The sequence below is a fragment of the Alexandromys fortis genome, unplaced genomic scaffold, assembly GCF_014885135.2.
Source record: "Alexandromys fortis isolate MF-2015 unplaced genomic scaffold, M_Fortis_MF-2015_v1.1 scaffold_62, whole genome shotgun sequence".
Taxonomy (NCBI): Eukaryota; Metazoa; Chordata; class Mammalia; order Rodentia; family Cricetidae; genus Alexandromys; species Alexandromys fortis.
Window position 1 is genome coordinate 345,379 of NW_026067942.1, and position 144,179 is coordinate 489,557.

General features: G+C 43.9%; 2 protein-coding genes across 3 annotated transcripts in view; both read right to left on the minus strand.

The window, feature by feature from the left end:
- The window catches only part of CUNH1orf115 (chromosome unknown C1orf115 homolog), a 10,163-nt gene extending 5,893 nt beyond the window's left edge, over window positions 1-4,270 (minus strand). The window contains exon 1 of the mRNA XM_050148209.1: window positions 3,883-4,270. Within this exon, the coding sequence (XP_050004166.1) occupies window positions 3,883-4,188 (306 nt within the window). The 5' untranslated portion in view covers window positions 4,189-4,270. The remainder of the gene's footprint in view (window positions 1-3,882) is intronic.
- Window positions 4,271-15,407: 11,137 nt separating this feature from the next.
- On the minus strand, window positions 15,408-119,162 carry Mark1 (microtubule affinity regulating kinase 1). Of its 2 annotated transcripts, none has more exons than XM_050148204.1 (18): window positions 118,627-119,162; window positions 70,565-70,768; window positions 69,958-70,011; window positions 54,301-54,349; window positions 52,722-52,787; window positions 48,626-48,696; window positions 43,480-43,536; window positions 40,897-41,133; window positions 40,691-40,810; window positions 35,927-36,026; window positions 34,784-34,896; window positions 32,391-32,544; window positions 31,908-32,101; window positions 27,252-27,352; window positions 23,047-23,211; window positions 21,169-21,420; window positions 17,975-18,019; window positions 15,408-16,023 (listed from the first exon to the last, which is right to left on the minus strand). In XM_050148204.1, exons 1-18 carry the CDS (start codon window positions 118,675-118,677, stop codon window positions 15,669-15,671), a joined length of 2,388 nt encoding a protein of 795 aa, XP_050004161.1. In that variant the 5' UTR covers window positions 118,678-119,162; the 3' UTR covers window positions 15,408-15,668. The 2 variants fall into 2 exon arrangements, with proteins under 2 accessions (XP_050004161.1, XP_050004160.1); XM_050148203.1 differs by having other exon boundaries at window positions 21,169-21,423.
- Window positions 119,163-144,179: the final 25,017 nt, after the last annotated feature.

Consider the following 144,179-nt stretch of genomic DNA (forward strand, 5'->3'; position numbering starts at 1 on the left):
GTGGGGCTGGGGCTTCATGACCCTGTGATTTAGAAGAGGAAATCACCTCTCCACAGACGTCACTGTCTGATCTCAAAGGTCAAGACCTCTGTTGAGCTGCCCTCAGGCCTGACGCCAACCTGAAGTGGGTGATCGGCTCCAGAGTCTGAACAAAGAGAACCCACCCCTCAAAGGGTAGCGGCATACAGCTCTAGAACCTCATCCAGGTGCCCTGGCATCTAGAACCTTCCACGTGGACTAATGTATTGACTTTCGATATGACCAGGTATGTGTGTTGGTCGGGTGGGGTGTGTGTGTGAGAGATCGATACTCAGCGTCTTCCTGAATTGCTCTCCACCTTAGTTATTTGTGTAGAGACAAACTCTTCCACCCAACCCGAGTTCACAGATTCGTCTGTACTGGTCTTCACCTCCCCAGAACTAGGTTTTTAAGTATGGGCCAACCTTTTTACTGAGCTCTCATGCTTACCTGGTGTGCACGTTCCCCCCAGCCCAGCCCTCATTGTTATCAGATGGTATAGAGGAAGAGACAAGGCAGTGAGAGAAAGCCAGACGGCCACTGGATGGCCGTGCGGTTCTCACATCTGGCAGACTGGCTCTTGACCCCTAGTTTAAACATGAGAACATTTCTTCTACTTTTCCCTTCTTTTTGTGGTATAGTCAACCCTAGGTCTTGACATGTGAGGCAGGGTTCCACTCTCTATGTAGACCAGGTTGGCCCTGATCTGTGATCCTCCAACTAAGTTTCCAGAGTGCTGGGATTACAGGCCTGCAACACCACACCTGCCTTACCCCATACTTTCTGTTTTACCCTCCAACCCTCTCCTAGCTTCATTCTTTTTCCTTACCACACTTCTCTCCGTGCCTCTCAGGGGTGCCTGCAAGGGCGGCCTATTATTTTCAGCTAAGTGAGAGGCACGTTCCATCCATCTCGCCCACAGATCTGCAGAGGAAGGGGCAAGGCTCCCTCCCAGCTCTTAGGGCTCTCCAACCCCAGCTTCCCAGGGTTGCTGAGGGGCCTCAGGCATGGAACATAAAGAAGGTAGCAGCCAGCCAGCCTTCTGACGGAACACCGGAACACCGCCGCCTCAGGTTCCTTCCCCAGTGCCCAGCGGATAGCATTTTAACAGTAATACGTCCACCACAGGAATGCAATTATTTCTTTCAAATCAGCTAGGAACACTGATCTATATAAGAGTCCCAGGCACAAAGGCTTCCAGAAGGCTGGGCCAGCACAGTGTTCGGGTTGGCTCCTGGGCAGGACCACGCTGGTGGGGGTGGGTGGAGCAGCAGGGGGAGTGAGCCTGCTCTTTTATGTTGCACAAAGGCCAACAACTTTCCTTAAATAGAAGCAGGAAGGGGCTTGGGTGAAGTTAACAGCGATGGGGACAAAAAGAAAACACATTCCGTAATAACCAATAATCAGAGCTATTCGTTTCTAAAAGAAAGCCTCGCCTGGCAACCGAGGTGAGCACGGATCCCACCCCCATCTTCTGCAGGAGCCTGGACTGTTCTATGGCTTTGCAGAAAAGGGGCCTCCTTGGTCCTCTTCCTTCTTGTTGGAGCCTGGTACCTTCTCAGCTGGCCTGAGAAGACAGAGCCAGGATGGCTCTTGTGACCCCTCACTTGGGCTGTGATCTCATCTGGACTTCTTGGGACTACTGAGTTAGTGGGTGACATTCCAGAGCTTTCCCCACATCTCTCGCTCTCTGTTTTGGTCAAGAAAAAAATCTAACAAACAACAACACCAACACAAAACCCTTTTCATGTCAAAATCTCTCTTACACCCCCACCCCCCATTTCGTGTAACATGAAACCAACCAGTCTAAAGTGAGAGGGTTGGCTCAACAGTTAAGAGCACCAACTGCTCTTCCAGAGGACCTGGGTTCAGTTCCCAGCACCCACATGGTGGCCAACAACCATCTGTAACTCCAGCTCCAGGGGAATCAATGCCCTCTTCTGGCCTCCGTGGGCACGAGGCAAGTGGTACAAACATGCATGAAGGCAAAAAATAACAAACAAAAAACCCCAAACACATACATGTTTTTGTTATTTTCTACATCTGTTATTTTGTAAAATAAAAAAGTGAGAGGCATCAAATGCCTTTATGATGTGTAACCACCAGTCCTGTCTGCTTCCAAAACATTCTCTTCCTAGAAGGAAACTATACACGCAGTCGGCAACCTTCTGCCTGTCGGCCCCTGAAGCCACCATCATACTGTCTGGACTCATCTCTCTGGACATTTCATAGAAAGGGAGCCATGGCTTTCCCCACTTACCATCTTGGTGAGCCACAGGATGGCAAATATTAGTCCTTATGGCTATTAATAATAATACTACATAATGCGTCTAGCCCACATTTTGTTCATCTACTCATATATATTTGGATTTTTTTTCACTTTTTGTCCATTGGTAAATGAGACTTCCGTGAACATGTCTGTAAAATTATTTGCTTCACAAACATTTATGAAGGCAAAACACCCATACACAAGAAAAACTGAAGTAAAAAATATTTGCTTGAGTGCTGTTTAACCCTATATTTTTTTTAAAGCTAGAATGTCATGTAGCCCAGAAACTCTCTAGGGTAACCAAATATTACTTTGAATTATTTTCTAAAAATTATTAATTACATTTATCTAGTGTGTTTGGTGTGCATGCACACGTGTGCATGTGTGCTACAGTGTGTTCGTGGTCAATGAGAACTTGTGGGCGTCAGTTTTCCAAGGTTCTGGGGATTGAACTCAGATCGTCAGGTCATAAATGTTTGTGAAGCAAAATTCAGTGCTGGGATTAAAGGTGTGTGCCACCACTGCCTGGCTGCGTCCCTGATTTTATTAGCCCCACCAGGATGAGTAATCACTAAGTTCTCTGCTATGTAGTAAGGGGCTGGTGCCCGACCTCTGCCACATCTCCCTAGTGAGCCTTGGACTCTCTCCAGCCACTGTTAAGATTCATTTTTGCACCTCTAGGGTATGCACAATGCCCGGCACAGAATGGTCACCCCAAAACCTCTCCAAATGCCAGCCTCCAAGGAGGACCCCGTGTCATCAATTCACTTTCAAATGGTTTCTGTACCCTCAAAGTCCCACTTTACTTCAAGTATTTTATCATTGCCTGCTTGTGAGGGGGCAACGCCATATCATCCAGGAGAATGATAAACTAAAATTCCCAGCAAGAAACTGAATGCCTCAGCTATGGTAAAGGTCACCCACTGACCACTGATGACTGGACCATAAAATCAGAAGGTCAGTCAGAGGACTTTGACTGGAACACAATGAGTTTTGTGGTTCCTCCACGTACGCACCCCAACAAACACCCTCCCGTAGCCTCCTCCAGGCCAGGAGAGTAATTCTACTTCAAAGCCGGGGCAACTGGGAGCCAGAACCATTTACCCAGGAAATGAAACTCATTCCTTTGCCTATCCATCCCCATTCTTCCTCTCGCTCACCCACCTCCTCCCACCACTAAAGCAAAAGGCAGGCAGAGCATCTGAAGTTCAAAGTGCAGAGGTCAGCTTTAGAGGCAGGGAGATTCCACAGGCACTAGGTGTGTACTGGCTGAGTTAGCAGGCCCCGCGGACAACCTGGGAGTCTACGACAGAATCACCTAACATTCTCATGTGGCCGGGTGGCCTCGGGGAGATGATGGGAAATCCATGCACCTGGGTTGCAACGTCCCACCAGCTACACGGTTTCCAAGTCACTTAACGGCTTCAACATTCCGTTTCCACCAGCGACAACCGAGCGCAGGGTCCTGCCCGCCTAAGCCTGCGCGCTCAGCGCCACCCTCCAAGTGACTGTCCTGGCAGCGACATGGGCACAACTCCACCCAGGGCAACTCCCGGTTCAGTCTGGATCAGGGCGGCCGGACGCTGGGGACTTACCTTGCCGTACTTCTTCAGTTTTCGCCGAAACCTCTTCTTGGGCTTGTCGTCTGGCGAGGTCTCCTCGAGGGGCTCGTAGCGCTCGGGCAGCGCAGCCAGGTGTACTCTGCGCGCGCTTGGAGTCCCCGCGCGTCGCCCGCCCTCCTCGCGTGTATCGTCCTGGCTTGCTGGGTCATCGTCTTCGCCCTCTAGGTGCTCCACGATGACATCCGTCTCCTCGTCCCCGGCGCCTCGAGATCGCCCCAGGGGCCCCCGGCGCGCGAAGCTGCTTGCCGCCTTGCTCCGGAGCCGGGCGCCCACCGTCATGATGCCGCGGAGCTGTCGAGAAGATCCTGGGCTTTGAGGACAACCTTTGCTCGGTGCCCCGCCCCGCTCCTGCCCCCGCGGACCGCCCCGGCTTGGTGCGCGAAGGGGACCCGAGGTCGTAGCGCAGCCTGGCGGTGGGGCCGGGGATTGCGGCCGCTGAGACCAGAGAATGCTTAGCCAGACCGGGTCTGGAGCTTGCCCGAAAACCATGTTGCAAACACCGGAGCTCAGGGTCAGGCAAGTTCGACGGTATGGGAAACAGACTCCAAACTGCAGGCCTCCAGTTTCCCGCATTTAAAACTGGCCGGGGTGGTAGGGCACGCCTTTAATTCCAGATCTACACAGTGAGTTCCAGGATAGCCAGGGATATAAAACAAACAAAATATTGGCAGAGATGGTATTGATCATGAAAATTATTGAGTACTGCTGGGCGGTGGTGGCGCACGCCTTTAATCCCAGCACTCGGGAGGCAGAGGCAGGTGGATCTCTGTGAGTTCGAGGCCAGCCTGGTCTACAAGAGCTAGTTCCAGGACAGGAACCAAAAGCTACAGAGAAACCCTGTCTCGAAAATCAAAAAAAAAAAAAAAAGAAAAAAAGAAAATTATTGAGTACTGTTGAGAATGTGCTGAAATGGTCATGAAAATATGATATTTAAAGCTGGGGGTGTAGTTCAGTTGGGATAATGCTTGCTTAGCAGGCACGAAGTCCTGGGTCCCATCCCCAGCGCCTCATGAACCCCAGCACGGTAGCACACGCTGTAATCACAGAATTCCGAAGTGAGGCAGGAGGATCAGGGATTCAAATTTATCCTTGGCTACATGGTAAGTTTAGGGTCAGCGAGGGCTTCATGATGCCGTGTTTTGAACACATATAAGAAATGCAGTGTTTTTTTTTTTTAAATCCTGAGTTCATTTCACACGTGTATTTTTGTCTCCCCACCGTTTTCACGTCTGACCACCAGTATTACTAGGTCCTATTGAAGCATTCCACACATACTTATGGCGAAATAAAGGGTGGAGTTCCACCGCTGAAAACTGAACAGGTGTTTAGACACCACATTCTTGACGATGGAATGTGGACAACATCTAACAAACATAGCAAGTGAGCTCCCATTTCGCACTATAGGAAGGAGAGCTAGCTATAAATGGTTACAGGAATCAAGTAAGACTCTTGTTGTTTTCAACTCAAACCTTCTCACATTAAATTGCCTCCTTAACATTTTAGGGATGTGATAATGTTTTGTTTTGTTTTTGAGACCGTTTTCTCTGTGTAGTAGAGCCCTGGCTGCCCTGGAACTTGCTTGTAGATCAAGCTGGCTGGAGATGTGGCTCAGTGCTTAAGAACACTTGGGGTTCTCGCAGAGGACTCAGGCTGTGTAACCAGCACTCACCTTGCTCACAGCTGTATAGCCCCATGGTCTGTATTCTTTTCTCTGACTTGAAGACCAGCCTCTGCCTCCCACAGTCACAGTGTTCTGCTCACGTGTACACAGGCCAGATCCTCGGACACCATAAACAAAACCGATTCCTCCTCTAAGTTGTCTCCATCAGATGATTCATCTCAACAACCAGAAAGGTGACTGAAGTAGCAAAACAAACTCCATTTTTGAGTTAGAACTCCATTTCAGACAGGACCTAACTAAGGAGGTCCATGCAGCCCAACAGTCATAAACATTCATTCCCAAGACACTGTGCCAGTCCTGGTCAAAGTGACCCCACCAGGGTGTCCAAACATCTGTTTACATCTGCTTGCTTCAGTTGTCTTTGTAGGTACCTGATTAATGCTGTTTTGAAATTCCCAGTACCCCAACAACAAATTCAAAAGTTGTATACTTCTACCCAATCCCGAAACACCAAGTCATGTGCCACCCTGCTTGCAGTTTTCCCCTTTAAAAACCCATTACCCCGAGAGCTCTGGGCCGTGTCCCCCCCCCATCTGCTGTGTTGGAGTGTTGGATTGTGCAATGCAAGTTAGCTAAATTGTAATCAATAAACCCCAGTGTGTTTTGCATCAGATACTGGCTCTGTGGCGGTCACAGAGGCTTTACAGTGGAGGCTTCTGGGGAAGAGAATCCATTATCTGATTAAGGGATAATTATTCCACCCAGTTCTTTAGTAAGGTGGTCATCAGGAGGGTTTATCCCTGGCCAAATGATGGACAAGTGCAGGATTAGCTCCTATGCTTTAGGTAGCTTGGAATGTGAGATCTCCTCCTAAGGCCAGAGTTAAGTTCCATTCTTCTGATCAGGAGGAAACAGCTTTCTCTTCACGTGGCTCAGAGAGCCTCAGTCAAGGATACCGCAGCATTCCCCACTCAAGAGTTGGCACTAGCATCATGTAGGAGATGGGCTGAAATTGAGAGACAGGTCTCAACTCATGCTCACCACGAAAACCCATTTCTGGGCTAGAGAGATGGCTCAGAGGTTAAGAGCACTGACTGCTCTTCCAGAGGTCCTGAGTTCAATTCCCAGCAACCACATGGTGGCTCACAGCCATCTGTAATGAGATCTGGTGCCCTCTTCTGGCCAGCAAGCACACAGACAGACAGGACACTGTATACATAATAAATAAATAAATCTAAAAAAAGAAAGAAAGAAAAAGAAAACCCATTTCCAAAGCTATTTACCAGAAGGACTGGAGCTCCATCCTGCCCTCCCTCCAGCTTTCAGGCAGGGCTTATGTTTAGGAGATGAAAAGCCAGAGCTCCCTTCTGCCTTTCCTGGCCAGAAAACCACAGACATTCCTGGAACCGCTGCATTCAGAGTTCTCAACAGTCTCTATCAGAGTCAGCAGATTCGGGCTCTCCTCAAGCCTGTTGCCCTTGACTTGTAGATGCCTGATTGCTTTCTATGTTAAGACTCATATGGCAGCTTCCATCTGTCTGCAACTCCACTTCCAGGGGATCCAGCTCCCTCTTCTGGCTTCTGAGGGACCAGATATGAATGCAGTGTGCATACATACGCAGGCCAAACACTCATACACATAGAAGCAAAGGAGATAGGTTTTACTTTGGCAGTCCATAGGCAGACAGACACACATCATGGCAAGCAAGGCAAGGAGGCAGGTGTGTGAGGCAGCTGGTCACCTTGCATCTGCTGTCAGGAAACAGGGAGAGATGAATGCTGGTGGCAGCTCACTTTCTCCTTCTGGTTCAGTCCGGCTCCCAGACCATGGAATGATGCTGCCCATGTTTTTGGTGGGTGGGTCTTCCTGTCTTAACTAACCAAATCTAGAAACTCCCTCCAAGATGTTCCCTGAGGCTTGTCTCTTAGGTAAATAAAAAATAACTTCCTTACTTTTTAATCTGATAATAATAATAAATAGGCATATGTTTGATGCATGCCACAGTATATGTTTGGAGGCCAGAAGACAAAAGAATAATATAGAAGATTGTGGAGGAATGACACTCACGGTTGACCTCTGACCTCCATATGCATATGTTTACACACACCTGCACACATGTGCACCCACCTGCATGTGATCACACACACAATAAAAGGAGACTATATGCATAAAAGACACATTTTTTGGATGTCTTTTAAAAATACCCGAAGTTTTTCTGTCCTCCTGATACAGTACAAAAAAAAAAGTAGAATTCCAAGATTGAAAGAATTTATGAAGACACTACATTTAAATTTAAGAGATCCATGGAATGATTTAAAGTGCCGTGGTACCCAATGGAAAGACACTTATATCACAAAAGTGAATTTAGAAAGCAAAGAATCCACACAAAGACAGGATAGACTTCAGCCACTTTTAAGACAACAAGGAGAAATACACTATTTGGGGGAAGTGTGAGCTCCAAGACCAACTGGTTTTGTGAGGACTTGCAGTGTTTGTCAAGAAGACCAAGCCACAGGGTTCCAGTTGCTGTGGCAGGACTCAGGCTGCAAACAGGGCCTTCTTGGACCTCCCAATAATAGCAGGAAGTGATGATGTCAGCTGTGTTCCCAGACTGTCAGAAGTGAGGGCTGGAGAGATGGCTCCACCAGCAATGGTGATGAGAAAGCCCCATGACCCGAGTCCAACCCTCAGAACGTACGGAACGGTGGTGGAGACTCGGCTCTGACCTTCACGTACCTGCCGTGGCATCCGTGCACACATCACACACACCAATGAGAATAACTATTACAAGAAGGGGTGTGCCCTTCTGTGCTGTGAGCTTGCCAGCCCTGTGGGGTAGAGCCACGGCCCCACCCTGTCACCCTCAGTAGCCTGAGGAGTTCTCTTAACATTTTAAGGTCCTTCACTCAAGCCAAACTGGGATTCATGGCTTGGATGCAGACTCGGATTTCAGGAGCGGTCTGAAGCAGAGTTGGGAACTAGTTAAAGGCATTTTAATCTAGACTTTAAGCTCGAGGGCTAAGAGAAAGAGAGCGCTCGGGAGGAAGACATACCAAGGTGTGTGAGTACCTGCTTCTCCGTGGAGAGCTGAGCTTGTCCTGGCTCTAGTCATATGTGCCATTTTGTGGGCTCTCAAATTGCAATTTAAAAGATTGCTAAGGACGTCTCTCTCCTTTTGTGTCCTCTGATAAATGAGATTACAAGGTGGCTTCAGTGAAGCCATGGGTGAAAACGAAAGATAATGTGAATGCAGGGATAGCTGAGTTGCTCAGGAGGATGAGGGCATGTCTTCCTGGCAAGTGGGATTTCTGGTAAGGTTCCTAGAGAAATAGGTTGACGGCTGGGAAGGAGAAGGGGCCTGAAACAGTTGTTAATTGTACTTCTCTGTGGTGACTGACTCCTTTCCCGTCTCCTGATTCTACAATAGTCCTTGTCTTCCCCCCCCCCCAGTCTAGGACTGTCCCCACTCACTGGCCCAGCAGGCTCTTCACACAGACCAGACTCTGACTGACACATGAGTTATTGCTTGCACGTGGTTTGATGAAGCAAATCTTTCTGAAACAGGGATCCCACGGAGTCTGTTGGGTGGTGGTCGAAGACACCAGAAAAAAGCAGCAGCAGAGGAATTGAGGTTCCAGAAGCAGGGTTAAGAGCGTGTTGACCAAGACTTTGGCCAGATCTGATCACATCATCTTTGAATCCTCTCTCTCTGAAGCAGAGAGGTTTGGAATGAAACAGTGTCTTAGGCCTCTGTCCAAACACCCTGAGAACAGAAAATCTATCCTCGCTCTAAATGCGTTTATTCCCCACAGTGTAATCCTTTGACAAACAGAATTACTCTCTTAAAACAAGCGACTAAAGAGACACCACAGCTCAAGTTTTAGATCCGCTTTGTACTTAACCGCTGAAGCAAAAGTACACAGATTAGCCCTAAACTCCTCAAACAGATGAGCAGAGAAAAATGGGGCCAGAGAGGGCTCAGCAGCTAAGGGCACTGGCTGCTCTTGCAGGGGACCCAGATTCAGTGCCTAATACCTGCATGGTAGCTCACAACCACATGCAGCTCCAGTTCTAGGGGATCTGACGCCCTCTTCGCCCTCTTCTGGCACCAGGCACACACATGATACACAGACACTCGCATACATAAAGCCAAAGCACAGTCTTTAAAGAAATGTCTGTTCTGTTCTTGTCTTGAGGCCATTCAATTTTCAAATAGCAACATTGACAGGGTCAAGAGCCGAGGACAGTCCCTGTCCCCAGTGACGGTCTTTGCTTTGACACTGGGGAAACACCTGCTATCTCACACGCCACCACTGGACTGCTCGCCCACCTCCACTTCCCTCCTCCTCCTCTTCTTGAGACAGCGACTTACGGTGTAGCCCATACTGGTCTTGAACTTCATAATCCTCCTGCCTCAGTCTCCAGAACAGCTGGTTTTACAGGTCTTTACCACCACACACAGTGTTTTCTAGCAATCCTTGATGTCCTGTTTATTCTGTCTGGTCTGGAGTGAAAGAATGGTTGGTCTTCCCTGAGGAAGGATAGATCCGTGGTTCACCCCGCTAAAGTGCTCTGGGTGCTCCTGGTGTATCCCCAGAGGGCCTGAGAGGACAGTGCTTCTCAGCAGTGCACCACAGAGTTAGAGGAAGGGGGGCCCTGCTTCTGACGTTCTGATCTACTGACTCTGGATCCCACTTCTGGAAGGGCTGGGAGGACTATGTGTTCTGCGCAATGTGCACTGTGACCTGGGGGTACCGGGTGAGTCCCACAAAATGGCACAGCTAGCAGGTGGGCAGGAATGGCTGCACCAGAGAGAGATGTGCCAAGCTGCCAGTTATCAACAAATCTGTGCACATTCTCTGAGTTTCGTGCAAAGAGCAGCAATCCATTGATCTCTGTAAGCAGCACAGCTCAGATAAAGCACACACGTCTGAAAAACTGATTGAGTGGGAGAACACGGGAGAGGCTAGGACAGAAGGGGTCCAGGTCTGGGCTGTGTTTGTGGCCACCTGGGCCAGTTCAGTTTCCCACCCATGGTCTTGCTCTTACCCCACCCCAGGAAGTGGACAGCCGAGGACCACTCTCGCACTGAACTTTGGCTGGGATAGTTATTTTTGAGGCCCTGCTTGCCGTTGGCCTGTGCCACTCCTGGAAAGCAGCGCTGTCTTCCTGTTTTCACATAGTATGGTGGCCACAATGACAGTGGGAAAGAGCTGAGGTGGGTGAGGGAAAAAAGTGCATTTTATGATTAAAAACGTCAAGTTAAATTTTTAGGACTTATGTGTATGATCGTTTGGTCTGTCTGTCTGTTTGTCTGTCTGTATGTATGTACATGTACTGCATATGTACCTGGTGCTCTTGGAAGGGAGAGGAGGCTATCAGACACCCTAGAACTGGAATTGCAGGTAGTTGTGAGTTGCCACATGGGTGCTGGGAAGGGAACCTGGGTCCCCTACAAGAGCAGCCAGTGCTGTTAACCACTGAGCCAGAGTCTCTCTCTCTCTCTCTCTCTCTCTCTCTCTCTCTCTCTCTCTCTCTCTCTCTCTCTCTCTCTCTCTCTCTCTGTTGGTGGCAGGGTCTCATTATGCTGCCCTAGCTGGCCTCAAACTCACAGCGATCCCCCTGTCTCTGCCTCCCTAGCGCTCCGGTTAAGGCTATGTATCATAACATCCTGCAGGGATTTTCATTTAGTGAAAGACGATCATTTAAGAGAGAGAAGGACTGCAAGTTTGTGCAGAAAAAGTGGGGAAAGGTAGTGGCCTCTTTAGGTAGAACAGACACTAGATCGACACAGGCCACACCAAGTGCCACCCAAGAGTCTCCGGCGGTGTCTTTCTGAGTGTGTTGGCACTTCTCCCCAAACAGCAGAATCGAAAGGCAGGACAGGAAACCGTAAGGTTAATTACACAGAAGCGCAGGTGCGGGTCACAGGACAACTTGTGGGGGTTGCTTCTCCTACCACGTCATTGAACTCAAACCACCAGGCTTTTCTCCACTGAGCCCGGTTTCGTGTTATAAAGGACTGTTTCTGGGTTAAAGGTTGCCCTAGGTTGTTTACTGCAGTGGCACAGCCTGGGGCTTAGTTTAGGGTTGCTGCAGGCAGACTCAGCATCCTCCTGCCCCCGACTGCTTTCAGTATCGTCCAGACAAACACATCTCTAGGTACATATTTCATATTTTAGAGTCTGTTTGCTTTGTATAATTTGTAAAACTACGCAACTTCTTCTAACCATAGGTAAGACAAAGCCTGGGGGCTCTGAAGAGACCCCACAGGGATGCTGCCCTTTGGAGCTCTGATCCAGTCTCTCCACAGAAGCCTCTTCTCCCATTCTCTTCTGGCTGGAGGTCCTGGCACTTTCTGGAAGGCCTTCCTCTGGGAGGCTTCTCTATGGCAGCCAGCCAAACTGCATCTGAATCCCTTCTGCATGCTGATCTACCGCCACCTCACGGCCATGCTCTTTCTCTGAGCAGTCCCCAGCCTTCAGACTCAATAGGAACACACACAGCCTTTCACAGAAAATGTCAAAGCAGTGGTTTCTGGGCAGTGAGACCCCCCGCCTTTGATATTTATAGCACAGTTTATTTACATATCTGTTTGTCTGTGTGGGTCTGTATGAGCCACACCATGCATGTGACCGCCAGAGGAGGGGTCAGTACTTTCCTACCACGTAGGGTCTGGAGGGGGACTCAAGCCATCGGGTTTGGCAGCAAGTGGCCTTACTCACTGAGCCCTCTCACCAGCCCTGAGGTGCCTCGGTTTTATTTTCTCATTTGGCACACCTCATTTGACAGGGACAGGCCTTCCTTCATTCTGCAGGGTAGAACTGTACTCCATTCTGTATGCACGCTGCCTTTTCTGCATCTCCTTACATTTTGGCTATCCTGAATAATACTAACATGGATGCAGAATGCAGGTATCATTTCAACATACTCATTTCCTGTCACTTGGACACACACCGAGTAGCGGCATCATTGGATCATGGCAGTTCTTTTAATGTCTAAAGACCAGTCACAGTTTCCCGAAATACTTCCCTACTTTACAGACCACACTAACAGTGAGCAAGAGCCCTTTCTCTACTGCCTTGCCCACGCAATAAGGGGACAAACTTTTCTATGGCTGGGCCATACCAATGTCTGCAAAGCCAGTTTGTATTTATGTCAACACTGTCACACCCCTCTATCTTGCTACATTTGTTGCAATGTCCGTGGCCTATGCCCTCCTTATCCTCCAGAAAAGACTTCCCGGCTCCATCCTGTAAGCCTTTATGTGTTCTATCTGTATATTTCTATTGTAAGTTTTTTTTATTGCTGTTTCCCTAAGAACCCAGAACCTGATGTATATTCGCACTCAATAAATTTGCTGAGTTAATGTTTAAGTGTGAGTTGAGGTTCCCAGTACATTGTGTTTAGTTTTGTTTGTTTGCTGGGACAGACTACTCCATGCGACCCTGCCTGGCCTGGGACTTGCAGCAATCTTCCCGCCTGTTTCTATACAGCTGCGCCTAACTTCACCTCTCGACTCCTTCCCATTCTGACTTTCCTTGCTATTGTTACCCAGAACACAAGCATCCCTGCATTTCCAAATCAGATCATTTATTGTCTTTTGGGGGCAGAGGGACACTTTCAATGATACCCATTCATGTTCTTTTGACCGTGTGTGTGTTTCTGTCAACTCCCCAGTGGACCACAGTGATGGAGTGGTGGGAACATCTATACAGTCTCTTTACATGGCTTCAGAGGCATCCTTCTCTCCACAGGTATCTTAAAAACAAGGCAGAGAAAATCTTGTTCATTTCAACAGGTCAAGCGTAATCTTGTGCTCGCAGGAAGCTGGGTATGGAATGGCACTTTCAGTGACAATCACCCATCCTAACATCTTTGTGTTTAAAATCAAATTTTATCCCACAGAATATTATTGATGGGGTCACGGTTCTAAAGTAGATTTCATTTTTATCCTATTTTTTTTTTTTACCTTTTGCTGTTAAACAAAATAACATATCCTATTTTCTAAAAAAACAATACAAGGCATATCATATCAAATAGTACTTCGACAGAGACAAGGAAATCCTGCTATCATATAGCAAGGTGTTCATTTATGCAAACATATTAAAATTCCCCAGTCTTCAAAATGATGTTATCATGAACACATGAAACAATACTATAAAGTGAGTGTCAAAATTTCATTTTTAGTTCATGAAAAATATGGAATATGGAAATAAACTTCCCTTCCATAAAGCACAGGGGTTGGCTGGAATGAGAAACCACAAGCACCCTGGCCTGTGTCTTGGAAGAGGCCTGGAGCCTCTGTTCTGGAATGTATGTCAGTGACCAGAACTCCTGGAGATCTATGACGCTTCCTTGCCAGAATGAGCTCTTGAGAGCCTACAGTTGCCCCCTTTGCTAGCCGAGTGAACCGGCACGGGAAAGAATACGCTCAGAGGGCGCTCCAAGCAGAACACAGGTGATCCCGACAAAGAGCAAAAGACAAACGCTTTATTATGAGATCTTTTCAAGTAAGGTTTCCGTGTGCACCAGTGAGTGAATGCGGATCTGCATCAAAGGTTTCAAATGAACACCAGATTAAAAAGGGGCTACACAGTTTCTCTTTTGTTGCTTTTTCCCTCCCAAACATCATCCTTCCCTAAGGCAAGAAAACACACCATTTAGAACAGTCAAGAAGAAAGCTACATCACAGGATGGTACAGAAGATAAGAACACCTTCTTCGGGAAGCCAGGAGGTACAGCCCATTGCCTACACCGGCAGCTCCCACTCACTTTCTGACCACAGCACTGATCACAGCACTGGCTTGCTTTCCATTGGTGAGCTTTGAGAACATCCTCTGTTTCTCAGGAGTGTGCGGATGGGGCCCATATGCTGATATTACAGTAAATCACAACATTAAATAACATTGCACAGTCAACCTCCAAGGCTTTTCAGTACAAAAGTGAGCGTTAAAAAGGTACCGTTACTAGTGGCTTTACGCCACGCACAGCACTAATGAAAGAAGAGAAGGTAAACGGCCAGTTACAGAGCTGCACATTACGGGTAGATGTGGAAGAAACTTGGTAACCTGGGCAAAATACTGAAAACAAATGGGTTCTGAGGGAGCAAAGTGAACCCCGGGCAAGCATAAATTCATAAATGAATGCGGAGAGCACACCTAGCTCTCGGGTCTGAGCACTTGCAGACACTACAGTGGCACGGGAGGATGGAGGCTGGGAAGACACTGGGACAAATGCTCCCAACGCCAGTCAGTTCCTGAGGCAGCATCATATCTTAGCCAACGCCTTCATCAACACTGTCCGGAGGAGCTTGTGCTATGAGACGCCCCAGCACTCTGGTGGCCCAGTTACCCTGCACGTACCGAAGGCAGCAAACCCAAGTGCTGGTTTACTTCACAGCAGCCCAGCAAACCACCATGTATGTATTCTTTCACTCTCTGCTGCTGATTAGCAGGTCAGAAAACAAAGGGAAAGCAAACTTGATAAAGATTTGATTCCGGCACTTCTGAGTTAGCTTGAGGCAGAGCTGTGGCTTTCTTTTCACTGTGTTTAGAAGTCTAGGTGCGGACACTGTAAACCTGTTGTGTCCCCTGGCCACATCTTGTCTGACACAGGCTGAGAGCAAGAAACGCAGGAGAAACAGGATGACACCGACCACTGTCAACTTCTGGTTTAAAGATGATTTAAAATAATTTTATAAAGTCCATGCTACAATTTTAAAGACTATTTCTGTGCACTTTTAATTCTGGACACAATTTTTAAAATAGCATGATGGAGGTATGAATTTAAAAACCCACCAGAACGTAAATAACAGGGAAACCACTTTCAACTCAAAGCATTAAACATACATTTCTGGAGACCCAGACAAGTATACAGGTTTTAAAGCAATCATATTTTATTATACAACTCTATGAACAGAGGATGAACAGAAATACACAATATACTTACCTGTACATGTGAACCTACTTTTTAAGCTACAGAGTCTTATTATAGCTCATACTGACTTTAATTTTACAGTTCATGACTATGTATAACCCTATTGCGTTAAGGACAGATTCTACACAGGAATCTGTGCACTCACAACCTGCACCTCAGCTGTGGGGCATCTTCCCTGATCCTGAAGCTCACACAGCTTCACAGCTTAAGCTCGTTTGCTATTTTGGATGCAATGTTCTTAAAGGCAATGGAGGTCCCAGAGATTCGCTTGAAGCGGACCCCATTCAGCGAGAGCCGAGGTAACTTGCAGACTTCCATCTCCCACTGCACAAGGCTGTCCTGCCTCGCGTCGCCATGGACACAGAAGAGCAAGAACCGTTCTTTCTGTTCGTAGTCACAGTTGTTGGCATCCAACACTTTCCGGATCTCTCTCATCATGTCATTGGGGTCCATTGAGCTTGTGGTCTTCATGCTCCATGTGAACCGCAAAGAACGCGGCTTGGAGTCTTTGCCCTCTTCCTTGTCTCTTTCTTTCGGCTCCCCAGATGTACTTCTAGAAGAAGAGGGCAAAGGGGAAAAGTTAAAACAAAAGTTCTGCTTGGCAAAGAAATTGTAAGCATAAAATGTTGAACTTTCCAGTCTGCAGTCTGCCCTCATAGGGACCAGAGTTGCACACTACCACGCTGCTTGCAAACAGGCCCAGGGCACCATGCACTTTGGCATTTAGCATCTTCAGTCTAAAGCAGCAAACTTTCTCAGGTGCATTTGTTCCTGGGAAGGAATTTGCAGTTGAAAGTGAAAACTTAATAGTTTTTTCTATATTCTTCATTTTCTGTACATACACATACCACAAACACACAGACATGTCCTCCCCATATGCACACACCTATACACATGCATATACATGTACAAAGATACACACAGCAGCCACCACTAGGATTCTCCTGATAAAACACAGTATTAGAATATAAACATTTCCCCCTTTTCTGCCCTTCTTGTGTAGGAGCTATGCAATGACTCCAGAAGAAAAGCGGTTTCCAACAGACAGTTGGGAGGGTGACCGCTACTGTCAGGACCTCTCACAGCATGCAGGCTCTGCTCTGTCCCTTTTCTCTAAAGGCATGTGCAAACTGGCGGAGAAGGCAGCCTGTGGCCTCCACCCCTTTTATATCACTTCCCTCTCTGCTCTCTCCCATGGGGACATGCTGGCTTGCATGCTGTCCCTGACCACAGGCCTGTGCGCTCCTCTCCAAGCTCCTGCACAGGCAAGGCTGCCTTCTTTCTACATGGACAACTTCCTTTCTCTCCCCCAATCTTTGCTTGTTTTCTCCAGAGTCCCTGATCACCCAGACTCCTGTCCTTGCATGGCCACCCCTTCTAATTCTACTTTCTTTCTCATTCAAGCCATTTGAATACACTATCTCTTGACCTCGCCTGTATCATAAGATCCAGGCCATCTGCCTGCTTCATTTCTGACACCCAGGCACCCAGAACTATGCTGAGCACAAGAGATGACCAACATTGAGTTTTGGTGTGTAGGTATTGCACAAATAGAACCACAAAACCATCTCAAGTAACCATACGAGGGTAGACTTAATGGACTTCCATGACTCAAAGTACCTTGTATTAAATATATTAAACCGTCATCCAAATACAGATACATTGCAGTTTTGCCTATAAACATCCCTCCCTCATTTGTGAAATCTATCTTTGAAAGACATTTATGCCTTTCCTATAAATACATACATATACATTTATATATTTAAGATATAAAATATTATAAAATATAAAAAGGAATATAATAAGGCAGTTCCTTTCCTCCCAGATACCTGAACCTCCAAAGTGCTAAAAACTGTAATCTTGAGAAAACAGAGAGTAAGTTACAGAGATACATGCCAATGACCACGAAACAGACACGGAAATAAAAGCCAAAGACTACTGAACAGACACGGAAATAAATACCAAAGACTACTGAACAGACACGGAAATAAATACCAAAGACTACTGAACAGACATGGAAATTCACACCAAAGACTACTGAACAGACATGGAAATGCATGCCAAAGACTACCAATGGACAAGGAAAGTATTTACTTCATTGTCTTCTCTACTTTTCTCTGGGAAAAATCCAGAAAGCATGTCAGTGTATAGTTTTACGATGTGGTCCAAGATCGAATATTTAGCTAAATATATCACTATGATGAAATCCTCTGCACACTTAGTTACCTCAGTGTTCACCTAAGTGACCCCACATTACAGAAGGAGAACAGTGCATATTCTCTAGGAAGCTCTCTGCTTCACAGGTGAAGCAGACACTCATCTCACAGACAGGAAGCCCAATTCTTTACCAACTATGCCATTCAAAGTTAGTTGATAAGTTGACGAGCTAGATGACATTAGGAAAGCCTACTATTCTTTGAATATGGATTCAAAGTGCAGACGCAATCAAATTACCACCCTGCCCTGGTCACCAGGTGTGGGAGCACCCAGCACCTGTAGCTCACCTGGCTGTGTCGGTTCTGCCGCTGGCTTCGCCTTCACTTGGATCCCTCAAAAATAAAGAGAAGGTGGAGATTTAACAATTTTAAAAGCAATAGGAGATCAAGAAAACCCATAAATAAAAGACACTGAAGTCAGCGTCCTCATTAGTCCCAGGTGTGAATCCTTCTTCACACTTTTACCCCAGCATGTGCTGCTGCCACTTCCCGAGTGCCCACTAGATACTGTCGATGGCGTATTAGACGAAAACTTAGCTGTTCTTTAGATACAATCTTCCAACCCAGAGTCAGGACTATAACTTAATAATTTATCTTTTGGCTTAGTTTAGCATAATGTAAGGTTAAGTAAGTTTTAATAACTCTCAATAGCAATACTAGACTTCACTTGTAGAGGTTGTTGCTCAGTTGAACAAATGTGCTAACCTTGCAGTTAAACATAGTTTGGAGGCTGAGCACCTAAGGCGGTGGTTAGAAGACTGACCAGTGGGTTAAATCTTTTCTGTGCAAGCGTGAGAACCTGAGTTGGGGCACGTCTTCTGGGGGTGTCCTGAGGGCCTGGTGGCCAGCTATGCTAGCCCAAACAGCAAGCCCCAGGTTTAGAAAGAGAACTTCGTCTCAAGAAATGAGGTAGAGAGTGACAAGATGACAAGAGACACAACACCATCTTCTGGGACACACACACACACACACACACACACACATACACAACATAGGGGTGGGGAAACAGATTGATTGAATTGATTAAGAAAATGAGCCTGGGGCTGCAGAGAAGGCTCAGCAGTTAAGAGTACTGCCTGTTCTTCCAGAGGACATGGGTTCAATTCTCAGCACTCATATGGTGGCTCACAACCATCTATAACTGCGGTCCTATGGAATCTGATGCCCTCTTCTGGTATGCATGCATGCAGACAAAACACGCATACACATAAACAAGCCTTTTTAAAAAAAAATGAAAGAAGGTGATCCCAATATGGTTTTCTAACAATAAATACTAATTCTGAAGTAGACCATGAATTTATTTCAGAAGTTATGCCAAGAACCCACGCACAGTCTTCAGCAGCCTATCCACAAAGGTAAGTCTAAAACAGACTGAACAATGAACAGAACAATAATCTCACTTAGATCTAAATCTGTGAAATAAAACCAGAAAAACTGCTAACTGTCTTTATATTGAAGGTGACTAATATTTTAAGGTCTTCCAAAATTATAACTCTACTGATATTTCAAAGGTGATTGAAACCGAGTCAAGTTATAATCTAATCTAAGAGGTAGCTTGTGATAGAACAAAACCTTTGAGAAGCTAGGAAAATTACCATCTGGAACACTTAGGTTTTTTTTTTTTAATGTTTTAGCCTTTCCACATTTATATTTTTATATAAAGTGTGCACAGCAGGGTTGAAGTCAGCACTGCCCTCCTCTCTCCACCCCCTCAGTACGGAGCTGCTGCACTGCACGGCAAACTCAATCCAGGCACTAAACGTTACAGCCTCCCAAGTCTGCAGGGCTCTAACTACAGGCCTCTTTCCATAGACATACTGTGCAAAGGACATTGTTTTTTTCAGAACTGAAAAGAATAATAAATTTATTTGCATTCTCAAATGGGGTGTCTTAAATTTCTGTTTTTTTATAATAATTGCTATTTTCACTAGTCAGGATATTAAACACTCGGTGCCATCTGTAAAAGTCATTTCACTCTCACGTGTCTGAGCCAGTTCATTTGCTCTGATCCACTGCACAGATGGGCAGTGCTCTCTACCGTAGCAACAGAATTACACTGTTGACCCCACTGGAAGATGAAACACCCGTACCCAAAAGGTGTCTGACTTTTCTGTCCTGTTCACAGGGTGCACTGCTGGTAAGCTCTAAGCATCCAGAATGGGATCTTCCTTACTCAATCCAGTCACATGTTGGTCTAGCCTTCCTGGGATGGGGCAGCCCAAGGAATTGGTTCTAAGTGACCTGATGGGAGGTGGATAGGACACAACAGCACAGCTGGCTGCAACAGTTCATGCAGCTTAGCATGGCTCTGCAATACAAAAGCAAATACTGTATATACAGCAATTTACACTTAACTGAGCACAAAGGCCATTCCCTTCTACTTGGGAAGCCCTCAAGCTTGCAGCAGCAAGCAAGGCAGGATTGCAAGGATAATGAATGTAAGGACAAACTCCTAGCAGTGTGTAGAGATACCTCTGGGTGGGAAGAACGGAAGCAGGAGGTCAGACAGGAGGAGCAGGCATAGGCTTATATGTGCCTATACCTATAGTCTCAGCAAGACAAAAGCTAATTAACCCCCTCCTTTCCTATTTATTTTCTTTTTCTTTGTTTGCAGTCTGTGGGTCAAATGGAAGGTTTTGTGCATGCTAGGTAAGCTATGCCCTTAGTCCTAATGGGTGTTTTAAATCAGGAAGTAACTTAATCAGAATTATATATAAATAATATATATAAACAGAGTATATATGGATGAAGGAGACCAGGTAGGAGTGAAGATTGACAGTGGTTTTGACTTTGAGGCAGTGGCAGGAAAGACTGTACTGAGAAGAGCCATTTGCAAATGTGGAAAGGAATCAAAGGCAACTTTGAGGCAACTGGAGGATGGAGCTACCACTTCTAAAATGGAAAGAACAGGGGAGAGTGGGGCTTGGAGGCTGAAACACAATGCGGAGATGTGGAGCTTCGGGCAACTTGATCTATGGGGATGAGGCTCTGGGAGAGCTCGGGTCAAGACCGAGGCTGTCAAAATGAGAGGCCATCTATGGCCACATCATGAGGAGATAACCAAGGGAAGTCAGAAAACTGGCAGAAAGCAGTCCCAAGTCTGTCCCGTGCATGCTGATGTTTAGAGGTGATGGAAAAGGCAAGGAGACCTTGGAAGGAGAAGCTGGTTTGTGAGGCAGGAAAAACCAGTCTAGAGAGGAAAGAGGCCCAACCTTGAAAGACACTGTAAGAACCAGGGGCTCACAGCCATCTCACTGCTCAGTCCAGTGCCCTGGTGACTGACGATCCCCCCAGCACCCTGAGAACAGTTGCCCACACATCCTCTGACTCCTGGCACAGACTGTGGGTGGACTGTAGGTCTTTCTCTCACAAGGTGCCACTCCGTATCCCTGCCCAAACTGCATAAGATCACTGATGGTCTCTCTGCTAAGATACTTGGATTTGAGGATTTAAGGTTTGAAACCCAACTGTGTGGTACTGACCTGCGGACGAACTTGGAAGTGATTTTGCTTATTATCCCGGTGGACGTTCCCCTTCTGGCGTGTGCAAGGGCACCAGCTTCATGGGACGGGGAGGCAGGCGGCCCATTGTAAGCAGCACTGCGCCGCTCTCGGAGCTGCTCCCCATGGAAGGTGCTTCGGCTGGAGCTCCCTCGGGGGAAGCGGGTCCTGTCTGGGGTGGCGGCACTAATACTGTGAGCAGATGGGGAAGCAGCAGGCGCTCTCTGGGTTGCACTGCTGGGAGAAATAAAGATACATTATTCAGAATAATGACGGGCGCTTTCACTCGGGCTAAACACTGGGGAGGGGAAAAGTGCGAGTCCTTCCGTTGGTCCAGTGATTTGTTTGCATTAGAAGTGAGGAGCATGGGACAATTAATTTTCCATCTCATTATACAAGGAGGGGAGGGAAGTTTAAAAATAATATACTTCTTGTAAAATTTGGTAATTAAAGATTAAGAAACTACTGACATGAAGACAAATACTGCCAGAATCTGGAATGCCCAATCTGGGTGCTGCATATGTGTTTTTTACATGTAATCTGCATGGTCTGAAATTTCAAATGCTTCAAAATTCAAAAATTTTTTGAGCACTTCTATGACTCTACACATAAAAATTCCATGTGTGATCTCATGTGAAGTCCACTGAAAACACTATGAAATATCTTTAGGCTATACATGTAAGATATGCCAGGAATCTAAGTGAACTCCATATCTAAATTCATGTTCTATTCCAACCATCTCATTATGAACATGTGAATATTGCAGAACTGGAAAATGTCCCAAACCCAATGGTTCCTGGGCCTAGGAATTTCAGATAAGGGTTCTTCAATTTGAACTTCACCAATGTACGTTGGTTGCTCAGTAACCTGTAGAACAAACTTTATTCTTTGTCAAAAAGCCTTTTCATAATATTACCATGTTTCCACTTTAGACCCTGGAGGATTCAATGCATGTGGTGCTATCAAAACCTACTTACTGGAGTGAGAGCATGCTCAGATACTCGAGTTCCAGTTCTATAAGAAGCAAAACTCCAAATGTGAACTGAATTTTATACCCAAGCAGCCGCTCCCCTGATACAGCAGCTGCTAGGACCCAAGGCCACAGCGCCTAGCTGGGTTGGTTATGTGTCTTTTCTTTGGCAAGGGTTTCCAGATAGCGTCTCTCTGAGTAGCCCTGGCTTGCTTTCGAGACCAAGCTGGCCTCAAACTCACAAAGATCCACCTGCTTTTGCCTTCCAAGTGCTGGGATTAAAGGTGTGCGCCATCACATCTGGCTTTTGTGCATCTCATTTTACTCCCCCCCCCCCGCCCCCGACCACAGACAGGGTTTCCCCAGGTAGCCCTGGCTGTTCTGGAACCCACTCTGTAAACCAGGTTGGCCTCAAGCTCACACCTGTCTCTGCCTCCCGAGTGCTGGGGGGAGGGGGACTAAAGGTGTGTGCCACCCCCGCCTGATCTTTTTTTAAAAGCTTATTTGTGTGCATGTGTACATGCGCACTCCTGCCACAGCGCATGTGTGGAGGTCAGAAGACAACGTCCAGGTGGCTCTCTCTGTTCACCGCGTGGATTCCAGGGATAGAATCGAGGTCACTGGGCTTGGCGGTAAGCACCATTACCACCTGCTGATGCTTCTCTAGCCACTCAGCTTACTTAAATGATAAACCAGGCAGCAATGCTTTGTGACAGATTAAAAACACAATCTGTTAAGAATATTCTTCTTAAAAATGATTTTAAGTAACTTCAGATAACTGCTACAGCACACAATAAGTGTACACCCAGTCAACATTTCCCGACACTGTGTCTTTCCGACCACTCTGGAGGAGACAGTGACCACAGAGAACGAGAAGCAAGAGGACTCACCCAGGCCGGTACGCTTCAGAGCCATCTTTAATGGTTGGCAGTGTGACTTTAATAGGGTGGCCAGAGGTCGACATGGACTTCTGGTGGCGGGGCCGTGCTGAGGCGCCAGCAGAAGCTGCTGTGGAACCCGCAGATGACAAGCTGCTGGCGGACATCTCTGTAAGGCTTGACATAAAAGAAAAGGTACAGTTACTAAAACCCAAGAAAGGGATTTCCTGAGTCTCAACTGATTGACACTTTCATGACTGAAACACTTAAAAGAAATGAACACATTCTTACTCATTAACAAATCAATTCCCCATTTAAGGTACGTCCATTGAAAAGTGCTTAGACGTGTGTTCTGTATGCATGTGTCTGAGAAGGCAGGCATATGTATGGATGTGTGACAGCTACAGACGAGACGGTTATTGCTGGAGACATTTTACATTCAGTTCTAAGATTAGTTCTGTGCACTGTGTTGCTGTGAATCTTCCTATATCACTTAAGCTCTGAGAACTCCTAGCTATATGAAAATTGCTGTTTCTGTAGCCAGCACCTCCTGCAGCTCCTATCAGTTCACTGTCTGAAGAACAGGCTGGCCAGTATGGGTGTCAAGCAGCTACAGATCAGCATTTGGTACAGAAGACACAGTTAATAATTGGAAATCAACTTCAACACCAAGCCTAAAGAATGCCAGGAAGCCACAGTTTCCTTGTGTGCTTTCTCGTAGCCTACAACAGAAAAGAGAGCCATGTGAGGTCGGACTGTCCCTCTGCTGAGAACAGAATTTCATCACAACAGATGCTTCAACCTTTGAGCTACCATGAGTAGTTCATCCAACTACAATAAAACTCAATAATGGGCTGGAGAGATGGCTCAGTGGTTAAGAGCACTGCCTGTTCTTCCAAAGGTCCTGAGTTCAATTCCCAGCAACCATATAGGGGCTCACAATCATTGTAATGAGATTTGGTGCCCTCTTCTGGCCTGCCGGCATACATGCAATACAGAATACTGTACACATAATAAATAAATCTTAAAAAAAACTACAATAAGAAGTTTGTGGTTCTACATTCTTTAGAGGATGAAAAGGAAGCCTTTATTATTTGAGCATAAAAAGAGTTGATTAATTTAAATCAAGATCAGATAAGCAAATTAAATAAACCTATAACTGCTAAAGAAATAGAAACAGTCATCAAAAAAAAAAAGAATTCTACATGATTTTCAAAGAAGAACTAATACCAATACTTCTCAAATTGTTCCACACAATAGAAAAAGAAGGAACATTGCCAAACTCTTTTTATGAGGCTACAATTACCCTGATACCCAAACCACACAAAGACATTACTAAGAAAGAGAATTACAGACCAATCTCACTCATAAACATTGATGCAAAATGCTCAATAAAACACTGGCAAATCAAATCCAAGAACACATCAGATCATCATCCACCATGATCAAGTCAGCTTCATCCCAGAAATGTAGGGATGGTTCAACATGCAAAAATCTGTCAGTGTCGGTTAATTCACCATATAAACAAACTGAAAAATAAAAACTACATGATCATCTCATTAGATGCCGAAAAAGCTTTTGATGAAATACAACATCCTTTCATGATAAAGGTCTTGGAAAGGACAAGGAACATACCTAAATATAATAAAGGTTGGTTACAGCAAACCAACAGCCAAGATCAAACTAATTGGAGAGAAACTCAAAGTGATCCCACTAAAATTAGGAACTAGACAAGGTTGTCTACTCTCTCCAAATCTATTCAATATAGTTCTTGAGTTCTAGCCAGAGCAATAAGACAACAAAAGGAGATCAAAGGAATACAAATAGGAAAAGAAGTCAAACTCTCACTGTTTACTGAGGATTATAATAGTTTATATGTGACTCCATAAAAAAGGTATTTTTATGAGTCTACAACTCATAAACACCTTCATTAATGTAGCAGGACACAAGATTAACTCAAAAAAAATCAATAGCCCTCCTTTATATATATGATAAATGGGCTGAGAAAGAAATCAGAGAAACATCACTCTTTACAACAGCCACAAATAGCATAAAATATCTTGGAGTAACTCTAACCAAACAAGTGGAAGACTTGTATGACAAGAACTTTAAATCTTTGAAGAAAGAAATTGAAGAAGACACCAAAAAATGCTCTCCCATGCTCTCGTGTAGGTAGAATTAACATAGTAAAAATGGTAATCTTACCAAAAGCAATTTACAGATTCAATGCAATACCCATGAAAATCCCAGCAAAATTCTTTACAGACCTTGAAAGAATAATACTCAACTTCATATGGAAAATCAAAAAAAAAAAAAAAACAGGATAGCCAAAACAATCCTGTACATTAAGGAACTTCTGGAGGCATCACAATCCCTAACTTCAAACTTTACTACAGAGGTACAGTACTGAAACAGCCTGGTATTGGCATAAGAACAGATAGGAGGACCAATGGAACTGAATCGAAGACCCAGATATTAATCCACACACGTTCGAACACTTGATTTTTGACAAAGAAGCAAAAAATATCAAATGGGGAAAAAAAGCAAATTCAACAAATGGTGCTTTCATAACTGGTTAGCAACATGTAGAAGAATGAAAATAGACCCATATCTATCACCATGCATAAAACTCAAGTCCAAAAGGATCAAAGACCTCAACATAAAACCAACCACACTGAACCTCATAGAAGAGAAAGTGGAAAGTACACTTGAATGCATTGGCACAGAAGACTCCTTCCTAAATATAACCCCAGTAGCACAGACACTGAGAGAAACAATTAATAAATGGGACCCCCTGAAACTGAAAAGCTTCTGTAAAGCAAAGGACACGGTCAACAAGACAAAAAGGCTGTCTACAGAATGGGAAAAGATCTTCACCAACTCCACATCAGACAGAAGACTAATATCCAAAAAATTGGTCATCAAAAGAACAAATAATCCAATAAGAAATGGAATACAGACCTAAACAGAAAACTCTCAACAGAGGAATCTAAAATGGCCGAAAGGCACTTAAGGAAATACTTAACATCCTTAGCCATCAGAGAAATGCAAATCAAAACAACTCTGAGATTCCATCTTACACCTGTAAGAATAGCCAACATTGCTGGGCCGTTGTCTCGAAAAACAAAACAAAACACCCCCCCCCAACAAAAAAAGGCCAACATAAAAAAAAATACTGATGATTTCTTATGCTGGAGAGGATATGGGGTAAAGGGAACACTCCTGCATTGCTGTGGGAGTGAAAACTGGTACAGCCCCTTTGGATATCAGTATATAGCGATTTTTCAGAAAATTAGGAAGCAACCTTTCTCAAGATCCAGCAATACCACTTTTGGATATAAACCCAAAGGATGCTCAATCATACCACAAGGAACTACGTTCATAGCAGAATTATTTGTCATAGTCAGAACCTGGAAACAACCTAAATGCACCTTGACCAAAGAATGGATAAAGAAGCTATGGTACTGTTACACAATGGAGCACTTCACAGTGGCAGGTGGGGGCTGGGGGGAGGAATAATGACATCTTGAAATTTGCAGGCTAGATGGATCTAGAAAACATCACATTGAGTGTGGTAACCCAGTCTCAGAAAGTCAAATATAATATGTGCTCACCCATATGTGGCTTTTAGATATAAAACAAAGAAAAACTAGCCTACAATTCACAACCACAGAGAATCTAGACAACAAAGAGGACCCTAAGAGAGACAAATATGGATCTAATCTACATGGGAAGTAGAAAAAGACAAAATCTTCTGAGTAAACTGGGAGCACGGGGACCATGGGAGAGGGTAGAAGGGCAGGGGAAGAAAGAGAGAGGAGTGGAGAAAAATATATAGCTGAATAAAAACAATAAAAAGGAAGAAAATGTGATTATATAATAAAATAAGAAGAATTGGTTGAAGGGTAAGGGGCAGAGGGAAGTCAGAGCAGGGTACACCTGGAGAGAAGACCCAGACTTGTCAGACTGCGATTGTACATGCACTTTAGTACTGAGAAATATTCCGTTCCATATTTCGTTCAGAAACCTGGAAGTTATTTCTTACTCTCTAAATACACTTCCACCCTTCTGTCCTGCTACACAGGGACACACTCCATTGGAAACAGGTATGGTTGTACCACTCTGCATTCCTTCCCTGTGACCCACACACCGACAAACATTTCAGCAAGGCTACGTGCAGCAATGACAGACACCACCTTTGGGCTCAGTGACCTCACCTGCTGTCTCTTCCATTCTGCAGCGCGGTGTACCGGTCCGTGGTCCTCTCACACACATACGTGTTCCTTCTTGCCATGCTCCCTCCAGAATACACGTTGTTCTTTATAAAGAAGAAAATCAATTTAAAAATCTTAACTATATTAGTGTGAAATCAAATTATCAAAAAAATTTCAAAGCATAATTTTAATTGAGTAGACTCACATAAGCAAGATCTATTTTTCTTCTTTCTCATATTTAGATTTTAGAAATGACAAGTGAATCAAAAGAAAACCAAAACAGCAAAAGACAAAATAAACAAACAAACCCCACCAGACCACAGCCACTACTGTTTTAGTTTATAGTTCCACAGAGGCAGACAATGGCATTGGGAAGCACAGGAAGCAGGCTGCATTCTCTCAGGGAGTGCCTGGCTGAGAAGGGGCCGAGCAGAGAGTGACCCTGCCCTCAGTCTCAGTACGGACAGGGCAATGGAGGCGGCAGTTCCTCCAGAAGCCTGTGCTCTTCTCTGCCTACTCATCAACTTCACTTCTCTCCAGGTCGGTGCCTGCCTGCTGAGTGTTGATGGGGGGCTGAGGAGTGCAATAGAAGACACTGCCCATAGCTCCCCTGCCCATAGGCCCCTGTTTGAGTTAGGAGACAGGCCACATGTAAACAAGAGAAAGAATAGCAAAAAAGGGGTAGACAGATGAGCTAGCCTCCTAATCACACAAAGACCCTACACCATCATGCCTGCCAAACACTATTTGTTACCAGCAATAAAAAGGACAGGGGTGACTGTCCGTATCTTGTGTTTCCATTTTGTTGTTGTTTGTAGTGCTGGGACTCCGACCCTGGGTCTTGAACATGCTAGGCAAGCACTTTACTAGCTGGGCCACCCCAAGCCCGGGAGGAGTGATTCAAAAGGGATAAAACACTCTTCCATCTTTGCTCCACTGGAAAATATCTTCCTACCTATTCTAGCTTCTATAATTCTTGAAAATACACAGTTAATCTAACATTTGTTTAGTATGAGCACTAGAAATTTAATAGGTATTTCCTCGAACTCAGATGCAGAAGGGGAAAATCATACAAGTAACTTTATATAAGTACAGTTTTAAAGATCTTTCAGTTTGCTGGAGAGATATCTCAGCAGTCCTCTGCAGAGGACCCGAGTCTCCTAGCCTCCATCTCAGAAGCTCACAACTTCCTGTGCTCCTCTGGGGAATCCAATGACCTCTTCAGGCCTCTGAGGATGGCTGCATACCTGCAGCAACCACACACACACACACTCACATGAATAAAGATAATAAATCTTTAAAAAAAAAAAAAAGAAGGAACAGAATCATAGAAGAATGCACATCACCCAAAAAGAAAGGCTGAGTATATCTTGACATATGTGTCAATAGGTAGCAATTAAAACCATGCATTTTTTACAAAGATTTTCATGCTCCCATCTAGAAGGAACCTGCAAACCTTAAAAACAAAATACAGTTGTGGAATATTTGTACACTGTGTGAATATATATTGCTGTGATTGGTGTAATAAAGAGCTGAATGGCCAAGAGCTAGGGAGGTAGAGGTTAGGCCAGACTTCCAGGAACAGAGAGGACTCTGGGAAGAAGAAAGTCAGAGTTGCTAGCGAGACATGAAGGAAGAAGGATGGGCAGTGCCAAGCAAGGTAAGGCCACGTGGCAGAATGTAGGTTAATAGAAACGGTTAATTTAAGTTATAAGAGCTAGTAGAGAACAAGCCTGAGCTAAGGGCCAAGGTTTAGTAATTAATAATAAATTTCCATGTTCTTTTTTGTGAGCAATGAAAAAGCTTCCTGATGTGGGAGTGATTTCTTTCTAATCTGTTGCTTTCATTGGTTAATTAATAACGAAACTGCCTTGGCCCATTTAATAGGCCAACCCTTAGGTGGGTGGAGTAAACAGAACAGAATGCTAGGAGAAAGAAGCTGAGTCAGGAGTCGCCATGAATTCTACATGCAGAATTGCCCTAACTGTTATGGAAAGATGAAATAGCTATGCTATGTCCACTTCTGTTTTCTCCAGCAAAAGAAGAACCTACAGAAGAACCCACCCCAAGCAATTAGAATGAGTTATTTCATAAGTTCAGGATGAAAAGGAATAGATAGCAAAGGGGAGACTATAAATTTTGACAGAATCTTTTGGTTTATGATTGTTTAAAATGTTAAATAATGTAGTATAATTAATCTAACTTAATGCCTTTTAGAAGTTAATCAATAAAGCCTGAGTACTCACTGTTCACCTCAGCATTACAGATTCTGAGGAAGCTCCTGTGTCAATACACAGAGGACTATGAGCATGGGGAAACTGTACAAACATGGCAGCACCTGGCTCAGAACTGAGCGGGACACAGCTACGGGCAGGCTGGGGAGATATGGAGTAGCTACCACAGGGAATTCCCCTAGGGACACAGGACTTGCACGATTGGTAGTAATGGGATTAGGTTGCAGTTGCACATAAGGGCAGACACGGAGGGAGAAAGCTACATTGGCCATGCAGAGAAGGTCCAATATGAGTGGACCATAGGCTAATGTGGAGGGTGGTGGAAGGCACAGGAACAGTGCACTTTTACTGCTACATGGAGCGCTGACTTTTGAAACAGTCCTCCAGCTCACAGGGAAGTACTGAAAAAAAAAATGCCTTTTTATCCTTCCCAAGTAGATCAGGTAGAGGAGAGGAAGCAGCTATACCACCATTCTTTACTTTTCTGTGTGAGCGTTTTGCCTGCATGTATGTAAGTGCATCACATGGAGGCCAGAGGAGGGTGCTGGATCACCTGGAGCTGTAGTTGTGAGCTACCATGTGGGTCCTGGGAACCAAGCCTGGTCCTCTGTAAGAGCAAGTGCTCTTGATTACGGAGCCATCCCTCCAGATTTAATATACCACCCATTCTCAAAGGCATGTGCATTCACTTCTTAGACTAGGAAGTGCTGAGCTAGTGACATATTTGAAAAAAGCATGGTCTCAGTAACCACACAGAACAGTGGCATCAGACAACCTACTTGTGATGAAGGTGTGCTGGCTTTGCTTTTGGCATATCACTGCAGATTTTCTACCTAAAGTGACCCACAATACATTAAATAAAGGGTTCTTTTCCCCCTGCTGATTAGAGTTGATTCTATTTCATTCATGTTGTTCACCCTTATTTATGTTCCTGAATCATGTCCGATCACCAATATCAATTTCTTAACCTTATTCTCATCATCTGCCCAGCAAGGTTCTAATCTCCGCCCCGTCCTTACTCCCATGTTTCTGTTCTAATCTCCACCCCACCCTTACTCCGGCGTTTCTGTTCTAATCTCTGCCTCTTCCTTACTCCCGTGTTTCTGTTCTAATCTCTGCCCTGTCCTTACTCCCGTGTTTATGTTCTAATCTCTGCCCTGAATATTACTCAGAATTTTCAGTATGTAAACATGTGTGCATGTGTGTCTGTGCACTTACATGTGGAAGTCAGAGGAAACCTTTTTCTCCTCCCACTCTGGGGTCCTGAATGAAGCTCAAGCTTGTCAGACATGATGACAAGCCCCCTTACCCAATAAGCCATTTCACTGGCCCTTACTAAGTTACCTGAGTACACTTAACTCTTGTATATTTTATATCAACATGTTATATTCTTTCTCTTTCTGTAACAATACTTTCTTTAGTACAGTGTTTTTAAATCGTCACTGTGCAGTCAAATAGCTGACATATTTTATGCCTAAGAATATTATTGTATTTTATATTTGAGTGACAGTTTGGCTAGATATAAAATTCTAGACCTAAAATGCTTTCCTTTTACCCCTGAAAGTTTAAAAATACCATTGCATCTTCTGGCATCCACACTACTGAAAGCAATCTAACTTTGCTCCTTTTATGGTCATCAGTTCTTCCTCTAAAATCTTTAAAGATGGCTCACCTTGTTTTCTGGGCATCTACACAATCTGCTTTAGCAAGCCCAGGAACACATTTTCTTCTGGCTTCTGTTTGCCATCCTGGGCCTTCTCTTTTTACTGTTATCATTCCTTCAAATACTCCCTGTATGGCCTCAGAACACTATTATCTAGATGCTGCCCACTCTATTCTCGCCCTTCCATCTCTGTTTTCATTCTGTCTCTATGTCCTGCTCCTTCCAGGACAGTACTGCGGCCTCTCTTCTAGGTCCCAATATAATTTCTAGAGGGTGGCATTTTAAGAGACTTCGTGGGACATAAGTGGACAAATTATTAATGAGTCTGCCCTCAAAGAGCAGTTTACGAGTAAATGTAAGATTAAATGCACCAATGTATCATCAGGTAAATATCTCAAAAGCAGAACCAAGCAGCAGGGGCTTAATGTTCCATTCTGAAGTGAGGCTACGGATTTCAGAATTTTATCTGGTTGCAGGGCCTCGTGCTTAGAATCCCACTATCAAGAGGCTGAAGTCAGAGGACTACTGTTGCTGTGAGCTCCAGGCTAGCTTAGGCTACTGAGGAAAATGTCTTAAAACAACAACAACAAAGAATTCTCTGCACTATTTTGTTCAGTTACATTCATGAGAAGCTTGGGCCCTTTTTCATGGTCTTTAAATTATGATTCATTTTGAAACATTTAAAAAGACAAAAGACAAAGCTATTACAAAATCCCAGTGCCACATAAGATCAAGCTGTGATACAGGAGAGCTCTGACTCACACTCGGGCCAGCAGAAGACTTTTTCCTGTCCGGACCCACCAGGGGGCTGGCTGTCACTTCACTCTTGGATCCCACCATCGTGCTGCCAAGTCTTCGGGCTGTGTCTTTGTCCCAGTCCTCCTTCTGTTCACTTTCCACACTGTTGGCCTGGGGCCTTTTGGTGTATGACACAGCGGGGGGGATGGAGGGACCAGCTGCAAAGTGTAGGAATAGCTAAGTTAGCTGGGAAGCCACGGATAGACTTCCCACAAAAAAGTCTCCGCGTTTGTGTGCTTTACACTCTCAACTAAGATGAGATTGTTTACACAAATCAGTTTGGGTCTCCACAATAGAGATCCTACTGATTGTCTAATGCTGAAAGTCTGTGAGAAGGGCTAAGAACGGAAGGAAAGGGAAGTGTGTATTGGGTAAGACACACACACACACCACGCACACACACAAACACAGCTAGCCTGTCTCTCATTCTTAGATTTGCTCTCCCACCATGGTCACTGAAGCGACGCTGCTTCTGGTTGGCTGAGATGCTTCGCTGGACCTTCAGGTGAGCCGGGGACTGAAGAGTGCTGTTGTTCAGGTCACTGCTCGGCCGGGATCGCTGACACAGGTTTCCACTGGACAGTGACTCACCACCTTCAAACTGAGAAGAGCGATCACCCAGATTTTAAAACAGCAAAGTGTTTGCATACATAGAATGATTTGAAGCTCTGTAAGGAGCAATTGAAACTAAAAAACAGACTTTAAACTGGCAAGAAGGAAGGGAGGAAGCTGGGTATTAGAACGCTCACACTAATGTAATCTGCTACTGTGCTCGACTCCTCAGTTTAGCTAAAACAAGTAAGAGCCACGAAGCACTGCATGGTAACCGCATAGCAGACAGTTTTTAAGTGTTTACATGTTACTTTGTTTAATCATTGCTACAAACCCGTGATATATTAACCTGCACTCTCCAGATGGAAAAAAAACCAAGGTTGAGGACATCACTGGGTTTCAAACAGGAGACAATCTAAAATCTATTTTTTTTGAGACAGGGTTTCTCTGTAGCTGACCATGATAAGCTGGGGCTGACACACAGCCTCTCTCTGTAATTTGAAAGCTGTACCATGCTGCTAAGGTTCGGAGCCAACCCTGGGACTGCACTGGGAAGTCAGGCTGTTGGAGTCAAGCAGTAAGAATGCTGCTGGCTATAGCAGCAGGGCTGTGGAGAGGTGATCCACCAACACTATTCTAAGTGTGTCAACGATTACCGTACTAACAAGGATTACTGTACTAAACCTGTTCAACGGCCCTAAGAGCTAAGTACTTTTGTCCATATTTCACAGAAAATGAAGGACGTACTTGGTGGCTCTGATGGGGGCAGTGAGCCTGATTTGCCATTCATGGTAGCTTCCAATACAATTTATTTCCAATACAATTCATATTTGATTTTAATAGATGCCTGGAATTTGTGTTTGAATTAAAAAGAAAATTAAAGTCCCCAGAGGTCATTTGAAATCTAAATAGGAACAGTCGGAAGAGGCTAGAAACAACTATTTGGGCCATTCCCGCTAGCTCTCTTGAGACTGCGCACGGCCCCTGGTTCCCTTGGAGACCTCTCTCCATGTAGCAGCTGTTCTTCCTGCTCGGTCGGCTCGCCAAGGGCTCAGACAAGTTAATGCCTGTGATGGTTACAACAGTTCCTAGCACGTGCATGCTATATACGGGTAACAACTCCCACACTGTAATCAAATCCTTGCTCCAAATCCAGATCTTTATACCCCATCTCTCCTATAAGTGCCATCCAACAAGACTGTCCTCCCACCACCCTGCACTGAGCTAGATTCTCAGTCCACTTGCCCTTCTGATAAAGCCATGCGCCCTCCTGACATGCCACCTTACACAAGCCACGTGCCCTCCTGACATGCCACCTTACACAAGCCACGTGCCTACTGACACGCCACCTTAGACAGCAGGCACCTGTGAGAAATCAGGGCTCATTCCGTCTTCCCAATGGCATGTCACATGGACCACCATGGTGGGTTTCACCCTAGCTCGTTACAGGTGCCAGCTCTCATCCACTCGCAGAGTGTCTGCAGCATGCCCCATGGCCAACAATAATGCTGCTGAGAGCTACATCGAGGGCTCCTGGACAGAAGGACTTCCGGGCTTTACCCTCATGGTGTCAGCATAGCTTCTGACAGAGACAGCTTCAATAAACTTCAGTTGGAATGTATGATTTTGTTCATAGCTGGTATTTAATTATGATTAATTATAGCCTTTTCTTTTTCTTTCAGAATGCCTCCCACAGATGTCTAGATTTCAACTTTCAATGATCTGGCCTCGGTTCCTATTTCAGTTCATCCTTCTATAGCTGCTTTTCCAAAGCATCATTTACTCGCGTGGCCACCACTTGCACACAGTCATTTCCTGCACTGTCTGCTTAACATGGACCTCTGCTGCCTACCAGAAGAGCCACTTGACACAAGGCCAGTGCCAGGAGGCATCTTCTTCTGGGGGCTCAGGTATCTACGCTGCTGCAGACACACATGCTTCTCTTTGCTTAAGACCCTGTCGTACTGTAACTCACGATAATCACACTGCCTTTGGCTACACAGTGTGTACACTGTTAGTTGTGTTAGTTACACAACTAACTCTCGGGACACCATGCTCAAAGTGAGGACTGTGGGAAGAGCTGCTAGGGCCAAGCAGGGCAGTGGGCCTGCTCATTCCTAATGAGATCAGTATACAATTCAGCACCTTGATTTGTGATCTCTAATAAGACTGGTAGGATCTTCTTGTGATTTTTGGTTCCACAAAGAGACAAATATATTTACTAACATATCTTTATCCATTTAATTCAAGAATTAATCTATATTAATTTAAAAAGACAAAAAACTTACTTCGGGTGGTTTTCTACCTAGAAGAATATAAGTAGCCATGACTTCATCGTATTTCTGACTTACTAAGGCATCATTGATTTCATCTCGTGCAAAACCCATGGTGACCATAATGTCTAGAAAAAAAGAAAAGAGAAAAAGTTTCTGAAAATGTATCTATTTAGTAAACAATCAAGCAAAAATATAGGTCTGCCAATAATGTTAGGAAAAACTAGTTCTTAAAATATTCAAAGTGAGCTTTAACTATATATTCAGATACTATACATTTATAATTTTAACATTTATTTAATTGCTTTGCCTACATGTATCTGTGTGCATTACAGGCCTGCCTGGGGTCTGTGGACATCAGAAGAGGGCGTCAGCTCTCCTGGGACTGGAGCTACAGATGGCTGTGAGCCACAACCTGGGAGCAGGGAATTGAGCTTGGGTCTTCTACAAGGGCTACAAGTGTTCTTAACTGGTGAGTCATCTCTCCAGCCCCATTTCTAATTTTTTGTGTGCAGAACTATTTATGTTATGGAATTAATATGTTCAGCCAATTCTCATTTCCTGGGGGCATTTCTGAGCTGACTTCTTTTGTCCAGGCAAGGTCTGTACTGCCTGGGCCTCCCACGTGCCCACTCTTCGTTCTCTCCGCTCACTCTCTCAGCATCTTCTCGGCTACTCCTGAGGAGACAACTCTCTCGATCCAAGCCCTCTGCTTCCCTTTTCATCGGCAGTACACAGTTCTGGTATTAAGGCTTTCACAATGTTCTCATTAGGTCATGGGGTCAGGGAAGGTCTGCTAAGCAGAAAGGGAGAAGCAACGTGCCCACAGCTTAGATTTCTGTGTCCTGGACTTTGCTATACATTTTAGTCTGCTCAGTGCTAATAGTTCTAGTGGGTATTCTTCCAGTGAGGGGTGCAGGAAGAAATAAGTATGCTTGTCTAGTTTATTTTATTTTTTTGCTATAGTTTCTAATAATTGAACAGGACCACAGATATAAATGAAAACAAACTAAGGAACTTGAATACTTTAGTGTTGGCCATTAAGGTGATAATGAAAGTATTTTAAAATAAAAGCCCCACATGAACACTACTGTGCTAGGTCAATGGACCAGTTCTTGTAGTCTATGGCAGCGACCCTCACAGTATTTAAACACTTACCTATTCTTTTTGCATCATTGAGATCAAGCTCAGGCTCAGAATATGGTTTTAGTTCTTCTTCTTCATGACCAACATTCATCCATCGGTCTTTCATTATTTGCTAGGAAATAAACTCTAAGTCATGTCTGGTGGAATTACAACATTCAACCCACTCCTCAAATGTGAAATTTATTGGTTCACTCAACAAGAGTCATGTGACAATTTCAAATAAAGTTACTCTATCTACTTTAATTAATGGTCCAACAGAAGGTGTGGCTCTCTTGGACACCCAGAATGTTATCGCAACTAGACGAACCAGTACTCACAAAAAGCAATGCGAAACAACCCTCCTTCCTTTAAAAGGAATATTTTCAAATTAAAATGAATATTTTTAAATTGGAAAGTTTTAACATGAGAATCTGACTTTAACGTTTGTTCATTTTTGGCCTTTTATCAAACTCGTGCATTTATTTTAAAATTCCACTCATCAGAAAGAGGATATCTTGGGGGATGGAAATCTAGGCTAGTCAGTCCTGTTGAGTCAAAGAATTTGGGAAAGGATGATGGTAACCATTAAAGCCCAGAATCAGAAATTAGGTAACAATCAAGGTGAAAACAGGTACTGACGTGAATTATCAGAACCAAATACCCTGTGGTGTAAATGTCAGCCCTGGGCTGTTAAAGACAACCTAGTGGGGTCTAACCAAGGAGTGGGAGGGGACAGCTACAGCTGGGTGAGAGAGAACATCCAGCATACATAAAGCAACAAACTACAGCTCCAAACTTCTACTACTGGCTAAAAGCTATGCTTACACACAGAGGAGTGCTATGAAAATAACTGTTTTACAAGTTTACAGACACCCCCCTCCCCCAACACACACACACAATGCTAGAGCTTACTAACTGTAACTGGTACAAAGGGCTGGAAAGATGACTCAGAGGTTAAGAGCCCTAGTTGTTCTTCCAGAGGAACTAGTTTGATTCCCAGTACCTACAGATGGCTTTTAACCACCTGCAACTCCAGTTCCAGGGGATCCAATTCTGGTCTCCCCATCCATGCAGGTAAAACATTCACACACATAAAAATAAATAAAATTTAAAAAAAAACCATAAAAACTACAAATGAAGTTGTGGCCATATTTGCCACTATTGGGCTCCCGTGAGGGCAGATGGGCACACACGGCAGGGCTCAGCCAGTGTCATGTCCCCTCCAACCCCGTTGTCCATAGCCATGGCCTGTGTTATTCCATAGCCATGGACCTCAACAAGGGCCACAAAGTGACAAGACTGGGAGGAGATGAGCAACTTACTGGTATAGTCATGAGGAAGGTCATGGCCAAGCACTGATCTTCCCCTACCTCCTCCCCCAAGAAATGTTTGTGCTGAATAATAATAATAATATAATAATAATAAAATGAAGATCATGTAAGACAATTCTTGAGTTCACTACTACTTCAAGGGGGTTTCTGGAGGTTTGCTGTAAGAAATCCTTCCTCTAAAGAGAATGTATAAGACACATTGTGCATCAGTGGCACAGGTGTCATGGGAGTAACCAACCACCTTTTGACTGGATTTAAGCTCATTCCTTGACATGCTACCCAAACCTGACACTTCTAAAGTGGCCAAGAACTTGAGACTGGTTGTCATGGGCCTAGGTAAAAACCTACTACTTTTATTCTGCTAAAGAAATATAGCAATAGCCAGGTGCTGGTGGTGCACATCTTTAATCCGAGCACTCAGGAGGCAGAGGTAGGTGGATCTCTGTGAGTTCAAGGCCAGCCTGGTCTACAGAGAGAGTTCTGGAACAGGTTCCAAAGCTATAGAGAAACCCTGTCTTGAAAAAAACAAAAACAAAACAAAACAAAAAGCGCAATGCAATGACGTTTAATGATATATATTGCTAAAGGTCTGTATATCACTCCGCCCTCATCACTTCTTGCAGTAGATAGCAATTAACACAACTAGACAATGTGCAGGGTAACTTAGGAGCAGTCAGCCCTAAAAGGGATATCTTTATCAAACCCCTCCCCTCAAGGCTCAGGGATCTGTTCAAAAGAGGAAGTGGACCGATCATAAGAGCCAGAGGTGGTGGATGACTCCAAGGATACAACAGGGTTCATACACATAAACTCACAGAGACTGTGACAACTTACACAAGACCTGCACAGGTAAAACTACACAGAATCCAGCATGGAAAAGGGAGTGGACATAAGGTCCCACACCTAGGCAAGAAGCTATGTGCAGCTGGTAGTTGTTGGGATGCAGACAAATAGTTTTCTCCAGTGGAGTGTCACTGGGCACATCAACCACACTCCAAGGCAGGCCCCATGCCCAGGACTAGTTGGCCATCATAAAATGAACTCTGTGTTTTGTGTGTGCTGTTTATTTTGTTTTGGTCTCACTGCTTTCATTTTGACCTGGTCTTTTCAGGGACCTGTGACCAGCCTGTGTGTAGTCAAGTGTGTAGTACTGCATTTCTACCATGAACTCGTGGGTCAGCATCAGGCTGGAGAGACAGCTCAGCAGCTGGGAGCACTGCCTGCTCCTCTAGAGGACCCAGATTCAGTCCTCAGTGCCCACATGTCACCTCACAGCTGTCTCTAACTCTAGTTCCAAGGGATCCATGGACTAGACATACATGGGGCACATATATATACATGCAGGCAAAATACCCATACATATAAAGTAAAATTAAAAAAATCTTTAAAAAGTCTAATCATCATCATTAGCAAAAGTATATATTAAATTATACAATACAATGGACTCATTGTCATAAGATCAAAATTTTAGATAATAATTTGGCTTTTAAATTCTACTCCATGTACTCTAGTGTTTTAACACTCAGGGGTTCACTGGGCTTGCACTATGGCCCTGTGTGTGCCAGGCACAGGCTCTCGCATTGAGCTGTAGGGGCTCAGCTGCTGAGTCTGGCTTTGATCCTCAACTCTTCCACAGAAGCTGGGCTTATAAACCTATACCATGAGGTCTGCACAACTTGCAGCCTCATAATGTTAAGGATCAAAGAGTAAACCATTTGGATAACTATTCTGACCAAATCTGAAATCAGTAAATAGTCGTCTTTGAGGGAAGCACATTCATTTTTATTAGCAGCCCACAGAAGGTTGTAAGCACTGTCTCCCCAGGCGACTGTCTGCATTCTCTCTAATCTGCCTTTCTGTGAACTGCTGTCTCAGCTCTGGGAATCTGTTACTCACAGGCGAGTGAAGGGAGTTTTGGATAGGAGTGGATCCCACAGACACCTCCAGCCTCCCCTAGCACGAGCACTCAGTTACACACCCACATACATATGTACAATTTAAGTAAATCTTAAAAGAAAAAAAGCGGACCCCAGAGCTAGTTATAGACCCTCAGAACTAAGTCAGCGGTTTTCCATTCTGAGCCAACACACACTTTCTATGAATGGGTGGAAGTAAGCTGAGAAAAACAGTAGGACAGAAATGGGCTTTCACTAGAGACATCGGTATTAACATGTCATTTCACCCCCAAAGGAAAAGTCACAAAAAATTTGAGCTAAGAACTAATCACACCTGAACGAACAATGCAGTAAAAAATACCAATTGATCTGCTTCTTCAAAGCACTTAGTTTCCCAAGTCTTCAATTTCCACCAGAACATACTATGTCTTTTAGAAAAAGTATGTGTGGAAAAGAATGAGGATGCCCAAGTTGAGCTAAGCACTGTGAGCAGGGCTGGCTTCCCAGGGCTGCACCTCCACTGCACCTCATGGTGTGTGTGCAGAAAGCCCCCGGTGAAACAGAGCACTGAGCAGGAGCTTCACTGCGCTCCCTGTCCTTCCCACGCAGGAAGGAAGACTTTAAAAGTTCAAGTGAGGAATGGGTACTGAGTCTTTCAAACTCTAGGCCAAAATATTCCTAAAGACAGACGTGAAGGGGCCAGAGGGGCGGCTGGGAGAGTAAAAGCATTTTTCCCAGGTTGGGTTCCAGGCCTACATAGCAGCTCACAATCACCTGTGACTCTAGTTCCAGGGGATTTACCCCCATCTTCTGGCATCTCAGGGCACTGCATGTATGTAATCCACATACATGAAAGCAAACACTTTCAACCAAAGAAGACCCAGAGGGAAAAATGATCACCAGTTATCCCAGTTACAGCCTAAGAAGGGAAAGGGACTTGTCATCTTGGTTACTCGGACCTCTGCTGGTTCTGTAACAGTTAGGACATGAAGATGGTGTGTGCTCCAATATACTCTGCTCATGTCTGTAAATTCTCAGTACTGACGAGAAGTTCCTATTGCAGATTTTGGCTCCACGTGATTCCAGATGAAGAGTTAACTGGTTTAGAGTTTCCACAATCATTTTCAACCTTCAAAGATCTGGTCAGTCTTAACATAAAGGTTTTCGTTTTGGACCACGTGGTTTCTGACACAGGCTAGGTTTATCCCCTTCAAAAGTCAACTTTGGTGGTGGCGCTCGCCTTTAATCCCAGCATTCAGGAGGCAGAGGCAGGTGGATCTTTGAATCCGAGGCCTGGTCTATAAGGTGAGCTCACAGCCAGGAGTATACAGAGGAACCCTGGCTGGGGGGCTGAGGGCGTCAACTTTGCCTCCACTGTGTCCGTTTTAATAACTCACCAAAGAATGAAGAAGAAATAAGCCTTTGGAGAGACCTACTGTGGTTTTTCAATAAAGAACCATTACTTCCTGATGCTGAAAAGGCAAACTAGATGCTGGGCCGACACTGGGAACCGCACCTGCAGTGTCTCTGCTGTGTGCTGACTGTGTACCTGGAACCCACAGCACACTCACCTCCAAGCTGCCCCTCTTTATGGGGTTCAGCACTAACAGTTTCTTCAGGAGATTCTCGCAGTCTGTGGACATGTAGAAGGGAATGCGGTATTTCCCCCTGAGGACTCGCTCACGAAGTTCCTTGGACAAAGAAGGAAAGCGTTTGTAAGTAGTAGTTGGCATTACAGCTCCTGGGGAGAAGGGCATCAGCACCAAACAGCAGGTACCTTTAGGTTCTGGCCATCAAAGGGCAGGGAGCCACTGACCAGCGTGTAGAGAATGACGCCCAGACTCCACACATCCACTTCTGGCCCATCATACTTCTTGCCTTGGAAAAGCTCGGGGGCAGCGTAAGGCGGGCTTCCACAGAAAGTGTCCAATTTGTTCCCCACTGTGAATTCATTGCTAAAACCAAAGTCAGCAATTTTAATATTCATATCAGCATCAAGGAGAAGGTTTTCAGCCTAAGAGGAAAATAATAAAAAGGACAATGTAAAAAGTGCACACAAAATAAAGATGTCCGCTGCACTTCTCTCAGATGCTAAGTCTGCTAGTGCCTGCCTCTCATTTAAGACTAACATCCAGTTCTGCAGTGCACAGCTGTCCAAGTGACATCTGCGCAAGACTGGATTCTAACACTTGAAAAAGAAAGCACATAGGACTATTTCAGAAAGGTTATTTTAAACACCATCCCCACAGTTTATTTTAAAGGTTTTTAACTTCATGGTAAGAGGCATCTTGGAACTGTACCTTAACAGGACCTACCTATTCTAAAGAATACACATTGAAATTCCACTTTGCCCCAGACTTAAGCCAAGATTAGCCAGAGGAGCACCATCTGAACAAGCAGTTGATGGCAGGCTCCAGGGTATGTCGGGTCTGTGGCTCCTTTACTCCGTCCCCTGTCCTCTCCTACAGAGCACTTCCTCAACAAAGCAGTGCTTAGTGAAAGGAAACAAGTGGACAACTGGGCTCCCACGGTCTTTATTTTCAGCAGCGTTTGCTGTTCTAAATGCTGACTCCTGTCGAGAGTCACGTTCTGGAGGAAGCAAGGACTCCCATGTTCAAGAGACTTTTCCTAAAATTCTAAAACAATCACCCAATGGAAACTTCTATAAATGCAAACAATTTAATGAAAACTTGCTTTTTGGTGCACGTTTCATGTAAATTCCATTTTTAATTGATGGATAAACAGACTAATAAAGTTACAGGCTGGTTTGTAGGTTGCTTGATCAAAGTCCAGAAAGGAGTAAAATTTGACCAAGATGAAAACCAGAGGACTGGTGCTTCACCTCTAAGATTCAATAGGGGGTTAATGTCTCTGAAATCTCTTATCTGGACTTAATAACTCCAACTCCTAATCCTGGGAACTTTTTTGACTCAATAGAGACATTTAGGTACATATGAGAAAACAACACTTGGAGCATTAACCATGTCTCACAGTTCTGGAAAGGAGAGTAAGGCATGTAGACACAGAACAGGGAAAAGCCTCAGAAATACACAAACTGTCAACTGTTGAGATAAAGTTCCTTGGATAGTCATCATATAGAATCAATGATAAGATCTAGTATATTCTGATGGGAATAACGCAATGTAAAATATGGGATGGGTAGATCCATCTTTACCATACAAAGGAGCTCACATTGGTAGGAGAAGTATGGTATAAAGAAATAGGAAAGAATGCTTTGTCAAAGTCGGCTCTTACAGAGAGATGGAGACATGGAACCCTCTTGTGGGAAAGGAAACTGTATAAAAATATATCTTGTAGACATGAAAGAATTGTCTGGGTTTGAATATTGTTGTCCTTAAAGCATTGTGCCCATGTCTATTACTTTTAACTTTGTAACTTCAGGTAGCTGCCAGTTGACATCAGTGCTGCAAGAGCAGGATTACCTGGCTCGATATTTAGTTAAGCCTGCACAAATGCTGAACTCTATGTCTGGAATAAGTCTATGCAGAGGGTGGGAAGGTGTATTGGGGAAGCATAAAGGGGAACAATGGGGGCCTTGGTAACGATCCCGATTAGTCCTTAAAATGTGATGTATTTCTTAAAGTCAAAAATAAAAGCCAAAAATAAAGCTGTTCATGTAAGCTTGGTATGAAAAACTCTGTTTAAGTATAAATAAAGATGGCCCGCACTATTCAGGGCCACTTGAGTGCAATCTACTTGGTGGTCAAAAGTTTTCCTTGCGCTGACATCCCTTCCCTGCCTCAGTACTCGACCCGAGCTAAGGCTGGACCCCGGCAGATAGAATTCTGTATTTATCTACTTAAAATGTTAGTTAATAATCAATCAAGTCCTCTCACTTTGACATTAAACAAAGTCATGCCCATGTTTTCATGTGCTTAGTGAACACAGTGTCTTTCATAAGCTATGGTGTCATATCTATAAAGCCACCTCATCCTGTGCTTGAAATGCTGGGTAACTGTAAGAGGTGGCCCTAACTTACTATGGCAAATTCTAAGTGTGTGTGGCGATATGGATGGAGTCCAGAGGAAGACCCCAGTGTCCTGCAGTCTCACCTCTGCTTTATTCCCTAAAGACAGAACTACTCACTGCATCTGACACTGGCGGTTTCACCTAGGCTGGCCAGTGAGCTCCCAGGCCCTGCCAGGCTCTGCCTCCAAATGCTGGAGTTATAGGCATGCACAGCCCTACCAGGTTTTTATTAAGTGCTGGGGATTTGAAAACAGGTCCTCATGTTTGCAAAGCAAGTGGTCTTATTTATAGAGCCATCTCCCCAGTCCCAGCCCTCTTATTATTACATACTTTCATAATTAAGATTTTAATTTTAAAAGCAGCAGCTTACCTTAAGATCACGATGAACAATGCATTTTTGATGACAATACTGTACAGCAGAAACAATCTGAAATAAATATTTGGATAAAAAGTCAAAATTATTTTATGGTTAAATACCTGATTTTCAAAATTATTACTTCAATTTGATAAAATACTAACTTTGATTTAAAAATAATAGCAATTTCATGATTAGTTTAGAAAACTATGCTTATTAAAGAGATGAATGTTTTAAATGTGGAAAGTAAATTCTCTTGTGGAAACATACTCTAATTTCTTTTGGTCAACGTCCATGGAAATTCTCTATACTCATCAAATTTTTCTGTTTACATGAGCCAAAGTATGTAATTTGTAATTTAGAAGACGGGTTCACTTCAGTGTTGAAAGAAGGCTTTGGCCCATGTAAACTAGCATTCAAGATGCTGTGTGGGGCTAATGCAAAGTGTATTTGGGAAATATATCACATTTGTTCAAGGCATATTTCCTTAATTTATCAAGAACTAATTAGTGAAGTATTTACAATATCTCATATTTTCTGCTCAAATGTAAAGAAATAGGAAAAAACTAACCCTCAAAAGAAAAAAAATAAGATACAAGTTAATCTTACATTTGCCTTTAATTCAGCTGGACAAATTACTGTGCACTGTTTATACATTTTGCAGCCAGAGCTAGTGTATAGGACTCTGGGATAAGGGCCAGGGAGGGAAATGTCTGACAGTGTAAAGGCCTTGACTACAAAAAAGAAACAGATTATAAGCTTTTCTGTGACAAGTCTTTAAAAGAGAGAACTCACGGCTGGCAAAGAGCTAACTTGTATGTGTAATTCTATCTGGAACCTAAAAGGCTGGTCATTTTAATGCAGAGCGGTGGGGTCGGTTAAAGGTGCTTCCAGTACGGATGTGAGTTAGCTGTTCACAAATGCAGACAGAAACGAGACTCCCGAAAGTCTAATGGAGCAGGGAGTATGGCTGTGTTAACAGAAATGAGGGAAAAGGAATTCCACGCAGAGGGAAAGTGGCATTTCAGTGCTAGGAAATCATCCAAATGTATGTTAAAATGGTTCAGAGACAAGACATGAATTTGAAAAAAAACAAAACCACCAACACACATGAGTAAATAATTCAATTAAACTCATTTGATTCAAGTCAGTTTATTGAGTACCTGCTATGTGCCTTTTCCTAGGGGGAGTACAGACATGAACATTGCATGAGCACCACCCTTACGGGGCTGAAAGCGAGTAATATAATTCAAGGGAGACTCTCAGAAGCAGGGGTACAAAGAAGTGAGGGCTCATGAAAATGAATGATGTTCACAGAAATGCTTCTCGGAGGACATGCCTTTGGTGGAGGGTGTCCTTGAAGGACAGGAACAGTTGAGATTTTTGGTAAGAGAGAGTGGGGGTACAGGGGTGAGATAGGTTAATGGTGAGGGAACATGATATATTCATAATGCTAATGGAATCAAGCTTTGAGAGACAGATTGGTCAAAGTCCCTGGATTCCTTCCATACTGAGCAAATACTGCGGTCACTAAATGTCTGGGGCAGGATGACAATGCCTTGAGCATCTTCAGTATGAGTCCCCACGTACAGCAGAGCAACAATAAACATTTGTAAGATTCTGAAGCAGCTCGCTTCAAAGTTCTAAGACTCGATTTTCACTCAGTTAAGCCTGTTGGTCGCAGGATCCATTTGCATGCTGTTTTACTGGTACACTACAGAGGTAACAGTGTTCAGGGTACCAGGCTCCTTCTCTATGCTGGTAACACTGCTGTCCTTACAGGTCACATCCTGTACGACACAGTGAAGGTGTGCTACAGTGATTTGGTTACCAAGTGTGACCAGAGGCCATGGGCTCACACGTGATAGGACAGTCTTTATGCAAGCAGTTCACGGACATTTCTGCAATAAGAATTGTCCTCAGCTCAAAGCTTTAACAGCAGAAGCTAACATAAGAGAATGCTGCATGAAGCACATATTCTCCACAGAAAATGCCCTCTGAGCTGGTGCTCAAGAGGGGCATTTAAGGTGCCACCACACTCCCCTAGCAAGACACCATGTCTGACAAGAAAGTTGTTTGGGCTTCTGACTCACCACGTGAGCCTCCACCCTGAAGCCCACGTTTCATCACACTGGCCTATAGCAGACTGCCACCTGAGAACATCCCAGGAGCAGGATGCAGAGACTTCTCTATGAGACTTCCATGTGGACCTTGAGAACAGGATTTACAAGCAGGCATGTGCTGACCTTCAGGCTCCACATGTGTTGCTGGGGGAAGTTTTGCAATGACATACATGGGTCAGGAATTCCTATTCTCTCAGTAGTAGGCTTGCTTGACCTTGGGATCAATACTATAATTTTGAACATAAGACTTATTTTCATTGTATGTAGATAGGTGTTTTGATACATTTATGTCAGCATGACACAAGTGTGCAATGCTCACAGAGGCCAGAAAAAGGCATGCGACTTCTGGGACTGGAGATTCAGATGGTTGTGAGCTACTATGTGGGTGCTGGGAATTGAACCAGGTCCTCTGGAAGAGCAGGAAGCACACTTCCCCATCCCCAATACTATGGTGTGTGTGTGTGTGAGTGTGTGTGCACGTGCATGTGTGTGTATACATGTGTTTGCACACCCTCACAGCATACGGAATGCAGAGGCATTGTGCTGGCAATGGTGGCTAAAATGGTCTTAAACTGTGTATTGTTTTTAGCATACCAAATAGCAGAATCAAGGGCATGAATCTATATAACCTTGTTATGTAGTTCATTTTTTCAATGTTAATATAAAAAGTCATAAATAAAAGTAAATACACATTTTGGGGGGGGGGGGCTGGGGCTAAAGATCTAAACCTACACTCTGTCCTGCTCCCATTGACCACAATGGTTGACTGCTCTTACAACACAAGTTTTTTCGCCAAGTACAACTTTCTACACTTGCCATGTTTTAGAAGACAAGTAAAACCAGCAGGCTAAAAAGAAAAAGAATAAATGAGGATCATCTTTAAAATATACACAAGGATCTCAAGGGGGACACGCAGTAAACAACTGGAATTTTCTTACTCATCTGCTACTAACAAGGACTGACAAGGAAGGAGATAACCGGAGTGCTTGACCAGATAGCAAGAAATTCCAACCCCAGGACAGGAAAGAATGCAATGGGAAGAGGCTCAGCACAGCCCAGGCTCTTATTGTTGCTTTCCCATTACCAGCTGTTTCCATAGCCACTGTTTATTTTGCTTTTTAAAGGCAAGGAAGCAAAACTTACTGAGCAGAGCAACAGCTCCTCTCCTGCAGCAGGGAGGAGCTTCCCATCAACTGCTCTGGACCACTGCCTTCCCTGTGCACTGCTCCCGAGCACGGCATGTGCACTGAGGTGAGAGGACAACTTTCAGGAGCCAGTCCTGCCCTGCCCTCCCTCCATATGGTTCCTGGGCACTGAACTCGGGCTGTCCAGCTTGGTGGCAAATGCCTTTGCTCCCTCAGCCACTTCATAGCCTCCCACCCGCTCTTATGAGCAACTAACTGTGGGGATCTACCGGAACAATGGAGACATAGGGGACAAAGCTACCACAAAATCATTTTGAAAGGTTAGGCCACAAAGTGAAGCAGGTCCACTCGCGACAAGGGCCTCTCTGGTTAAAGAACTGCCCTCCATGGAAAGCTATCCTAGAGGAAGACCTCAAGAACACTTTCATTGCTCAACAGACTGATTACAGAACAGTTTGGTTTTGGTTTTTCAAGGCACTTTTTTTTTTTTAAAAAAAAAAAAAAAAAACCCTGGTCTAGCTCTGTAGACCAGGCTGGCCTTGAACTCACAGAGATCTGCCTGCCTCTGCCTCCTGAGTGTTGGGATTAAAGGCAGGCGTCACCACTGCCCAATTTACAAAATGTTTTTTAAATGCAGAATCAGTGTAATGATCACAGATGAGGACCTAAATTACCTTAAAATAAAAATTCTTACTTCCCTAAGGGCAAGTCTAGCATATAACACACCACTGCAGCCTTACTTCAGTACATTTTATGGATAATTCACAATTCACTACTCATTTATATAGTAATTTATAAAGTATATTTTTTCAGCCTAGTTGTCCAACAACAGATGAATAGTTAATGAAAGCCTGGTATATATAAGAATGGAGTACTATTCAGCTTTAAAGAAAAATGTAAAAAAATGACAAAATTTGCAGTAAAATGAATGGACTTAGAATGTATAAAATTAGGTGACGTCTTACAATCTAAGAAAATCCCCCACGTTCTTCCTCATATTTGGGATCTAGCCAGTGTGTGTGTGTGTACACACGTACATACACTGGCTATAAACGCTCAGCAGCATTTTCATTTTTGGTGGTAGGTAAGTACATAAAATATATATCCAACAGGGAAAGTATAAAAATCCAATGTGAAGCACCACAGCTTTTGCTCTGAAAAGTTTGGTCCCTCTAACTGTATAGAAGTTCGCTGAGATGTATAAACTTATGGTTTAGTTAATTTTAGTATGCATTTTTTAATATGCAAGTGTTTTTGAATAAACTGTGTAAAAATAAAACTAAACATAATACAGCTTCAAAAATTAAAAGTAAAATTCTAAATGTGTTTTATTCTTTTAAAAACCACCTTCTCTCACTCTGTCCTTCCTCCAAGAAGCTACACTGATGCTAAGATGGAACTGTGTCTCCACCACACTTGCATTTTCCTCACATATGAAGCTAAGTAAAACTGACCACACTCCTTAAGCCTGAAATGAATTTTTAAAACCAATATATATTTAGTTATAAAAGAAAAAATATCTTCTTTACATATATGTAATACACACACAAAGCAAACAGGACTTGATAATAATCTCTGGCCATATCAGAGGTTTGGGTATTTACTTCTTTGTCTCAGTCATCTGGCCCAAGGTTTTCAGATTCAAACACCGAGTCTAACTTATGAAATGTCACCATTCATGGTCATCTCAAAACAACCATCTGCAACTACTATTTTAAAGCAAAATTCAGGGGAAATGGGTTTCTTTTCTAGGAATTTTCCATTCTTAAAAACTGTAAGAAAGGAGAATTTTTCTTTTGAAAAATCCATGTACTCTCAAAGCTGTTTGTGATACTGCCCATTGCACACCACTAAAAACATCAGCAAAACAAAGTTGAAAACCACTTTCCATACCTGCCTAAATTTTGCACGTGCCTCTTTTTCTTTCATCCTTCCGTGGGCAACTAAGTAATCAAACACTTCACCTGAATCAGAAAGGTAAAGCAGGCAATAAATATACATTGATTTTGGTTAACAATATACGCAATGCCAAGTTTTGGCCTCAGTTTTCAAGAATCACTTGGTCTACCATTTTCTGTTATGTTTATACAAGTCACAAACTAACATAGGCATAGGAAAAAATTATGTGTGGAACTGAGAACCTGTAGCAATTTATGATCTAGAAAAACTCTTAAAAAAAATAACCAAGAAAATGTGTTCTCCACAAGTTACATGAAATACAGTCAACTCTTTATTACCCGTTCTAGTGAAGGGAAGCCACAGGGCAGTCCAATGTCACCCTTGGCGCTGGCGTTGTGGCCTCAGCTACAAAGTACTCACATGCTTTCTCTTAAGTTCCACTCCAGTCTGGTCCAACTCCATCATTCTTCTCTGTTCTATATGCTGATTAGGCCTATCACATGTCCTCATACACCCTGGCAGCTAACCACAAGTGACACAGAATCCTGTCACCCTTGTTTGCACTCTGCTGTCCCAAATGCACCTTCCTCTCCACGACAGAATACAGAGTGGGCATGCAGCAAATGTGCACTGAACTTATTAACAAAGTAGACAGTGCTGACATTTTCTATTGAACGTAACTATCTATATTTCTACATAAGATTTAGAATTTTTTTCTGGTTGACAATAGTTTAGACAATTAACATCAAGTTAAAATCTTGAACTATTCCCTCAGTGTAAAGGAGAAACTTTTTCTGTGTCCGTATTGGCCGCACAACACAGATAAACGTGTAGAGCAACAACTCACAGGATGGCGTCAAATCTTACACAGCCCCAACGCTACACTACACTATAGTCAAATACAGTTTCAGGCTTCAAAACCTGACCACGAGTATGTATCCTATGGAGCCTGTACTTAGTGGGTACTTAGTGCTAGGGGACATTAGTAGGACTTTGTAACCCATGGCGTTCTGCTTCTACCAGAGTCTACCTAGGTTGCTGTGAAGGATACCTGAAACAATGCATATGCTTGGCACAGTGGCATATAGTACTCAATAAAGGACACTTGTATTTAAGTACACAGATATATGACATATATGCAAATTTGCCCCATATAAGTATAAGTAAAATATTAAAAATCAAATATGTAATGGATGTATGCTGATGAAACTAACACGTCAACAATGCCAAACATGGGTACTTCATGAAGAAAGCAGGAATGGGATGAGAACAGGAGATGAATGGATGCACTAGTTGGCTCATCAGAGTAGGTGCTTCTGGGCATGTGGTAACAGCTGCTAATCCCAGTTAACCCATCAAAAACGTTAACTCTAGACACATGAGGTTAGCCTAGGAAAGGTAAACATAAGCGTTCAAATGTCAAACATCTGGTTCTCCTCTAACTTGTGCCCGGGAAGCTCACACGGGGATATTACAAGTCTCAGTCTTTCCCTTAGCACAGCATCGCCAATGCTGTGCTCCACCAATTACAATGTAAGCTCGAGGGCTGACTCTATCTTCATTCATCTGCACATCCTCAGGACCTAGAAAATCACCCTATAAGCATTTATAAGTATTATTTGCATAAACAAAAGGCAGAATAAATTCTGTTAGAGGAGCCCCAACACCAACTTTAACAGGCTACTTTCAATTCAAAAAACCACAGAGAGGCTTTCTAATCCTCACTGTCATTCATCGGAGTCCCTGACTGATCCCTGCAAGGGGGCAGCATCCAACTCAGATAGTCAGCAGTGTGCGTATCACAGTCAATCTCAACTATACGAAGATTTCAGAGGGAAAATTCAACGTTTTATTTCCCCGACTTGCCTTGCCAGTGATAGATTTAAAATGTCAAAAAAAAAAAAAAAAAAAAAAAAAAAAAAAAAAAAAAAAAAAAAAAAAAAAAAAAAAAGATTTTAGAAGCACTGCCAAAGAACCATGACTATTGTTATTAGTAGAGGCATTGCTTTGTATGACTCAAAAAAATCAGGTTTGGGCTGGTTTTCATTCTCTCTGTGTGTGGTGGTTTGAACAGGTATGGCCCCCAATGACTCATGTGTTTGAATGCTTGACCCATAGGAAGTGGCATTATTAGGAGGTGTGGCCTTGCTGGAATGAGTGTGGCCTTGCTGGAAGAAGTGTGTCACTGAGGGTGGGCTCTGAGGGCTCCTATGCTCAAGCCAAGTCTAGTGTGACAGTCTCCACTTCCTGTTGCCTGCAGATCAAGATGTAGGACTCAGCTCCTTCTCCAGCACCGTGACAGCCTGCACGGCATCATGCCACACCCAGATAATAATAGACTGAACCTCTGAACTGTAAGGCACCCCAATTAAACATTTTCCTTTATAGGCGTTGCTGTGGTCGTGGTGTCTCTTCATAGCAATAGACACTCTAACTACGACACTGTCTCTGCCCACCCCCAACACATAAATATGGAACCTATCTCTTCTACACTAGTCCACACTGCCCCACTTCACTCCCTTCCCTCAGCACCAATGGAGAGTTGACTGTACTTGTTATCAATCGTTGAGTCAGCTCATACATGCAGAGTTGTGGTGTGGGCCTTTATAAAAGCAGAAAGGCCCCCACTGGCCTGTAGAGGCTGATCATTTCTTCTATCAAAGCATGTCTAATTCCCTTCTCTAAATTTTAGATCACTGCTATGTAGAAAATCAAACCAACAAAATAAACGAGTTTTACTAAACTAAAAGTAACAATCAGGGCCCCTACCCTGACAGGATGGATTTGTATGGAACTATAACTAAAGGACAGAAAAACAAGTCATTATGGAGCACTTACAAGTTTTACTACAGATCTGCATTTTATGCAAATCCATATGTTTTTCCAGTATGCCAGAAATCTACACTGACGGGCTGGGATGCAGCTCTGTGGCTGAGCATTTGCCCAGCATGAGGCCCCATGCTCAGTCTCCAGCATCACCAAAGACAAAGGGGAAAAAAATCAGGAAATAAACAAAAACCTACATTGAAATATTTTCAGGGCAAAAACAAAACAAAACAAAACAAAAAATGTTTTGAAGAAAGCAAATTTACTAAAACATTTAATTGGCAAAAACAACTTAAAAGCAATTACACATGTTTGGTATTTAAAATAAAAAGTTTAGAAATCTGAAAAGCCATGTAAAAATGTGTTGCTAGATGCCATAGACAAAACAAGTCCTTATTCCAGTTTACATAAGACCTGCATTGCCATAAACACCCGTGGCCTTCACTAATGGAGAGGCTTTATACTACAGTCAACGTAATGTTTTCCTATCAATTAGTAAACACCTAATAAATCCATAAAATAATTCCAGTCCCTTTATTTTTCAATTGCTTAAGTACTCCGTGCTTTTAAAGCATGTCCTTTAAGTATTGCTTTTACTTTTTCAATGACATAACACCATAAGATGTAATCTAAGAAGTCCTAATGGAGTCGTTATTTCGAATCAAGTGTCTCTCATTTAATAGAAAGTGAAGGAGATAAAAGTGATTTTCTATTATTTAATCAACGCAAAAAAAGACCCCTTGTGACCCTGAGACAAAGTATATGCTGTATTCTATATTACACATGGGGTCTGCACCTTCCATCAACTCAACCCTAGTTTACAGAACACACGAATCAACAGTTACTTAAATCCAAACACTCAGGGAATATCCTGGCTGAAGAGTTGTCATATGTAAGCAGCCAGTTAGATAAATATCTGATGTAGAGTAAGCTTTCACTATACATTTTATTAAATACATTCGGCACTTGGGATTTCCTGCACTACAAATCAAATATGTTATTTTAATATTTAAATCAGCAAATTCAAACATTCAAAAGATGACAAAGCAAATTTTAAAAAGTCCCTAAGTAATTTTTAAATGAGCCAAAAGTTATTTATACTGTAGACTCATCAGGTCTTGGAAGTAAACACTGAACTTTCATTAATAGGTAATTAAAGATATGTTAATAAAACTATAGATTACAAACACGATGAAGGCATAAATGTTATCCTGAGGTGCCAAGCACCATGAATTCCATGGACCAAGAGCCCACTCTCTCTTACCCCCACTTGCGTATTCCATGACTAGATAGAGTGTCTTCTCTGTTTCAATAACTTCAAACAGTTTCACTGAAAAAAGGAGAAACATAACTGTTGTGGAATACTTGTTTACACTGTCAAGACGTGTCTTTGCCAAGGTGCCTTTTGATTGGCTTAATAAAGAGTTAAATGCCAATAGTTAGGCAGAAAGAGGTTAGATGGGACTTGCGGGGAACAGAGAGGACTCTGGGAAGAAGACACAGAGAGGAAACAGGAGGTACAATATAGAAGAAAGGTAATGCCACATGATAGAATTAATATAAACAGGTTAATTTAACTTATAAGAGTTAGTTAGGAACAAGCCTAAGCTATAGGTCAAACCTTCATAATCAATAAGAAGTCTTCATGTCATTACTTGGGATTACATGTATGTAGAAAAAGACTTACTACATACAACTCTATAGCTGACAGCACAAAACGGTTGTTACTTCTGCACACCTTAGGCAACTCTAAGAAGAATATCAGAATAGTTGCTTAATGGAATAGTTCTAACTTTAAAACAAAAAAAGCCACTCGAGTTATCATTTCTGTGCAAGGAAACTATTTACACCCCACTACAAAGTGGTCTAGAGCAAGCCTATGAGTTAAAACCGTTTTTGATAAGAAAAAGCCATAACCTTTTCTAGTTAGAACAAGATAATGAAAAGAGAAATCTTATGGGGTGGTGGTGGTGCACGCTTTTAATCCCAGTACTTGGGAGGCAGAGGCAGGTGAAGTTCTGTGAATTTCAGGCCAGCCAAAATTACAAAGACCTTGTCTCAAAAACCTAAACAACAATAGAGAAAGAGGGAGGGAGGGGGGCGGGTGGGCATAAGAGGGAAAGGGAGAGAGATATCTTAAAATCAGAAGGAGTTTTCACAAGAGCTTAGAAAGAGAGGGTGCAGCATTAGGTTATCATGAAGTGTTAATGTTTGGTATAAAACAAATCTACATTTACGGATAATAAAACAGCTGTGGTAAGAACAGAACAAGACTCACAGCGGAGATTATTCACCACGAATGATCACACTGATAGTTACATACAGAGAAAATCTTTAAAGATGCATGATACAATATTTTAAAAAAGTAGATTAAAAGTAATTTTTTTACTACTTAGAGTCAACTAATTTTATATAACATATCTAATCAATAAGTTTATTTGTAAGGGAGGCAAAATCAAAACTTACTGAAACAATTTAATAAAATTGAAATTAATGCCTTATTTTCTTCTAAATACAAAATACTACACTAAACTCAAATATTTATTAGTAAACTATATGTAACTATTAATAGCGGATGACATGCAATCTCTGACTTAACAAGGAGACAGGAAGCTGTGTGCATTAACCGCAATTGTACCGCAGTGCGGTGCAAGCAGGAGCTGCGGCAGCACAGAGGACAGCTGCCCAGCACCACAGGACTGCGGTACTGCACCGGGTGTCACCGTCCCTGAGTTTTCACTCTTCTTCTTTCTTATGGAGATCAAGAGTAAAATCGTACACAGACGCCTGTCCGTGAAGGGAAATGCTTTGTCATGCACTAATCGTATGTACAGGTTTCATACCTATGTTAGGATGGTTCAGGATCTTCATTATTCGTACTTCCCGAAACAACTGTTAAGAAAAGACAAGACATACTGCTGTTTAAAGAACAGAAAACCTCAAGCAGAAGTCACCTGGAATTCCATTTTAAAACAATCCCTTGCTTACAAGACTGCCGGCTCCGGCAGAGAACCTAAGCGCAGACCTTCTTCTCAGTTCCACCTCCGTATAATGAGCCATGAGACAGCCCTCTGTACTCATTTCATGGAGACCTGGTTTCTCATAGAACTCTGAGGAGACGAACTGGAGTGGTCTGTCTCTGGTATATGAGGTTATACAAAATGAAACATTTTCTTCAACAACTCTGAATGTCCAGAAGCAGAGGAAAAGACTATGGGAGTGACACTGGAGACGCTCCGTGAGGGCTAGTCACCAGAAACAAGCTTCCCTGGGTGCGGGTCTGATTCCTTAACATTATCTCTTTCAGCTGACCCAACACTTTGTGAAAGATTCAGAAGCACTTTCAAGTAGACTTGTAGAGTAGTATTAAGTGATAATAAAATAGCTAGGCACGGTGCACATGCCCATAATCCAAGAACTTAAAGGTTCAGGCAAGAAAACAATGAGTTCAAGGTACGCCTGGCTATATAGTGAGTCTGTTTTGAGATATGGGAAAGGATGAAGATGAAGAGGAGGACTTTTTAAAGATTCATTTATTTTTAAGTTCAAGGCTAGCCTGGTCTACAGAGCAAGTTCCAAGATAGCTAGAGCTATAGAGAAACCTTGTCTTGAAAAAAAAAAAGATTTATTTATTTTTATTTTATATGTTTTGCTGCATGCATGCATGTGCACCACATTGTACAGTGCCTACAAAGGCCATAAGAGGGCATCAGATCCTCTGGAGCTAGAGTTACAGATGGTTGTAAACCCTGTGTGGGTGCTGGGAACCCAAATTCTCTGGAAGAGCAGCCAGTGCTCTTAACCATTGAGCCATCTCTCTAGCCCCCAAAGGAGGACTATTGAATATGTTAAATATAACAAAATAATATGCATGTTAAAATTTTCTTGCCCCTTAACTTTAAAAATCTATCTGGACCAATTTTCAAAAGTTTGTTTTGTCAAGCAGTGACATGGCTACAGAGGGTGCTGTATAGTGCTTGCTGTCAATCTTGACAACAGAGGTTAATATTCAGTACCCACATGGTAGAAGGGAGAACACACTCCTACAGACTGTCCTTTGACTTCCACATAATACACACCATGGCACACATGCATACACATACGAATAAATAAAATGCTTTTAAAAATCATGAAATATAAAAAAGAGCCCAACTCGGTATCTTCTTCTTTATATTGGCTGCCATAAATGTCAAAGCCAAAAACAAAATCAAGAATTTGTTCAAGAGCTGGGCGGTGGTGGCGCAAGCCTTTAATCCCAGTACTCGGGAGGACAGAGGCAGGTGGATCTCTGGGAGTTCGAGACCAGCCTGGTCTACAAGAGCTAGTTCCGGGACAGGCACCAAAGCTACAGAGAAACCCTGTCTCGAAAAACCAAGAAAAAAAAAAAAAAGAATTTGTTCAAGAAAATAGGAGAACCAAGACTTGGCAACATTAGAAAAAAAAAACCTGTGAAGACATGTTTTGTCAGAATAAAACCTAAAATCAGTGTAACCACAAGCAATGTTTCTTAATGAGCTATTAACAGCCTAAGAGAGCATGAAAAGATACTCGGCATAATTAGTCACGAGGGGAATCACATCTACAGTGAGGACGACCCATGTCGTACAGGTCAGGACAAGACAGAGCAAACCTGAAGACAACATTAGATGGAGAGAGCTTAGGTCCCCGTGGCACCTGCTAATGGCTGTGCCAGATGAGAAGATACCATGGAAATGATACAGTCCCGTGGGAAACAATATTACAAAGTTAAAAAGAATCACCAAATAATCTACAGACTGCACATCTGAGAGGGCTGAAAGTGAGGGTTCAGATGAGTGGATAACAAAATGTGGTAACAGACGGAAAGTCCAACACACAACATGGATGAGCCTTGAGCGGATGACAGCAAACGGAACAAACTAGTTACAACAGCCCAACCACTGCAGGACTAGGACTCACAACAGATAGATAGCTCAGTTCATGAGCATATACTGAGCAGTTGATGTGGGAGTGTCATATCAATCTGTTGATTTCACTGGTTAAGCAATAAAGAAACTCCTTGGCCCTGATAGGTTAAAACATAGGTGGGAGGAATAACAGAACAGGATGCTGGGAGGAAGAGGAAGTGAGCTCAGACTCGACAGCTCTGCTCTCTGGAGCAGAGGCCCTGCTTCGCTCTCCTGGGCATATGCAATGAAGCTCCGACCCCGGATGGACGTAGGCTAGAATCTTCCTGGTAAGCGCACCTAGCGGTGCTACATAGATGATAAGAAATGGGCTAAATTAATATGTTAGAATTAGCCTAGAAGAGGCTAGATAGAAATGGGCCAAGCAGTGCTTAAATTAATACAGTTTGTGTGTTGTTATTTCGGGGCATAAGCTAGCAGGTGGCCGGGGTGCTGGGGACGCAGCCCCGCCGCTCCTATTATTTCAACAAGCAGTGCTGCCCCAAGGGCCAACAGAATGGCTGTGGGTAGGCTGCGCATGGGCACAGAGCTTCAATTAAGGGATTTGTAAATTGCTCTGGAGGTGGACAACAATGTAATGATAGTTGTTGACACCCAACAGCAATAATGGTAAATGTTAGCCTTTTTTTTTTTTTTTTTGAGGTTCTCACTGTCCTGGACCAGCTTGGCCTTGAACTCACAGAGATCCTCTCAAATGCTGGGATTAAAGGCACGTGCCACCACACCTGGCTGTAAATGTTAAGTTTGTGGTCACATCACATATTAACAAAATGAAATACAATAAAAATACATTCTAGGGCTGGAGAGATGGCTCAGAGATTAAGTGCACTGACTTCTGTTGTTCCAGAGGACCCAGGGTTCATGTCCCAGTACCCACATGGCAGCTCACAACTGTTTGTAACTTAAGATCTGACACCTCACACAGACATACATGCAGGTAAAATACCAATGCAAATGAAATAAAAGTCAATAAATTATTTAAAAAATAGATTCTAACTGAAAACCTACTAATATTTAGATGTTACAAAAAAAGCTTTCCCTAGATATCTTGAATAATTTCTACGCAAGGTCAAAGAAGTATGTAAGCCTTGGTGTTGTGTGTGTATGTGTACACATGCACATGCGCGCGCACACACACACATACTTTCATTTGGCACATCTTAAGAAGTCTGTAATATAAACTTTACATTTAATAATTAAAAATTACAAGTAAGTAAATAGGCTAAAAGGCAAGTTCTGTATGTTCAAGACTGCCTTGCCCGACTGAAGTATGTTTTTGAAGTCAGACCTCTTTGTGACCTTCAACACACTTAAGATCCCACAGCTCCTGTCTCTCTGGCTGCTCAGTTTTCTGCCAAGCCCTCTTCCTGGGTCTTGAGCTCTCAGCCCCTCCTCCTGGCACTCGATGTGCTCTTCCTTGAGCGCTTTATTATGCTTCAAGTATCACCAGTCTGCTGCTGACTCTTAACTCATTCAGAACAATGGTTTTTATCCCAAGTGCAGGGCTAAGTAATTTCATTTGGTTGTCACACAGGAATCCAAGCCCAACACAGAGCAGTACACATCACAGACATCTCCCAACGCCTTCAGCATGTGTGAGCAAGGAAGGCCTCATCTCAGGATACTCCTGCTTCCAGCTGGACTTCCCTCGGTGCCCAGCATTCCTCCGCTTCCTGGAACTGCCAGGTCCCATGGCGATCAGCACCACAACAAGCTTTCTGAATGGAATCCACTTTCTCTCACCTTTTTGTTACTGAAGGGCACACAGTAAACTTATTAAAGTAAAATTTTAAGTTTCATTTTTTTTCAAGTCAGCACTCACTGTCTTCAGGGTACCCGCTAGTGTGACAGTTCATGCCAAACAACATGATCATGGGACCAGGATCTCTTTACCGCCCTGCACACTACTGTCTGAAAAGTCTTAGGTCTTGTCCATCATCATAGAAGAGGATGTTGAGAGGCAGGCACTGCAGGAGAGGGCCTTGGAATCTGTCCAACACAATTACATTTTACATAAACCGATGAGTCATGTATTTGTAATAAAATAACGTGGGCAATTTGAAAATACCAGATGTAAGTTGCTAATGAAACTGCAAGGTGTGGGTTACGTAGGTGCAGATGATTAAAGTCAGGTATAGGATTGTAATGGCAGATTGTTTCCTGATTGTTATTACAATCTCCTTTCATAAAATAGAACTCAACAAGAAATAGTAGCAAATTTATTCTGACTTTATGAATGTGATTCATGTAGATAAAGTATAGTTCTAACCAGAAAAGTTAAGCTACAGAAAAAAATGTTCATCCTACATCGGACAAAGAATACAATTTATGCCTTAAATTCTGTCTTTTCTTTTCTTTTCTTTTCTTTTCTTTTCTTTTCTTTTCTTTTCTTTTCTTTTCTTTTCTTTCCTTTCCCTTTTTTGAGACAAGCACTGTATAAGTCCTGGCTGTTCTGGAACTCATTCAGTAGAACAGGCTGACCCTGAACTCAGAGATCCACCTCCCTCGGCCTCCCTCTGCTGGGATTAAAGGTGTGTGGCGCCACTGCTCATCATAAATTCTGTATCATTTCAAAGTTGTTCCTCTCTTTAACCTACGCTTCCAGCAAGCACTGTCTTCCTACACCAAGGGTAGTTGCTACCCTGCCCTAACTGGCACAGGTCCTGCCTGGGTTCTGAAGGACCGGTCCATGAGCCATGGCATAAGCAGGATCCCTGGGCTCTTTGATTTTATCTCCTCTTCATTCTTGATACAGTATGCCAAGTTACAAAAGAGGGCAACACTGCCACACAGGGAACATTAATTATTCTTAATAAAATCACTGCCAAGTCATTTTTTTCTTAGAAGTAAACTGGCTAAGATGTTAAGTCAAAGTGAGGGAAGCAGATTAATGTCTACATATATTTTCTTAAAAAATGATTTATTTGATTTGATTTGATGTGTCTGAATATGTTTCTACGTGTGGGCAGGTCCCCAGGGCAGCCAGAAGAGGGTGTCTGGCTCTTTGAAATTAGAGTTACAGGTGGTTGTGGCACCCACTAAAGGTGGTGCTGGGAACCAAATGCTCTTGCTCTGTAAGGTCAGCAGGTGCTGTCCTCTCAGCCACCTTCCAGCCCTGATGTCTCCATCTCTAAGAACAACTTATCTAAGGGAACAGATGAGCTGTGTGCCCTTCAAGACAGTCCCCAATGAGTTTTTATTTAGCTGTTTTTGCTTTTTAAAAAGCTGAGCTTTGCAAAGGACATGGTCAACAAGGCAAAACGGCAGCCTACAGAATGGGAAAAGATCTTCACCAACCCCACATCAGACAGAGGTCTGATCTCCAAAATATACAAAGAACTCAAGACATTGGTCATCTTGACCAATAATCCAATAATAAATGGAATACAGACCTAAACAGAAAACTCTCAACAGAGGAATCTAAAATGGCTGAAGACACTTAAGAAAATGTTCAACATCCTTAGTCATTAGAGAAATGCAAATCTAAACAACTCTGAGATTCCATCTTCACCTGGATGAATGGCCAAGATCAAAAACACAGATGAGAGCTAGTTCCAGGACAGGCTCGAAAACCACAGAGAAACCCTGTCTTGAAAAACAAAAACAAACAAACAAACAAACAAACAAAAAACCCACAGATGACAACTTATGCTGGAGAGGTTGTGGGGTAAAGGGAACACTCCTGCATTGCTGGTGGGAGTGTAAGCTGGTACAGCCCCTTTGGATATCAGTATGGTGATTTCTCAGAAAATTAGGAAACAACCTTCCTCAAGACTTAGCAATACCACTTTTGGGTATATATCCAAAGGATGCTCAATCGTGCCACTAGGACATATGCTCAACTATGTTCATAGCAGCATTGTTTGTCACAGCCAAACAACCTAAATGCCCCAACTGAAGAATGGATAAGGAAAACATGGTACATTTACAAAATGAGTACTACATAGCAGAAAAAAATAACAACATATTGAAATATGCAGGCAAATGGATGGAGCTAGAAAACATCATTTTGAGTGAGGTAACCAAGACCCAGATAGTCAAGTATCATATGTACTCACTCATAAGTGGTTTTTTAATGTAAAGCAAAGAAAGCCAGGCTATAAATCACAATCCCAGAGAACCTAGACAACAATGAGGACTCTAAGAGAGACATACATGGATCTAATCTACATGGGAAGTAGTAAAAGATAAGCTCTCCTGAGTAAATTGGTAGCATGGAGACCTTGGGAGAGGGCTGAAGGGGAGGGGAGAGGCAGCGAGGGGAGCAGAGAAGAATGTAAAGCTCAATAAAATCAATAAAAAATATAAATAAATAAATAAAAGCGGAGCTTTGGCACAATTTGGGTTCATGAGTTTTTAGTCTCTGGTTGGAACCTGGAATGTAGCTGTTCTATCAAAAACAGATTAATCTGGGATAGTAATCTTGTAAAACCTAAGACATTTAACAAAAATAGTACTTTAAAGGGACACTCCCACTCCACCTGGAGATGATGCACAGAAGACATTTACAGGCAGAGCCAATGTTCTGATCAGAAAGTAATTTTAAAAAATTAAAACAATAATACACAGCTATTAGGGCTCCTCCATCTCCAAGATGCCTTATATATTGTTTCAATCTTTGATTTGGACAAAGAATGAGAACAGTTTTAACAACTAAGAACATGGAAGTGTGTACAGGCTGGAAGCATGTTGGCTAATGTTTTAGTCACTGTCCTACTGCTGTGAAGAGAAGCCATGACCAAGGTAACCCTTATAAATGAAAGCATCCAATTGGTGGGGAGCCCTGCTTACAGTTCAGAGACTTAGTTCACTATCATCATAGTGGGCAGCAGGGCAGCACACAGGCAGACACGGTGCTGGAGAAGTAGCTAAGAGTTCTACATTCTGGTCTCAGGCCACAGACTGGGCACGGTATGGGTTCAAAGCCTATCCCCAGCATTTCCTCCAACAGAATCACACCTCCTAGTCCTTCTAATTCTTTAAAAGGGTTCCCTGGTGACTAAGCATTCAAATATATGAAACTATGGAGACCATTCTTATTCAAAACACCAAAGTTAAAATGATGGCAATCATACAAAAAAGCAATTGCTAAGAGTCATGTGATGTTTTGTATTAGGTGTTAATTATGAAAAATGAACTGGCGGAATCCTGTACCAGCAACCCTTCCTCCACCCAAAGAAACACACGCCAGATGCATATGGTTCATTATCTGATATGAGCTAGAGCGTGTTCCTGGCCCCCAGCATGACTGTTCTTGGAGAAGGGACTCTTAAGAAGAGAGTTCAAATTATAAGAAGCCATAAGGGTAGGACCTTAGGCCAATATGATCAATATCCTTACAGATGGAAGACTTAGCAAGGACGAGCTGGGGTGTAGAACTTGCTATGCATGGATACTGAGAAGACAGCTATCTGCATGATAAGGAAAAAGCCTCAAAAGAAATCAACCCTGCAAATGCCTTCTTCTTAGACTTTTAGCCTTCAGAACAGTGATAAAACATTCTATTGTTTAAGCCACCTATTTCATGGCATGCTGTTATGATGGTGTCCCTAAGAGAACAGTAGTCTACCCAGAATCTAGATAATTCTGGCCAAACGAACACACGATAGCAGAAAGATCTAAAATTGTTCTCAGTACTACTTAATTAAACCTCTTTGTTTCCTAGGTGGTCTCGGGAGAGAGAGAGAATAGAGAATGAGGGAGGTAGACATTAATGGCAGAGTCTTCTGCAGAAACCCTCTGAGTCAGAGGGAGCAGGAAGGAGAGCCAGTGAGCTGGGCATTTTTTAACAAAGGGCGTCTCACCAGCAAGACGTCAATCTTATCAGTGCTTGCCTTCCATAGGAAGGTGGCAAGAGGAGCAGAGCCTTTAGATTGCATGTAGACGTCACCCCGATGAACAGTTTTCACTAACACCATCCCTTCTCCATGCATCATTTGTCTGAAGGCAAGTAAAAAAAGCAGTGTGTTCACAAGGATTCCAGGTCTACACCATGTGAGTTTCTGATTTCTACTTCTCTCTTTCTCGTTTTCAAGCCCTGACGCTGTGCTGTTTGCAGCACCCATGAATTAGCCAGAGCGCTTGGAGTATGCTAGGTCCTTCAGGTCTGCTGTGAACTGGATGATAAAGTCAATATTTGTTACAATGGTGTTAAGAGAACTAAAGGAAGCCTTGGCTATCTATAAAGGAGACGCTTTACTTTGTAGATGCAGGCAGCTACTCTAATTGTTCAGGGCCCTTATTGCTTCCTTCTGGGCTCCTGGCTTCGCTCCAGGTAGCTGAAGTCATCAAACGACCTTCAGTTTTGTGGAAGGATAACTCCTCTGCTCAGTCCTTCCTGGTTAGGCCTGAGGTCAGGACTAGGCAAGCTTCATGGTGTCAATCAGTACTCGCCTCAGGAGAATTTTCTTTTTCTTTTCTCAACTAATTTCTGTTCCTTCCAATCTCTTCCATTTCTTCTGCCTATTATTCTTTTGTATGTGTGGTGGGAAAAAGTTTGCTGTATTTAAACTAGTGGACTGGACATGGCCTCGTCATTTGGCATTCTAATTCTATGAAAAGCCTTGTGTCTGGCGCCTATCAGACCCTCTGCCATGCTGCCTGTGGCCTCCTCATGTCAGAGGACCTCTCCACGGCTTGCTTGTCTCGAAGACAGGCTGACTCTGCAGTCCCAGGTAACTCTCTTTGCCAGGCTGACTCCAGTTACAGTGAACAGGGCCTGGGGAGGAGAGGCTGTGTACATCTGCTGTCTTTCATCTCAGCCTTCTTAGTTTTTTTCAAGTACTTCATTCTGACGTGGGTTTAAGAGGACAGGGAACCTTCTCTGCCCCCGTGTCTGCATCGTTGGCAGCATTTTTGGCCAATTAGTGAACTCAAGTGTGGGTCTCCCTGCAGGAGACATTTGGTTCCCAGACTCGCTGGAAGCCTAACTCACTGAGAGATTATAATTGCTGTGCTATGTTAACAGAGCCCTGCTGATTGAATGCTCAGCTTTATCATTTATGGAATCATTATGATTTCCTTTTTTTAGCCTTCAGACATCTTACTGGGACATCAATTTAGTCAGATATTTTATAAAACTACTATTTTTATAAAATTTAAGTTAACTTCTGTTAGCTTGTTTTCTACTTTGCTTTGGTTGTTTAGGGAAGGGTCTCATGTAGTCCACAGTAGTCTACATCTCTATAGCTCAGGCCAGCCTATCCAGCAGCTCAGAGAAGCCAGTTTGCAAAGGAGACGGACTGCTTACAGGGCGAGAAGAAACAGAGCCTGGATTATGGGCAGGGAAGAGGTCCTGGAGGAAAGTATGACCTATCCAGCAGAGTCTACTTGGGGACACAAGGAAGGAAAGACCCAAGATGCTGGGCAGGCCCATGGGATGGAAAAAGGGGACCTAGCTGGAGGCATGGGGAAGGCAAGTCCTTCAAGATCTTAGCAGGCCTCTGGGTGGGAAGGAAGCAGCAGACCTGATTAGCCACACGTGGGAGGGTGGAAGACTCTCCCAGTAACTAAATGGGCTCTAGCCTTTGAAACAGCCAAGCTAAAGTTTACAGATGATGCCAGTATTCCTAGCCTCTTCTGCTTCCCTAAGAGAATTCTTCCACAGCAGAAGCAGACACATAGTCCACAGTTACTCAAGGACCAGAAATCAGAAGTTTTAGGGTTCACAAAATGCTGGCATACAAAGAAACTACTGCCCCAAACCAAGTAACTCCTTAGTTCTGAATGCCTGATCCTATTACAAAGGGGATTCAAAACTGCCATGGGGAACAGGAAAGATCTGTCTGAGAAAGGAGAAACATCTAAGGAGGAAGTGAGGGAGGGAGTTAGTGTCAGGCAGAGGAAGGGATGAAAATCTGCAACGGCCAGGTAGCTAGAATAAAGAGTGTGAAGAGGACCTGGTGGGAACTGAAGCTGGAGGAATGGGGCATGAGGAGGGGAGGAGCTGTGTGAGCCGATGGTCCTTGAGGTAGACAGGAAAGTAGGGCCCTCGGTCACGTGTTAATGAGTCTAAGTTTTAGGCTACCAGAAATGGAACTCCTAAAAGTGTAAGCATAGACCAGCATATTAAATATATGTCTGCAGAAAGACATGCAGGACAGAAAAGAACACATTCAGGTCACGTAGAGGAAGGGCAGCCACTATCAGGTGAGCATGAAGACAAAGGAGGAGCCAGGGTGCTTTTGAGGTTGTAGCTTACATGACTTTGGGGGCAAGTTGCTGTTCACAAGAGGTCATAGGATGATGAGGTGAGTGGAGCATTGGGTAGGTATGGCAAGGTCATGAGTTCAACTCTGTGGCTGGGTGTCTCGGAGGGAAGGTTGGAAGGATATCTAAGAGTAGTCTGGGGTGAAGAGATAAACTCCCAGTTCACCAATAGGTAAAGATTTATACCCGGCTACCTTTGGTCAGCCTAAGAAGAGAGTACAGAGGGAGAAGTCCTACAGTGAAGCCTTGCAGAGCTTCCCATTAACAGCCAGGACAATGACCTCACTAAAAGGAAACAGGAAGGGAGAAGCTGAAAGGACAGAAGAAAACATACGGAGAAACACAATCTTTGAATAAATATTTCTTGAATCAAGAATTAATTAGTGAGCATGTGTATCTGGCTCAGTGACATTTAGTTTGAACTGTGAGACAGTTTCACTTCTAATTACTGCCTTTCTTCTTCACTGTATTCTACTTCTTATTTCTACTAAATGGAAATTCCTAATCACAGATCACCAGGGGAGAGAATAAGCATCAGGTGATATTCCAGACAACCCTGGAGACATGCAGGGCCAAAGCTAGTCTTCTGGAGCAATTTCTCCCTGAAAACTGTGGACGGCCGCCAGATAAATTCTAGCTGTCTGAGCTTATCACACTCAGACATTAAGACGTGCAATGATTGGAGTCCTTTATTTTATTTGTCTGTTTTTTTTTTTTTTTTTTTTTTTTTTTGCTTTTGTTTTTCTGAGACAGGGTTTCTCTGTGGTTTTGGAGTCTGTCCTGGAACTAGCTCTTGTAGACCAGGCTGGTCTCGAACTCACAGAGATCTGCCTGCCTCTGCCTCCCAAGTGCTGGGATTAAAGGCGTGCGCCACCACCACCTGGCCAGTCCTTTATTTTAAAAATTTATTTTATTCTGCCAGGTGGTGGTGTACACACCTTTAATCCCACCTCTCAGGAGGCAGAGACAGCTGGATCTCTTGAGTCCAAGACCAGCCTGATTTACAGATCGAGTTCCAGGACAGCCAAGGTTACACAGAGAACCCCTGTCTTAGAAAAACAAAACAAAAAAACTTCCCAGATTTATTTTATTTTGGTTTTCTTAAGACAGAGTCTCTCTGCCCATCCTGCAGCCCACTGCCTGCCTCTACATTCTGAGTCTGGGATTAAAGGTGTGCACCATTACGCCTGTCTAAGAGACTGACGTCTTAATCTGAGAAACTGACATCTTAATCTGAGAGACTGATATCTTAATCTGAGAGACTGATATCTTAATCTGAGGGACATGAATAATCAGATTCTCAGTATACACTCATTAGACATATTTGCTTTGGAAATACTTTTATATTTGGATGCAGCATGTTAAATATGCCAAAAATGCCATTGCACACTTCCATGACACCTACGAGGGCATGCTACCTGAAACACAGTTTGGCTTCAGGAAGTCTGGCCTAACTGTGAATGCACAGCTTACACTTGGGGTAGATGCAGTAATTTTGCTGGTATCGCTTTCTAAAACACCTGGACACCTTTCCCCTCAAAATCCATCACACTTGAGTGTGAAACACGCTTCCTACCAATCTTCATACTGTGTGTGACAGAGACAAGCCTCACTTATCACTTCATGATCATCCTTATTTTCAGTATTTTCTCCAAAGCCAAATCGAGGTGAGGGTGTGCTGCTGATTGCTAGTTTCATGGAGCACAGAGTGGCGAGCAAATCAGCACCAGGGATCATCTCACTAGCTGACTCTTGCAGAATGCCAACAGGAAGAAGAGGGAGTGGGGGATGGGAGGAGAGAGGGAGAGACATAAAGATAGCCTATCATTCTGATTTAAAAAAGAGCTTTTGCAGTCTACAGCCCCAAAAAAATGCTCTCCTGCTGTGCAGTGGTGCTGGCTTTTAATCCCAGCACTTGGGAGTCAGAGGCAGGTGGATCTCTGTGCGTTCGAGGCCAGCCTGGCCTGTAGAGCAAGTTCCAGGACAGCCAGGATTGTTACACAGAGAAACCCTGTCTCGAAAAACTAAACAACACAAATAACAAAAACCAAAGACAAAAACCAAAACCCTAATACTCTCATTATTCTGGTTTCATTGACCCAAACTAGACTTGGACAACATATTTTCTTCAGGCTATACACATGTAGCAAGACTAAATGGGCGAATACTCAGCCCATGCATGGATTGCCTCGGCTGGGATCAAACTCATGAGCCTCCTTTCTGCCTTTGCCCCATTAGCAGCTGGGATTTCGGGCATGTGCTGCCATGCCCGACTCTTGTTTTGAGTTGTCTTTTTTTCTTTTTTAGATTTTTTACAGTCAGAAAATCACTCTGACACAGAGTCACTTTTGTGATATGTAATAAAATTAAAAATACAATGAAAATAGGGGACTAAAGAGATGGCTCATGGTTGAAAGCACTGGCTGCTCTTTTAGAAGACTCCTGGCATCCACGTGGCCCCTCTATTACTCCAGATCCAGGGGATCCAGTGCCCTCTTCTGGCCTCTTTGGGAACTGCATGCATGTGGTGCATAGACATAACGTACAGGCAAAAGATGCATACCCATAAAATAAAATAGTACAATTAAAAAAATAAAATGGATACAAGAGAGAGACTGCTGAGGGAGCAGGGCCGAGACAAAGACTTTTGCAGGACCAGGCCCAAGCCAGGGACATTTGTGGGAACAGTCCTGAGCCAGCAACCTCTACCAGAGCAGGCCTGAACTAATGACCTCAGTCAAGCAGGCCCGAGCCAGAGAACTCTGTGGGACCAGGTGTGAATCAGCAACCTCCAAGGGAGCAGCCCTGAGCCAGTGACCTCTGATGGAGCAGGCCCAAGGCAGCTACCTCACTGGGAGCAGGGCTGAATGACATCAGGGATTGCAGAAGGACCCCCAGGAGCACTGAGAGTTTCCTGGGAACACAGAGTAAACTCTGGGGTGACTGAAACTGTGGCCCTGACTGCACCACGAGGAGTAACCACCTGAGCCTTGGATCCACTCGAACCTGGAGGACTGATCACCAGAGACACAGCCCAACCACACCAGTCAGAGGAAAAGGTGGGTAGACAAGGTGAGAACACACTCAACACCACAAAGAGCAATAGCACACCAGCAAAAACTAGTGGCTCTATAACAGCAAGAGTTAAACATCCAAATATAGATGAAGCAGAAGAAAATGACCTAAAAATAACTTTAGGAGAATGTTTGAGGTCCTTAAAGAGGAAATGAAAAATTCCTTCAAAGAAATGGAGGAAAAGGCAAACAAAAAATTGGAAGAAATCAACAAATCCCTTAAAGAAAAATCAAGAAAAAGCAATCAAACAGACAAAAGAAACGATTCAAGACTTGAAAAAACTGGGAAAGATCAAATGGGGTGTCACACTACTGGGTATCCTGGCAGAAGTTTCAAGTATCACTTGAAATCACTTCACTTATCAGAGTGATCCGGGAAAAGTACAAAATATGGGTGGGAGGTGGGCAGTGTAGAAACTGGTGTGTTTTAGGGTCCTTGGCACATGGGTGAATTATACTTCCATGTCATAGTGGCTTCTGCCCAGAACAGCATGAGTGTCCTTAGGCTCATCAGCCCAGAGAGGGAGCCTTCTGTCACTGGCACAGCTGATGAGAAGAGACGTCCCCAGGACGACATCACATCAGCACTGCACTAACTCACATTCCCAGGAGAAGAGCACAGCAGACACGAATCCTTCATGGAGGAAGGTCATTGGTTAAGTAATAAAGAAACTGCTAGGCCTCATAGGTTAAAACATAGGTGGGAGGAGTAAACAGAACAGAATGCTGGAAGGAAGAGGAAGTGAGCTCAGAGGCCATGCTCCCCTCTCCGGGGCAGATGCGATCCATGAAGCTCCGACCCAGGATGGACATAGGCTACAATCTTCCTGGTAAGTGCACCTTGGGGTGCTACACACATTATTAGAAATGGGCTAGTCCAGGTGTGAGAATTAGCCAAGAAGAGGCTAGATATAATGGGCCAAGCAGTGTTTAAATGAATACAATTTGTGTGTTGTTATTTCAGGTAAAGCTAGCCTGTTGCTGGAGCTGGGTAGTGGAATGCAACCCGCAGCTCCTTCAACAAATCCTCACTACGCAGACATGTCAGTGATCTGGAGTTTTCCTGATTGTCAAAGGAGCCCATGAAAGTACAGAGAAAGATCTCTATGGAGAAATGCGTAAAAATGCAGAGCTACTTGGCCCTGAGGCCAGTGGGAAGAAGGCTCTGGCTCAATAGAGTCAGGGAAATGTTGGTAAACAGAGCAAACTAAGAATTTCTTGTAAGATTCTCTTAGGAATCCAAAGTCACTCGTGTGACTTTTACGTTTATAAATCTGATAGCATTACAGGCCACTGAAATCACAGGGGGTATTATACAGCTCACGCACTGAAACAGCTGCTTCGTCTTTAAAATACTGAAGGTTTGGATCTGAGAAGGCTTCCCACTGAAGTACTTAATGAAGTAAACAGCTTTGCTACTAAACGATCCCCATCTAATTGCTTTCTCCTCCCCATTCCGGCTGTCTCTCCATCCTTTGATGGATCTCTGTTTACTGTAACTTAATGTCTAAGATAAATTTGCAGGAAAGAAGAGTCAAACGAAGGAATGAAAGAAGACACACTTACGGAAACTGTTACTCAGAACTAGGCTTTGACTTAGAGTAATTCTACATACTTAGGACTGGAGCGACAGCTCAGAGGTTAGCAGCACTTGTTAACAAAGCAATCATGATGGTCAGAGCCTGGTTCTCAACATGTGCGCGCATGCACACACACACATGCATGTGCGCGTGCACACACACACAACCACACACATGCCGAACACACATGCATGCACACACACACACACAGAGGCACGCACACACACACAAACACACGACATCCTGCAAACAGTTCTAACTCCAACACAGAGGAATCTGACATCCCAGAAGGGCTCGATACTCACACACAGGTATGTGCAACCCACATATACATTGCACACACATATAAATAAAATATTCCACAATATTAGATACAGAATCTAATCCTATCACTAAAGGGCAATTCATATGATGCACACATCTTGCTAAAGTCTATGCAAATAGTTTCAAATACAAGATTTGATAAAGTCCCAAACACTTCTCTCAAAGTATTTTGAGTACATGATGTTCAACTTGCATTAGGCACATTTGAAACCTCTTTATAATCAGCCATAGTCATCCCATCTTAGATCCTGTCTTTTCATCATATACTGATAAAAAATAGTATTTTATCTAACAAGAAATTTCATGCTTGACTTTACAGAATTACGTATTAACACAAATTTGCATTCCTTATTAAGTTAATTAAATACCTTTTGTAGACTGGTAGGGTTTAGCTGAGTTTTGTCTATTATTTTCACAGCTACCTAAAAGAGAGAATCATTAAACTTCATTTGAGAGACGTCATTTAAGAATAGAACCCTGTAAAGAAAACGTTTCTGTTTCACTCTTAATATGCACCATTTGCTTCTATGTGGATGCTCATGCAGTCTATCCACCTGAGACACAGATGATTGACTTGTCATTAACCTCTATAATAGTAATATTAGCTTGTTGTTATCTCCAAACAGATAAAATTAGTGAGCGATTTTCTAGACATCTACATCTACCTTAGCCTAGGTAGTAATTCATAGAAACTTATTCCAGCCTCCTTACAAACGCAGAGCAGCAGCAGTAACCAGGAGTGTTCTCACGGTAGACAAGCTCCAGCTAGTCTGCAGCACACCTGGTCTGTAAGAGATGTGATACAGTAGAGGGGAGTCCGTCCTTAGTGCTAAATGGTCAGGAGTTCTGCCGTGAAACCGACCTGTCTGCAATGCTCTATGTGCATATATCCCAGTTCATTCCCTAACACCAACTCTGAGAAAGCTTGTGACAAGACTCTGGATCAAGGTAAACTCAAAAGGCCTGAAAACTTACCTCTCTACCTGTTAGAACATGTCTTGCCAATTTCACTTTGGCAAAATTCCCCTTCCCTATTGTTTTCTGTAAGCGGTAATTTCCGATGTGAGGCTGTTCATCTATTGCTGACGTAATGGAGTTTCTACACCGGGGAATGTTCTGTCTGCTACTTGACTTAGTAGGCTGGACGTGTGCTTCAGTATATCCATCCACAGATGTATGCTAGGAAAAAGCACAAGAGCTCATGGTCACTTCGATTACTATAAAAGGACACTTAAAAGACTACAAATGTTCATTAGCAGTTCACCTTCAATCAAAGTACACCATACTACACAATTTTAAAACGCTAACACACTGTTTATCATTGCTTCCTGACTTAAGGGCCCTTATCAGTGGGTACAATATTTAAAATAAATTTTCTTATACATTTTAAGTCTGTATTTTGATTTTCAAAATCAATAAGTAGATAGATTGTTGGGTATCTGTAGTAATATCAAAGAGTTCCACAATAGCTCGAAATGGAGTATAATAAAGGTTTATTTATTTGGGGATAAACTCACAGTAAGGGTAGCGATCCACAGTCCTCTGCAGTTCACTGGGAACTAGAACCTAATCCAGCAGAAAAAAAGGGCCACACATTCTTTTGGCTTTTCGTGTGCACTTATAGTACATGAGACCATGCCCAAAGTGGGCCAGTATCTTAAAGGCTATTGGCTGAGGTCCCACAGCAGGTACCTCACAGACACTGTTCCTGTAAAGGCTGTTACCATTTTAGGTTGAGTGACACAAGGGCAGCATTTTTATTACCATGACAAATACTCTCACAAATGTGGTTGTTCCTCTGATGCAGGGCTTCTTGACCTTGCTTCTTTTTCTTTTCTTTCTTTTTTTTTTCATGTATACTAAACTGGTATCAAACTATGTGGGATAAAAACGATCTTGAACTTTTGATCCCTTGCCCCCACCTCCTAAATGCTGAGAGCACAGGAGTGTCTCACCATACGTGGTTTATGCAGTGCTGGGGGGTTTATTTGACAGGATCTAGGAGACACACCCCTTGGCATACCTTTGAGGAACTATCTGAATGGGATTAATAAGGGTGGGAAAAATCCATCTGAACTGAATATAAAGCAGGAAGTGAGGTAACAATAGCATCCATTGCTCTGCTTCCCAACTCTGGATGCAATTATGACCGCTGCCTCATGCTTTTGCCAGTATGCCTTCCCACTATGATGGACTGTATTCCCTTGAACTGTGAGCCAGAACATACTCTTCTCTTCTGTGTGGCTTCCTGTCAGGCATTTGTCACAGCAGCGAGAAGAGTAACAAATACACACTCTCACCCAGGCTATTCCAAAGACTCACCTATATGCACGTGTGCTGAGATGGGGGGCGGGGAAGGTAGGAAACGGGTCCAACTCTTTATTTCCCATAGATAAACCACATTTCTACAAGAAAACCTCATGTGTACAGTAAAACACCCTAATTTGTAACATATGGAAGTCTCCACTCTCAGCCTCAGTGTTTGAGGCTGCATTTTTGGCTTTGTGTGAACTGATGGTGTGTACAGCAAAGTGTGGGTGTTGTGTGTTAAAAAACCAGAGCTGCTGTAAAATCACACATTGGGAAATATGTGAGTGCTCCAGAGACATCTTAGATTCATCATGTGTTTGACTGTAAACTAATATTGAGGCATTGCACTGAAATACAAAGTCTATCGGGAAATCACACGCTGTTTGGACTTGACGACAGTGGACTCTAGGATCAAGGTGGGCTCCTCTGTCTCAGACTCAAGCAAGTTTACCTCAAGAGTCCTCTGAGACTCACTGTCCTGGGCAGGCTGGCACCCTGACCCTCTAATAGGGGGGAGGAGAATAGTAAACAGCTAAGGGGTAAAAAACGCCGGGCACAGGCTGGACAGAACTCAGTGCTCAAGAATGTGTACCTTTTTGTTTTGTTTTGTTTTGGTTTGGTTTTGGTTTTTCAAGACTGGGTTTCTCTGTGTAGCTTTGGAGTCTGTCATGGAACTCGCTCTGTAGATCCACCTGCCTTTGCCTCTCAAGTGCTGGATTAAAGGCATGTACCACCACCGCCCGGCTGCATGTACTACTTCAGAAGAAGACTTAAGTTTGGTTCCCAGGACCCTCACTCAGTGGCTCACAGCTGCCTGTAACTCTAGCTCCTGGGGATCTGACACTCTTTTTTACTTCCACAGGTACTGTACTTGCATGCATAAACCCACCCACAGACACACACACACACAGACACACACACACACACAGACACACACTATGTAAGCAGAAATAAACTCTCAAAAAAAACCCAACACTGTGGCCCTGAGAACAGCTAGAAGGCGAACCATTTCCAACAGAGGTTAGTACTCATTATCCCATGGTATAAAAATGCCTGTCGTGGGAACAAGAAGCCAGAAATGCATCCATAGAGAGATGCCTAATTGGAAATTCCAGCATGACTGCTCGATGGGGTTTCCCAGTTGTTTCTGCAGGAGCTTGTAAGTGACAGGCTTACGCTGCTTTGCCTTCTACTTGCAAGCCTCACCCTCACCAGAGGGCAACATTCTGCTCTGCCTGGGCCTCGCAGGCAGAAACCCCAGCCAGCTGCCTCAATGGGGCATCCGCAGCCTTTTCTGCAGAAGCTGTGAACACCCAATCTGGTGCTATGACAGTTGCTTGCTACCTGCTCTCTCCTTTCCCTTGTCCTCTCAGCTGGACTACTCCAGCTGTCTTTGCCAGGTTTGGAAAGACCCCAATTTGACGTTTTGCTATCAGCCACTTGCTCTTAGGCCTTTAACTTTTGTTTAATAAACTTATTTATTCGAAACTGAAAGTACAGCCATTGCAGACTGTTCCCTAGAGAGAACATGCACACTTAGAAACCGTTTACTGTTGTCAATTTTTGTGACCCTCTCATTTTTTATATAACCCCTATGTCATGACTCACAGTTTAAGAAGCTGGGTTCTAAACTAACCAGGTAATTGATCCAGTCACTTTCTACTCTTCTTTATATTTTAGGCCAAATCAGTTGCCTGTCCCAAGTACAGCCCTAATCCACTCCTGTCCCACCTCCTCACATAGCCTACTGCATCTGCGAGAGAGGGACATCCCTGCCTGATCCCACGGTCCAGTGTCTACTGCATTCCTTCTGAGTGCTCTTCTTTAGGCAAAAATATTGGTTTCCCCTGTTCATAACTTTAGCAGGTAGCTGGTCCTCCTCAGAGAGGGCTCAGAAGCTGGAGTCTCAGGCTGGCTGCCTGGCCCTGCTCTGACTGCTGTTCTCTTCCATCTGGTTGTATCTGCATCCCCACATCAAATTTTTAGCTGTCAATGCCCTCAGGAGAAGTCTCTGATTGTAAATAAATTGCATTTGGGCAGAAGCCTTGAGTATCTGTGTCTAACTGCCATGATGGAGGGATCAGCAGACACTGGAGCAGGCAGTACCCCCGGGGCCCACAGGCTGCACTTTACCCATAATCCCTGACATGGCATATCACACTTGGGGATATAGAACCAAACTGTTATAAGGTGACCCCTTTTCTTTCAAAAGAACTAGTTCTCAACATTCGACAGTCATTTGGTAAGTCTTCTCACTTGCTCAGGACACAAGCACAGTACTTTAAGGACTCACAATATAGTTCTGATTGTGAGACATTCATCCAGAACAATTATTGAGCTGGGCGGTGGTGGCACACACCTATAATCCCAGCACTCAGGAGGCAGAGGCAGGCAGATCTCTGTGAGTTTGAGTCCATCCTGGTTTACAAAGCAAGCTACAGGACAGCTAGGGCTTTTACACAGAGAAACCCTTTCTCAAAAACAACAACAATACAACTTTTTTTTTTTTTTTAAAAAATACACAACTTTTCTTAGGCTTGTCAGCATTACTCAGGAGCACATCTTTCCTTCAGGGTCTCTGAAGAACTGTTGGCATAGTTTACCTCACTCCTTTCTGATCAATGGCTCAATTCTCAAGTAGAAAACCTGGCAAAAATATGGATCTAGTTCCTGCTAAATAATGGACTCAGTTTAGAACTCAGCCCTATGGCTGACAGATACAAAACACCATGACAGCCTAATTCAGCCTTTCTTTGGATTTTAGTTCACACTTTTACCATAAAATAACAAATTCTAATGCTATTATTCTTTCTCACTGTCCACTCAGGTCAGCAACCTCCAATGTCTTTGGTCATTCTACAGCAGGAACAGCATGGCCCTGAAGCTTCCCTGAGTCTAGCAGGGTCCAAAGGACCGAGATGAATATCTTATCAGTCTCCATACCCGCATCCCAGGGTCCAGAGACTCCAGCAGCTAACGACTAAGACTCCCTGCCTAGAGCACTAGCTAGAATAAAGGCCTCCAATCTGGGAGCCTCTCGTCCGTGGACACACACTTAACTGTTCTGTGTCTGTGTCCTTACCTGGGCAGTGGAGATAGTAATAAAGGGGCCCTTTGCCTCAGAACTGCCTTAGGCTATCCTGAGGATTAGATAACAGTTTATGTGAAGGTGTTTAGGAAAGTACACAGTAAGTACTGTATGTTTGTCAAAGAAAATAATACAAACAAAGGGACAAAAATAGTCATACTGTCCCCCAAATAACCAAAAGTAGTCCACCTATACCCCCAAATAACCCCAAATAGTCTGCTTATCCTCCAAATAACCAACCCATTTTCCTGAGTATCCGGTACCTGCAACCAGCTCCTGGAAGATTCACCTTTCTTTTCTGTGAGCAACCAAAACCGTTCTGGCTAGTTCAAGCAGAAAGCTTTCTGGCTAGCTCAAGTACAAAAGGCATTTTAAAGTCTGCAAGTAACTGAAAAAGTTCCCCACAGATGAAGCTTGTATTCAGTGAAAGAAGACAAGAACAGGCAAACAGGAAAAATAAAGTAATTATAGATGGTACTAATGTCTGAAAATGACAGAAAATAAGGTGAGTGGGAGAAGCGTGCAGCAAGCACTGCCTTAGACGGGATGAACAGAACAGGCAGGCAGAAGCACGCTGTGAGCGCTACCTTAGACGGGATGAACAGAACAGGCAGGCAGAAGCATGCCGTGAGCGCTACCTTAGACGGGATGGACAGAACAGGCAGACATCTGTGCACCACCTGGAAGATGGCAAAGAACAGGAGCAGAGGAAGAACACTCAGGCAGTGAAATGAGAACCCAACCTCCAGTCAGCTGTGTTTTATGAGGTCATGGAAGGAAGGCACAGAGCAAAAACTAAGCATCTTTGTCCAAGGCCCTCATCTTGAAAATTCAGTTGCCCAAAGGAAAAACTGCAGATTTCTTTCTTTTTTTTCTTTTTTGAGACAGGGCTTCTCTGTAGCTTTGGGCTTGTCCTGGAACTAGCTCTTGTAGACCAGGCTGGCCTCGGACTCACAGAGATCTGCCTGCCTCAGCCTCCCAAGTGCTGGGATTAAAGGTGTTCGCCACCACTGCCTATTTTTTTTTTTTAAAGTTTTGGGTTTCTTTTTGTTTGTTTTGTTTTTCAAGACAGGGTTTCTTTGTGTAGCTTTAGAGCCTGTCCTGGAACTAGCTCTTGTGGACCAGGCTGGCCTTGAACTTATAGAGATCTGCTTGTCTCTAAACTGCAGATTTCTACTACAGCATCCAGGTGGTCTCTAGTCACAGATATGAATCCCGGCACAAATGCCACACTAAGCCAGTTAAAGGCAAGGCAGGCACAAGACTCTCTAACAAACAGGTAAAGAATAAGCAGGTGGAGACGTGAACAAGGCGATCAGCAAACAATGATAAAGACAAGGCGCATCTCTGTCCCACAGTTATAATAAAACTGCATGTAGCCGGGCGGGCGATGGTGGCATACGCCTTTAATCCCAGCACTTGGGAGGCAGAGGCAGGCGGATCTCTGAGAGTTCGAGACCAGCCTGGTCTACAGAGCTAGTTCCAGGACAGGCTCCAAAACCACAGAGAAACCCTGTCTCGAAAAAAACAAAACAAAACAAAAAAACTGCATGTAACGGCTCAGGGTGTGGAAGCTTAATGAGCACCACCTCTTCTGTTCTTTACAATAACTCAACGGAAAAGCACGGCCCACATTTCACAGAGGAGGGGGATGTGAAATGGACAGGCAATGGACGTGTAACTATAACTCTTCCGGGTTCATCGAAGTTTGTGTGCATATCAGCTGAGGATCCAGAGATAGCTCAGCTGCTGAGAGCAGTTATTGTTCTTGCAGAGGACCTAGGCTTGATCGCCAGCACCCACATGGTAGCTCACAACCAATCATAACTCCAGTTCCAGGAGATCCAATGCCCTCTTCTGGCTTCCACAGACATGTACGTGAGGCACATACATGCATGCAGGAAAAATATACATATAAAATAAGGTAAATACATCTAATTTTTTTAAAGGTGGGATTAATTACCCTGTTGATACAAGAAAGGAAAACTGCATTGGTCGTTTCACTTGGGCAAGAGTTCTTCCATTGCTTGAACTATGTCTGACTTGGGTAGCCTGATAAGTCTGGACAACTAACTGCATTTTATAGATATTAGGGAAAAGAGTAGAAATCTTGAAAGTCAACAGAAAAATCTTGAAAGTCATCAAATACTTCCACAATTTGGCTCAGTGTAGTCTCAAAATTATATCTCAAAATCAGACCCCAATTTCAATTGCTAAATTCGAATCCTCCCACAAGGGTGTGTCATGCTTGTTTTTGTTCCAGGCAAGGAGTATTTTCTTCCTCATGGTGCCTCACTTCTCCAGCCTGGCTATGATTTCTTTTCATTATCCTCATTATTCAACTGTTGTCAAGCCCGATATTAAAGGAACAAGTGCCTAGGAAACAGTCGAGTGGGAAGAGTTCTTCCACTTGGCTCCCACAGTGAAGTAAAGGACTTGAGTTAGGAGCAATCATTCCAAGTCATTCCAGAGCTGCTAGCTTCAGCTTCAATCCCCACCTCTCCCACCTCACTCTTCACTGATTCATTTACTCACTCAGTAAAACTTTATTTTAACCTATTTGTACACCGCGTTGTCCCATATGAGAGGACAAGAGAAAGCTAAACAGACGAGATATCTGTCCTCAAGCAATTCCTACTTCAGCAGAGGGAAACGAAGAGAGAACGGGACTATAAATAGGTGAGCCAACAAGGAGCAGTTCCTGGTATGCAAAGCAGTGAGGCACGTCAGGGACTGTAAGGCAAGGGCTATCACAGAAGGTTGGCATTTGAGAAGAGACTAGAGGGCAGTAAAGGCCTAGAGTGAGAGAGGAGAGATGGGAAGACATCGGCTCGTGAAGCATTCTTTGACAAGACAAGGACTTCACATTTCCCTCTGGAAACACGGAAGCTGTGAGAGTACCCGCCCACCAGCCCCATCTCATGGCCTCTGCTCATGGGTAGTCACACAGGCCCACACCTACATCTTCTGGTCCTTCTCAAGTCATGTCAAGTTGAAGGTGCTCAATGTCTAACCAAGAGAGAAGAGAAGACCAAACACATCTCAGAGGACAAGGAGCCTTCGCACTTTTCAAGGAGACTAGGACTTTCTCCTTCGTGAGATCCTGGCAGTAGCTGAGGAAAGGAGGCTGCCAGGAGACACTCTAACAATAGAGACCACACCCTCCAAACCACCCCGGGGTAGACAGCAGACTCAGACTGTCTGCTGTGCTGCAACGATACCTAATATTACTTAAAGCTGTGGTAATGTATTAAAACCCAGACCACTATCAAATGGGTACCGTGTTTTCTTATAGATACACACCTGGCTTGGTGACACTTCCTGCCAAGGGAGCCCACAGAGTATGAGGCTGCAAGGCAGGGCTGCAACAGCTTTGCCCCAGGCTCGGCAATGTCACTTTCTAGGTAAATGACAGCAGCACAAACACAGGCCCTGGGCACTTCAAACTAATGACCACACTGCACTTTAGCAAGTCATCCTAGTAAAAGAATCTGGAGATTATACTTTGACTAACAGGAAGAACTTGTATTGGACCAACCTGCCAGCAGATAGAACATATAGTTTTCTAGACAAAACATTAAAAGGCAATTCTTAGGCAGCTTAGAAAAGCTAAAGCAAAATAGGCAAAGAAGTCTAGGATGTAAGAAAAGAATCTACACTAAGCAAAACTCTCCTCCCCATTTAAAGAGGTCTCTCAGAACCAGGTATGGTAGATAGCACACACCTTTAATCCCAGCACTCCGGAGACAGAGATGGCTCTGTCTGAGTTTGAGGCCAGCCTGATCTGCATAGTGAGTTCCAGGACAGCCAGAGCTACAAAATAGAGACGAGGAAGAAAAACCAAAAAGAAAAAAAATTGGAAGTCTCTCTACATTCTCTATATAACTGAGGCTAGTGATGACCCCATGGCCTTCCTGCCTCAGCTTCCTGAGCACTGGGAATGCAGGAGTGTGCCACCAGGCCCAGGGAAATTGCTCCCCCCTCAACAGTTTCCATCTGGAAACAAACCCTAATCCATTTAGTTCCAGACAACTTAAATTCAAGTAGGAAACAAGTCGCACTAGCTAAAGGGATCTGTGGATGCAGATGCTGATAACAAAAATGCCTAGAAAGTGTGAGAAAAACTTGAGAAAAATTAAGGCACAGAGGATTGTGGAATTCTTATATGAATTACAAGAGCTTTTCTAAGTATGAGCAAAAGAATCTACAAAAAGCACATTCGAGGCTGTGGGCAGAAGCCGATGGGAAGTACTGCAGTTTTGGGGGTGGGGGGTGGTGCAGACTGCCTAGAATTTGCAGTTTGAGAAAAAAAGCTTGAAAACAAACAAACAAACACAATCCAAAGTCTATATTCAATAAGAGCTCAAAGATCTTGTTAACATGGACACGACACTGCAGGACTGTTAAAACAGTGGTCAGAGAGAGCGAGTGGGGTGAAGAGCTCCAGAAACAGAGAATGTGCATGTAGATATGGTGAGTACACACTTTCCCCTCCAGAAACAGTAAATGTGTGTAGATATGGTGAGTACACACTTTCCCCCTCCAGAAACAGTAAATGTGTGTAGATATGGTGAGTACACACTTTCCCCCTCCAGAAACAGAGAATGTGCATGTAGATATGGTGAGTACACACTTTCCCCTCCAGAAACAGAGAATGTGCGTGTAGATATGGTGAGTACGTGCTTTCCCCTCCAGAAGCAGTAAATGTGTGTGTAGATATGGTGAGTACGCGCTTTCCCCTCCAGAAGCAGTAAATGTGTGTGTAGATATGGTGAGTACGCGCTTTCCCCTCCAGAAGCAGTAAATGTGTGTGTAGATATGGTGAGTACACACTTTCCCCCTCCAGAAGCAGTAAATGTGCATGTAGATATGGTGAGTACACACCTTTCCCCTCCAGAAGCAGTAAATGTGCATGTAGATATGGTGAGTACACACTTTCCCCCTCCAGAAGCAGTAAATGTGCATGTAGATATGGTGAGTACACACTTTCCCCCTCCAGAAGCAGTAAATGTGCATGTAGATATGGTGAGTACACACTTTCCCCCTCCAGAAGCAGTAAATGTGCATGTAGATATGGTGAGTACACACTTTCCCCCTCCAGAAGCAGTAAATGTGCATGTAGATATGGTGAGTACACACTTTCCCCCTCCAGAAGCAGTAAATGTGCATGTAGATATGGTGAGTACACACCTTTCCCCTCCAGAAGCAGTAAATGTGCATGTAGATATGGTGAGTACACACTTTCCCCCTCCAGAAGCAGTAAATGTGCATGTAGATATGGTGAGTACACACTTTCCCCCTCCAGAAGCAGTAAATGTGCATGTAGATATGGTGAGTACACACTTTCCCCCTCCAGAAGCAGTAAATGTGCATGTAGATATGGTGAGTACACACTTTCCCCCTCCAGAAGCAGTAAATGTGCATGTAGATATGGTGAGTACGCGCTTTCCCCTCCAGAAGCAGTAAATGTGTGCATGTAGATATGGTGAGTACACACTTTCCCCCTCCAGAAGCAGTAAATGTGTGCATGTAGATATGGTGAGTACACACTTTCCCCCTCCAGAAGCAGTAAATGTGCATGTAGATATGGTGAGTACGCGCTTTCCCCTCCAGAAGCAGTAAATGTGTGCATGTAGATATGGTGAGTACACACTTTCCCCCTCCAGAAGCAGTAAATGTGTGCATGTAGATATGGTGAGTACACACTTTCCCCCTCCAGAAGCAGTAAATGTGCATGTAGATATGGTGAGTACGCGCTTTCCCCTCCAGAAGCAGTAAATGTGTGCATGTAGATATGGTGAGTACACACTTTCCCCCTCCAGAAGCAGTAAATGTGTGCATGTAGATATGGTGAGTACACACTTTCCCCCTCCAGAAGCAGTAAATGTGCATGTAGATATGGTGAGTACGCGCTTTCCCCTCCAGAAGCAGTAAATGTGTGCATGTAGATATGGTGAGTACACACTTTCCCCCTCCAGAAGCAGTAAATGTGTGCATGTAGATATGGTGAGTACACACTTTCCCCCTCCAGAAACAGAAAATGTGCATGTAGATATGGTGAGTACGCGCTTTCCCCTCCAGAAGCAGTAAATGTGCATGTAGATATGGTGAGTACGCGCTTTCCCACCTCTCAAGCTCTTCAAAACCTATATGGTCACTTAAAGTAGAACATTATCGTGCTGTATGCTGAACAGAGACACGAAGTAAGCATGCTGGAGGAAGGTCATTGGCTAATAAAGAAACTGGCTTGGCCCATTTTATTGGTTAGAACATAGGTGGGTGGAGTAAACAGAACAGAATGCTGGGAGGAAGAGGAAGTGAGCTCAGAGACTTGATAGCTCTGCTCTCTGGAGCAGAGGCCATGCTTCGCTCTCCCAGACACATGCGATGAAGCTCCGACCCAGGCTAGAATCTTCCTGGTAAGCACACCTAACGGTGCTACACAGATGATAAGAAATGGGCTAAATTAATATGTGAGAATTAGCCTATAAGAGGCTATATAGAAATGGGCCAAGCAGTGTTTAAATGAATACAGTTTGTGTGTTGTTATTTCGGGGCATAAGCTAGCCAGGCAGCCGGGGTGCTGGGGACACAGCCCCGCCGCTCTTATTGCAACATAAGCACGTGTGGCAATGCATGCAGAGGCTGGGGACTGGTCTAGTGTCAGAGTCTGTGTAGGCTGCAATAAACTGTGCACACATTCTACAACTCCACAGAAGTGCACCTGAAAACACAGCGCAGTAATAAGAAGTCAAAAAGAAATTACAATGGAATATTAGAATATACTTTTAGTATCAGGACATAGATGGGCTGAAAGTAAAATGATGGAAAAGACAGGCAAAACAATCTATGCATATAGAACAACTGGACACACTATGAACACATCAGATAAAATCGACTTTAACATAGTGTAATGCAAAGGTAAGAGTTATTTCACAGCAGACAAAGGCGATCAGGAAGGCATAAAGATCCTAAACATATGCCTAATAACTGACAGAGCGGAAGTTCAACCAAAGCAAACCACCAACAACCACGGCTGAGGAGAATCTACTTAAAAGGACACTGCAGTGCTGACCACACAGAGAGGAAGGGAGGCCACAGCTTATCAGAACACATGCACCTGAGGCTCGGTGTCAAGGGCCCTTCCCCAGCTGACACCATGCTCACTCTTCTCAGCATACCACTCTGGCTTGTTGCCATGGACACAGAGAAGCTCAACCCCTTACAGGGCATGGCTAAGGATCTTCCTTGTGGGACTCAGTGATGTGGGAGGCGATTTATGCTGTTAATATGTTTTATTGCCACTGGTTAATGAAGAAGCCATTGCTTTTGGCCAATGGCTTAACAGAGTAAAGCCAGGCTGAAAGAAATAGAGAGAGAGAGTAGGCGGAGTCAGGGAGAAGCCATGTAGTCACAGCTGGGTACAGATGCCTCCACTGGAGCCGGCAGAAACTTTGTCGGTAGGCCACAACCTCATGGTGATGCACAGATTAATGGAGATGGGTTAGTTTAGGATATAAGAGCAAGCTAGAAATATGCTTAAGCTGTTGGCCAAACAGTATTGCAACTGATACAAAGTCCTGTGTGATTATTTTTGGTCTGGGTGGCTGGGAACCAACAAGCAGCCTCCCCAAACAACTCAGAACATAAGGATCAAACAATCAATCTTCCCCACCAGGAACTCTCCCTTATTTTTGGTGTGCTTCCTTGTTATACAAAGGGATCACACAAGTCCTTTTGGAAACTAACCAATGATTATTTTACTTTAAGTCTTTAAAATAAGTAAGACCTCTTTAGGCATGTCACTCAGTGGTATAGCACTTGCCTAGCGTGACTGAGGCTCAAGAGTCAATCCTCAGCACCACAGAACAAAAGAACACAACTGCAAAACAACACAAGCCAAAATCTTTAACACTATAACAAATAGGAAAATAATTTTATTTTTATACTTCATGGCTTTGATGACATTCATATACCCATCTCTAGAACCATAAGACACAAAAACTTAAGTTTAGCAATTTAAAAAAGCTGGTTCTTAAGCTGCCATAAAACCTTTTGACAGTTCCAATGCTAAGCACTGCAGGTCCTTTTCAAGAATAGTAAAGATTCTTAAACACCGAGTCATCTCTCCAGCTCCAGTGACTTTACCTAAAACCAGAAAATCACCACAATTAAATTTGTCCATAATGAAAAAGCAGGAGAGAAGCAAGGCCACAGAGTTTCAAGGGGGAGAGAACTACAGACGCCATTTGTAAACCGAGGCAGCTCATTTGTTCTCAGCTGTCCAGAAACTATATTAACTACATCACTGCTTAGCCTATTAGCTCAGGCTTCTTATTGGCTAGCTCTTACATCTTTTTTAAAATTAATTATCCTTTTTAATATTTATTTATGTATTTATTTGTTGTGTATACAACATTCCCTCCATGTATGCCTGCATGCCAGATCTCATTATAGGTGGCTGTGAGCCACCATGTGGTTACTGGGAATTGAACTCAGGATCTCTAGAAAAGCAGCCAATGTTCTTAATACTCTGAACCATCTCTCCAGCCCGCTCTTACATCTTATGTTAACCAATTTCTATTCATCTATGTATCTCCACGAGGCTCATGGCTTGCCAGTAAGGTTCTCCAGCGTCTTTCTCCTTTGGCATGGTGTCTCCCTGACTCCACCTACTCTCTCTATATATCTCTTCTAGCCTGGCTATATTCTGCCCTCCTATAGGCCAAAGCAGCTTCTTTATTAACCAATGGTAATAAAACATAGCATACAGAGAGGAATACCACATCAAATATGTCTGAGTAACAGACTCAGACACAAGGGAAAATTCAGGACACTGAAATGTCAAAATTTGTACTTCATATCAATAGAGAAATAATGTTATAACAAGTAGGAAAAAACAAACTTAGATCTCTTGATACAGAGAGAGAAATCTTCAGTAGATAAATCTTCAATAGGCTAAGGACAGACAGACAGACAGACAGACACAGAGGTTGAGGAAATAAGCAGCAAGCACATAATGGCTTTTCTGTTTGGGTCTGTGTATTTTCTGTTTATGTGTATGTGCATTTTCTATTTGTATGTCTATGTAATTTCTGTTTGTGTGTCTATTTTCTGTTTGTGTGTCTGTGTATTTTTGCCTCATGTTTGAAATGTCTAAGTATGACAGAAAGCAGGACCCATAAAAACTGAATGCCACAAAACTTGAAAACACTGGATGGATGATGTTTCAGTCCGCTGAAACAAAGTCTTGTTGTATGCAGCTTTGCCCCACTCCCGCCCTGTAGGGAGTAAAGGCAACATAATGCCCAGTGCTGATTTAAGAAAAAACAAAAAAACTCTCTTTATAGCAGAAGTAAAAAATAATAAGATGAGAAAAGATAATTGCAACATACTGAGCACAGAGTTGATTTTCTAATACTAAAACTTCATCAAATCTATGACACAGAGTATATACAGAGGACACAGAGCATATGCTTGACTCTTAGGGTTATGAGGCCAGCCAATCATGACAAAGATAGCTATACACTGGTGCTACAATGAATAACTTTTCAGGTGAAAGACTGTGGTGTGGAACCATGGTCTGTATTCTGTCAATTACATTTTAAATAAACGCTGATTGGACAGTAAGTAGCCAGGCAGGACAACCAGACAGGAAGTAGAGGTGGATCAATGAGAACAGGAGAATTCTGGGAAGGAGGAAGCCCTTTCCTTTGCAGTTTTGAGCCCGCCATAGAAGAAGCAAGAAATGACTGCCTCGCTGAAAAAGGTACTGAGCCATGTGGCTAGCATAGACAAGAATAATGGGCTAAGATAAGTTATAAAAGTTAATAAGAAGCCTGAGCTAATGGGCCAATCAGTTTACAGTTAATGTAGAATTTCTTTGGGACTTAATGACTGTGGGAACCGGGCAGGACAGGAAACTCAGTCAACAAGACTGCTGAAGATTAAAGTTAGAGAGTGTTATCTGGTAAAATATACTAAAATTAGGACATTCTTATTATTGGCTGACTAGAAAACTGATACAGATTTTATAAAAGAGAACTGGGAAACACTAAAACTGGAGGGAATGTAGCTCAGACTGTGGGAAACACATTCCGAACAAGAACGAGATGCTGGGTTCAATCCCCAGCACCTCCTCACCCAAATCATTCCTTCAGTCCTTAGAGTACTAAGTTTATTTGTAGTTATTTCTGCAACAGACATAATCACAGGCACACCTGGAGATGGGCCGATAAAGGCACTTACTGCAGCTCTGTCTTGGCAGGAGCAGCACTGCTGTGGAATGTTCCTCTACACTGTGTGAAGATGTGCCACTGTGACTGGTTTAATAAAGAGCTGAATGGTCAACAGCTGTGCAGGAGAGACAGACAGGATTTCTGGGGAGAGAGATGAAGATGAGGGGAATCTATGCTGTGAACTGCACCAGAGAGACACCAATGAGATATGGAGGCAGCTGGATATACAGAATGAAAGACAGGAAAAAAGCCACATGGCAAAATGTAGATTAATAGAAGCAGGTTAATTTAACCTATAATAGCTAGTAGGACAAGCCTAAGCTAAGGCCAAGCAATAATTTATAATAAGTCTCTATGCCATTATTTGGGGGCTGGAAATCCAAAAACAGTCTGACAAGAAAGCTTGCTACACAGCATAAACATCTATCAACAGGAACTGGTGCTGTGTGGATGGCATGTCCTTGTGAAGGTGTGCATGAGCACGAGCAGACATCATCCATATGCTCAGTAAGCAGAGATCCCTCCAGACAGTTCCACAGAGACAAAATGTGAGTAATAGTCTCTAGGGAAGAAAGCTAGGAGGCATAGAAACGCTGCGGTGCATGAATACTTTATTTTTCTGTTGTATATTTAAAATATATACAATGTTATTATAACTGAACATATATTAATCTTTATAATTAAAAGTAGTTATAAAAATGTAAGAGACTGGGTAAAAGGATGGAGCCAGCATCCACTATGGCTCACTATGCATCATGCACGTGAATAACTTACCCAAATCAGTCTGGTTACATTAACTGAATGCGTACTTAATGTGTACTGCTAGACGGAAGTGGACAGACGCCTTTACAAATTAAACTGGAGCTAGAGTGCGGGAGCAGAAGGCAACACAACAGCACATTTGCATTTCTTCTTCAAGACCCACCAGATTAACAGTCAGGAGAATAAGCGACGGCACCACAAAAGATGCCGTTACACCCAACTCCTGACACCACACCTTAAATAGAAGCAGGAAGGGAAGAGTTCAGAGGACAGACACACAACGTGGACAGCAAGAAAGACGAGCAGACTACTGGGCTCCTGAGAGAACACATGGAAGATCACCTCACATGTCCCTGATTCCTCATGCCACCCAGCACAGAGGACTGCAAATGTTAACTGGGGCCACGGGAGGCAGTTGTCTCAACACCACAGTTTCTAGCTCCTCACTGCTCAGCACTTCTCACAAGCGGCCAGAGAACAGCAGAGACTGGACTCTGACACTCCCACCGAGCTCCCACTTGATGGTGAGGTAAACTGAGGCGAATCCTCCCCACTGATCCTGAGCAAACATGCTATCTACATGAAAATGTCCCATTCGAAGGGTGTGTGTGTGGGCATGATGACAACAGCCCCACTGATAGACACTGGGTGCTGGAGTGAAGGGAAGGAAAGATGGGAGAAAATCGTGGGAGAAGAACTACTCCATAGTGGTCAGAGTTGCTTCAAAGTGAGGCAGCAGTCCCAGAAGATAAGCAGACATCTAAGGACACCAGAGGCCTGCAGTGCCCAGGCTCACCACATAGCTGTCAGCTCTGTCCACTACGTTTTTTCTTCTCTCAGAGGCAAAACAAATGCTGTGTCCCAGCAGAGGTTTTGTAAGTGTTTGCTCTGTGAGCCTCACCTAAGAATTCTGTGTATAATAAAACTCCCATACCTAAAATTGTGAAGTGACTTACATACAATCAGACTTGTTCACTGCAAGACAGTATTTAAAATCCCAGAAGGTAGGGCAGAAGAGAGACAGCTCAGTGGCTAAGAGCTTAGTTGCTCTTGCAGAGGATCTGAGTTCAATTTCCGGTACCCACATGGTATCTCATGACCACCTGTAACTCCAGTTCTTATGATTTCCATGGGCATGTGGCACACATACATACACACAGGAAAAACATTTATTCACATTAAATAAAGAAATCTTGTCAGGCGGTGGTGGCACACGCCTTTAATCCCAGCACTAGGGAGGCAGAGGCAGGCAGATCTCTGAGTTCAAGGCCAGCCTGGCCTACAGAGTAAGTTCCAGGACAGGCAGGGCTACATAGAGAAACCATGCCTCAAAAAAAAAAAATAAATAAATAAATAATTAAAACTTAAGAGAAAATAAGTAAAATTATAGAAGGTAGAGCATAATTTAAATGGTGATCAGGAAGAAGCTTTGTTAACTACACCCAGAAAGTGGAGTACTAAGCAATTAAAAACAAAAGCTATTCACATATTATTGATGTGGCATAATCTCAAGATTACTCAGAAAAGAAAAAAAACAGAGCATGAAGAATCATGCACTATCATTTGTCTCAGGAAGCTCTGCATCTGTATATACAATCACCCTTTAGTTTCCATGGAGAAAGACTCCAGGACCACTCCCACCCATCAGGATCACACACACACACACACACACACACACACACACACACACACACACAGAATGATGTCCTGTTTACACACCCTTCCAATCACTTTTAGGCGGCTTATAATTCCTAACAATGTAAATGCTGTGTAAACAGTTCCCGTACTACACTGTTTAAGGAACAGGAAGAAAGTGAAATTCTACAGGCATTCAGTACAGATGCAATCAATCACTGATTTTAAAGATTATTTTTAAGACACTCTTGATTTAGTTCAAGGATACAGGGCCCACAGACCCAGATGGCCAGCTGTGTGTGTCCAGGCTCCTCAACAACTCCAGAGGGGAAAGAAGAGTTGTTACTAGGACCCTTCTGGACATTAAAAGTGCTTATCTATTTGAATCTATCGCCTATCATCAAAAATACTTCAAATATTACAAGAAGCTGGTCTCTAGTAAGTACTGATTTCTTGGCAAATCAGCAAATTATGCCTGAATCCATTCACCAAATGTTAATGTGCTAATGTTTGTCACCTTCTGTTTCATGATTTGTTGGGGAACTACAAATCCATTCAAACCACATTCAGCGGGCCTGGCATCTCTCACATTCCTTCCTTTAAAAAACATCCCTTCCCCCCACCCCCGGCAATGGTTTCTTTCACCTGCTTGACCAGTAACAGTGACTTCAAGCACAACTGTCTTCCAGACTCTAGATGGAGAAATTCTGTGGTTAGAGGCACAAGGAAGCAGTGTGACTCTATATCTGCCATTGCTGGACCACTAGAGATCAAACACAAATTCATGTGTTCAACAGTGGTTCCTTCATCTGGCTGCTTCTCCCCCATTCCCGCTGAATCCCCACTACAAGCAGAGTATACTTGCAACTAGGCGTAATCCCTCAGAACAGGAATGCTACCGCTAGTCCAAGAACAACAGCAAGAATGGTCCCTTACAAAAACTGACAATGTCCTCTGTGTTGAGTGCCCATGTAAACATAACTTTATTTAATCCTTGTAAACTTGAGAAATTGATAACATTATCCAATTCAAACAGGAGATAGCAAAAGCTTAGCAAATAAAACAGATCACCAGCAGGCTCACGGCTGATAGACGGCAGTTTCTGCAGGCAAATTCAGATGTCTTACCACAAAGACCTTCACTAACAGACTACACTACTCCTCAAACCTTGCTCCTGCCTCAGCATTAGCAGTCTCTATGCATGCAAAAGGTAGTCTCGGGACTCCTTCCGAGCTGAGCATCTGCACAGAGCACACCTTACCAGCCCTCACCTACCTGGCAAGTTTCAGAGGGCTGGTCAGATGCCTTGCCAATAACCAAAACAACATGGTAAGAGGAAGAGACCAAAGACATGAGCAGAGTTCTTCAGAATGTAACAGCTGTCTAAAATGTCCTCTAAAGGCTGGGGTGTTGAGGGGTCTGTCCCCAGCAGATGGGGAGGTTGGCGGTGAGAGAAACTAAGAGGCAGGACCTAGTTGGAGGAGAAAGGCCACTGGGGCAAGCCTTTGAAATGTATACAGAGGGCCTGGCTATGGTAACAGAGGTAGGCAGATCTCTGAATCTCTGAGTTCAGGGTTAGCCTGGTCTACAGAGTGAGTTCCAGGACAGCAAGGGCTACACAGAGAAACCCTGTCTCAGAAAGGGAAAAAAAAAAAAAAAAAAAAAAAAAAAAAGGAGGAGGAGGAGGAGAAAAGAAAGGTCCTAGCCCCTTCTATTTTCTCCTTTTTTTTTTTTTAAACCAATTGTGACAGGTGAGGAAGTCTGCTCCACTGCGTCCTCTCGACTGGGTTCTGCCTGGAGACAGTGAAGCCAAGTGACTTAGAGACTCCACCAGAGCCAAAACATAACCATTTCCTTTCAGGTTAACTCTCACATTGACAAAACGCTAACTAACAGAATACAAGGACAAATACCATGTCACACATGGCTGCCATGACACAGGCAGTTTCTTCTGGCTGACTCTACAGTGAAAACATCGGGCTGGAGAACTTTGACTCCTCCCCATTCCAAGTTACAGCATGTTGTGCTAAGTGTCCCTGTTTGGACAGACAAAACATCAGGGATGTACCACACCTCAATATACCAAGCCTCAGAAGTCAGTGGCAGGGCCAGTGAGCTGGCTCAGTGGATAAGGTTTACCACCAATCCTGACGACCTAAATTCAATCCTAGGAAACACATGATAGAAAGAAAGAATCAACTCAGGTTGTCTTCTGACTTCCACACATGTGCATTGGCATGTGCACACACATGGATACACATGTACACACACATTAAAAAATGTGATTTAAAAATGCAATAATTACTGGGAGTAAAAGCATACAGCTGCATTTCAGCACTGCGCCTGCTCCTCTAAACTTATGGACAATGGAAGCTGTGTTTAGCCAAACAGCTAAAGGAGTTCTGTGAAAATGACCATAGGACGTGGTGGCTCTCAGGAAGACTCGGTACCAGCTCCCTTTAAAGTAGGCCATTAATTTACCAAAGACATCAATGGGCTCCAAGTGATGGTCAAGGCTGAGACCTGAATCGTCTGTGTTACAGCTTAAATTTGTGCTGTGTACGAGGGACGGACAAGCATCAGGGGTATAATTAAAATGGAATTATTTCCCCTTAAGCTCTACTCATTTTTCACCCCAATATTCTATTTTTAAGGAAAAGGTTTTGGCAAACAATGTCTCATCGAGGCAAAAACGAAGAACTCTGCATTAAATTTTAAACCCTTTTGCATAAAATAGGTAGCTTTGTGCTCCCTGCAATTAGGAGTAGAGCAACATTGCTCTCCTCAGCTGTCCTGGAACTCACACTGTAGACCAGACCATGTTGGTCTTGAATTCAGAGATCCGCCTACCTCTGCCACCCACGTGCTGGGAGTAAAGGTGTGCACCAATACCACCCCACAGAAAGTAAAAAAAAAGAATGCATATAAAAATTAAAGCGATACTGCAGAGTTTGCTCTTTGAATAAAATGCCCTGATGAAGAAAATGACAGAGATTGAGTATTATTTCAAGAATAATTTATAAATAAACCTTATAAATTTCAAAACCACATTAAGAAATACTTGCTTAGTGGTAGTGGTGCATGCCTTTAATTTCAGCCTTGGGAGGCAGAGACAGGTGGATCTCTGATTTCAAAGCCTGTCTACAGAGTGAGCTCCAGGACAGCCAAGGCTACATAGAAAAGCTCTGTCTTGAAAAACCAGGAAAGAAAGATGGTGGAAGGGAGGAAGGGAGGGAGGGAGGGAGGGAGGGAGGAGAGAGAGAGAGAGAGAGAGAGAGAGAGAGAGAGAGAGAGAGAGAGAGAGAAGACTCAAAAGCCAAAGCTGCTGAAGAGATAAACATGGTTACATAGAATGGTCCGGAACTATGGAGGCCAATGGAATAAACCTAGTATGTTTTACATTACTTGGTAAGGTCCAAGCGTATATACAGTACTGCTGACTCTGCAGCTAGCATTATTTCCTGATATAAAACAGCTGTGCTCAGGCCACCTGGACTGCAGTTCAGCAGACCCTTACACCTACACCATGAGGGACTTGCTCAGAAGGTATGCTTGAAAAATAATGTGTATATACATGGATTGGCACCTTTTTTGCGTATTGTCACTACAGCTAAATTATTAACCATGCATGACTAGTGCTGACTAATTTTGTCCCACACCAAGAAAATGCTGTGATGTAAGACTGCCTGGCACAGGATGTCTTTTTCTTTAGATTTACTTTTATTCTTTTAAAAATTGAGCGTGTGCACACAAGCCAGAGGTGTCTGATGCCCAGGAGCTGGAGTTACAGGTGGTTGTGAACCACCCAGCATTGAGTGCTGGGACTTGAACTCAGGTCTCTTAGAGGAGCAGTAGGTTCTTTCTCCTCTCTCTCCCTCTCTCTCCTAACTAAGCATCCCTGGCTGTCTTGGAACTAAGTGGGTCAGGCTGGTCTTGAATTCACAGAGACCTGCCTACTTCTGCCTTTCGAATGCTGGGCTTAAAGGCCTATGCCAGCACAGACGGCCTTGCGATCAGTGAGCTATCCTTCAGTCCTTAGCACAGGTTCATAGCAGGGATGAAGAACAGAATTCCGGAAAGTCAGATCTATGACTGCCTTCTCGCAGCTCGCGTCACTGTTCACACTCACACAGCAAACCAACTTAAAACACTCTCCATAATTTGTATTAAGTGAAAGCCCAGAGAACAGAGAAAAATTAAATCCGTGGGCTACTTAAAAGCCATTTAATGCAACAGTTTCTGTTTCAACTCTTATCAACTAATGTTTCAATGAACAAGCACACACACTTTAGCTTGGCAAGCATCTGATTCTCCACTGCTCTCTCTAACAGAAGCGTTGACTTACAATAAAATGCAACAAATGGAGAAAACATGTGCAGAGGAGGCACACTCTGGATGTAAATAAAGTCACCAGTTTTTCTGAGGAAAAATGGGGCAGGGGGCCAGCTCCAAATAAAACGTTTCTATAAAAATAACTTTTGATTGTTTGCTTCCACACACAATTACACAGTGGTTAGGAGAAAGGGGTCTGAAGTTTGGCCACCTGGTTTGGATTTTGGAACTTCAAAGGTCCAGCGTGTCCTGTAAGCTAGGTAACAACAGTGGGGAAATGAACATTAAGTAATACCAACGTCACCTGCCAGGCAGAGGCAGGAATTCAAGGCCAGCCTATTTTACATGGTAAGCTCCAAGAAAACCAGGGAGCTAGGGCGTGCACACACACTCTAAATCAAGCAATCTCAGGTCTCAGAGCTTATGCTAAGCTGTCGTCACCCAACTGCAAACGTCTTCTCTGACCATCGTTTCTAGGAGCCTCCCCACCAGCTTCCGTGCGTCTTTCGACTATTCTCATAACGCACCAGTACCTACTTACCTGTGTGTGCTGCTATATCTACTTGCTTCTGTCAGACTTCCCCTGTAGGGACAGGAATCTTCATTGATCTATCATGTACTCCTGAAGCCTGGGACAATGTCCAGGATGTATAAGTAGGAACTCAAATGTCTGTTGAGCACTAGGCAATGCAGTACGGGGTGATTTTAAACATCTGATAGCTGTGGACATCGTTATCCAGGCGTCGGTGTCCATGGCTTTTCTGTTCTAATTCCCTTCACTGTCCTTGCAGGTCTTTTTTATGTCACTCAGTGCTGCACTGATTCACTACTGCTTGGAGGGTCCCTTTGTCTGTTAGGAGCTGCCTCTGAGATGGATGATTTCTGTGAAAAGGCCACCAGACATTTCATTTTTCCTTTTTGAGACAGGATCTCATGTTGTCCAGGCTGGCCTGACCTCCTCATGTACACCAGGCTGGCCTGGCCTCCTCATGTACACCAGGCTGGCCTGGCCTCCTCATGTACACCAGGTTGGCCTCAAACTCACAGCAATCTGCCTCAGTCTCATAAGCGCTGGAATTCCAGGAGTGTGGCACCCCACAGCTATTTACTGAAGGATGTGCCAGGGACCACATTCTGCCGATGTGGCAAGAGGCAGTCTTCACCAGGCAGGGACTGTCTCATCTCAGCGCTGTGTCTGGCAAGTCACCTCTCCACACAGTATGGGGAAGGTCTGACAGAGGCAGAATGTAAAAGGGTTGTGAAGGATGGTCTTGAGTGTTTACTGGAAGTCTCAGTAATTACACGATTCATTAGGGGACCTTTAAATTCCTTAATTAACTATGACTGAAGTTTTACCTTAACTACCATTTTTACTGGTAATAATACTATCCCACAGGCAAACCAGACTACTGTGGAAGTTCTCACAAAAGCAAGTCATGTACCTAATACAGTCCCAGTGCTGTGGAAGTTTACACAGATCCTCAGCAAAACAGGGAAGACAGCTATGTGTGCACATAAACACACACACACGTTAGCACACACACAATGCTAGTACAAGATGCCAGAATACTCTCTCTTAAAAGAATCACTCCTTATTTTGAGATCACACATGGCCTCCTGTCAGTTTGCTCTCAGGTAAGTACAGTGATAGTTCATGGTGAGTTTCCCCACTTATCAATATTTGAGAAACCATTGACAGTGCTGCTGTTTCGTAGCCAAAAGGCTTTTGTTCTTGTTTTTTGCAAGTCATGTCTGTCCATGAGATTCTGAAATCCAGGACACACAGACATTTATTGACATAGTGGTCACCTGGCCGAACTCCACATGCAGAGGAGCTGTTCTTTTTTTTTTTTTTTAAGAACTGTCTCTTCATTTAATAAATCCCAATTTTCTTTAAACTATTGGACAAACAGTTATAAAGCAAATGATATTAATAAAAGTGTCTGTGTGTTTGAAAACGGGACAGGAATTCTTCAGGAAGTACTTAAATCTTGTCACATTCGCAACTGTGAAACTGCCCTTGGCTGTAGCTGTAGGGACTCCTCTAGCTTCCCCTGCCATAGATAATCTGAGCACATCCAGAACAGGCATGTGATGTGTTTAACTCTTGACCACAGCATTTCACACTGGGGCTGTCAAAGCTGTCTTCAGTCCCCAAACCTCTACTGCCCTGAGCCCTCCCTTCTCACAGCATCGCCCCTGTCATGGCACTGCCCGTTGCCTCCCTACCACAGCTAGATGCACACTAGGATCCAACACCCCAAACCGCTCCCCTGGAGCACCTCTCTAGCCCTTCCTTCATCTGGGCATCCCCGCCACCCTGAAGCCTTCCCACTACTGCTCCACACAGATGCACACAGACTGGGTGCCTCTGTGGTGCTTTTTGACTGCAAATCCCAAATGAGGCCTTGCTATCACCTGACAACCCCCTGTACTTGGAATATGCTCACTTCGCCCGTCTCTAAAGCTTCTGTCCAGTGCTCTCTCACGCCTCCCCACTTGCCAGCTGCTGCCTTTGCTTTACACAGTTCACTAACAATACAGAAAATATCAGAACCACTCGGTCGCCAATCTGCAGTGCAGGATCAACGCCCTACTCATAACTCCTAGAGTTTCTGCCATCACCAAGTGACCCTGCTGCTATCAGAGTCTAGAGAGTAGGATGGGTGCCGCAGAAACAAAAGAACAGAGAGAAAGTCACCCACGTCAGACAGAACTGCTGGATTTGCTGGCATTTTGAGCTGGTGATGCTGACAGACCTGAAGCCAGTGTAAGAGTGCAGATGGACTTGGTTGGTGTAGGCTGAATCAAAGACAATAGGAACTTACTAGCAGCTACAAGAACTTCTTTTAAAACCACTGTAGATATAGGTAAGCTGAGAACTAGGGCCACAGCTGGAAGGGAGCAGGCAGTCTTGGGATAGCTATCTCTTTAACACTAGATACAGTAGCATGTGCTCATACTTTCTGAATTAGAAAAGTTCTCCACATGTTCACGTATGTGAACCCCTAGCTTCTAGTTGTTTGGGGTGGTTGTGGGATCTTGAGGAGGCAAACCCTTGCCAGAGGAAGTGGGTCATCAAAAGCGAGCCTGAGGCTTCCTGCCCATTCTGTTTCCTGACTAAGGATACTATGTGAGCAGCCAGCCTCCTTCCCCTGCCAGCATTCCTGCCCCGTGTGTGGCCATGTTTTCCTTGCCATGGTGCACTGAATCCCTCTCCAACCATATGCCAAAATGAACCCTTTCTCCCTTAGGTGGCTTTTGCCAGGCCATTTTGTCACACAGCAAAAAAAGACAGCAACCAAGGTGACCTTATTGGATAAAGTCCTGGGAGGGTCCAGCTGATGATGGGTGCAGCTGGGACTGAATGGGTTCTGCAGCATGGGATGTGCTAATAACACAGACACTGAAAAAGTACACCACTGATTCTTGATGTGTATAGAATATAAAGATCCAAATAGACAGTCTCAATTTCTCGTTTGTTTTTAAAGTTTCATGTGTATGTGAGTTCTGCCTGTACTCATGTCTGTGCATCGCAAGTGTGCCTGCCTGGTGCCTACAAAGGCCAGAAGTGGGCGTCAGATCCCCGGGACTGGATTATAGATGGTTGTTATCAACTATGTAGGGCCTGGGAACAAACCTGGGTCCTCTGGAAAAACAGGCAGTGCTATTCACTGCTGGGTCCTCTCCGGCCCCAGTCTGATATGTTTTCAGGAGGAGTAATACTATGTTCAGATGCATTTCATTTGCATAAATTATTCTGAACACTGTATAATGTTACAGAGAATAAATTGCTATGTGATTTGGGGAGGGGGTGAGACAGGGCTTCTCTGTGTAACAAACACTTGGCTGTCCTAGAACTTGCTCTGTATACAAGGCTGGCCTCGAACTCATAGAAACCCATCTGCCTCTGCCTCCTACCACACCCGGTCTCAACATGCTTTCTAAACAATAAAGATGTACGGTATAATTTTTAGTATGAGTAGGGAAATAAAAACACAGCCACAGTCAAACAACTCTTGAATTTGAATTACTTCCAAGTCCTTCAAATAAGGGGAATCCAAGAAGGACACTGCTACACACACCAACACATGAACTCGCTTTCCCCAGAGAGAAGGGCGATAATTTACTGGGGGAATTGTGCATAGGGAAACAGTGGGAAATGCAAATGGTCCCCAAATTAACAACTCCTGGAGAACCTAAACTGCACTGTATTCTCCCAGCTGGATTGGAAGTTTCTGAACATCAGATGCCTGGAAGGATCCTAGCCAGGTCTAGGTCACAGTGATCATCTGGTCCCCAAGGCCAGCCTGTGGCTACTTCTCCAGTTCTTGACTACATAGACTCAGAGTCTGCCAGACCCAAATAACCATTGTCTAGCTAGTGCATTAAGGGTTATTATACTTGGAAAGACCAGGTAGAAGTGCCCAGAACAAGTGTAGTTCTCAAACAGGAAACCTAAACAAACACTGCTCTGTAGCAGGGCTGTAGATTAGTGTAACCGAAAAGAATTTACATTTGGAGATTATCTCAGTGGAAAAGGTTTTCTCTAGCAAGCTCAAGGTCCTGGGTGTAGTCCTCAACACTGGGGGTGGAGGTTGGGGGTTTGGAAAAATAGCAAACCCACCCCGTCTCCATCCAGTCTCCTATCTGGCCTGTGTAGAAGACAGATGAGTCTGAAATAATATGTTATCAAGACTTAAGCTGTTGTTAATTCTGCTCACAGCTGCTTTTCTGCGTGTGGTTTTCCTCCTGGATCAAATCAGCACCCCTGGCACCCTGCACGCAGCAGCTGACCCATGCCTGCTTCCTCCTCTGGGCGTGTTTGTAAGGTTATGTGAAGCTCTCTCGGTGTCCCTCTCACACTATTGCACACCTCCAGCCTTTACACCACCACTGTCGAGTCCTCAGCACTGCAGAAGGGTCAAAGCAGATTCTTACAGGAAAAGCCTGTGCCTTTCAGGATAGGATGTTTTTCAGGACATCTGGCTACTACCCACTAGATGCCAGTAGTTCCCCACTCCTACTTGTAGTAACCAAAAATATCTCCAAACATTAGCAAATATTCCTTAGGAGGCAAAATTTCCTTCAACCTAGATCCACAGATTCCTTTTCAGAAGACATCACCCCAGGCCATTAGCCAGGCCAGTGTGCTGACCGGGTCTGGGAAGCACAACACAGCTCTAGATACACTGGTAAAAAACATGCCATAATGGGGGCGCGGGCACAGAAACCCAGGAGCCTGTCTTCAGGAAAACCCTAGTGTCTGGCAGTCGGGCGCATATAGATCATCCTGCACAGGATAAAGAATGAAGCCCTGCACCTGCACTTGGGCTGTCTGCCACAAGTAGACATCATACGTGCTGTGCTAAGATGATGCACAGGTAACCCGAAGCCTGCCAGTCTCGAAAGGAGGCCGGAACGGCAGCACTCTATGACAGGCCTAGGCAGTCATGAACACACCCTGGTCCTGAACTTGAAGGCTGAATGGGGCTTCAAGCAAATGCTGGTAGCAGACTGAGGCCTCTGTAAGCTTTTGCAAGCTCCTTCAGGGGATGAGCGCACATACCTTCAGGATTTTAGAACAAAGGTCCACTTTTGTTCTCTGTTGGCAAGCAAGCACTGACATCTGGGCCATAACTCTTCCAGTGCAATCCCAAACGCTACAATCCAGAATATTGTAATCCTAAAAGATCAATATTCCTAACGTCTAAACTCTCAAAATATCAAAATCCTAGAAATTCTGGAAAAAAGCAACTTTTTCTTTAAAAGACATTTTATTTACAATAAAAGGTGATTTATCTGAGAAATAATTTATCATTTTTAAAAGACTACACTGGGCTGGGGAGAGAGCTTAGTGCCTCAAGTGTTAGCAGTCAAGTACTGAGGCCTTGAGTTCGGATCCCCAGGCATCCACAGAGAAAGCCACACACCTGGAATCCAGGCACTGGGAAGTGGAGACAGGCAGATCCCAAGGGCTCACTGGCCAGTCACTCTACCTCATCAGTGAGAAACCCCATCTCAAAAGATATGGTAAGGAACAATAGAGGGGGAGCTTCAACCTCCAACCTCCACATGCATACTCATGCAAGCACATGGAAACCAGTGAGTGCACGCATCTGCCAGAATACACACAGCATTCATAGGCCACTCTGCACAATCAAAAGGCAATATTAGCATACCTATTTTTGAGTGGATAAGCCCTCTAGTACAGTAGTGACAGTTACATGAGTGTAATAGCTGTGAGTAGCTAAATCTGTTTCATAGAGTAGTGTGCAAACATATCACACCACTGGTAATTGTGTGGACCAATTTTATAACTACATCTATTTGAAACACTGCGACAAACAGACTGTCTTGCTGAGATCCAATAAAACCTGCAGTGGGCCCAAGGTATCTAGATTTCAAGATACTTCTCTCACATAAAAGCAGATGTACAAAAAGGACACCTTTCATCTGCTAAGGAAGTTTCCAAGCTTTTAGTACCCACAACACTTGTGCACAAAGCCAACATTCTGAAAATGAACTTGCAAAATGTTAAATTCTCAAAAGAAAAGTATTAGAAAAAAGACAAATTAGAATTCTACAAATAACTTCACAGGATTTACACATCCAGTACTGGCAATGGTGTGAAGATAAAACACACAGCACTGCAGACTGTAAAAACACCATGGCAACACTTAAAGACAGGGGAGCGAAAGCTACCGTGAGAAAGCCAAAGCCAAAGAACCCTGACGCACAGAGCATGTGACGGCCGACAACATTGTGGCGATGACAACCAAGCAGCAGCCGAAGCTCACCAGCATCAACGGCACCTTGAAGCTCTACATTTGATGGACAGCAGCTCCTTGTAGGCTCTTGCCCTTCCTACATGGCACAGCTCGTCTGAAATAGTTTTGTAATTCTATATATGATCATCTCAGCACTGATAACAAAACAGCCTACCTTCTCCATCACACTTGTAGCTTAAACACTGGAAAACATATTCCATGTGGACCCAGTTGGGTATAGATCACAAATTTAATGGAAACAATATTGGTAACCAAACAGTAATGCTGTGTGTATTCTTATCCCACCTGCCTGAAATTGTTTTCTAATCAGTAAAAAACTGTGTTAGCCTCTTCAAGGTACATTTAATTCATTTACTTCATTAAGAGTGCTTGAAGACATATAAACTGAGCCAAGTTCATTCTGCCCACAACAATGTGCCTTTCTTGCATATACTAAAATAAAAAACCTCTTCTTTAGAAGTTTTTTTTTCCTACGTTTTGTTGATAGCATTCCACAATAGGAAATGCAGTTTTAGGGATTTCAGCTTTTAGATTTTCAGCATTCAGCATTTTAATCCTCGAGAACCATACTTTGGGGGTTTTATAGACTGTAAAGATGTCATTATCTAAATGATGGCATTTTGGAATGTGTCTTTTGGTATTACGCTGGGCAGTTCCTGGTTTGCTACTAGAGAGCAGTTGAGACTGACAAGCTGACCACAGACCACCTAGTTATGATCCATTGTAGGCTTCCCATTGAGCCCCTGGGCTCATCTGACTATCCAGACAAACAGCTGGGCATCTACAGCAATGTTTAATGTCAAATGTACATGGTATCTATTAGGGTTTGAGCAGGTTCTGAAGGCACAAGATGCCCTGACCTCCTGCTGTTTATTTTATAGTGCTCTTTATTGGGTCAAAATCCACACCTATAGCTCCAGAGGAAAGTTCTCAATGACCAAGGGATAACCTAAGAAGAAATTCAAGCCCTGTTTCTAGTTGGTTTCATGCACTCTAATGATACCTCCCCTCAAAAACATAGGTGGGGCACTGCAGCTACATACTAAGGAGGAATCACAGAGGCAAAATTGCCAGTGGGCGATATACTTGCTTGTTGTTTGTTCTACAAAGAAAAAAATGTGAAGTACAAATCCATAGGAATTCAAAGACTAATGGCTTTATTGAACAACCTCAGACTCAGAAGTAAAATGATTTTAAATTTATGAAAAGCAAGCAATCAAATAAGTGTCCATGAATGAGCACAGCATGTGGACATGACTGTGTCCCATCTGCATCAGTCCTCAAGAATAATTCACAGCCAGGACGTTAGTCACCCTTTCTCCCCAGCCACCCATTCTTGATCAGCGGCTCGTAAACAAAGTAGCCCAGTTAACAGAGATGAAGGCTGTGAGAGCCTAGCAACACAGATGAACATGCACCAAAGCTGATCTGTCGACTGCATAGAACAATACTGGGCTCCCCGTCCAGCCCCATACATGGGCTGGGGCTGGGGATATAGAGTTAGGACACTACTTATGATTGGGCTGCGACAGACCTTTATCTATTCTCATCTTTCTCAAGGAATAGACATTTTCTACAGATAAGGACTTGTGTCCTCTTTCCACGGTATCATTACAAATCCTCTGCTGGAAGACATATAAAGTAAGTTTTCACTACTACAGCACTGCTGTTCAGCATGAAGTGTTTTGCAGCAGATGAAGCATGAAAATGAGCTCATGTTTGGAGAATCACCAGTCTCACTGCATTCCCCAACTTGTAACTCTGATGCAGCTGGCTTGATAGGATACTGGAACGGCCTCCTGAATATTCTGTTACAATGCCAGCGTGGTGACAAAACCTTGCAGAGCTGCAATAACATCTCCAGGATGAAAAATGTACTCCAAAGCTGTAACTCAAACAGGATGTCGTGTGTGCTGTAGCCAGCATCCACAGGCAAGAACTAAGGCATAGTATCGGGGCTGCTCCTGTAATGATTGCCCTCACAGATCACTACAGCTATGGGTTGTTATGGCTGGGACAGGGAGGGAAGCTTCTATCAGGGGTCATAGAAATGGCCCACTGACCTAAGGCTGAGCTTTCTGTGAGGGAAATTAACAGGCCAAGGTTACCATACTAGCTGGAGTGACTGTCCATGACTGTCAAGGGGAAACTGAGTTGCTATTATGGAAGGCCTGTCAGGTGGAGTACATCAGACATGAAGGAGTTTCTCCAGGGCCCTCTTCCTGCTCCCAAGTCCTGAGCAAGTGAATGGAAAATGATATCAAGCCAAGACAAGCAAGACTTCTGATGGCGCAGACCCCTGAGGAATGAGTTTGCTCACTTCCCCAGGCACGCAGCTTTAACCAGCTGACTACCTACTGAGGCCAAAGGAAATACAGACTTAGTAGCAGGGTTTTCAAATCTATCCATGGCCACAGGACTGACAAAGAAACAAGGACTCTAAGACTTAGAGTATTTCTTCCTCATTCTTTTCTGAATGTACCTGGATTTATATTAGCTAATTCTTTTCTTCTTTTTCTAAATTCTCCCTCTCATTTCCCTATCACTCAAATTAAAGTGTTAACAATATCACAGAAAAGACTGAGTGACTGAAGAGCAAACTGAACATCACCCAAAGATTGATGAAGGATTTCTTTGAGGGAAGAATTAAAATATCTTTTGTTATTTAGGAAGCAGAATCATGGCAGGCAAAAGGATAATCTTGCTGTTGTCTTTTTTTTTTTAAGTTAAAGCTGGTTTAGAGAAATGTAGAGACATTCCATACTTTCAAAGGATGGCCAATGGACAAGGGAGAGGCTGTTGTGCTTTCTACTATGTTGGCTGAGCAAAGCTAGAACTCTGTTTCCTAGAATTCCCTCTTCCCTGGGTCCTGGGTTAGAATTGGCCACAGGAGAGACTTGCACAAGATTTGGAAGGGAGAAATGAAAATAGTGGCATCTGTCTATGCTAAAGGTCAGTGCAGAGGCAGACACGCTTGTCACAGAGGCACGGAGCAGTGACCAAGGTCGCACGGCGCCCCAGCTCCTTCTCATCACTTGTCTCAGTGTTAGGGTACGAAGAGCCATGGGCAGACCTGTGCTGCACTGTGTCCCTGCAGAGCCCATCTGTTCCGATCGCCCCTCACATCGTTCATCTTCCCTTTCGCCATCTAATTCCTGACTGGGAAGCGGCAACCACACAGAGAATGCTTAACCACCTGCCACAGCCATGTATGCACAGTTCCACAGCAAAAACTCACTTTATATTGCTCGTAGGACCCCACTTCCCTAAATTTGGAATTAATATATGCTAAACTTCCATGTGCTTACTTTGAGGAGGTAGCCTAACATGGAAGGTAACTATACTTTTGAGACAGTCTGTCTACATGGCCCTGGCTGTCCTGGAACTATGTCGATCAGGTAGAATTATACTTCTAATTTAAGTCACCATTGTGCTATTATATAAGCTTGACTAAGATGAAATAAATCTTTCCTAGTTAAAAAAATTCTTCAAGCATTATTTTTAGAAAATAGAGGAGAAATATCTTGCCTTAAGAAGAAGCAAGACACATACGAAATATAAATAAACAGTTTCTTAAAACAGCCCCCAATAGCTCACCAAGCTATTACCAATAATTCCTAAGGGGTAAAAATGTAAACACGATGACTCAGAACGCGTAGCAGGAGAAGAACATCAGCGTCTAGTACACACGTGACACCTTCAAAACTAACTTAGCCTGTAAATTCCCTGTCTTTCTTTATATCCGGGTCCAGGGAGATCAATGAAGTCTCAAAAGAGACTCTACAAGCATGTTTAAAGCAGTAATCAATACAAACACATTTGCACACAGCCCCAAGAACATGATCTGCATGAAGAACACATAGAGGAGGACGAGTGTGGAGAAAGCACGGATTTGGGGGCAGAGGGAAGGTATTCTGATCAGTAACTGAATTTCTGCACCTTGGCTCTGGTTCTTTGGTTTCTGGACTGAGTGTTTACTATTGAAAACTATGTTACATGGGCCTCTTGAACCACATCCAGGTAAATGTGCCTTGTCCTCAGAGAAGGAAATGTATGCCCAAAGCGACACTCCTTAGAACTAGGTCAGATGGCAATAGACAGAAGTGTGGGCTTTTAAATGTCACATGACACCACAGGAACACCCATTCTCACCCACGACATCCTTGTCACTTGACAACTCTCCCCCTCTGTACAGAGCTTGAATTCCCTGCTCCAGCCACCTGCAGGCAGCTCAACTTCCAGTTTGGCTCTCCTATATTCAAACTGAAGCAGCAGCAAGCCAGAAAGTTACAGTTCACACTATAAATTTAATGCTTTTTGGTATAAAAAGTAATATAAACTCAAGATGGGTGCAAAACGGGAATTAAAAAAATCGAAGATCATGTAAAATCTAGTAACCCGGAGAGACAACAGTGAAATCCTGACACAGGCACACTTTTCAGCCTTTCTCTTAGTGTGGTAACTCTAACACAATCGGCAGCAGCTAGCTGCTGACGGAGTTTCTATAAGGTGCCAAGCACTGTCCAAAGAACAGTATATGTGCTCAGTAGTCACCGTTCACAATATTCCAGGAGGCAGGCCCTCTGATTCCTGTAAGCCTGTGGCAAAAGGAGGAGGAGGAGCTGGAGGAGGAGGAGGAAGTGGAGGAAAAGGAGAAGAAGAAAAAAGAACGAAGAAGAAGAAGAAGAAGAAGAAGAAGAAGAAGAAGAAGAAGAAGAAGAAGAAGAAGAAGAAGAAGAAGAAGAAGAAGAAGAAGAAGAAGAAGAAGAAGTTCACCATGTTACAGCTCACAAAAGGTAGAGCTGGGAGCCAAACCCAGGTTCGGCTTTTACAGACCACACGAATACCCCAAAAGCTGTTTGCCCTGGTCCTTGTCATACACCAGTCTACAGGCAGACACCAGGAAACAAAAGGAATATGAGGGTGAGTTTTCATTTTAGAGGCTCTCCTCTCCCAGATCTCCCCTCTCACCAATGATTCCTCTGGGAGGCCTTCACTCACCACAGCCTGCCAGGAGACAGTGACGTTTATACAACTGAGTCTCCAAAGAATAAATGAACACATCTGCCTAAGTTAATTCTAAAAATATGGTGTTAAATTCCTTTGCAAACTTCCTAGTGCTTTTATTCCCACAAGCACCAAAGTGTTACAGCAGATTCATGTCAGAAACTGCAAGGTGTTTTTTTTCTTTAAATTATTACATCTGATTAACATTACAGCAATTAAACTTTATTCTATGATCTTCAATTCAGTTACATTAAGTAAATCTAGCAAATCCAGTTATTCCCTAAGTTACGAGTTATGTCAACTTAAATATGAACATCATTTTTAATAACCTGGAATTTTAGTTGGTGACTTTAACTACATACAAGAACACAGTGAGAGAGGTCTCTATCCAGCCTGCCTTGGAAGTTCACAAACATGACCAGCACCACTTTAAGAGTAAGTCTTGTGTCTAGGGCTATGAAGATGGCTCAGCAAGTGAAGGCACCTGCCTCCTGCCAGACCTGATGACCTGAGTGTAACCCAGGACCCAATGGTGGGAAGGCCCAACTCCCACATTGTCCTCTGACCTCCATATATGTGCTGCAGCATGAGCAGTGTTGCAATATCCCCTTGTATTAAATTTTTTTTAAAAAAAATTATCTCTCCAACACGACCTCAGATTTTTTAAATCCTTTATTTCCAGAAAATGGTTATATATTAACTGCGTGCATTTCCTAAGCATTTCCAGCACAGCTGTGCTGTACACAGCATACATGCATGTATGAAAAGGAGAGGGTTTCTCCCGGTGTATCCTGGGATCTATAAGGTAGTAAGGGCAGTTCTGCAAACCGTGGTCAGCACTGCTTGGTGGATGTGGCGATCCTGACATCTTGACCTCAAACAGTACAGCAATGTAAGTGGAACAGGCTTATAAAAATTACAGTTTGGTTTGAAAGCCTGTCACAGATTACATCCACGGCAGAATCAGCAAGGCAAGTAACCTCCCCAATCTCTCTCTCTCTCTTTTTTTTTTTTTTTTTTCTCCTCTTGGAGAGGAGGGTAGGTGGGAAGGTGAAGCAGCTTCCTGTATTCCTGACATTCCTTCTTGGGATGTTTTTTGGGCACTGGTAGTTCCGAACCTATTAGAAGGCTCTGGTGTAGCTCAGTATAGAGGAGTACTGATACCGTCTGAGGCCTTGGGTTCCATCGCCAACACCGATTCTTCAGTTTAAACAAGTGGCTACTAGTACACATTTGTGATGTTCAAGCAGTCCAGTTGGACCAATGGCATGTATTAGGACTGCTATTCAGTTGGGTAGCATTTCTGTGAAGCGTGCAAGATAGCTCCTAAGTATGTAGCAAACGAGAGGGCCAGTAAAAGCCTAAAGAGGAAAGGGCAGGTGACTTACTGGAGATAGACTAGCTGGCAGTTCATTTGCACCACCGCTTCTGATTGCTTTCTCTAGGCTCGGTTGCAAACAGATTGGGAAACTGTCCTTGAAAGCAATGATGTTACTCTATAAGTATCTGAAGGTAGGGGATGGCACTATAATCACAAATCCAACTCAGGAAAAAAAAAAAGCAGTAGGCAAATAATCTTCCTCTGTAGGTTGACTGTATTCAACACTGGCTAAACCAGAAAGACTGACTATGTCCCCAACTTCAGCACATGTGAACCCTTCTCCTTGTTCCTCTGTATCAGTTTGTCATCGCCCTTAAGCCCAGAGAAACTGCCTTCTGGGCACTAAGTAACTGACGGTTGCTATGGGTGTCTCTAACCTCGCTCCTAATGCGCACCATCATAGCGACACCGATTTGGGATTTCTGTATGAAATGGGAATCTTCTCTTAACTGATGCCAAAGAAAAACTTGTTCTATTCTGATGTCTCTTAAAACAGATTTCCCCAGGGAAAAGCACAATATCAAATGGCCAACCCCGAAAACACACATTCAAGTAATATTATACAGGCCATATTTAGGAATATATATGTATACACATATATGCATATAACAATTTATGAAAAAGAGTCCATGAATTTGAAAGAGAGCAATGAGGGGCACGTGGGAGGACAGAGAAGGGAAAATGGTGTAACTTTATTATAATAACAAAATAAATAATTTTTTAAAAAGAAAAAAGAAATAGCAAAGAAGACTTTACTCAAAGATTAATGTAATACTGCAATAGGGAAAAGAGGCCATGAGGGGTGAGGGGATGGAAGCTGGCGAAGAGGAGACAGCGAAGGAGAGGATGCACTAATCCATAAGATACTAATGTCCTAGCGAGACCCTTGGCTGAGACTGGCCAGCAGGTAGAGGGCGGACACAGAAGGCCTAGCTGAGACAGCTTGGAGAGGACCAACTACAGTGCCCACGGCTGTCATGGACACTGGCACTTCCCCAAGTCTGCTTCTTAGTAAGTCAGACTTCCTAGTGTGTCAAGGGTGTCTGTAACCACCATAGTAAAAGCTCTCCATGGACCATGACAAAGCAGTCTGCTGGGTTTGAGTGTCTGTAAAGCTCAGAGGCTCCAAGTCTGCAAGCCTAATCAAGCTAACCTTCGACTTAACCTCTCCCCGGGGTGGGGTGGCCCCTGGACTAGCTCTTGCTAAGGGGCCCTCTACTCTTCCCCCAGTCCTCTCCCTCTCTGAGGACATAGGGCTCGGCCCCCTGCCTGCCCAGTCCCCTGCTTCCCACCAGTGTGACTTCCACAGAGCAGCCTGGCAAGAGAGGCCTGCGTCCATCCCAGCAGCCTTTGTTTCCTATTCCCAGTCGGACGACAGGGCACTGTAACTTTCTACTGCACCTGTTTGCCTCTGGGTCCCGCTCCCTTTGGGCCCAGTCCCTCCAGAGCACAGTTCAGGTTTCATTGCTTTTGTCTCCCAACCGCTTTCAATTATGAGGCACATAGAAAAGGAAATACAAGAAAATCTCTTTCAGGCAGTGAAAGCTGTACCTCTGACCCCAGGAAGAAGACAGCCATGCTAACCCTGTCACCATACCCCTTAGCAGCAGGTCATGAAGATTCTGGACAGTGCCTAGGCTTGTTTACTCCTTAAACCAATTGATAAAATGGTTGGAACGGTATCAGTCAAAAACCGAGGGCACTGCGTGGCCTCCCCTATTGTCTGGGGTGGGGGCTGTTTTTTCTTTCCCTGTCAAGTCCAGTCTCATAATGGCTCAGCACTTAAAGCTGGGTAATGGGAGGGAAGAACATGATTTCTTCCTTAACCCCTGCCATCTCAGAGCTTCAGGTGCCTCATGCATCTCCCGTGTTACCTCCGCACAGACAATCCTGGGGTTTTCTATTGCTGTCACTGCTGAAGAAAGGACAGAGCCATCATCTGCCACTCTGTTTTCTGAAGCCACTAGCCATAAGCCTCTGCGGAAGAGGCACGTGTGTGACCACCACCATCACCTGAATTGGTGCTGTTCAGTAGACTCCTGAGGCAGGTTTGGGGAAAGTATTCCCGGGCCTTCGTCTACAAAGCTGAGAACACATGATGGTGTTGAGAGATTAGGAAATGTGATCTGGGAAAAATCTGCCCCTTATAAACTCATTATATTGATAATAAACGAAAGTAGACTTTGGCTCATTAATAGAAGAATATAGGAAACACTGATTAGGGAAATACACAGAAGCAACACTGGTGTGCAGCCCCACTTTAATTAGGAAGAAAGAGTTTTGACCACAGGCAAGTCTAGACCAAGGCTGAACTCTGCTAACGATCACAGCATCACTTCTAAACAGAGCCCCAGGACCTAAACTAACAACGACTTACAAACTGCATATGAAGGACTTACAGTTATGCCCCTAGAAAACAGAGGAATAAAATGAAGAGGAAAACCCGGGATGTACTGATCTCTAACAGCGCAAGCCTTTCTGCGGTTAGCAAACATCAGGTGATAGCACACGGCAAAGGTGGCTCTCGGTGTGAAATCCAGGCACAGTCACACGATACAGAAATCCGACGGGCAGAGAGCTGTAAGCACATCTTACAGTGAAACCTGATTTCAATGAGAAACCACCTCACAGACATGTGTTTAATTACATTAATTTCAATATGCTATTCAGATTTTAATCCATTTATGAATCTGTGAAAATGTCCAAGAATGTTCTGCTAGCAAACATTTACCCTCCTTGACAACAAATGGTGATTTCTGAAAGTCAGTCATTTAAAACCTACAACAAATGGTTTTCAAAAATCAATTATAATTTTGGAACTGACACACCACCCCCTCTAAGGTTTGAGGAGGCTAGAAGGAGAAACAAAGAATTTAAGAAGCAGAAGACAGGGAGAAGGGCTCTGAAACGTCACATTCTAGACTCAGCTATTGCAATCCCCCCAACTGTGGTTACCTGTGCTGAGCCTGTACAAGGCTGACCCTGTCAACAGTCAGTTAGGGTAGAGGATGGCCCCACCTTTCTCTGCCGAACTACTGGCAGATTCTGGAGAAGGGGAAAGTCATTGTCTTCAGCCATCTATCCACTGATGAGCCCATAAGCTCTGATGTGTAGCTCTAAACCCAGGGTCACATACGCAGTCCTCAGTGAGCCGCCATACAAAAGGACATAAATGTGGGCAAAGGGAGAAGGGGAGTTGACCAGGGGGAGGCAGACTAGAGAGGGCAGAAAGGGAGAGCAATGGGAATGCATTATATGCACGCATGAGATTGTCAAAGAGCGATTTTAATTAATTTAAAACTTTGTTTTTTAATTTTTTTTATTTTGTTTATTTATTTTGGTGTTTTTTTTTTAATTTTTTTGATTTATTTATTATGTGTACAGCCTTCCATGTGTGCTCGCATGCCAGAAGGGGGCGCCAGGTCTCATTATAGATGGCTGTGAGCCACCATGTGGTTGCTGGGAATTGAACTCAGGACCTCTGGAAGAGCAGTCCATGCTCTTAACCACTGAGCCATCTCTCCAGCCCCTTAATTTAAAACTTTGAAACGAAAGACTTGAAAACAAAAACTGTAGCCATTCTTAGGTATGCATGTAGAAGAGTCTCACAAATGACCCATTTTTAGGTTCACAAAATTACAAGAAACTTTTCCAAAAACTTCATTTCAGGTTTCTTTCTCAGTAGAAGAGGCAAGATACTGTGAAGGCTCCTGAGGGAACAGAAAACACATTCTTTTAGTGCATTGTGAAACTGGAAGAAAGAGAAACATCCAAAGGCAAAACAAAAAACAAACAAACATTTAAAAAAGAAAGACAGATAAACCAGTAGAAAGTGACCACAAAAGACAGAATTGCCCTGTGGTCAAATACTAAGTCTTGGACACACTGCAAGGTTAAGAGCTGAAGCCACAGAATTCTAATTCCCAGACTGGACAAGAGTGTCCCAGGTCAACAGGGTCCCACGGGAGCAAAAACAGCCTCCCTCTATAGTAAGTCATTCTCGAACCCCAAGTTTCACACAGATAAGATTAGGTAAACAGAAATTTGCTATCAAAAAAAAAAAAAGAAGAAGGAAAAACAACAACAACAAACCAGAAACAAAAACACCACATGACAGATATTCATGGGTACAAACATTCTGTCATCTGATGCTCCTGGATGTTTAAGAACAAGTTTAAGAAAATGAAATCACAAAAGTTTAACAAGGACTAGGAGACTATTTCAAAGACAGAGGGCTGCAAAGAAAATCTTAGACCTTTCCGAATTACAAACAAAACCAATGAAATTAAAGTTAGACAGACATGGAAGAGGAAGACTGGGCTGGAGATTAACCCTCCAACGAGGGGACTGCCTACAACCTGGGCTTAGAGGCTGACAGTGGTACACTATAAATGTCACTGTGAAAATTAATGAAACACAGAGGAAGAGAGCATCAGAGAGCAAAACAGACAAACACAGACAGAATACTTAAAACAGCACTAGTCTTTATTACATTATGCAAAGGATCAAACACTTCTATAAAAGAAAAAAATCCAACTAGATGCTGTCGATATAAGCCCTGCTTTATATTTAAGGACACATGTAGGTTGAAAGCCAAAGGACAGAAAAAGATATTTCACTTAAGCAGTAACTGAAAGAGAGCAGGGATGGCCATATAAATAAATAAAATAAAATAGAATTTTTAAAAATTGCCATAAAAGACAAAGAAGGGCATCACATGATGAGAGAACAACCAAATAAAGAAGATATAACAATTACAAAAATATATGTGCTCAACATCAGGAGACCTAAATGTATAAAACAAACATTGGCAGAGCCAGAGGCAAAAATAGACAGCAACACAGTAATGGATTTCAATACTCTACATGCAGTAATGGATACAACATCCAGACAGAAGATCAATAAAGAAATGAGGCCTTGAACAACAAAACAGACAAAATGGACACATCAAAAGCAGTCCACGCTGATATGGTGGGACACATCTATAGTCCTAACACGCAAGAGTCTGTAATCCTAACACTTGGGAGGCAAGGCTAGAGGCTTTCAAGTTTGAGAGCAACCTGGGCTACACGGTGAGTAGCCTGGGCTACACGGTGAGACAGTTTCAAAAAACCAATAAGAAAAAAAGAAAAACATTCTATATACCCAAGAGTAGCACAATATACATTGTTCTCAAGTACACACAACATTCTCCATGATAAGTAACATTATACACACACAAATAAATAAAATAAAAAACAAAGCATAGATTTAAAGTTGATATCATACCATGTATTTTTCCAATTCTAATGGTGTAAAACTAGATATAAAAGACAGAAGAACTGAAAAATGGGCAAATTTGTTGAAATTAAATATATTCCTCTGGAGAATCCTAATAGACCCACAAATACTCTATTCAGAGCCCACAAGAAACCCAAGCAGGCTGTGACTAGTAGAGTGGATCAGCAATCAGAAACCTAACAGTAAAGAAAGGCTAAGAGCAGATGGCTTCACTGATGAAGCCAGCAAACATGGAAAGAACTGACTCCCATCTTTCCAAGGTCTCCCAAAAACTGAGGAGGAGAAAATACTATCCACTCATTTATGAATCCGCATTACACTGATACCAAAGACAAAGAAAACATTATAAGCAAAGAAAGCCATGGGCCAACATGACTACTGACCATAAACAGGCTCAAAAGTTCTCAAGCAGCAAAAATGAGCAAGCCCAAACCAATAGCATGTTAAAAGAAGCATATGTCATAGTCACACCCGAGATACAAAGATGGTTCAATATACAAAATCAATGTCATATACACCTTATCAACACAAAGAAAATTAAGATTCTGTAACAATTTCCATACGATATAGATTTTAAATGTAGGCATTTACGTTAGGCAAGATCCAGTGCAATACTCAACAAAAGGGATGAAAGGCAATAAAGATCACACGTGAAAAGCCCATGGCTCACATAACACTTAGCAGAAGGACAGAACAATTTTCTCCTACCTAAACCAATCTATAGATTCATTATAATCCCTATCAAAATTCAATCGCATGCTTCTGGAGAAATAGAAAAACATCTGAGATAGTCTGGATGTAATTGGCCTCCATAATCTCATAGGGAGTGGCACTGTTAGGAGGTGTGACCTTACTGGAGAAGGTATGGTCTTACTGGAAGAAGTGTGTAACTGTGGAGGCCAGCTTTGAGGTCTCATCTGTGCTAAAGCCACACCCAGTGAGACTGCTGCCTGTAAGTTAAGATGTAAGGACTCTCAGCTCTTGCTCCAGCACCATGTCTGCCTGATGATTATGTATTAAACCTCTAAAAATGTAAGCCACCCCAATGAAATGTTCTTCTTTTATAAGAGTTCCTGTCTTTTCAAAGCAACAGGAACTAAGACATCATCCTAGGACTCATAAAGAACCACAAAGGATTCTAAATATCCCAAACAATCAACGACAAAGGAATGAAATTGGACCCTCATGCTATAAAATACATAAAAATAGGCTTAAAACAGATTAAAGATTTAACTGTAATGCTTGATAAAAGAAAATGTCAGAAAAAAGCTTCGTGATGTAAGTCTTAGGTGAGGAAGACTGGAGCAAAGACTACAGGAAAAATGGAGGGGAGAGGCCATACAGAATGGAAGAAAATATCTGCAAGCCATGCATTTCATGTGGAGCTACTATTCAAAATACACAAGGAACCCCTTATGCTTCAGTAGCAAATAGGTAAATAACCTAATTTTAGAATAAGCACAGGACTTGACTAGACATTTCCCAAAGGCAGCAAACAAACGGCCAGCAGGTGTAAGAAAACAGGTTCAATGTTCTGACCATGAAGAAACTGCCAGAGGAACAACAAAGTACCACTTGTTAGGGTGTCTTCTATCAAGCAGGGTTTTGTTTTGTCTATGGTTCTGAGAACTGAACCCGGGGCCCTGCACATGTTAAGCAAGTGCACTGAACAGTTTCCCTACCCAGGACTGTTATGGTCAAAACTGAAACAGCAAGAGTTGCCAGAATTCTGAGTTGAAGTAGAGAAACCAGAACTTATGCACTATTGTTGAGGATGTAAAAAGTCGGAGAGTCTATGAAAAACAATGTGGAAGTTCCTTGGCAAATTAAGACCATAACAACACGTAACCAATCAACTCCACTTCTTGGTAATTATGCAAAAGAACTGAAATCAGAATCTTCAAGAGATATTTTCATTCCAATGTCCCTAGACGTAGAAACAAACTAAATATCCATCCGCAGATGACTGCACTATATGTTCACTACAGAGTATTATTCATTCATAAAAAGAAAGACATATTGTTGTAAACACACACGAGCCTTTGGACACTATGGGAAATGAAACAGACCAATCACAAAAAGATAAATACTCCATTTTTACGAGTAAAACAATGTTGATGTTTGCCAGGGGCTGGAGGAAAGAGTCACTGTCCAGTAGCTGCAAAGTTTCAGTCCTGCAACGTAAAATTACTAGATATTTGGCTAACTCACTGTTTACAGGTAACAATAACTATACTACATACCTAAAGACTCAGAAAAGCAGGTCTCTCCCGTGAAAGGTGTTTTAAACACAGTTAAAATAAACATCAACAGACAGGCTGGGAGACACTGAAACACAATTGGAAACAGACATATCTAAACACGGCACGGAGTAAATGCACTACAGATTGCACTACAGATTGTACTAGAAAGAAGTGGTGAGACAGGAAAAAAGCATGAATCGGGGTTAAGACATACGAGGACAGAATGAAAGTTCAGCAGAGCTAACAGAGTATCAGAGACGAAAGAGGGAACAGAGCTAAGCCAAGGCACAAAGCAACCACGGTGGACACAGTTCTAAACTGATGAAAGTCAAAAATCTACAGAAGGTGGAGCTTCGAACTAGTAGAAAAAAATGAAGACGGTAAGTCATCTGGGGAGCCAATCTGAGTATAAAGAAGGAAGGCACGGTATGTGGGGGGAGACAGTGATGAGAAAAACAATTGTAGTTGAGAGGCACCCAGAAATTATGACAACATGCAAACAGGATGGAAATAAACCTACATTTAAACACACTACAGCAAAATCCTAACACCAGAAAAAGAGAACCCTAACGAGACAGACACCAATAGACATGCCAATGGAGAAGAGAAATCTCACAGGACCTTAACCCTAAACAAAGGACGAAGGCAACAAGGGAACGCCGAGAGAGAGAGAGAGAGAGAGAGAGAGAGAGAGAGAGAGAGAGAGAGAGAGAGACTTCCCCAGAGAAAAGTCCCCCAATTGGTATTCAGTAGTAAAAAGCCAGCACAGAAATCAGACACATACAAGTAACACAAAATGGACCGAACATGTTGTATTTATATTTGGGCACACTCACATACACGTGTATGTAAGTGTAAGTAACAATACACACATGTATATATATTTCTATAACCAAAAGATACCATGATTTGAGGGGGAACTGGAGGAAGGAAAGGGAGAGGAGAAATGATCTAATTATATGTTAATTAAAAAAAGAAAGAAAGCAATTGGAGAGATGGCTCAGTGGTTAAGAATATTGACTGCTCTTCCAAAAGATCCAGGTTCAATTCCCAGTACCCATATGACAGTTCACAATTGTCTGTAACTCCAGTTCCAGGGGACCAGACAGACAAGGCAGAACACCAACACAAACTAAATAAACATTAAAGAAAAGAAGACAGCTTGTCAGTTATGAGACAACTTCTACTAGAATGTAGAGGGTAGACAATGGGAAATATTTTCTGAGCCCTTAAAAGAAATTAAACCAACAATCCAGAGATATAGACTGAGCAAAGCTGTCTTTCAATAAAAAAGGCACACTATTTTCAAATTTTAAAAAATAATTTACAACCTGAGCATAGTGGCACACACCTTTAATACCAGCACTCAGGAGACAGAGGCAGGAATTTGAGGCCACTTTGGTCTACATAGTGAGTTCTAAGACAGCTAGGGCTACATACTGAGACCCTGTCTTGATCAGACAAACAAAATTATAAATGGCTATCATTAACCAAAACAACTTTTCTTCTCCTTTGAGACAGGGTTTTACTCTATAGCCCAGGTTGATCTCAAACTTGGGATCCTCCTGCCTCAGCCTACTGAATGCTGAGTTTAAAAGCATATGCCACCATGCCCAGGTTCACCAAAAGAACTTTCAAATCTTCATCAGGAAAAGAAAACAAGCTCCAGAGGAAATCCTCAGATAGACACAAGTAATGAGGATCGTTACCTGAAAAATCAAGCAAAATAGCTAGTTGTGCACATTGTAGGCTTCCAGAAAACAAAGAAGGCTAACGAGATGGCTAGGCTTACCATCAATATTACAACGTAAGCCTGGCAATTCATACAGTGGAAGGAGAGAAGCAAGTCCTCAAAGTTATCTTCTGACCTCCATCCTCCATCCTCATGCAATGGTACCCGCCTACAAACACTCCAAAAAAAAAAAAAAAAAAAAAGAGGCAACAAAATAAGAAGATTGAATAATAACATCAAGATCGAGAAAAAGACAGTTAAAAGTCTTTCCTTCCCCAGTGAACTGTCTGGACGCCCACTCTGGAGAACGTGAACCTGGACTTCATACAGTTCACCAGTGGGAGCTACAAAAGCAAGCAAGGATGGCTGCAGTGATCTCAGCCGAATGCTGCAAGCCAAGCCACAAAGGATTTATAAGTGTGTGATAAGGGGGACAGGGCAGGGCACGGCAGGCGATAAGTCATAAAGGACCAGAAGTCGTTAAGAAAAGCATATCCTGTTCTTCCTCCCATATGGGACTTTTGTGTTCTTTTTAAACCTCTAAGCCGAAACTAAACAAGCCACCTCCCCAGAAGCAATAGCCAGAGCAGAGCAACAGTTTAAGAGGTCAGAGATCTATCATGACCTTGGACAGGTCACTTGACTCTCTGAAGGTCTTGGGCGGTGTATTGTAAAGTCTACCCTTCGTTTTGATGACAAATGAACTGATTCAAAAGGGAATGTTACAGCACTGATTTCTTACACACATTAGTCACTAAGCCAGGCAAGGGCAGCACGGAGGAGACAAGCCAGGCAGCAAGTGCATTGCGACAGGACGGGTACTGGGACTCATGCAGAGAGTCCCGAGTGTGCCCAATTCACTTGTCTTTCCATTCACACACAACTATGGCCCCTGACCAACCTGCACAACAGCTTGTTACAGTTACCACATGAATTTCCAGGCATCAAAAGATACACCAGGGGAAAAAAGGGGGGGGGGGAAGGTTTATTCGTGGCTTTTGAACTTATCCAAACTTGTAATTTTAAGACATCCCAAGAAATAATCACATTGGCATTCTTCACACTGGTATCTAATAAGAAACACAGCACAGAAAATCAGCCAGGGCATTGCTGACCCATCAACACCAATGTCATCAGAGGTTCTCCAGAACACTTATAAACTTGTTTCATTGAAGAGAGAAATATATGTATTAACATATTTTAATATAGTTCCTAAATCCACACCGCAATTATACAGAATGACCTAACAGTAAAAAAAAAAAGAAAGAAAAGATAAATAAGTTTTTCAAACATGTTTCCATTTTTCTAGACTTACTCTTTACAACCTAAAATCAAACACATTTAGCAGAGATCCTATACTTTGTAACGTGTCTCTCCTGCTTCACTACAGTGTTTACTGCCTTAAAAGCCACTCTCTGTTTCCTGTGGTATGTAGCCAGGAGAGGCCCGCAGCAAGGCGCACACAAACTGTCATCTAAGAAGACTGCTGGAAGTTCACACGAATGTTCCCCAAGAATAATTCTTTCTCTGCTGTGCACGGTGGGAGGCTGGACAGCAGGGTCACACACTCCCTCCTGGAATTGTAAATCTTGACTATGCATCCATGATATTGGAAAAGATGAAATAGCATATATTCTCGAGGACACAAAATATGTCATACGCATGCTAGCTATATATATGTGTGTGTGTGTATGTATATATATATACATACATATGCTTAAGAAATGTTTATGTTATCTGCAATATAATAGTGATTTTTAAAAATTACTGTATTTTTTATTTTAATTTCTAAGGGCAATAGTGTCTTGGCTACTGTCTAATATTCTAAAGACCTAGTAGGCATTAATAATTTATACAAATAAACATTTTTATAGATTATTTTTAAAACTATATCATATATGGATCTACTTAAGAGTATGTATGAGTACAAGCAAACATGTATTTTGGCCACCATGCTGACATTAATACATGCACTGACAAGCAGGTTTGTTACTGTATTCCACTGATGGGAGGTAAGAAACATAGATAGTGCCATTTATGACTTCAGTGGTCATTTAACAGTCTCCAGTGGTGACCTCTTTGATAAACACCTAGAACACTTACAAGCCAATTTAGCCCTGGCTATACACAGTCTTCTACTGCACACTGTTTGGGATTGCATTTATCTCTTCTGTCAGCTCTTAGTAGGGAGAGGCCTTGTCTTGAGCGCTTCTGCAGTCCCTTTAAGCTCCAAACAGAGTTAAGTGCACACTCACTGATTAATTAACAGCCATAGCAGAGTAGATATTTTCCACAGCAATCAAGAGATAATTAGGATGTAGATAAAGTAAGCTACACAGAGAGATGGGTATGTACCAGAGTAGAAACAGGACCATGCAGGGCCTCCGAGGAAGCAGGTTCAGGAACAAAGCAGGTGAGTTTACAGGGCACAGCCATGCTCAGAAGGCGCCACACAATTCACGCTATCCCCGCTTAGCTCTCAAGTGCCCTCGCTGCTCTTTTGTTCTTACATGTGAAGCCGTGTGTAGTAGGATTCCTTGCTTCATGCTTCTAGAATGCCATCTTATGTCTGTATAAAGAACACTACCCTACAAGCCTAAAACGAGGTGTAGCAGTCAAAAGCCCAAGCCCAAACCAAACGACGTGCTTTTCACAGAGAATTCTGTTCATAAAAACAAAGGTCATCATCTGACTTCTCGTCCTCACTCTTGGATGACAGGACTTTTTTTTTTTTTAATTAATTCTTTGGCTTTAAAAATAGATTCCACCAAATTCTTTACCTTTTTTTCTTCAACCTCCTTTAACCTCCCAATGAAAATTATGCAGCAATTTAATTTCTAAAACAACCGTTCTGATGCAAATTAAGCTGTAATGTGTGATGGTGACAGCCTTGGTGTCCTTATCGCTTTAAGTGTATGGCACAGGAGAGGACAAAGCACACCCAACATTTTCCTAGCTCTTCTAACAATGAATGCTCTTCGTAGAATTAACTCTTTTCCCTTCAGATAATTAGATTGATTTCTGTGATCCTCGACTCTCGATCAAGCGTGCTTATGTCTCATCCAGCACTTAAGGAAGTAGGCTTGCTGTCTTTCCTCCCTTATCTTTTGTCTCAGAACACCAAAGCACTTCAGGATTTTTAGTTTGCCACCCCTATGAAGTCACTGGTACATTAAGCACTGGAGGACTGATGAGGTGAGCAGACATCCAGACAACTCTGGTCAGCCAACCAAAACCTAGAACCCCCTGGCGCCTTAACACTTGTTGGGCAATCAGACCAGACCCTCTGGAGCCTCCGGGGCCCCTTTACATGTCCTGGGGATTTTAAAACCCTGACAGAAAGACACCTTTCCTGCCAAGCAACTTGCACACTCATGAGCACAGACCATCATACTTTTCAGAAGGTGAAAACTCAATTGGCCTTGTTCTCTGAGTTTTTAAGAGTTCAAATACCAAGAGCATCTCAATCTTGATTTTTTTTTAAAAAATTAAAAAACAACAACAACAAGATCCTAAGGACAATTTGATCAGACACAAGGAAATCCTCCCTTCAAAGAAAGGCACCTGGTGACACTCCAAGGGGAAAAGGTACTTAAAACCTGTCCCTGACTCATCAACAGTGGATGGAGGAAAAGAAGCCAGTTGGCTTCCTGGGGCTTTAAAACAGTTTCTCTCTCCCCCTGGGGCTAGAGAAGCTCTAAGTGAAATTCTTCCACTCCTCACTACAGTGATAGAAACACACACACACACACACACACACACACACACACACACACACGCCCTCTACTTCATTGCCTTCATTATCCCTGAGGTGTCCAATACACCCCCCCCCATGTGGACCTGATTTTACAAAAAGCAAAGTCATGGGGCAGTGCTGGGGGTGGGGTGGGGTGTATGTTTGTTTGCAAAGGACTCAAAAGATCCAGAAAAAGCCAAGGGCTGGAAGATCCCAGGACAGCCGCGGTCTAAGAGGTTCGGCTGGCTCGTGGGCTGTCGCCAAGCATCCATTCACTCGGGTGTGGGGGGGTCCAGAAGGCTGGGGTCGTCACGAATCCACCCTGTCTGTCCACCCTCTGCCCTCCACCATCTCCCCCTTCCCTCCGGCAGGACCACCTCCGAGCAGAGGGCAGCCCCGGCCTCCCGGTGGTGGGGATGGATGGGAAGGACGGGGTAGGGGACAGGCCGGGCTCGTCCAGGTGGCCGCGCTGGAGGCTCGGGGTGGGGTGGGGGGAACTCACGTTCTCTGTGTCCCGCTCGTTCACCGTGGGCAATGGCGTCCGCGCCGACATCTTGCGCGGGCGGCGGGGTCGAGCCGGGGGTCCGGCGGGTGGCGGGCCGCGGAGGGCTTCGGCGAGGGCGGGCTGGCGGGCGGGCGGGCGCGCGCGAGAGAGCGAGGGAACGAGCGAGAGAACGAGAGAGCGAGCGAGCAGGCCTCACCGGGGAGCGCGCGGCTCCCGCAGGCCGCGGAGCGGGAAGGCGGGCGAGGACGCGGGGGGCCGGGCTGCGGGGACGCCGGGCGGGCGGACGGACGGACGGGCGGACGGGCGGACCGGAGAGCGGGCGAGCGGGCGGGCGCCCGGGAGCAGCCTCAGTGCGGAGCCGGCGCCGGGCGAGCGCGGCCCTGACAGCGCCACCCGCGCGCCGCCTCAGGTGAGCGCCGCCGTCGTCGCCGCCGCCGCATCCGCGCCGTCCCCGCCGAGCTCAGCCGGAGCCCTCGGCGGCCCGAGCCGGTGCGCGCGGAGCGGCGGGCGCGGCACGCAGCGCCCCCGAGGCTCTTGGCCGCCGCCGCCGGGTGGGCGGGCGCCAGCCGAGGGGCCTCTCCATTCATTCCCTCATTAGGGATGCGGGGCCGCCTCCGCCCGCCCGGATTTCATTAGGGACTCCTCGCCCCACCCGCCGGTCTGCCTGTCCCCTCAGAACCTCCGGAGTCTCGCGATTTGATTTTGACTCTTGTGTGGCTTTGAAAGCAGCACGGGGGGCACGGTGTGTGGAATCGATTGAGTCAGAACCCCCCCCCCCCAACACACACCCCTTTTATGCATTTTGTTTGTGTCACTGGAGGGAGCATTGGGTACCAGCCTTAAACTCCCCTCTCCTTTCACGCCTAGCGTCCCTGGAGCCTTCTCTGAGTCCCCTTCTGCCCTGAGGTGGTGTGTTCAGGGTCAGGACTGCACAAAAGGCACAACAGACCCCCGTAAGGAGCTGGCCCAGAAAGCGTTGTGGAAGAGGGCTCCCCGCATCCCACAGCATCCCTGGAGTGGGTGAGACTTGGGAATCACGATGTCTACACTGGCTGATCGTCACTTCCTGGGATACAAGGAAGTGTCACTTAGGCCAGTTTTTTTCGGGGAGAGTAGAAGGCTGTCTCTGACTGTGGCCTGGAACTCTTCCTTCTAAGATGGCTTTCTTGCCTGTCCATCCACCTGCCTCTTTTTAGGTCCTGTGCACATCGCGTGTGTTGTACTTTGTCCCGATGCAATGTGTCCTTACTCTGATGTTTTTGCACACTTGGCCTCTAAGATAAAAACAAACAACAAACCTTGCCATCTCCCTATTCCTTTTCTTTCCAATGTGGTTCCCCCCCCCCCCTTAATTCCTTCCTGGATGGGCAGGAAGACAACAGGAGAGGCAGATAGGACAAGATTGATGGATTTTGTTGAACAGCTTTCTTCAACCTCGAATGGGAACCTTGGGATGATGGGAAATTCTTCTTTCTTGAATGCATCCGTTTGAAGGAAGAATTCCTGCACCAGATGGTTTTTATCCTGACTCATTAAAAGTTGTTTCTGAAAACGTAACACTTGACCCCTAAAACATGGGCCAGAAGAACCTAAAAATAGCAAACACATATCTCAAGGGAATATATATACACACATATATGTATACGTATTATCAGTGTAGTCACTGCTAGAACACCAGCTGTGTATTTATTTCTCTAGCATCCTATGTTGTAAACATTTCTCAGTGCCACAAAGCAAATGCAAATTGCAAGAACCCTTTGGTGGTCTCTACTGCTCAAATAGCACCTAGGCTTTGGAACCAATTGCAGGACAGCAGCCTGGATCATGGTGTGTCCCCGGGAATGCCACACTTCGGAAATCTGGGTTCACCAGGATGTACTGAGGTGTGAGTTTGTACTTTCTGATGGGCTGAAGGCCGCTCACACAGCAGCCCCCCCCCCAACACGGCTAACACAGAAGTCCCTTGTGCTCCGATGCTCTCTGAGAAGATGCTCTGCCCCACAGGGATCGCCATCAATCCCTCTGTCCATCGGGAGCTTGGGTTTTGCTGGTCGGATGGAGTTCACACACTGCCTGTGTCCTCAGTCTTGTGGCGACCCTGACAGGCACATTTGTTTCCGTTTTACAAACTTCCACTGAATTGGCTTATTCGTGACCATTGCCACATCAGGTTAGTAAGACACAGAATAAGATAACCCGGATGTATGGGAAGGTCCAATCTTGCACCCGTCACAAGACCTATGAGCTCACCCCTGTATGGGATAAGGCGAATTAGAGACCGAGCTCAAAGGAGAGCCCAGGATCCAGGCCCAGTGGCTTTCATACTGAAAACTTATCCAGCTACATCTGCTATTTTTTGCTCAAATATTGAAATTTGAGTGGCTGTTATTTACTGAATAATGCTGAAGGACACTTGCTTTTTTATGTCAACCCTTTTTGTAGCGGTGAAACTACATTAAAAGGGAATCATTTTTTAATAACCCAGGTCTATAAATCTATTTAATCAGATGAAAATTAACTCTACCTTGAAAAAATGTCATTTAATTCATGGTACTACCCACAGTTCTAGGCTTGGTATATAGTGAAAATGTACTTTTCATAGGTAAAAAACAAACAAACAAACATAAAACCTCTGTTTTATATGCCTGGTGTGATCTCTCAAATGGCATAAAAGGTTAGGACAGGAACAAAATTGTTAACCTTAGTCCTCAATAATGAAAATGGCCACCAGCAAAGTTTCCATTCTAATTTCTTACAGCTGTGACTAGACATAAATGGCAAAGGAATGTCTTAAGGGTTTTAGTGATTCTCTTCCAGTCTATTCACAAAATGTGGTATGCACGGATTAGATAGGCAGCGAGTAGTGGGGATGCACGGATTAGACAGTGAGTGAGGGGCAGGGATGCACGGATTAGACAGTGAGTGAGGGGCAGGGATGCATGAATTAGACAGTCTGCAGCAGGGATGCATGGATTAGACAGACAGCAAGTGGTAGGGATGCACGGATTAGACAGTCAGTTGCAGGGGTGCATGAATTAGACAGTCCGCGCAGGGATGCATGAATTAGACAGTCCGCAGCAGGGATGCATGGGTTAGACAGACAGCAAGTGGTAGGGATGCACGGATTAGACAGTCAGTTGCAGGGGTGCGTGAATTAGACAGTCAGTTGCAGGGGTGCATGAATTAGACAGTACGCGGCAGGGATGCATAGATTAGACAGACATCAGCGGCAGGGATGCACGGATTAGACAGGACAGCGGCAGGGGTGAAAGCTTCAGAGGAAAGGTGAAGTAGCCAGGACAAGAGACTCGAGGACAGACAAGGTGCTAAACTCACATGGCTGGTGGCTAAAGGGTGCTGTTGACCCTTGGCCCCAGGGAAGAAGCTTTCTAATGACTGCACTGGCCAGCACTATGGGCACTAGCTGCACTTGGCTCTTGAGCACTTGGGAAGTCAATTTAGTTTTTATTGATTTTTACCATAAATAATTTAAATTCAGAAACCAGTTCGATTCCGTATTTGGACATGTTTAAGCTACTTAGAAAGAATATAACTTTTAGAATCTACTTTTTTCAACTCCCAATATTCTGCGATCTAAACACAGATCAAGTATTTCCCGTGAAGATATGTCGCCTAAAGTCAGCAGGTAAGAGCTCTTGCTAGGCAAACACGAAGACCTGAGTTTGAATCCCAAGCATCATGTAATAAGCCAGGTATGGCCACTCTGACTGTAACCCCCTACTCTGGGGAGGGCGGGGAGGTGCAGGGGAGAAGGCTGGCAGGTTCACTGAAAGACACTATCAAAGGAATAAGACACATAACACAAGTACCATACACATACCACACACATTCTCTCTCTCTCTCTCTCTCTCTCTCTCTCTCTCTCTCTCTCTCTCTCACACACACACACACACACACACACACACACACACACACACACAAAGTAGCCCCTGAGTTAGGCTGCACTATAAGTACCAAGTGCATATGTTTTAAAAGAGTAAGTGAATAAAAGATGTAAGGCACCTCATCGACGGACATGGATTGCATATTAAAATGCAAATATTTCGGCATATTAAGCTAATGAGGATATATTATTAGAATTAACTTCAGCATTGTTTTCAGTTTTCAAGTGCCGATTCTGAGGACCGTACACTTATATAAGGGGCTTACATTACATGTCTACTGCACAGCCGCTCTCTATGAGTTCAGATTGAAAGTAAAGAGGTTTGAATGCAGGAAAGTCAAAGGCCTTGATTCGAAGCTAGTAATTATTTATTCTGTGGAGAGCGGTGCCCAGCACACATTATCGAGTAGCATGTGCCCAGCAGACACTGTTCAAGCAGACGATCCTTCACCCAGCGATTCCTAGCAGTGAGCATCATAATCTTTTGAAAGAGTTTAGCCGGCAGCGTGTTGAAAGCGTACAAACAAGCATGAGCAGACGACAGTCGCTTGTAAACAAGGAATCGATCAAATGTGACAGCAGCACTAATAGGAAATTCATAAAGTTACAGATTTATTATAACAAATGCATTAAAGCATCTAATGTCCAAGGCCAGCAGAATGGCTTGCTGTGTAAAAACTGTTATGGTGCAAGGCAGGCACCCTAAGTTCTATTCGAGGACCCAAGTCAAGGTGGAGAGAGAGAACTGGCTCCACAGTTTCACCTCTGCCTCCACTCATGTGCTGTGGCACTCACACCCCGCCCAACTAGCCTCACACACAATAAGTTAATTAAAATTTAAAATATAGCTAACGTTTAACAGTCATGGCTGGACAATAATTATTTATTGGGAGCATACTTCATTTACGATTCTATGGGAAACTTGTACATTTTCATCTAACCACTCAAGATAATGACAGGATGAACAGTTCTATAAGTTGATAGAGAGTAATCTCAAAAAGGGGGGAGGCAAGTGCCCACCAAGAAAGAATAATCATTTCATAAATCATCTGGGTCCTGATTAGATTCCATTGGTTAGAAAGTCATATTGTCACTGTGTGTCAGTATTCATCACCCAAATTGTGGGGTGGATAAAGGTTTCAAGAGAAAAATTATATTACACTTTAAAAACTACAAGACTGCAGGATGATGGTGGTGCACGCCTTTAATCCCAGCACTTGGGAGGCAGAGGCAGGAGGATCTCTGTGAGTTCGAGACCAGCCTGGTCTACAGAACAAGTTCCAGGACAGCAAGGGATACACAGAGACACCCTATCTCAAAAAAACCAACCAAACAAGAAACCATAAGGCTGACCTGGGGAAGTGGTTCAGTTGGTCAGAGTACTTGCCTTGCAAACATGAGGGTTCAAGTTCAATTCCCAGAACCCAGACAAAAGTTGGGGCTTGATGATGAGCACTATAGTCCCCATCACTGGGCGTGCTGGCCAGCATAACCTAGCTGGCTAGCTCCAGGTCCTAGTGAGAGATCCGCTTTTCAAAAAAGATGTTGGAGAACAGAGTGGATGGCCCCAGAAAAGTAACATCTGAAACATCTGAAGATGACCTCTGGCCTTCACAATACACCAAACACACACACACCACACATACACACACACACAGATCACACACATACATACACACCACACATACACACACAGCTCATGCACACACACACAAACACACACCGCTCACACCACACACACAAATTCCCCCACACACCACATTAACAATAAAAACCTCTAATGTTAAGATTGGGAAGGTGGCTCAGTCAGCAAAGTGCTTGCTATGCAAAACTAAAGACCTGAGCACTCCCACATTCCCGGGGCTAAAGAGGTGACATCAGGATCTCCAGGGCAGGCGGCCAACCAGGCCAATCAATCAGTGAGCTCCAGGTTCAGTCAGACTCCAACTCAAAAATAAGCTAAAGAAACAATTGTAGAAGATACTCCATGCTGACATCTGATGCATACACACATATATCACACGCATACACTTGCATGTGTACCCACAGGCATGTGCACATAAAAGCAAAATTAAAATTAAAAACTCAGCAGGAGAGGGCTCAGCAGTTAAGAGCACTGCCTTTTCTCTGGAGGATCTGGGTTCCATTCCTAGCACCCACATGGTGGCTCACAACCATCTCTAGGGATCCAACACCCTCTTCTGGCCTCCCTGGACACTGCACACATGTGGTATACATACATGCCGGCAAAACATTCATACACATGAAAACAAGTGCATATAAGGACACAGAGAGACTGCAATGTCCTTTGACCATTTAGACAGCTCTTGACCTCATGGCCTCAGTGCACACCAAGATGGGCCAGCCCAAGAGTCACCCCAGTATATTCTTAAAGTTTCCATCCTCATCCTCCACATCCAAAATATCTAAGTGACACGAGCTCTCCTTCCGTGCCCCACAAACTCTGTGATCAGCATAGTTGGGCTGTTTGGAATTCCCCAGTCACTTTCTGCTGTCCCTTCCTGAAATGTCCATCCCATGGCTCTACCTGACAGTCTTGGGGTGGACACTCCTCCTCATGCCCACAGCTGATCGGTCACCGCGCTGTTAGCTTTGCACGTAGGACATTCTTTCTCTGCTGTTACCTTGCGCAGTGTCTCTCACTGACCCTACCTAGCTGTGTGCTAAGCAATACCATCTTCAAGCTTCTTCCCCTCCCCCAAAGTCTAGTTTGGTGCCTAGAATTTAGTATCTGCCAGTGTCCTAAAGGCTCCATGTTTGGAGATTCTCTCCTCCACTTCCAGGTTCTCTTGAGTTTTGAAGAGGCATCATAAAGGAATTATAAATATGCTCTAAAGTAATTATTCGAGATTACGCTCCGGATCATAGAAGTAGATTAAGGATATTCACACACTGTACAGAATATCCTCCCAATAAATGCTACTGACTGGCTCTAAAACTGACTCTGGTCGCTTTAACACAATGTGGGAAGTTTTACTGTCTGAGGTCTTTCTGCGACCATTCTATTCATCATGAGAAACTGCTTTTCAACAGAACAGCCTTTCCAGTGAGTTTCTACATAAACCAAGCTATACTAGCACCAAGCACTTGGAGGTTGTACGAGTTAAAATGGAATTACATGATGAGGTATAGCAGAAGCCAGAGAGGAGGCAGATCAGCCTCAGAGAACAGTCTTCAAAAACTCAGTGGCTCGGTGGTGAGCGCTGGTCTAGACGCACAAGACCCTGAATTTTGTACTCAGTGCTGCAGATAAAATTAATACAGTGAGGGCCAGGTGGTGGTAGTGCACGCATTAATCCCAGCACTCGGGAGGCAGAGGCAGGCGAATCTCTGTGAGTTCAAGGCCAGCCTGGTCTACAAGAGCTAGTTTCAGGACAGACTCCAAAGCTACAGAGAAACCCTGTTTTGAAAAAGCCTAAATAAATAAATAAATATTTACAGTGAGCTCATGTGGCCACTACTTAAAATTCATTCAACAACCTGAGCATCACAGAGCCCATGGCAGTGAAAACTTGGGACAGAAAAACAGGATGTGGCTTATGGACATGCATTTGGTGGGGAGTTCTGCACTGATCTTCAGCAGTGTAGGAAAATACAGGTGAAAACTCAACCAGGGTAGCATGATCTTTAAAAAAAGGGACAAATGTTGCATATAGATTCATCAAAGTCCAGATGTGGAGACACCCACCACATGACAGACAGCTTCCAAACTGTGCCTTTGCTGTCGTCTCGCAGAGGGAGAAAGGAAAAGTTGTCCTCTGACTGCCTCACGGCAGCCACCCTAAAGTAAAAAAATCGGTTACCTTTCACTTGGCATCTCTGACTACACATGGAACATAATGGAACATAATTTCCTTTTTAATAGCCTTGCAATTTCAATACTTGATTTTACAGACAACATACTAACTGAATTATTCCCGTGTGTTTTATACTAATTTCATTACTATAAAATATTAGCTTTGGGGTTTGCGGAGATGGCTAAGTAGATAAGAACACTTGCTTGACTGGCGTGAGTACCTGAGTTCAAATCCCCAGTAACCACACACACACACACACACACACACACACACACACACACACAGGCTCATGCCTATCTCTCCAGTGCTGTGGGAGCTGAAGACAGGAGGACTGTTGGAGCTCGATGGCTGCCAGTCTAGCTTTTAGTTCAGTGGGAGCTCCATCTCAGGAGAATAAGGAAGAGCAACAGAGAAGGACACATAGCTGACTCTCCGGCTTGTGCACACACACAGGCATTTATAGCCACATACACATGCACCTACAAATGCATGAGCATGTGCACACACACACACACACACACACACACACAAGCTTTGTAGTTTCCTTCCATAAACTTAACTGAATATATTTTTCCACTTCAAATGTCTCACCGCTTCCGTTTCGGTGGTTTTCTTACTTCCCTATATATAAAATATCAGCACCCTTTGTCAATTTTGCTTTTATGTCAGTCGTTCAGTTAAAAATCCTGAGCCCTGCTAAGGCAAGGTGCTATTCTGAGCACCTCTGACAAAGCAGTGGAGGACGGACAAAAATCCCCGCCCACATACAATATGACATTTGGTAGGCACTTTCTGCGTCCAGACGCTTTGAATTCTGAGGCTCGTGTAATGCCATTGCCTGCTATGCCTTGATCATTTCCTCTTTTAACTAATGCAGTAACCAGGTGACCATTCTAGCATATATATATATGAATTGTATCAGCTAAGTCTTTGCCCCAATCTAAACATACCCGGGATTGCTTTCTCTCCTAATATTCTGGCCTTTCTCCAAGAAGCATTTGTTTAACAGCTTTAACTGGTTCCACCAGTAGCCTCGCACTTTAAAGCCATAATAAAGATGCCTTGCTGAGCGGGTGGCTCCTGTAATCTTACCTGGGCTGTATTGTACTGACAGCAATCCCGGGTTTCTTCCTTATGAACTGTTTTATCGTCAGTCGCTAGTGCTCTCCTGGCGATTTCTAGATACACTGTTAAGATTTTATTATTAGTTCAACAAGAACCATATGCTAAATAAGAAACGATGTTTCTGACCATTTCAACAGCACTGTATTTTTCCCCAAAGGAAAAGGTCTAGAGAGGACTTCCCTGTGGAAGTTGTCTCCTATGGTTGCATATAACTTATTATACCACTCTACTATAAAACACACACTCTCCTTTTCTGCAGAGCTCCTGTGACGATGACCATCCCAGAGGCACGGTGAGTTTCAGTCCAGTGTGGGGTCGCCAGTGTTTAGCACAGTGTTTGCCACACAGGAGCTCCGTGGTTCCTTGGCTAGAGAAAAGACTAGCCAATTTAACAGGTTCTCTGAAGTTGAACATAGGTTTTCAGATCCTGTGTTTCTGTCCAAGGACCTCAGGACACAGTCGCTTACATGTGAAGAACAATCTGCCTTGTTTTCTATTGGTAGAAAAAGCTTCATCTTTTGATGGTTTATTTAGAAGAGAGAGAATCATTCAGACACATTCTGTGATGAGCAACATGGATGCTTAAACTGGATAATTCCACAGATGTTCAAATAAAAACAGAGGATACAAACAATGTTTTTCTTGTATTCCCAAAGCTGGGTGATTAAAGAAGAACTTAAAACTATGCAAGAAGGTTGGGCATAGTGGCCCATATCAAACAGAGACAGGAGGATTCCTGTGAGTCCCAGGTCAGCCTGGGCTGCAGAGTGGGCAACATCATCTCAATTAATTAAAACAAAATACCGAAGCCGGGCACCTTCAAAAGTGACTACTTGGAGAAGGGCGCTCACTGTTCTGCAGTCAGTTCTGCGAGCTGTTTTATGTTTCATCCAGCTCAGGGACACTAAAATGAAATGTTGTCGGAGGCTGCTTGTTCCTTTTCCGGCTGCCCAGACCTGAAATAACCACTTAGAAACTGTATTAATTAAAACACTATTTGTCCAATCACTTAGGTGTCTCACTAGCTACCTCATATCTTAAATTGACCCATTTTTTATTATTTTAGGCAATGTTCTGGTTGGTGGCTAGCATCTTTCTCCTCCGGCGGCTTCATGACATCTCTCTGACTCTGCCTTCTTTCCTCTTCTACCTGCTTGGAATTCCCACCTTTCTCTATTCTGCTAAGCCACTGGCTGAAACAGCTTTATTCAATAACCAATAAAAGCTATCTGTGGGGGATGGGGGTGAGCTTCACGCAGCAGCAGCAAAACATATCTTCATTTCTTCATTGAGAGTAATGTTTATGTGGGTTCTGTAAAGCCTTTTGGTATGGTAGCTTCACTAACCCAGGGAAAAAAAATCTTATAAGTAAATATGCTTCTAACTCAAAGATCCGCCTACCTCTGTCTTCCTAGTGCTGGGATTTAAGGCATCTGCCAGCCACTCTGCACACCTCAAAGAAATATTCTTAGTTTGTTCCTCAAAGAAGAAACAAAGGTGCAAAGGCGAAGTGATTTGTCTAGTACCACAGACACCAGGACAAGGGCATGATCCCAGGTCTCTTCCCTTTCACCTCCTGTGTTCATACAGGTTCCTGCACAATGATGGCTGATTCTCAGTTTTCATCCCTCCCCAAAGTGCGCTCTCTCGCTCTCTCCCTCCCTCCCTCCCTCCCTCCCTCCCTCCCTCCCTCTCTTTCCTCTTATTTCTGGTTTTCTTTCTTCATATGTAAACAGAAGTGTAACAGAGAGCACTAAGGGCATGGAAAAAACTTGTGAATGACTGAGCTTATTCTGCTATAAATGAAATAAAACCAAATCCGGCCCTAGAGGCAGGATCTAAGCCAAACTACATTATGTAGTTTGCCTGATATTTTTATGCGGATGAAATCAGATTAGAATCAAAACCAATAGCAAACAAGAACTAGAAAAGAAATAGCAAAATACGTAATTTGCAGCCTAGAGGGTATATGTCAAAATGGAGGGTGAGAGAGGAGGGTAGTTACACGGAGGAATGGAAGTAACCTTCCTGATGGATGGCTGGGATGTGGCTTGTGGATCCATCATACTGCAAGAGGCACTGGGGTGCCTTCTTCTTTTTGTTGTTGTTTTCTTTCTTTCTTTCTTCTTTTTTAAATGAGTGAGGTCTAATTTTCTGAGGAGCAATTGTCATTTTGGAGATGACACTAGTGTGTATACAACCAAGCGGATGCTTAGGAATGGCCAGCTGTTACCGCAAAGGCGTGAGGTCGAACTCCCGCCTGGACTTGCTTTGCAATTCACATGTGTGGTAGTTTGAGAAAATGGGAAAGCTGGCGCACTGAGAAAAATGTGAGCAGGGTAGTCTGACCCCCAGAAGATTTAGGAGCCATTTCTCTACTTTTTGTGGTAATTGGCTAAAAAGAAATAATTGCCAAAGGAGCGGCAGTCCGGGCTCTACTGTGGCCTGACCTGCATCACAGTTTCTAGCCTCTTGTCCCATACCACCTAGAAGTATATCTAGTCTAACATGTGGCTTCTGGTGGCTTGAAACTCTACATAATTCTCGAAGAGAGGCTTGCTTTGGTCCCTGAGTTTTGTGGTCTGTCTTGATTGCGGCATTGTTCTGAAGTTAACTGAAAAACTAAGCATAGGGCTGGCTATCTGTCTCAGGGGACAAGAGTGCTCACTACCAAGCCTGATGCCCTGAGCTCGGTTTCTGGAACGGACACGCTGGAAGAAGAGAACTGCCCCCCACAAGTTGTCTCTGACTTCCACACACACACTCTGTGGTATCTTGCCACACTCCCAGGAAATAAATAAATGCAATTTTAAAAATTAAAAAAAAATTAGGCTTAATTGTGGTGGCATATGCCTATAATTGGGAGACAGAGACAGGTCTCTGAGTTTGAAGCTAGCCTGGCCTACATAGCAAGTTCCAGGCCATTCAGGGCTATACAGTGCAATCCTGTCTCAAAAAAAAAATTAATATGTAGAAGATATGGATCAAGGTACCATAATTAGCTTTCAGCATTGCTAGTGAGCATTGTCAGACTCTGTTATTATTAATTACCATTATTTCTACGATGATGATAACGTCCTGCTCCAAGACTAAAGGAGTATGGGAAAGCAGGACGACCCCGTGCATGCAGTCTTCACTAATATCGGCACCATTAGCACAGGGAGGAGAGATGGGCGTGTCCTAACTACCAGTGTTGGCTCTAATGACCATCTATCTGTCGCAGAAGGATACTTGTGAGCCATTTCTCTCGAGGCGCCACTACACCACAGCAGCAAAGACAACCAGCACCTGCTAAGCATTGCGCTAGCATCACACAGAAAAACTGAAAGGTTCCTGGACCACAAAGATGGCCCAGCAGTTAAGAGCACTGGCCGTTCTTCCAGAAGATCCACCTTGGTTCCCAGAACTCACATGATGACTCACAACTATTTGTAACTCTAGTCCCAGGGGATCCAACACTCTCTTGTGGCCTCCTCCAGCACCAGGCATGCAAATCGTGTGTAGGCATAAATGGAGACAAGACACCTATATATGTAAAATAAAATTTAAAAAAAAAATTAAAAGGTTCCTGTGCTGCCCACCTCACCAGGCCCTTCAGTTCACGGCTACCATCTGGTTTAACCCTCTCAACTATGCAATGAGAGTTGCCCAAAGTCACACTTACATGTTCACCACACACTGATGTCACTCGGGGAAATGAGCTCACAGACTACAAAGACTGAAATTTGATAAGCTGTGCCTTATTACTTCTCCCTGATGTAGGTGGGTCTTCTCTTTATGTGTTGCTTTCATTGGTTAATTAATAAAGAAACTGCTTGGCCTGATAGGTTAGAACATAGGTGGGTGGAGCAGACAGAAGAAAATGCTGGGAGAAAGAAAGCAGAGTCACATGGACGCCATGGCTCTCGTCTCTGAGATGGACGCTGGTTAAACTCATGCTGGTAAGCCACAGTCAAGTGGCGATACAAATTATTAGAAATGGGTTAAAAGAACATGTAAGTGTTAGCCAATAAGAGGTTAGAACTAATGGGCCAGGCAGTGTTTAAAAGAATACAGTTTCCATGTAATTATTTTGGGTAAAGCTAGCTGGCGGCTGGGAGCTGGGCTGAACGAAAAGCATCCCACTTCCTTTTACAGACCCCCATACACACACACACAAACACACACACACACACACACACCCCTCTCTCTCTCTCTCACACACACACATACACACATACACATGAACTGTGCTTCACCACTTCACCAAAATCTTACTCTCTGATATGTGTCTGCATGCACACATACCTTACAAACTACACACATGGCATATCCATGTATCCATGCCATACATCATGCACATGTATGCCTGCATGCACATGTACATTATGTACTACACATACTACATAATACACATTACACATGTGGAAAATATTTATATATATAAATTCCATCCAACACATGTGCACAAACACTGCTGAAAGCATGAGCAAGCAAAATAACTACCTATGTGAAAATACAGAATGGAAATGTGCAGGTCTTCATTCCCAAGGAGATGTCTGAGCCAGAGTTACATGGGGTCCGTTAAAGAAGACTTTCTGGGGCAGCTGAGCTTTCAGCGTGCTAAAGTTTAAGATGAAAAGAACTTGTCTTTTAAGTGGGGTAAATCAAATGTTTTCTGAAAGGAACGTGAGCAGCAATGCGAGCAGGAGCACGCCGTGAGCAGATGACGAGGAGATGTTGTGAGCTAGACGAGAGCTTCAAGCAGATCCACAAGATCACTCCTACTAAGACATTTAAGGACTCAACTCTGCGTGTTTCTAAGTGAGCATTGTCTTCCCTGAGTAGAGAGCATTATCATCGGCTGTGGAACCATTAGTGTCTACTGTGACAAGGCTAAAACGATGCTTCAAATCATCACCGGCCATCTTTGCTTCCTTCACCACTGTCTCCCAATGGGACCATTCAATTCTTGTCTTCAGGCTCCTCTGAATTTTAACAATAATTGTTCACAGGGATCTGCAGTTTTCTATAGACTACTTACATAGTACACTGGTATCTATCAGCTTCAAAAAAATTGCAATGCCGCCAACCGTCTATTTCCTTAAGTGCAGAATACAATAATTATTTGTAGTTTAAATGTATTATTTTGTGTTTCCTGGCATTCCTTTCCAACAAAAAAAAACCACATCTATTTGTAGGGAATGAATATTTTGCAGTTTGACATGTCGAAACTTGCTTTTGTAAGATCTGCTAATGCAGTTCCAAGGAAATATGTTTGCTTTGCTTCGCTGCCTGCTATTTTTATAGACCATTTGTTTGTGAGACTAAGTCTTTAAACAATAAACGATCATAGTCCCAGGCCCCCGGCATCTTCTCTGGGGAGGAAGCAGGGTCTAGATGTTAAGCCACACCAGATGATGGGAATACTCAGTCTGACTCATGTGGCCAAGTTGCGTGTCTTCCCTGTGCCTTGGCTTCTTCATCCGCAATGTGGAGACAGCCATTGCGCTGGATCAGTGCTCTTCAGGTATGCCAAAACCCCCCATGTTCCAAACCAGTCAGAAACAAATATTTTTATAACATAAAATAACAGTGAATTCACAGCAAAAATAATGCAAACACATAAAATAAAATAAAATTAGTATATTCAACAAACAAAAGGGATAGGGGATAGGGTCCACCTGGGTGATGGCATGCTTGTCAAACAGATTCAGGACCCTAGGTTCCATCTCCAACCAGCACTGCAAAGAAAAAAATGATACAGCAAACCAAAAAATTATGCTCTCAAAGGTTTGTCTCTTCTCAGTCCATCACATTTATTAAAAAAGGAATAAATGATTCAGGCTTGGAAAGGGCAGGGGGGGGTCTCTGCAACCACCAAGGCGAGCAGAGTAACAATCTGAGGGAGATAAAAAAAAGGCAGTTAGGTTTACTATGACGTAATAGCTGGTGTTGGTTCAAGTTTCGGGAGTCCGACTCTGAGTAGTTTATTATAGGCATATTTAAGAGCAGTACAGTTTGGTGAAAACATTTTTTCTAGTGATAAACAGCTCAACTGAAACTGAAGACCCTGCTACATTGAAATCCTTTGTAAAGTACAGATGACATCTTCCGTAAAGATGGATGCTATAGTCTGACTAAGAAAAACAAGCTCATGATAAGGATGGGGCGAGGATCCGCTGTGGTCTCAGCCACACAGATAGTGAGAGGTCACCAGACTGTAAACCACGTCCACTCCCAGCCTTCTGGGTAGAAAACAGGTTATACCTCTCTCCCTGTGAAGAGACGGCCCTGGGTGTTTAACAACCTTGGTTCCCCTTCTGCTTATCTTCAGCACAAGGACCTCTGTGCCTCCTACAGGATAAGATGTGTGGACCTGCTCATCCTTTGTGTAGCACTTCCTGGCTCATTTTCTTCCCAAACCTTCTCTCAATGTACCTTTGTGTGACTGCATGGGGCATCTGAAGAACCAGAAATGGCTCCTTGTCCCTCACATCTTGAAGCCTTTCTCAGCTTCGTTTCTCAAGGACAGAGGTGAATCTGAGTCATTCCTTAAGCAATGGAAATAGGCACCACCTCCTTATAAAGACAGTCCCCACCCTCCACCTTTGCAGGGCTGCCCCTAGAACTTTAGAGTGACCAACAGTGATGAACTTGCAGTAGACGCCACATTGTCATGAGCATTAACCAGACATTAATGGAAAGTATCCCTACAACATCCCTGTTTTCCTCCTCACATTCAAGTATGATATGGTATTTTGGAAATCGGGTAGAGTTGACAATTAGTCTCGACATTAGTCAGCTTGACAGGGTTAGAATCACCATGGCAACAAGCCACTGTGCGTGCCTGTGAAGGGGTCTCTCGATTAGGTTAATTCGGTGGGAAGAGGTAGCCTAAGTGTGGGAGGTACCATCCCAGAGGCTGGGGCTGAGGGAAAAGACAAACTGAATGGAGTATCAACATTCCTCTTTCTCTGCTTCCTGACTGGCCTGTCTTCTCAAACTGTGACACAAAACATGCCCTTCCTTCCTTGAGCTGTTCTGTCAGCCATTTTATCATAGCAAAGATTCAGTAAAATACTACAGGCATCTTCAATCTAAGTTTTTGGTTGCTATTCTCCATCATGTGTGATGGGCTTATCATGATGTCAAGCCATCGTAAGTCCAAAATGTCCATCCCCTAGGGGCTTTCCGCTGGAGATTCCTGGGGTCTGATGGAGATGTTTCTGGGCCAGACTGAAACATTTCCGGGTAAGATGCTGTGTCTTCCAACCTCCAATCTGTGGTCCAGGAAATCGCGCTCAAGGAGTGAGGGATGACAGAAGCATGCCTGTCCTCTTCATCACGTTCTCGCCACTGTGACAGAACACCTGACGGAACAAATGAGAGAAGGGAAGATTTGATTGGCTTGGAGTGGAAAAGGCCCTCAGTCCATCGTGGCAGGAAAGGCATGGGGACATTGATGGTGGTGTGAGCGTGTCGGATATGGAGTTGTTCACCAGGGTAGCCAAGGAAGAAGAGAGTAGCCGGAAGTACTGCCAGATTACAAGCTCAAAAGGCCCACTTCTAGTAACCTAATTCTACCAGCAAGATCCCACCTCCTAAAGGTCTACAGCCTCCTAAAATATGGCTACCAGCTGGGGAAAAATGTGCACAACACATGAGTCTGTGGGAGATATTTCCGATTCAACCCATAACATCCTCCTTCCAGCCCTTGCTTTCAGTGACCTCTACTACCCCATAAATAACATCTGTCTCCTCCAGACCTGTCTCCAAAAGCCACCCTTCCTTATGATCTAGCAAGATTTTTCTTGAATGACCTCATGCCTGTGCTATCGGAGAAAACAGCAAACAGCCAGTGGGCATCTTGCTTCATCTTTCTCGGTCTAAGGCTGGGAGGAAGCAGCATCTTAAACTTCATAAGATTGTATGTCCCTGTGCTCCCTCTGCCTGTCCCCATGAGGGAATGAGGTGGCCCACTCCTGACTCCTACTCCTATGAAGACTGTAATGATCATTTATCTAGAGTTTAAAAAAAGGACTTGAAAACGGAGAAGAAACTGTATATATGTGAATTATTTGTAAAACAAGGCCCCCATTCTAACCACAGTTTCAAAGGAGATTCACTTTTTAGAAAGTTTAAATCCTCTATGTTAAAGTGGAGAAGTAGTTCTCTGTGTGTTTCCCTCAACCTTAGTTCCCCCACTATGCGAGATTCGAGTCTTGTTTAATAGTTTTTCTTCACACTGACAGCTTTTCAAATCACATTTATGGTCCATACTACAAATCACAGGCATCAAAACTGAATTAGAATAAAATGGAGCAGTCACTAATGTCTCACTGTAGTAAATAAGAGCAGCATTTCTGGTGGCATATGTGTGTACTGGGTCTCTAGAGTAGCTAGATTTCCTACCTGGACAGTGTCCAAAAAGGACTTCAAGCTATGAGTCCTGAGCTTTAGCTTGCAGACTTGAGTGTGTGCAACAACGACCCAGCAGTGAGTTAAAATGCAGGCTTCCACCTACTCAAAATCTGCACGCATCCACGTGAAGCAAGAAGGCTCTGAGCACACGGGACGAACACTCACCTGGCAGCACCAAGTGCGCTTAGTGTGTTAGTTTCGTTCAGCTTCCTGACTCTGACTCACTGCATGCCTGGGTTGCTGAGTGAAGTTCCAGTTACCTGGGGGTGACTGCAATAGCACACTCCCCTGACACTTGGGATTGCAATAAACATGAGAGTTTGTAACTCCTGTGTTCCTGGATGCCTGGCTCACTGATAGGTGTTTGCCTAGCATGCACAAAGCTCTAGGGTTCATTTCCAGCAAAGGGGGGGAAGAAAAAGAGGAGTAGGAAGAGGGAGGAGAGAGGAGGAAAGCGGAAAGGCGGGAGTAGAATAGGGTTCAGGTATATAGACAGAACTTTTTTTACAAGGTAACAAGTTAATGCTTAAACTACTAGTGTGTGTGTGTGTGTGTGTGTTTGTGTGTGTGTTCGTGTGTGTGTGCATAAATGTGGAGGGCCAAGGCTTTGAGTGTCTTCCTTGATGATTTCCATTTCTTCAATCCCAAAGTTATTATTTCTTTCTTGGCTTTCCATCTTAACTACCCTCGAATTCTCAGTTCCTGCACACAATTGTCTTGGGTCATTGTAGCTCACATCATACATCATTATTTCCTTCTCCCAGAGAATGAAGTGTCTGTATAAGGAAACACAACGCGAACTGATCTGATCATCGCTTTATCTGTGGCTTGTCATTTGGTTGAAATGGATATAAATCTATTCTCAACTCTATCTTCAAAAGATGAGAAGAGTCAGCCATGATACAGGTCGTGCTAGCCTATTTTCATGCAAACGCCAGAGCAGGAGAAGACCATTGCCAATCCTCACCACCTTTCCATTCATCTCTCTGACACTACGTGAGTAGCAATGTCAATAGCATGGGTCTCCTGGGTAACCCCAGGGAGAACATGTCCTGGAGGATGTTAAAGGAGATGGTAGGCAGAGCTATGTAGAGATACAATGTCCCCGTCTACAATACTTCTCTCCTGAGTGGGTCTCACTGCCCACAGCAGGACTGCCTTTATGCATGCAAGGAGCCAAGGCCTTTTCCCTAACAAAATTTATTTTTATCCTTTTCCCAAGGCTTCGTGTGAAAACGAATGCAATCCGAATGTAAGCAGAACTATAGGTGGGCCAGCTACTTGGTAAGTATGGGGTAATGGGAAGGATTTTCTAAGTAGGGTAGATCGCTTTTGGCAGCTAGATGATAGATAGGAAGGTGGGAAGGTAGACAGACAGACAGGCAGACAGGTAGATAGACAGAGATAGATGATAGATCGGTATATAGAGAGATGTATGATGGATTATAGATGAAGAAAACACATATGGATACATAAAATGAGTTATAAGCATTAACCTTATGCCCGGTGCTGTGCTAAATGCACTTCTAAGATCACCCCACAAAGTAGATACACCATCATTCTACACTTCACACTTCTGGTTTTGTTTGTTTGTCTTTGGTGTTTGGAGGGAACATCTCACTATGTAGCTCTAGCTGCCCTATCATTTGCTGTGTCGCCCAAGCTGGCACCAAACTTACTACGTGGTGGAAGATGACCTTGAACTATGGTCTTTCTGTCCCACCTTCCTAGTGCTGAGATGATAGTTCCAGGTCCCCACACCAGGTTATTCAGCGCTGGGAACTGTTGAACCCAGGGCTCTGTGGATGCTCTGGCAACTGAGCACTCTGCATCTAAGCCACACCCCCTGTTCATGAGTCTCTGTTTGCAAAATGATGAAAGTGAGGATTATCGGCATTATGTAATTTCTGGGTCAATACCTAGAAAGTTATGCTGGCAGGATCTGATACAGATAGACTGACTCTAAAACCCAAGTCTCTCACCCAAGCTTTATGTTCTCCTAAGCAAAAGGAGGAAGTTCAAGCTAGCCAGACTTCCTCTGCTAAAGTTCAGTGGTTCTCAACCTCCCTAACGCTGCAACTCTGAAATACAGTTCCTCATGTTGTGGGGACCCCCAACCATAACATCATTTTTGTTGTTACTTTATAACTGTAATTTTGCTACTGTTATGAGCCATAAATGTTTTTGGCAATAGAGGTTTGCCAAAGGGACCGTGGCCCACAGGTTGAGAACAACTGCTATAGTTGGATCTGGAATGTTCTCTGAAGGTTTGGACCCTGGTGTGGTGCCCTTGGGAGGTGGTGGAGCCTTTAGTAGGTAGGCCGGTATGTAATATTATGTTGTTAAGGCCAGGCCTTCCAAGGGGGTTGTTGCTATAAAAACCACTTTGATATGCTACACCTCCACAGGGCCTGGAGCAAAGAGGATGGCCAATCCCAGTCTGAAACTTCCACAACTAAGAGCCAAAAGAGATCTTTCCTCTTTGCAAGTCAGTTAGTCTTAGGTGTGTTTGTTACAGGAAGCTGACTAATACCGCCCTTTGACTTGGGTTGTTTCAGGACACAACCTCTGTGTGTAACCTGTGTTAGTCTCCAACTCCAGAGTCTACCGCTCAGCATCAGAAATGCATTATGGGTACCCACCACCATGTATGGCTGCATTTTCACTTTATACTCAGAGAAATATTTGAGAAGAGCTGAAAAGTTCTTTCCCATGGAGCTGCCTGGGAAATCTGGATGCTGAGGAGGGCTGTGTGTGATAAGCGATGCCCGTAGCTCTGACATGGAATATTATCCTAAAGTCTTGCCGGCCAAGGAGATCAAGTTTTGTTAGTATTTAGCTCTAAAACTGAGACAGCTATAGATATAATCTGGGGTTCCTTTTCAGGTGCTAAGAAGTCTGGACTGCATTTAAACCCTTTGAAGAAAGAGAACGGGCTTGCCAGTGTGTTCTGATGGGTGGGTATAACCGCATTTTCCCCCACCCACCCATAGTACCCACACATACATAGTCATGTATTCCATTCCACCTCGTCCAAAATCTCTGCTCAAAATGCCCATTCGTTAGGCCTAAGGGCACAAACCTGTGACCATAGCTGCTAGCAAGGCTAATATAGGAAGATTCTAAAGTTTAAGTCCTGGGTAGGCAAGAGAGAAAGCTTGAGGCTAGCCTGGATGATGGAGTGAGACCTAGTTTTAAAATTAAAAATAGCAAAGAGGCTGGGGAATGCCGACTGGTGGTGGAACACTTGTCTTCCATGTGCAAAGACCTGTGCTTCATCCCTAGGACCACCAGGAAATAAAAACAAAAAAAGGAAGAAAGAAAAGGAAATCTGTCTGCCCAGAAGCTCATGGTCAGAATCCATTAAGGACATGCCATTGTCACAGGACTTTTGACTTTGTGCCGTGATCCTTGGTTTTTCTCTGCCTCTCCTACGGGAACAGCGTGTGTCTTAGGAATCGTAAGCGGGCCATGCCACCTTTGCATCGGGGCTTAGAGTCTGGCTAATGGCACTAAAGACACTTAGGATTTGCCAGGAATGAATTAATAAATAAACCATGACAGCATAGAGACTCTGTGTCTGAGGCAAGGCCCTGCATCCTGCAGCTCAGAACACGTTTAGGAAATGTAAAAAAACACAGTGAGCGCCGGACCCCAGAAACACCAGCAGAGCCCTGGGGTTGCAAAGTCCTGTGGTTCTCAGAGTGGATGACCTTGGAGAACAATTGCTCTCACTTGTCACTGCGGATGTACAGAAAGTGTCATCGCGTTCCCAGGAGTAGCTGGGTCTGGCAGACACTGCAGTGAGCAGGTCCTCTCAGAGCCTCCTCGCCCAGGAGGGCTTCAAGGACGGAAGGGGTGAGACGGGACCATGACCTTGCTTTTCACCGCATTTTCAGAAGAGATTTTCTTGATGTATGCTGTATTTTTAGAGACAGAGATTGTAGTCCAAGGTCGCGGGTGTAACTTTGCTGGTTGTAGAATGCAGCTTTTCTGTCCCTTTGACAGCTATCTTCCTACCAGATGATTCAAGTTCTCCCTTCAAAATGAGCTTAATCCATTGGTACCTCTAAGAGGCCTTCGGTGAACAGCTTCCAGGTCTGTTTACATGTCCCCCTCCATCTGCTCACTACTGCGCACACATTGTATTCTTGCCCTTACTGCCTCTGGCCAGAAGGGCAACTTGATAAAAACTGTTTTCTGCCAGGCTCGGGGCCTCTTACCCGATGCCGGACACTGTGTGGTACAAACAGGCCCTCGCGCCATTTCTTTCTGTTCCTTTCTGGTGCTTGTGATGGGAGCACCCTTTGAGGTCCTCGCCCATGCTAGCGATCTGTATGTTGAATGAGGCTCATCTTTGCATGGCGGCAGAGACGCAGCTTTCAGCACAGTAGTGCCGTGTTAAGACAAAGACCGACAATTCCGGAGAGCTGGCCCAGCGCCAGAAATCTAAAAATCCAATTTTGTTGGATGCCAATCCCCTGTAAAACCTGCCCTAAACTCTGCCCCCCCTGCTCAACTAACATGGCAGAAGATAGAGTTTCCCTGTGCTGGGCAGCTCTCTGAATTCATTACCAACACTCCTGAGACTTCCTGACCATTTGGAGGACTGAACGGCAGCAGTTTCACAGAGCATCCAGCTGCTAGTCTGGGATGAAGGAGCACAGGTGGAAGACGCTGAAACCATCAGTATAGATTTTCCCGGCAGTGGCTTTCCACAGACTGGAATCGAAATGGTAATTGGTGCCGACGTCTTAGAGGTCAATGATGAGCAAGGAAAGCTCTCTGGCTTTCCATAATAGCGTCTCTGCCTTGAACGGAGTAATGACCTTGACGTAGCTTCAAGATGAATTCACACGGGGGAGGGGAGAAAGTCTAGGAACACCTCCACCGAGCAGCTGATAGCATCGTAGGAAGTAGCACAATGAGAGAAAAGGATTCCACTTTAAAATGAGTCTCGGCTATCAACTAGGTAGTCAGGGAACTCTGAGGCTCTGTTTTGTCAGGAAACAAACCAACGAAGGAGCCAAGGACACTGGTGGACAGTGTTTTCAGTAGCAAGCCTGTTTCTCAGTGCAGTGGGGAGCAGAGAGAGAAGTTTCCTTGTCCTTCCTGGCTGCAGATGACTTTAAAACATACTGTTAAATAATAGATGTCCATTAACTAGTCTTAAAATAATTGCATTTAAACCAGTTTTACAATCATATAGAACCGCATTTTACATCAAAGTGCAACCAGATGGAAATGCCTGCCCCACATTGCAGATATGAACCAATAACATTTGGAGTTTTGTGGGAAGAATTAACTGCAGAATGACCAGGGACCCCAATGTCTCTCATGCACAGCTTCATTGGCTTACAGCATCAATCTCCTCTTCCCCCATCAAGAGGCAAACCGGGAAGCAGGCTTAAAGTCTTAGACATTGTTTACAGTTCTTCTCTTGAAAGGCATGTGCGAACCGAGACTCAGTGGTAGAGCATTTGTCTAGCACACATGAAAGTTCACTTCCCAGCATTTAAAAATATAAGCCGCTGTATGGCCTGTCGCAGAAGGTGTCCTAGTCTGTGTCTTATTGCTGTGAGAAATCAAAGCAACCCAGGGAGGAAAGGACTCAATTGGCTTTAGTCTACCGTCTGCCATCAGGTGAAGTCAGGACAAGAGCACAGGGAGCAGTCTGGAGGCAGGAACTGAAGCAGAGACCATGGAGGAACACTGCCCACTGGCTTGTCAGCTTTCCTTCCTTCCTCCCTCCCTCCCTCCCTCCCTCCCTCCCTCCCTCCCTCCCTCCCTTCCTTCCTTCCTTCCTTCCTTCCTTCCTTCCTTCCTTCCTCCTCTCCCTTTCTCTTTCTCTTTCTCCTCCTCCTTCTTCTTTTCCTCCCCTTCTCCTCTTCCTTCTTCTTTTTGGTTTTTTTTTTTTTTTGAGACAGGGTTCTTTATATAACAGTTCTGGCTGTCCTGGAACTCATTCTGTAGACCAGAGTTCTAGGCTGGCCTAGAACTCACAGAGGTTTGCCTGCCTCTATGTTTCAGATGCTGAAATTAGAGGCATGCGTTACCACTGCCTGGCCTTGCTTGCTTTCTTATACCACCCAAGACAAATGCTTGCAGACATCCCTACAGGCAGTATGATGGAGTCAATCCTTCAATTGAGATTCTCTCTTCCCAGATGACCCTATCTTGTGCCAAGATGGCAAGAAACTACTAGCCAACACGTAATGATGCTCTTCCATAAATTCAGGGTAAGTAGTTTAACTAGCCATTTGTCATCTCAAAACACAGAGGAAGCCTGCTGGAATTTATCACCCTCTGGGGCGGTCAAGGACTTGGGCAGTAGAGACCCAGAGTATCATTCTGTCGTTGGTAGTCTGTTAGCATGTCTGCATATGATGAGCCTCCCACGTTCTGAGCATTTTCTGAGCTCCTATGTCCATGCCAAGCTTCCTGCTCCAGCGAGGGTGCTTCAGATGAAGAACTGCCTGCTAAGGCTAGCCTTCACCTTCATGTCTGAACTCCAAGGAGACAGGGAGCTTTTCTCAAAATAAAGGCTTTAGATTGCTAATAGATTACTAATAGTCTTTGTGTTCACATGTGTGCAGGTGTGTGTATGTAAACACACACGGAAGCCAGAAGATGACTTTGGGTGTCATTCTTGCTCAGATGTCACTCACCTTGTTTTTTGAGACAGAGTCTCTCACTAAGACTTCCCACCCAGGAGCCAGAGGGATGAGCCTGTGCATACCCACTTGGTGCTGGAATTACAAGTGTGGACCAGATCAGCCCGTGTCCACCTCCTCAGCAATGGAATTACAAGTGTGGACCAGATCAGCCCGTGTCCACCTCCTTAGTGTTAGAATTACAAGTGTGAACCAAATCAGCCAGTGTACATGTCCTCAGTGCTGGAATTACAAGTGTAGACCAGATTTGCCTGTGTCCACGTTCTTGGAACTGAAATTACAAGTGTGGACCAGATCAGCCCATGTCCACGTTCTTGGAACTGAAATTACAAGTGTGGACCACTGGATCTAGCTTGTGACAAGGTTGCTGTGGATGAAACTCAAGTCCTCACATGTGCCCAGCAAACACTTACGAACTCAACCATCCACCCAAACTCCTGTCTTTCTAGTATCCAATAGGAGCCTTCATATACTTTTAGAAGAAATGGACAGGAAAAGGGGTCTCAGAAAAAAGTATTATGATATGGTATTATATGCAGTCTCATAAAGAGTTCAAAGGGAAGAACTTCGGGCAGGTCAGCTGAACACAAACACAACTCTGAATCTATCCGTTTCCTTGGCAATGACTCTGCCCGGGGTATGCTACCTTCTACTTGGTACCGGACCTTAACGGACCAGCATCAGGGTGGCTGACTGCTCTCTGTGCATCCAGTTATGCTGTATGAGGTGAAGGTGCATTACATGCAATGAGCATAAATGTGGTGTGAAAACTAGGCTCTTGCTTTGATGATGATGCTCTTCTCACCTGGGTATGGTGAGAGGGACGGGGAGGCCAGAGAAAGCCAGATCTGCCAGTAGCTTCCCTGCCGTGTCTTCAGACTGCCCCTCACTCAGCCCCAGACATTTAGAAACTATCAATGTCTATTTTTAAACACTCATTATAATTTAAGAAGCAGGCTTTAACATCAGCAGTGAGATGGCGTGAGGCTGATAAACAATTTGTCTCCTGTCCTTTTGTCGTCTCTGTGAGCAAGCCCATGCTGACACAGCAAGGTAAGTGTGGACGAGGGTACTCCACTCGTGGTTTCAGGGGCTACCATTCGTCACGGCAGCAGGGTCTGTTGTGTGTGTGTGTAAAAAAATATATATATATGTATGTATATATATATATCCACTTAGGTATGCTAAAAACTTAGAGGATATAATATATATCCCAGGTTAGAAGCAATGAACCACTCTGGAAGTGCAACAATTAATGTTAATTATCAGCTTGACAAAAATCTAGACTTGATGGAGAGACGAGCCTCAGCACACGTCTATGATAGGGCTCTCGTGAGTGTGTTAGAGGACATGGAAAGGACTGCCCACTGAGGATAGAGCCATTCCCCAGCTGGGACTTTGGACTGTGGAAGTGGAGAAAGGGGGCCGAGCTCTGTTCAGCCGGCAGATGTCATGTGACCAGTTGTGTCACACGTCCATCTGCATCATTTGACCAGCTGCCTTTGTCTCTGTGCTCTTGCCTCCACCAACCAGTATCCTGTCCTGTCCCCATGCCTCCCACTAGTTGGCCTTCCCTGCCTCTACTGTGGTTTCCCCATCATGACAGACTGTATCTCTCTAACTTGC

Bases quoted from the DNA above. Each gene is read 5' to 3' on its own strand.
- Mark1 (XM_050148203.1), bottom strand. From the start codon at position 118,677: ATGTCGGCGCGGACGCCATTGCCCACGGTGAACGAGCGGGACACAGAG. The intron at 36,027-40,690 runs GTGAGTGTGCTG...TTTATTTCCTAG, and splicing joins TAAAGAGGGGCAGCTTGGAG to CAAATAATGAAAGACCGATG. The intron at 16,024-17,974 runs GTGAGCTACAGG...CTCTTCTTCTAG, and splicing joins GGCAGAACCGACACAGCCAG to AAGTACATCTGGGGAGCCGA.